Here is a 144,179-nt window from a genome sequence, read left to right as displayed (position 1 = left end):
AAGCAGTATAATAAAATGGCGGGATTTTCCTTTCGGTGACTATAGTTTTGGCTCTAAATTCACGAACAGCTACGACCAACTTATCAGAAAGAATAGTGGCCCAATCCATAATTATACTATTGATAGCCGCTTCCATTAGGGGAACCATGTCAATATCGATATTAACGGAGTCATGTAATCCCCACAATCTACACATCATAATCCCCGCATAGCAATAGGGAGAAGCCAAAGAAACGTTGGAGTACTTACCCGAACTTTCATGCTTGTGTTTGGCTGGGTTCTGCCTCCAATCTCGGAGGGGTTCGGATGGTGATTCATTTTCTTTTGTGAATTTCTCCACGAAGGCTCTGTTATAGACTAGCTCTGGTTCAGGCAAATGATACATTCGCCTCAGGTCATCAGGCTTGAACGACCCGAAAATCCTTCCATCCCTTGTATGAAAAGTTCTATCAGTGATGGGGATTTCTTCAATTGCCCAGCGCACTACGTCAGTGTAAGGTAGGACCTGCTCTCTGGCTGCTATTCTGTGTAAAAAGGAGTCGGCCAAGTCTTTGAGCGTTGCATCAACTTCCTTAGTACATCTACACTAGTCGTTCTCACTGTCACTTGTGGTTGCTCGGCCTCCAACAGATTATATGTGCCCTGCCATGTGGTCCTAGCAAGACCAGTGCACGTAGTGTCCGAGATAAGGCCTTTCTTCGAAATTGTAGTAGCTTGACCTGCAACAGGTGTTGTAGTGGAACCGGTAGCCCTCTTGTGTTTCTTCCCCATCATGTTCAAGCTTTTCTCAACAAACGAACTCTACACAAATGCAAGAGAAATCGTAACACGAGAAATAATGAAGACAAAGCATAATGGGAAAGATATATATCACTTGAAGCGTGGCGATATTAATTTTCAAAAGGTGGTTGCGGATCCAATCACTGGTAAGAGATCGCATATGCATTAATGGTGTTTTTAAGGCCTGCTACCCATTAAATGACCTTTACACTGTTATTCAGCTGAATGACCCCCTAACGCGTGCAACAGATATGATAATGCTTTAGATGCAAGTATTCGTTATCGAAGGGGCAAAGTTATAAAACACGCATGCATTACCTTATCCCTGTTTTAACGGCATTTTGAAATCTGCGCTTTATCAACCGGATTTAAATATAACTTTAAGGCTTAAAGCAATCACTTTTTGAGAATGCTGATTACCGATCAACAATATCGCATCGCATCGGGGGAAAGAGTTACACTATCGTTTGAAAGAAGTCCTGGCGAATGCCGATTGCGACATCGCATCGGACTAGCGCGTGAACACATTACCAGATGCATATTAAGTGATTTGCCGACTTCCGATAGCGATATCGCATCGCATCGGGGAAAACCTGAGCGCCTTATGAGAGTGCATGGGATTCCGCCGACGGCCGATAGCGATATCGCATCGGGTCGGGGTTTATAACTTAAAGTGTTTTCCCACAAGAGGCAGTGCCGATAGCCGATCGCCGATATAGCGTCGCATCGGGGTATAAGATATGTGCTCTTTTTGTGTATGCATTGAATACCGCCGATCGCCGATAGCGATATCGCATCGGCAAAGACCAAAGTGCCATTTAAATGCGTCTCTCTTGTTATTGCGATATGCGATCTTGCGATCGCTTTATCGCAATAACAAAAGATTGTTTTATTTTGGGAACATTGTTATTCGAATAAGGCTTCAATTCACAAACACATTTGATTATCATATCCTTTTCGAACAAAATCATTAATGCCAATTAATTTTTTTTAAAAGGGACCCATTTCATATGTTGATTGTTATGAATACAGATGATATGAAATGGGGGGTTGTTGTAGGGCACAACAATTGGCGATTCGTTGGTAGAACCAGTTATCTCTGAAATTAATACAAACACTCAAGCTTTTCAAAAATAGAAACTCAATCAGAAGGAGAACTTCTAATATAACTAGATATTCATGTGTTCTGACTAAAGTGAACTTCATTTTGTTAACTTCTTCCCATTTAGTTTCAAGAAACCAAATACATAATAAGTTTCAAAAATAAGTCTTTATTGGTTCATAGTGATAAAATAGAAAACTTTCCCACATCAGCTTTTATAATTAACCCCTTTGTCATAGGTAGAGCCTCTGTTGCCAGCAAACATTTATAGTCTCGACAGGGATACCTTTTAACCATAGTATTGTCCACTTTTCCATTCACATAAGAGTGTGATTAACAGAATGAATCCATAAAATGTTTTCATATTTTATTTTTCATCTGTTTTTCTTTGTAATTAATAAGATAAAAAGCCACTGTCCTGGTTTGGTGGCCAGCTTAGACAATGCCATTCACTGGTAATAATTTAACTGATCAAGCTGGCTCGTGATGAGACCCCTTGTCTTGAAATTTCAAGCCATTACCCTGTTTTGGTAGGCAGTATTGGTAATGTCAGTCAACCTATTTCCCTATGAACATGGTAAGCAGGCTTATGATAAGACCTCTTATCTTTAATCTTTTATATTTTAGAATTACACTCTGAGTAATCATAACCTTTAGTGAATGGGGTGAACAATCTTCTCCTTAAGAGCAAATGGATGACAGGTGAAGAGTTGAAGATACTGAAAATGGGTTATCTTCTATCTTTTAACAGATAACCTTTGGAGACTAGTTTTGAAAACAGAAAATGATTCAGAACTTTTACCTCTTGAGAGGAGTCTTCAAAATTTAGATTATAGTTTCAGAACACAAGGATATCTAGTTTCCTAGAAACTATTTCTTTTGATTGAGGGTTCTATTATCTAAAAACAAATATTTATATTATTTTTGTGAGACAGCTTCCTCAAACACAACAAAAGGTCAATGGAGATACTCTACAGTTTTATTTCCTACCAATCCTACAAACTACGCAAATCTACAAAAGGAGAAGGGGTTACCTTCTCAATTAAAGAATTTCTTCAGGATCAGGCCATTAACGGGGAGAGAATCTCTCAACCCTGATAAGTTTTGCAATATAAAAGTTGAATGGCCTATCTTTTCACAGATCTGAAATGGTCCAAGCCACATTTTCTGAAATTTGGTATGCTTACCTTTATCCTCATGGGCCTTGTCCCATTTGAGAACTAAGTCACCAACTTGAAGTTGTTTGGAATCGGATGATGCTGAGTCAAAAGATGCTTTAATGATTTGTTGATGTTTGGCATGAGTGATTCTGGCTTTTTCCCTCTCTTCTTCTAATTTGAGAATTTGGTCATGTCTAAGTTGGATAGAAGAAGAAGGAGTCTCTTCAATGTACTGTACTAGGGCTAAAGATGGAAGAACAAGATTTGTAGGCAACACGGCTTCTTTTCCATATACCAGATTGAAAGGAGAGGTCCCTATAGAAGCCTTTTGTGTTATTCTATCAGCCCATAATGCAAAGACCAAAGATTTATGCCAGTTTCTATGATTCTGTTCAACAGTTCGCTTAATGATTTTGATGAGATTCTTATTAGTAGATTCGGCTAAACCGTTTCCCTGGGGATAATAATTGGAAGAATATTTCAGTTTAAACCCCCTTTTAATAGCAAAATCATATATAGCGTTTCCTGAGAAATAAGAAGCATTATAAAAAACAAGAGCGTTTGGAACACCAAACCTGGTAATGATGAATTGGTCAATGAACTCGATAATTGCCTCCGCATTTGCCGCCTTCAAAGGAATAGCCTCTACCCATTTAGTAAAATAATCAGTAGCAGTAAGGATATACCTATGTTGTTTGGAAGATGGTGGAGTAATTTCCCCGATGATATCTAATCCCCATTGTTCGAATGGCTGTTCAATGTTGACAGGTTGCAGAGGGAAAGCTGATTTTCGTTGTCTTCCGCCAGATGTCTGGCAATTAAGGCATTTTCTTACATACTCATGGCAATCTCTAAATAGAGTAGGCCAATAATATCCAGCATGAATAATCTTGTGAGCTGTTGTGTCAGCTCCAAAATGTCCCCCAGCTGGTCCATCATGTAGCTCCTGCAAAACCTTTTGAGCTTCAGGTTTCTCAAGACATCTTAACAGGATAGAATCATAATTTTGTTTAAACAACACATCATCAATGAGAGTGAAATTCTTAGCTTTTAACCTAATGGCCCTTTTATTTTTGTAAGATAAATTTGGAGGAGCATGACCGTTCTTCAAATAAAATATCAAATCAGCATATTGAGATTCAGAATCAGTGACACTTATCTGATTGATGGATTCAATCTAATCCTCATCGCTTGATTCGTGAATGTTTGATGCTCCTGCCAATATCCTGCAAAAACCTTGGCCCCTAACAATCTTTGCTGGCTTTATTTCTAAGTCATACTCTTGAAGCGCTGTAACCCAATTGGCTCTTTTTTCACCCAATTCTTTCTGAATTAATAGTTGTCTTACCGCTGGGAAAGGAACTATAACTTTTGTGTGGGTTTTCAAAAGGAAGGGTCTATAATGTTTGACTGCTTTGAACACAGCAAAGGCTTGTTTCTCCACATCAGAATAATTCAATTCGGCACCTTGAAGATTTGAACTGAAAAATGATATGGGTGCTTCTAAGTTGTTATCATTCAGTTGTGTGAGTACTGCGGCATATGAAGTGTTGGATGCAATAGTATATAGTGTAAAATGATTAGAAAAATTTGGAGTATTCAAAGCTGGGGCATTGATTATTGATTGTTTGATAACATCAAAAGCTTGCTTTTCTTCTGATCCCCATTTGAAGACTGAATTTTTCTTGATCATTGTCTGAAGTGGTAATACAATCTGCGAAAAATCTGGAACAAATCGTTTGACAAAATTAATCTGACCCAAAAATGACTGCATTGATTTTTTGTTATGTGGGAAAGGGATTTCAGAAATTTCATTAATCCGATCAGGATCAATATAAATACCATCTTTGGATACTATAAAGCCTAAGAGTTTTCCTTGGTCAAGGGCAAAGAAGGACTTCTTTGGGTTTAGAGAAATACCATATCTTTTGCATCGCTGAAAGATCTGATTTAAGTCGTGCAAATGATTATCTCTCTTCTTAGAATACACAGTAATATCGTCTAGATAGACGACTACTGATCGATTAATTAACCCTCTGAAGGCCATATCCATAGCTCTCTGAAATGTCGCTCCGGCATTTATAAGACCAAAAGGCATTTTCTGATATGCATAGGTTCCCCATTTTGTTCTAAATGTAGTTTTAAGCTGGTCATCAGGATGTACCAGAACTTGATTGTACCCTGAAAAACCGTCTAGAAAAGACATCAATTCAGAACCTGCCACCGATTGGAGAATTTGCTCCATAGTAGGCAATGGGAAGTTGTCTTTTAAGCTCGCTTTGTTCAAATTCCTGAAATCAATACAGATTCGAATGTCGCCATTTTTCTTTTTGACTGGCACCATATTAGAGACCCAGTTTGAATGTCGGACTGGAAAGATAATCTTGGCTTTCAAGAGCTTGTTAAGTTCCGACTTTATCTGGCTCTCCAAACTTGGATGTATTTTTCTTAACTTTTGCTGAATCGGTTTCTGATCAGGAAGCATAGGAATGGTATGCTGGATAATAGATGTATCATATGTCTTTAAGTCATCATATTTCCATGCAAAAACCTGTTTGTTTTTTCTTAACAATTTAATAAATGCTTCCTTTTCCTTCTGAGATAGTCCTGTTCCTAAATTGATGTTTTGAGGAGACTCATTGGTTCCTAGATTTATCAATTCAAACCTAAGGGTAGAACTCTGAAGCTTTGTATTAATTACAGGTTTAAACCTGTCTTTGATATCATAAAGATCTTCTAATTTTACCACTGGTTTAGGGATCAAATTTTCTTTGGGCACTTCTTTCATCTGGGAATCATGATCATCTTCCTCAATAACTTGCTTATCATAAGATTTCTCAGAAGTTAAAAATTGCAAAATATCATCATCATGATTAAATACTCTCCAATTAGTGACATTGTCAGGAATTGAAGGTCTGAAAAGTGATTCTACAGAAAATCTATCAAGGCTGTAGTCTTCAGAAGGTAGAAGCTTTGAAGCTACATTGGCTAGTAAATCTGCGGCGGAATTTTGAGATCGAGGTATAGAAGAAATGTTGAATGCCAAAAAGTGTGAGGTAAGCTCTTGAACGAGCGATTGGTAATGTTTAAGGTGAGTCGAAAGGCAATGAATTGCATTTCTAACCTGTTTAACTATGATTTCCGAATCGCCGAATACCTTTAGATATCGCACCTCCAGGCCGATTGCTTTGTATAATCCTTGGATTAAAGCTTCATATTCGGCTGTATTATTAGTGCACTCAAACTCTAACCTACAAGACAACATTGTCTTTTCTCCTTGGGGACTAACCAATATACATCCAGCTCCTGAACCTTCAGTGGACTTAGAGCCATCAAAATACAGAGACCAAAATAAAGAAGTATTAACTAAAATATTTACATTTTCCTCAGCATCATTAAAACATCTGGATTTATCTGTTTGTGAAAAATTTTCTATTTGAGATGTAAAATGATTAACTGAAAAAGGAGATGGTTGGGCAACAAAGTTGCCAAAGAATGATTCTGCCGAATAGTTCCCCAAAATATTATTGTTGAATGCCACAGGTTGGTTTTCTTGCTCAAATTCAGTAACTGTGTGGGTCATATGCTTCTCACGATCGATCCTTATTTGATTTGGCTTTCCCTTGTAGGGAAGCCACATATGTGACCAATCTGTGGAAATATACCCATGTAGTTTTTCGGACCAATCTCTGCTTAAAATCAAACCATAAAATTCAGGTATGTCAGCGATTAGGATGTCAATCCTTTGAACAATTCTGGGGTCGGCTGACAACCTGATGGTTACAGAATTAATTTCTCCCACAACCTGCACTTTAGTTCTATCCAACTGTACAATATGAATGGCAGACTTCTGGGGTTCAATGTTCAGCTTAGAACAAACTGAAGCTGGCATTATATTAGATGAGGCCCCTGAATCTATTAAACAGTTGTGTAGGTTTCTATTATAAATCTCATAAGTGAGCAGGAAGGGTGGAGTGTGAGAATTTGATTTATCTCCGATTAAGACTGAATCGGTAATTTCAACCATACCTGCGGGAGGCTGGCCTTGATCGTTGGCAGCTCTTGTACTGGGAAGGGGAGTAGAGGGAACAGCATTTAATTCTTTGAGAAGTAGCTTTTGCTGATGTTTCAGTTTACTAAGTTCAAACATGGTTATATTTGCCTTGGTTTTCTTCATGTCATCAACAATGTTATATTCCATTGAATCGGATATCACTAGAGTCTTGGATGTTGAAGGAGAACTAGAAGTTGAAGGCTGGTTTTGAGGAACTACCACAGGTGACTTCTTTGGGGGAACTCTTTCCTTTGCTGTAGTAGCGCCTGCGCTCCTCTTCTTTGAAGTTGCCTGGGCGGGTTCTGGAGTGCTTTTACTTCTTGTAGTAACCGGAAAGGCTTCTTCTTCATTCTCCATATCAGAGTTTGGGAGTATAAAATCCCACATTCCGTGGCATTCAGCTACTTCTTCTTCATCATCGGTCTGTGAAGGTGTTTCCTCTTCCTCTTCTTCTTGGTCCGAATCAGCGTTAGATATAACATTGGGTGGCTTTGATTCGGTTCTCTTAAAAGTCCTAAATGGTCTTTTGCTTGAAGTTTCGGCCACCTGCTTTTTAATCTCAACCATTTCATTAGACAATGTTTTAAGGACCTTTTGTAAACCTTCCATGTCATATGGGTCCTTCGGGGTTTTCTTCTTGGAATCTTCTTTGAACGAGACTTTTTTAGCTTTTCTATCTTCTAGAGCAGCTTTCTTTTCAAGAGCATTGATGCGCTTTTCAACGGCAAGTGCCTCTCTCATATTTTCAGCTAAGGTAGGTTTGCCAGCCCTGTCTACAAAAATGGCTATGTTGGCAGGTATGGCAGTGATGTACCATTCGCTTCGGATTTGCTCACTTGGTTTAGAAGCGGTAGGGATTTTATTCAGTAGTTTATTAAATCTGGCATTAAACTCCTTTATTGGTTCCCTGTGCTCTATTCTCAAATTGGAGAGGTCATTTATTAAAGTTGCTAGGGACCTATCATCTCCATATTTGGTGAGAAACTGCTCTTGGCATGTATTCCAACTGGTAATCGAACCAGAGGGTAAGGAAAAATACCAGGATCCTGCTGATCCTTGTAAAGTGTAAGGGAAAAGTCTTACAACAACATCTTGCTCTGTCACTCCTTTTAGGTTAACTGCTAACATGAAGTTGTTGATGTGTTCTTCAGCCTGGATCCCATCATCTGGATTGAATTTAGGCAGCCATTTTTCGGGATCATTGGGTAGATCATGCAATGGTCCAGGCATGTTGACTGCTCCTAGCCTAGTCCATGGATCTGCCATTATAATGGCGACAGTGGTTGGGACTACTGCTGGGATTCCGGATGTGTTGGAAAGGGTTGAAGATGAGGAGTGAATAGATTGGGATATTGAGGCTTCTGTTCCCTGGTGAACGACAATTTGTAATGGGGGAGTGGATGGTTGACTTTGCAGATGAGGAGATGAAATGGAGGATGTGGAAGAAAAATCCCCAGTATCAGATCCTTCAGTATCTTTCTTTGGCTTTTTCCTTTTGGGTAAAGGAAACTCAGTGGGTTGAATACCAAGTTTTTCGCTCTGAAGTCTGGTAAGAGGATGAGTGAGGTTGAACTGCGAAGTCGCACTGCTTTCTGATATCTCAGATTTCTGTGGTGAGATCGAGAAGCTCTGAAGTTTATGGATTAGAGACTGGACTTCAGGAGATTCAAGACTTAGCTGTTCTGGGATATGATGGGATTGAGCAGTGGTGGTAGATTCCTCTTCTTCTCGGTTATGGGCTGGCGAACCAGCATGTAATTGAGAAGAACGAGGAGATTTGGAGGGAGAATTACTCTTAGAATGACTTGCCGATTTGGGTCTGCTTGCCATTCACAGTCAAGGCCCTCCTTCTAGCGCCAATTTTGTTGAGGCCTCGAAAATCGCTGCCACAACAAAGGGGAAACCACCCGGTCCGGAACCTTGAAAGCAGCTCCTTTTCCGTTTGGAATAGTGGCTCCGACTGGGGATAATGGGACCAGTTTCCCAATAATAGATAAAAGTGGGATGGATGAGTAGCTTATGCGGTAAGATAGTGATAAGCGAATAACTAAAACTATCAGCAAAATATATAATCTAATAATCTAATCCCGGGACTTATCAATCTTTCAAAGCGTAGCGTTTGATAATCTGTGCTTTAAGGCAGGCATATAGATGACTCTAACACTTAAGCATAGATGTTTAAACCATTTAAGATTGCTCTGCATAATTAGTTATGCAGAGCGATTATAGCGAATTACTACACTTAATCGTTCATATCATTGATACATGCATGGGTGAAAGAGATAACAAATCACCAAAACATTCAATAGTGAAACGAAATGAAGATTTGTTGTTATATCGCATACATGCATTCAACAATAGCAAAGATAATAACACAGCAATTCATATAATAAGAAAGAACACAGATACAAATAATAGTACCATGTAAGCTGCTCGATCAATCCAGTATATTAATCACTATGTCGCAGTCCTTCCTTCAAATCAGAAAGCATTCCAAACAACAGACAGTCGTGCGCAATTGTGTAAAATAGCCTTCTAATCGAAATTAAGAACCGTTGGTCGAGTTTCACAAAAGAATATAGACTGAAGCACAATAGTGCAAACTTCAGCCTTTAAGTCTATTACAAAATTTTACGACCCTTTCCAAAACAATGAAAGGGTCTATAAATACTATACTAATCTAAATATCTAAACAACTGAAAAGCTATTAAATTGGCATCAATAAATGTTTTTCCCATCTTTCTTGGCGATCTGGTAGTTGGCGGCAATGCTTCATTCGGTGGGTTCTTTGCCTTTACTCCTTAGCTGACATATCGCCAGCATTGGCTCTACTTCCGGTGGAGTGTTGAGACGCGAAGTTAGCTGGGCATCATATGTAGCATCCTGAATGTCAGGGATCAGGCATCCGAGGGCATCTGTTAGACACTTGAGAGCAGACCTTTGAGTATGTGGCTTGATTAGAAAGAGCCAATATGCATCAGAGGTTAAAGTATTTACTCCGGTAATTAACTTCCTCTGTTCTTCCAATTCATGATAACTTGTTTGTTCAAGCATATCTGTTGTTGTTATGCTTCCAGGTGTGCACTTGGAGATCATGTTTGCCAAATAAAGTGTATCATTGACTAGGTCGATCATATTGCTGGCAATTATTTTACACCTGGAAGCCGCCCTTTCTGCTTTCATTACCTGAGTGTTCCATTCCGTGAAGAGTATGTCCTTGTATGCTTCATGGATTCGGGACAAATTCGCCGCTTTCCCTTCTTCAGTGTCTTGCCACTCAAGATAATCAGATATGGCTTCTTCGGCCTGATCTAGCTCATTTCTGGCCTTCTCTATTTGCTCACACACTGTTGTAGATATTTCGCATAATGGCTCAGCCTTAGCAAGTTGTTGACATAGAAGTCTGATCTGAGACAGTAATGCGCTATTTATTTGAGTTGCCTCTGCTCTGAAAACTTTCACATTCTGTGTGCTCTTGATACCTTCGAGCTGTGCTGATAGTTGAGCTATTCGCTCATCTTTCGATTTCATCATCAGCTCATTTGATGCTTTCAACTGTGACAATGCCTCCGACAATTCTTTTGCCTTCTGAGTTTCACTTTGGTCTATCCTTTGTCTTTCAATTTGCAGTTGCTGGGTTAACAAATTGTTTTCCTGCTGTTGAGCCAGCAACTGCTCTTCCACCTGTGCTGCTTTGTTTTTCGCTTCGATTACCTCTGCCTGTAATGCATATATTTCATGGTCCTTAGTCTTCAACAGAAGACTTACCTCCGATGCTTTGTCGATAGTTGCTGCAGAATAAGCTCCCGCGAATTGAGACAGTTTTGTTAGATCATCGGAGGGATCCACATCCTCCTTCCAGACCATATTGCCCGTGACTGTTTGCTCAGGAAAGATAGAAGGTTGATCAAGCCTTCTTCTTTTCTTAGAGCGCTTAATAACGGCTCTATGCTTTGGGCTGTAGAAAATATCCAGAGGAGGAATTTCTTCCACCTGGAGAACAATTTGATCGGAAGGGTCCTTATTGATTACCTCGACATCCTGTGAAATGGGTGGGCCGCTGGTTCCTCCTAGAACCTGAGAAGAAGTGGTATCGGGCGCATCGCTTGTTTTAGAGGTGTCTGTGTCTTTGGAGCCTTCCTTACCACTGATAATGGAATCGAATTGGTTCCATTGTTTAATCAATTCAGGATCGATGGAGGTTTTCTTATGTTGCTCTGTAGGGGCTTTGCTCCGTTCTTTTTCTTGTTCTAACTTCTATTGTTCTTCAAGTGCTTTTCGCTACTGCTCCTCCAATTCCTTTTCCTGCCTATCTACTAGTTCTTTCTTTAGTTTCTCTTCTTCCTTCTTCTTCCTCTGCTCTTGATCCTTCTGTGCCTTTTGCTGTCTTTCTATCTGCTCCTTTTTCTGCCTCTCTGCTTGCTCTTTTCTTTGCTTCTCAGCCTGCAGCTTCTTCTGTCTTTCCTCCTGTTGTTTATCCTGTTCTTCAGTTGTAACAGGAGGTGGATGTATCTGTTGCCGACCAGGCTCGCTTGAGGAAGACGCTGGGGTTGTGGATAATAAATCTAGAGGCAAAGTTTGCAACCTCTGCTCCCTAAGTTTGTTAAACTCAGTCAACGCCTCATCATTGTATTTCATTTTGGCAAGCTGTTTGGTTTGACCTATTGTATCGGCACCTGCGAACAGGTCATCAAACATATCCTCTTGATGATCAACTTTTGTCAATTTTGCTTGTTCTAGGGCAGTGTAGGCAGTTTGCTTTGGATCATAGAGTCTGTTTGGGATAGTGACCAAGGATAAAGCTTGGAGTTTTGTCGCTTCTTTTTCTGCATGCTTGTAATTAAGCAGAGTAAAAACCCCAATTCTTAAAGGAAAAGAGGGCCAACCTCTCTTCTTCTCCTCTTTGAGAGTTTGTGTAACACTCTCGGCCATAATCTGGTAGCAGATTTCCCGGGCTAACAGTTTGTCTGGGATATATAAAGGGAGGACATGCGGCCTAGCCTTACTCCCAAAAACTCTGATATAGGTGAAATGCTCTTCCCCGAACCAACTTGCTACGGCTGGTAAGTCAAAAGAAGCTTCATAGGAAATTCTAGGAATGGGCTTGTCATAAATAGAATAGTAAATGGGCACCATGAAACCATTACAAATTTGGTACAAATGGTCCTTGTAAGAGGACTTCCACAATTTCTGATGGTATAAATGAATGGGTGTTGGATCTTGGGTGGTCCATCTCCAACCGAGGACAGGAAACTCAGAATTATAACACAGGGTATCCATAATGTAAGCAGTATAATGAAATGGCGGGATTTTCCTTTCGGTGACTATAGTTTTGGCTCTAAATTCACGAACAACTACGACCAACTTATCAGAAAGAATAGTGGCCCAATCCATAATTATACTATTGATAGCCGCTTCCATTAGGGGAACCATGTCAATATCGATATTAACGGAGTCATGTAATCCCCACAATCTACACATCATAACCCCCGCATAGCAATAGGGAGAAGCCAAAGAAACGTTGGAGTACTTACCCGAACTTTCATGCTTGTGTTTGGCTGGGTTCTGCCTCCAATCTCGGAGGGGTTCGGATGGTGATTCATTTTCTTTTGCGAATTTCTCCACGAAGGCTCTGTTATAGACTAGCTCTGGTTCAGGCAAATGATACATTCGCCTCAGGTCATCAGGCTTGAACGACCCGAAAATCCTTCCATCCCTTGTATGAAAAGTTCTATCAGTGATGGGGATTTCTTCAATTGCCCAGCGCACTACGTCAGTGTAAGGTAGGACCTGCTCTCTGGCTGCTATTCTGTGTAAAAAGGAGTCGGCCAAGTCTTTGAGCGTTGCATCAGACTTCCTTAGTACATCTACACTAGCCGTTCTCACTGTCACTTGTGGTTGCTCGGCCTCCAACAGATTATATGTGCCCTGCCATGTGGTCCTAGCAAGACCAGTGCACGTAGTGTCCGAGATAAGGCCTTTCTTCGAAATTGTAGCAGCTTGACCTGCAACAGGTGTTGTAGTGGAACCGGTAGCCCTCTTGTGTTTCTTCCCCATCATGTTCAAGCTTTTCTCAACAAACGAACTCTACACAAATGCAAGAGAAATCGTAACACGAGAAATAATGAAGACAAAGCATAATGGGAAAGATATATATCACTTGAAGCGTGGCGATATTAATTTTCAAAAGGTGGCTGCGGATCCAATCACTGGTAAGAGATCGCATATGCATTAATGGTGTTTTTAAGGCCTGCTACCCATTAAATGACCTTTACACTGTTATTCAGCTGAATGACCCCCTAACGCGTGCAACAGATATGATAATGCTTTAGATGCAAGTATTCGTTATCGAAGGGGCAAAGTTATAAAACACGCATGCATTACCTTATCCCTGTTTTAACGGCATTTTGAAATCTGCGCTTTATCAACCGGATTTAAATATAACTTTAAGGCTTAAAGAAATCACTTTTTGAGAATGCTGATTACCGATCAACAATATCGCATCGCATCGGGAGAAAGAGTTACACTATCGTTTGAAAGAAGTCCTGGCGAATGCCGATTGCGACATCGCATCGGACTAGCGCGTGAACACATTACCAGATGCATATTAAGTGATTTGCTGACTTCCGATAGCGATATCGCATCGCATCGGGGAAAACCTGAGCGCCTTATGAGAGTGCATGGGATTCCGCCGACGGCCGATATCGATATCGCATCGGGTTGGGGTTTATAACTTAAAGTGTTTTCCCACAAGAGGCAGTGCCGATAGCCGATCGCCGATATAGCGTCGCATCGGGGTATAAGATATGTGCTCTTTTTGTGTATGCATTGAATACCGCCGATCGCCGATAGCGATATCGCATCGGCAAAAACCAAAGTGCCATTTAAATGCGTCTCTCTTGTTATTGCGATATGCGATCTTGCGATCGCTTTATCGCAATAACAAAAGATTGTTTTATTTTGGGAACATTGTTATTCGAATAAGGCTTCAATTCACAAACACATTTGATTATCATATCCTTTTCGAACAAAATCATTAATGCCAATTAATTTTTTTTTAAAGGGACCCATTTCATATGTTGATTGTTATGAATACAGATGATATGAAATGGGGGGTTGTTGTAGGGCACAACACCACCTTACATGTCGGAGGCACCAATGGAGGCATTGATCGACATAGCAGATTGGTATGCCTCACCTCTTGGCACCTTGATATGGATGTACAACGTGGAGAAACCTCCACAAGTTTTGCCGAAGTTTTCCATGGACAAGCTCATCATGCAAGAAGTATCGTACCACATCTCGGCAGGACTGTCAGCTAGGTTGCACCAGAAGAAGTAGGCACCTTGGCCCACTCTTCCGATTTGGATCGATTTGTACGAGATAAAGAATCTCAAGCATGTGGATGCCGAAACACAAGAGTTCAAGAAATATCCTTTCTGCACCAGGAGCTTTAATCTATATGACCCACATTGTTTTGTGAAGGACCACTACACGAGAGTACAGTTTCCGTGGATCATCGGGGCATGCCATTGGGTTGAGGAAGACCCATGGAGATATGGTCACTGCTTCTCCAGGCCCAATGAACCAGTCGGCATCTCTGTGGAATGGTTTGCGAAGCAGCATGAATCAGCATCCAGGAGAGCACCACCAACAGCAGCAACATCAGAGGTAAACATACCAGCGTGTGACAAAGGCGAGAGGAAGATTATCAATAGCACGGAGTGATAAAAAAGCTGCAAGTTCATAGTAGACCCACTTGTGCAGAAAGTAGCTTTAGCAATAGAGGCGAAGAGGCAACAACGCAACAGGGGGACTGCACAAAGGCAAAGAGAAAAATAGAGGATGGAGGAAATAGTGAAGGAGTTGCATCAGTTGAAGGAGAAACTCTAGAAGGAATAGGAGTTGCACAAATAGGAGAAGGAAGTGCATCAAGGATAGATACAGCAGGGGGCACAATATGTATAGATAGATGAAACTACACCTGTATAGGTAGTAGACTCATCTAAGCAGCTGGCACAATGCAGATAGGGTGAGCAGTCACAGGAGCAGGACTTCACTCAAGAGATTGAACGAGCACTTGAGCAGATGGATATGGAGATGGATAAACCAGAGTTAGAGCAAGAAATCGACATCATGCCTTACCACCAAGAGGTCGACCCACTAGCTTCACTGGATCCGGAAGCAAAGCAAGTCTCGAGCGACCAAGGGGACACTGAGATTCTTGGAGACAATCTAGAAGAAGAGATGCACAACATATCATTCAACGAGTTCCAGCATAGAGTTGTGAAATTGCACAAAGTGTCTACTGCGAATGTCCACACATCTCCTCCACAGTTTGAGGAACAACTGATCATCTCTGACATGCACAAGAATCTAGTAGCGTTGGCCGATGCTACCAGAGCATATGCTGAAGCCACTAGCTCGAATGTTCACTTCTTGATAGCAGAGAATGAGCAAATGGCTAAGGAGTTACAGATGACCAAGAAGGGAGGAGAACTGGTTACAACATCCACCCGAGTAGAGTTGAAGAAGGCGATTCTAGATGAAGTATCATCCCTTGAGACACTCACGTGAGCGTTGTATTCCAAATTTGGTTCCATGCATAAGGCAGTTGTCCATCTCAACGGTTGGCAGCAACTATGTGCTAGGAGATCACATATCTTATCAAACTTGAATACTATTTTGACGACATGCAAACATGGACAATGATATACAAGGGAGACTTGTTACACTTTCCCAAGGTGATGACACCCAGAGTAGTTGAGTTGAAGGCATGTATCTAGAGTCAGATCCAGAACTATGAAGAACTCCCGTAGATCATCACTAGTTTGTGGGCTTCCCCATGCATGGGTATTCAAAAGCATGGATGTTGTTTTGCGTGCACATGCGATCCCATCTATTGGGACACTCACCGAGGCAAAGACAAAGACATAAGTCCAATTGGAGGTTGACTCGTACCTTGATGAGTTGATGTGCATAACCACCAACGCATACTTGGCAATCAATGTAGACAACATGCATGAATATGTCGTTGGTCCGGCCGCACTAAAGACAATGATGCACATGTTATTAGATGAGTTGGATCGAGGACCCAAAGCAGTGTACCCAAATGAAATAGAGGCAAGATTTCATTTCCAGAAAGATGTCACCATAGAGTACACAGACACCATTGTGGACTACCAAGCTTGGCATCAGTTCGCTACTGTCGACCATCGTGAGGATGTCAAAGAGCTAGTCTTCCCATAGTTTCCTGAGTCATGGTGATGTCTTACATGGCTTGATCAAGCCTATTTTGTCTCATATGGGTACATGTGCATATTGTATATAATGTCATGTGAAGTGGAAGTTCAAATGTCTATAGTTGAATGTAACAGTCATAGAGTAGCTGAAGGGTCTTGAGGGTAGATGAATAGTCACAAAGGGGAATGTCAAGGGTCACCCCACCCTTTGCTATATAAAGTACCTCATAATTCATTGTAGGTGCTTTTGTTCATCCAATCTTTTGATATTAGTATCTTAGAGAAAGCTTGGAGAGTATTATAACAAGCCTTGGCTTCTCCACAGAACAGACCTAGTACATCTCTTTGGAGGAGAAGATGGCAGTGACTGTAAGGTTCCACTATCAGGACTAGTGGTTAGTCATGGTTTTACTGTATGATTGGAACTTTCACTTCTTAATATAACAGAGCCAGCACATTTCATGCATATGTTATTATTGTATTTCATCTATCTTGTTTACTCTAATGATATATGTGTATGTTTTCTTACACATGTGTGTATAGACTGTTTCTGTATATTTATGTATGAATCTTACTAAAAATGTGTCATTGGTTTAACCATCACTTTGGGTTGCTAGCTTACTTGCTTTCAAGTTTGTGATGCATCTTTTCTCGTGTGTTCCCTTCTTAGATGTGTGCTTTAACAGGTTTCCAAGGGGTGCACTCACCTCACTTTCCACGTGTTAGAATCATTCATGAACCTTCCTTGACTTGCTACATATGTCACACCCTTTCTACCAACAAGGATATCTTACTTTCCTCTACGTCCAACTATGGTCAAGGCGATACCGTACGACCCACTGCTGGGACTCCTACACCAAACAGTCTGAGGTCTAGTTGGGACTTCTTACCAGGGAGATCCCGTAACATGTTGGCAGGTCCAGCATCATCAACAGGACCATAGAGAGATATTGATCTACGCGAAGGTAGCTTTGAGCTAAAAAAGGCTTAATATCACTTATTACACGGCCTCTGGATGCAAAAACCTAGTTCTAGCATTCCCCAATACTACTTTGGGTGAGACTGTAGCCTATGCTATGTAGGATTTTGCCGAAAGGGCCAGCAGTTAGGGTTTTGTTGGTTGGCGCGAACAACTCCGAAGCTGGGTCAAGCCCCCTTAAGCCAACAAATTTGCAACTAATTAGGAGTCAAAGGCGATTTAGCCCCTTGGTTGGGTAAGTGATAGGTCGATTTTTTAGACTCACCCATGGTCCGTGGACCATGGTATTGTATGGAAAAATCTATATATAGTTGAGTCATAACGAGTCTAAGTAGTAACTAAGTGAAGATAGAAGATTATTTTGTCAAGTGATAAGGCAGAAAAGCTCAGTTTCCTATACTTAGGCGAAAGGAGAAGGCTCCTGCAGCTGAGTGCACAGGATACCTTGGTAAGTCCGTAGTTGAGTGCGCGGACCCTGCAGCTCATTGCGCCGGGTGGAAGAAGTCTGTAGACTCAACGTTGAACTTAATAAAGACTGATTTCGGGACAATTACCTTGCTTTTGAGTATTATTCTCATTTCTGTTCATGTTCTGCTTTATCGTTCAATGTTATGTTTTATGTGGAATAATGTGTAAATGTTGCGCGAACCTACTGAATCTTTAATATGTATGCATGAACTAAGTAATTAGCTGTTTTCGCAAAGATAAGGGTTAATTTTATTATGTTTTCTTATGAATTGGATAGATGTGCAAAAAGACATATTAGGGTTACTAATTAGTGCGCAAAAAATGGATATACTACTTCTTGTAAGTCCCTAAAGTCTGATCGCAGACCTTCGCGAAGGTCCAGAAACCATTTTCTTGGAGTTACTATTAGGATTCCAAGAAAATCTCCTAGGTTGTAGCTCGGAGATTCCTAGTAACATATAAATTCAACTTATTCTTGCAATGGATGAATGGAAGGAATGATGCTTGTCCAAGCCAGATAACCACTTCTACTTTGTTTCACTCTAGACATGCGTGAACACCCCCAGACTACAAGGCTTTAGACCACCAACTACTCACAGTTTAGAGATTGGGTGAATATGGAGAATACTGACCACACCAGCAGATGCACAAGACCATGTGATGGCCAGCTGCAACCAGTAAAGAAGCCTGTAAATCTAATCTACTAATGCACAGACAGGATGATAGCTCTCTGGCACTAGATAAAAAGAAACCTGAATAACTTATTCAATGATACATTCAACAATCTAACACATAGATAGGATGACAACTTTCTAGTGCTAAACCTTAAAGATCAAGAACTCAGCATATCAGGCACAGCTTAGAACAGAAGAAAATGGAAAGTGAGCAGTTAACAGCAAAAGAAGCTTGTATTAGCTGAAAATGAAGACGAGACGCTGCAAGTGACAAAATATCTACAATCTCCAGAAGTTGAACCTTACATCAAAACATCAACCATCAACCCTTATTACATCTTGTTTCTAGGTATTTATAGATTTCATTACAAAAGCACTTGGCCATTCTAGGTATGGAGGGGTCATAATTGACCACCAACTGCATTTAACTACCTAATGGAGTCTCTGACTATGTTTGCTTGCTGCAGTGGAAGAATCCGATCTGCTCAGGTGTTGTGTTGTCCTCTTAGGTAGTTGGAGTGCTCATACTAGTGGAGTTCCATAACTGATAAATGCGGTTACAGGGTCGTGCTTGTCATTTTTCTCCTTAGCCATACTATCTATTTAAACATGGTTGTTGAGGATTTACTGTGACTGGTACTGGCAAGCTGGTCGCCTTCCTCCTTCGGACAAACGGAGTGGTCAAAGGACATGGAGTGCATGGGTGAATGGACGGTCGAGATGATAGGGGAGGATGACCGTCGGATCGGGAGAATAGACGGCAGAGATGGCTCAGCGGAGGATATCAGATGAGGTGGGAGTGGGATGAATGTGGGCCATTAGATCTTAGGTGGATAGATCAGACGATGATTGGGCGGTGGAGTTGTGTGGGAGTTTAACGGGTGGGCGGATAGGTTAGGCGGTAAACGGTATTGATCGCACTACCTTCGGGCATAAAGCGGTAAAAGGACAAGATCGAGCGATTCCACTCAGCGCTTGACATGTAGCGGCGGATGAGAGAGAAAAACAACTCTCATCATGCGCTAACATTTGATTACATCGTGGGCGCGATAAGTGCAAAGGCCATCAGATCTCTTCGGAGGTGATCGGACGGTTGGGAAATGAGCGCGCGGGTTGCTTTATCGAGCGCAACGGGAGCCATTAGATTCGGCGAGGAAATCAACGGTGGGGAAACGATGAAGGGCTTTAGCAAGAATGCAAGGGCGTATGGGAAGATTTTATGAGGGTTTAGACTTTGTGCTCGGGGCTTAAAGGCAAAGGGGCTATTTCGGGTTTAGAAGGAAAAATAAAGGAATGGAGGTGGCAGAGAGAAAATGGAGTAGAAGGAAAAAAGGGAAGATGACCATTATGAGCTTCCTTTTGAGTAGAACCAAGTAGATCAAGCTCATCTCTGACCCTTGAAAATCCTCGTTATATAGCAGAGCTAACACTGGCTCCTTCTGGGGATGAGATCCTCCCTGTGAGGTCTCAAGAACTGTAGACCATTGCCTTTCCTACAGAAACCAGATCAGCAAAATTTCCTAGTGTTCCATTGGGCATGGAGTCTAATTAAGTCTACACTAAAACCTGATAAAACAACATATTTACAACATTAAGGCCTGAAGACCTTAAACAACATAAATTTTCAAAAATCGCCCATTAACTGGGCCATCAAAAACTGTCTCTCCTTCCATACTTTGTAGCATGAAAGTATTGTTCCCCTAGATCTGAGTGACAATAAAAGGTCTGGTCCACAAAGCATCGAACTTCCCATGGTTGCCTTTCTTTTATTTCAGTGCATCCCACTTAAGAACCAAGTCTCTAATCTGAAAATTGACCATCTTTGCCTTTCTGTCAAAGGCTTCCTTGATTCTCTTTTGATGTGCTGCAGAACTTTCAACCAATTGATCTCTAATTTGATGCACTTCTGCCAAGTCACTGATTCTCTTTGCTATGTCATCTTCCTCATTCTGCTCTTCCTGTAAGAACTTTTCCATAGGGAGGGTTAACTGGATGGGAATATAGCCTCAATGACATATACCATCTTGAAGGGAGAGTTCCCTATGGATTTCTTGGTAGTCACTCTATCAGCCCACAATGCATACTTCAACTTGGATTCCCAGTTCCTCTTATTGTCCTCCAACAGCTTTTTGATTATCCTTATCAGGCTCTTGTTGGAAGACTCTACTAGTCCATTACCTTGAGGGTAATATGAGGTGGAATGTATCAGCTTAATGCCCATTGAGTCACACATGTCCACCAATTCTTTTTCCCTGAAGGTCGTTGCATTGTCTGTAACCAACTTGTGTGGACAGCCAAACCTGGTGAAAATATTCTCTGTCAAAAACTTCATGACCACATGGTGATCAACTTTCCTAGTAGGGATGGCCTCAATCCATTTAGTGAAGTAGTCAGTGGCTACTAAGGTCCATCTGTGTTGGCCACTGGAATGTGGATTAATTTCCCCAATGAAATCTAAACTCCACTGCTAAAAAGGGCCAGTAGCTTGAATTGGCTTCAAGGGAAAAGACTTCAGCTGTTGTTTTCCTTCAAACCTCTGGCATCTATCACAAGATTTTACAAATGAGAATACATCAGAAAACAACGTGGGCCAATAATACCCAACTATGAGGATTTTGTGGGTTGTGGTTTTCCAATATTGATGCCCTCCATAAATGCTGGAATGGAACTGGTGTATGACCTCCATGGATTGTTCCTTGTCCAAACACCTTAGAAGGATTCCAAATGGGTCCCTCCAATACAACAAGTTTTCATGAATGCAATACTTGGCTGCCTTGAGCTTGATAGTCCTAGCTTAGCTTGAACTAAGATCTGGAGGAACTTCTAGCTTCAGCAAGAATTGAGCTATGTGTCAAACGGAATCTGTCAAGGGTGCGGACACGACTGACCTTCCTAGAAGTCTAAGACATTCTAATGACAAACAAGACAAAATGGAATGATCTTTCTCTAAATACACCTTTTACAACATGAAAACTACAAGTGTTTAGGCTTACCTTATTCCAAAACGCTGTTGTTGAAGTCCGTTCTTGACGATCCGGATGAGCTCCTCCTTCAAGTCAATTCCTGCAACCACAAACAATCAAACAATTACCAAGCACTTGCATTTCATATAATAAAACATATATTCAACATGCAGACCAAGGAACACATGAAATAACTCATTAACACAAGCTATTGAGAAAAATAAACCAGTTTGTATTAATAACGAAACAAAGAAACTCTTACAACCTGGCCTTGGTGTTGTGCAAATTCCTCCCAGGGTCCATCAAGGGTTTTCCTCTACTTTGACAAAGCTCACCCTCTCCCAAGTAGAATCAAGTGAAGACAATCTCTCCTCACAAAGGCTCTAATGGAAGACCTAAATCCTGCAGCATTTACCCAAAGAAAATGTATAGCTCCAACCTCTTCTCCTTCTGGCTCAATGCCTTCATTTATAGTGCTGTAAAGAGGTTATTCAGGTCCACTATCAATGGGATCATCCCCCTCTATGGGTGGGATAGCTCCCTTATTGATGGGATAAGTTCCCCCTTAATAGAGATACATGAACCAACTGGAGGCGCATCCATTTCATCAAACCGACCTCTAGAATGTTCTAGAAGTAACCACAAGTAACTTTTTCAAGATAAAACTCGCGCATTTTGCCTTTTACAGAGGGACGCACCTGTCCTTTAACATACAGAGCGTCTATGGACGCGGATTTTGTGAACATGGTCAGCGTCCCCGCAGGTAAGGCTAGAGAGAACCTGCGACCCCAGAGATAAACATGATTTTTACAAGACTTTCTCTCTTCTTTGAGTTTGAGATGGATAACAGAGGCATGAGACTTGCCTAAGAGGGTAGCATGACTTGTTGATTGGAGCCATACTAACTGTAAGTAGTCAAGGTGACATTTTTTAGTGTAACAGATTGCCCCCTAAAGTGCGAAGCCTGGAATAGAATAGGGTTTTGTAATTCTAGGAAGGGTGAAGCGCTTTATCATTTCAAGGATTGCCTTGTGGATGGCCTGGTTGGAACCTGCATTTTCAACACAAAATACATGGATAAGATTATATCATCACTGAGGTAGGCATTCCCATACTCAGATTCAAAACTTTAACTAATGGACTAACTATTCTGATACAGGAATGATCTTGCAGTACATCATTTTTATAGACTTTTGTAGACACAGTATGGACGCAGCCATCTGTTTATGATTAGTCTACATAGATAATGAATACAAAACTCCTCGCAGCCTGGATGGTAGAAACTAGATCCAGGGTCTTCACTTCTACTTCCCGAATTGGTACGATTCTAGCCATGTGATTAAATGATTCGATGTCGAACATGGTAGAAACCACTTGATTACCAGTCAATGATGTAAACTGTTAACAAGCGTGAGAGAAACCACCAGTAATGTCAATGGTTCTCAAAGTACCAAGCACAACCCGTGAAATGTGAATAGATGTTTTGATGTCGAACACTTCACGGAATCCTCTGATCGAAAGTCAATGATGTAAACTGACGTCAAAGGCGAGAAACCTGCCATTGATGCATGCAGACTTCAAGGTACTGTCGATTCCTAAGTCATCTTTCTAGATAATGTGTCGATGTCGATAGAAAGCGACCCGTTGCAGGCAAGCCTGCAACACGAAATCATTGTTCAAGTTGAAGAAATGTTGCTGTAAGGACTGACTCAGGGATGGTCAATGGATGACAAGTATTTTGCAGATGAAAGTTTTGCTTGCAGACCTCTTGAACACATAACGACACAACAGATGGTTTGGTGACGAATAACTCAAAGTTGATCCCTGAACCCGGTTAAAGATTTTCAAAGTGATTTAGTCAACTGTGAGGTAAAAGATTTCCCAACCCAGGTGAATGAAAAGTGTCGTGTTCAAGAGCGGTAATAAAGTTTCTTCTGAGGCAAAAGGTGACAAATAGGTTCATTCTTCTCTTTTTTCCCCCACCATTTCTGGCAAGTACCTCTTTATTTTTAACAAGCTTGAGGAGGATAACATATGCTTGATTATAAGCTCATCCTTCGGACGAGTCCAACCTAGTTTAAATGCGAACCCTAGGAAGGAGTGGTTCGTTCCTGTTTGTAATTGAACAGGTCCTTTACTGTAAAAGTTTAACGAGCCCAGTATAGGAGAAACTCGGCGTTTTTCAATTTTAGAGAGTCTGAAAAACTTAAGGAAACTCCACGTTGAACTTTTTCGTATATTTGTGTCCCTCAAGCCCGAAAAAGTATAAAATAATACCTGGGGGAACCGCTTGATCTTGCGACCAAGGAGTACTTTCATAATAGTATCGTTGACCTGAAAAGTAAAAAGCGATCAAAGACACGTCGTTTTATTTCCTTATCGAGTTTGAAACGACAAAAACCCGGCAATCTTTTCCTGATTTTACGGTCAGAAAAGAGCTAAAAGGGGACCGTCTTTTAATTCCGTTTTAACGAGTGAAAAAGAAACACTCGGCGATCTTTTCATGTTTTAGGAGTCAGAAAAGGGCTTAAAAGATGACTCTGAAATTTTGTTTGTGAAAAATTACAATTTCCCTTGAAATCCCTTCGTCCTGCACAAAAGCGACACATTACTCATACCTGTTTAAAATAGGCAAAAATACATTTGAAAACATCTTTTCATGGTAAAAAATGAACTAATTCATCCAAAAAACCTATAAAAAGACCTTTTACCATGTCATTTTTACCGTTTCACTGTTGAGGTTGAAAAAGGAGCTTTTGACAAGAAACTTCCCGTGGTTGCTGCGGAAAATCTGACCGTCGGAATCGAACGCCGCTTCACCGAGGTATTTTACACATCCCACTCTTCATTTTTATCCGTTTAGTTTTTTGTTTTTGGTCTCTGTTTCATTTTTTGGGGGGGTTTTGGGTTCAAAATGCGCCCCTCGGCGGACGCAGGTGCCCTTCGGGTGAGCCGCGTCCCCCGACTTTTTCTCACACGGGAAAAAGGTCTGGGGACGCAGGCCGCCTTCAGGCGAGCTGCGTCCGGACGCCCTGTGCTAAAAAGCCGGGGTGCGTCTTCCGCAAAGGGCGCATTTCAAAACCCTAACTCTCTCAAAAAACCACCAAATTTTCTCAAATTAATTTCTAATTGACTCTTTTGATGTGCAGGGCCAAAACATGTTAGACTGGAGAGAGAGAGAGCACGTAGAAGACGATGAAGCTGCGATTAACCACCAACCCTCTCTGGATGCCTTAAGAACATGTGGATTGTACAAATATTGGACCATACCGGGCATGAGGGGCCAGGTAAGATTTTTGGAATGGCTAGTTGAGCGATGGAACGTTCAAGATCAATGCTTTTACATTGGAGGGCACCAGCTCGAGATAGAGCCCTCGGATGTATACTTTCTCACTGGCTTGCCAAACAGAGGTGAGCAACTCAACCTTGCGGGGACCAGGCCGGGTGGCCAATCCCTTGATGATCTCCGCGAGGAGTGGTGCAGACCAGGGACTCGCCATAAAAAGGGCGTGGAGATAAAGCACATCGCTCTGGCGGAACTTAGAGTTATTGCATTTACGGTCACTAGGATTTGTGGCGCGGCCGCCTTGCACATTGCTTCCGGATCCCAAATGCGGATGGCAGTTGACTGTTACCAAGGCACCATCTTCAACTGGTGCGAAGCTGTGTCGGCTCATATGAAGAGCCAACTAACCAAGGCAAAGAACGGACGACTAAAGACTTTTGGATATGGGCCTCTAGTCGTGAGCTTTGCCTTGGAGAGAGTTCCTATGCTGATCCCTCAGCAACTCACTGTTGATGACTTGGGTCCTCGGGAGCCAAAGCTTGTTCGATGGGTTGCGGTGATGGCCCGGCATCCTGACGAGGGTGCTGCAGTGGTTCGATTCTCTGACAGTTACTTCGACTGGCTAGAGGGCCAGCTTTTTGTGATACAAGACTTTCCATATGCCGGAATGGATTTCAGAGGTGATCCGGACATGGTTCTTCCACAGGGAGAACAATGGGATGACAGAGGTACTTTCATTTTCACAAGTTTTCTAATTATGTATTTTTTATTTTTCATATATATCGTCTCAAAGTAACAGTAAAATTTTAAAAATGCAGATGTTGGACCACAGCGTCCAGCCAATCTCCGGCCTTACGACAGACGACATCCAGCTGCACCGGCACCGGCCTTACAGGATGCGACAGCAGAAGTACTAGCCGATTTGGAGCATGATCTAGAGCGTCTCACGGCAGATATACCTGAGACTACTATGGATGACATTCCAATGAGGCTTCAGCGCTTCGTGGTTGCAGTCCCTGGACCGTTTAGGAGATTTCTGCGCAAGATAGCCCGCGCAGTGGTGTCGTACAGAGAGCACCACCAGTGATTGACTAGTCACTTTTGTAGTCACATGTGACATTTTTGACTTTTTGCACTATCATTTTGCCGATCATAAGGTGTGTTAAACCTATGATCGAAGACGATGTATATATTTTTGGACACACTTCTATCTATATCTATATATCACTATTATCGGCTTATCTTGTTTAACATGTATGATGAAATGTCTTTAAATTTACTTGCATGATTATTATAAATGTCTGTCCAACACTTGAGAAGCAATTGCATCTGCTAATGTATTCAAAGACCTTGGAATATGTTGATATTCAATGTAATCAAATTCACGTTCCAAGAGACGCACTCTCAAAAACAACCTTAATAACACAGGATTTCTAATGGCATAAACTCTATTAAGCTGTAATACAACAAGTTCAGAATCTAACCTCACTATCAAACGTCGAATTCCAAATGAAATAGATTCGGATAATAATTCAACCACTGCACTGTATTCTGCAATGTTATTCGTTGTTTGACCGAGGCTTACCCCATGCATAGAAACTAACTCGTCAGAGGGCGAATAGATAACCCAAGCTGCGGAAGAGATATTCCGTGTACTACGACAAGCACCATCAGCAAATCCAATGTATGTTTGGAGAGGCGTCGACATCTACAATATCAAGAGTAAAACCAAGATGAGCCAAAATAATGACGAAAAACCACACTTGCTAAGCTAAGCACACTGACTAAACTAACACACTTGCTAGCTAGAAAGGAAATCTAACCTATCTAAAAATTTCTCCATCCACCATTTTAAGCATAATACCTCTTTAGGTAAAGTCCATTTCTGGGTTTGCCCAAAGAGTCCCCATCAAAATCAACTAACTCATAAGCCCCTTTTGCTAGCTTTCGCTTTACAATGTAGGGCCCATGCCACATGGGAACGAATTTTCCAGCACCTAGCTTATCGTTTGCTTGATCATATAATAGTACTAGGTCTCCTTCCGAAAAACTTCGAGGGGTTACATTTTTATCGTACTGAGCTTTCATTCGTTTCGCGTGAGTCTCGATAGCTAAAGTAGCGTCACGTCGAGTCTCATCTAATTTAGCTAAGTATAACAACCGTTTCTCCTCTTCGGAAGTAGCTGGAAGTAATTCGACAGCCATTTGAAGTGATGGGATTTCGCACTCAATAGGTAACACAGCTTCTAAGCCATAAACTAGCTGAAAAGGGGTGAAACCTGTTGAATTTTTCACTGAAGTTCGATATGCCCATAGTGCCGAAAATAACATGTTATGCCAATTCGTTCGATGGATACCAATGATCCGTCGAATCATGACGACTAGAACTTTGTTGATTGACTCAACCAAACCGTTGGCTTGCGGATAATAAGGTGTAGAGCTATCGTGGCGCAAACCAAGCTGGCTTGTAAGTTCAGTCATCATGACATTTCGAAAATGGCTTCCATGGTCCGTAATGATTGCTTGTGGGACACCAAACCTAGTTATGATATGATTGAATACGAAAAGTGCAGCTGTCTTGCCGCTTGCGTCGAATGTAGGCATCGCCTCGGCCCACTTAGTAAAATAATCAACCGCAAGGATGATATACGCATGCCCCCCGGCCGAGTGAGGGTTACAAGTAATAAAGTCAATGCCCCATTTGGCGAATGGACCAGCGGCAATTATAGGGTGGAGAGGAGCAGGTGGAGCGCGCATCTTGCGATCAAACACTTGACAGTTGTGGCATTTTCTGACGGCAAGGATACAATCTTTAAACATAGACGGCCAGAAATAGCCAGCGCGCAACACCTTCTGAGCTGTGGCATACCCAGACATATGACCGCCACATGCTCCAGAGTGACAATCATTCAAAACTCTCTCAGCCTCATCGTGAGTTAAACAACGTCGAAAAACTAAGTCTGCCCCCAGGCGATAAAGTGTATCTCCAATAATTCTGTATTGCTGGGATTGAAACCGAATTTTTCGACGGTTTTCCTTGGAAGCTTCAGGCCGAAAGGTTTGGGTTTGGAGATAGATGATTATATCCCCATACCACGGATCTACAGTGCTAATAAGAAACAAAGATTCGTCCGCAATGGACTCCTCTGCCACAGTCTCTGTGTCAGCACTCGGGAAATCACACATCAATTCCGCGAAGACTAAAGATTTCTTAGACTTGGACTTCTCAAACTCCAAGTCGAACTCTTGCAGGATGACGATCCATTTAGAGTACTTGCCCCCTAGCAGTTGTTTTGTCAAGATATAAATCATAGGGTTGCAATCCGAAATAACAGTAGTTTTGCGGAGAAGAATGTAGTGACGAAAACGCTGGACAGCTTGAACGGCTGCCAGGGCCAATTTCTCCACATGCGAATATTTTAACTCAGTTGGATTTAAGGTTCTGCTAAGGTAATATATCACATGCTCTGCCTTGAATTCATCTTCTTGAACTAACACCATTCCAATGGTGGAATGCGAAGCTGCGAGGTATAAGAAGTAGTCCTGGTTGTAGTTGGGAGGATGCAATAACGGTGCATGGGTCAACGCGTGTTTCAGTGCATCAAAAGATTGTTGAGCAATCTCGTCCCAAAAGAATTGTACATTCTGTTTCAACAACCGTGTAAAACCTTTAGTGACCTCGGCGTAGTTAGGGATGAATCGGCGTAAAAAGTTTGCTTTCCCTTGCAAGCTTTGGAGTTGGCGCAAACTCGAAGGAGGAGGCAATTGGATGATAGCCTCGACTTTCGAGGGATCGACGCGAATGCCGGTTTTGGAAACAACAAATCCCAGCAATCGACCTGTTTCTATACAGAAAACACACTTGTGGGGATTCAACCGAATTCGATAATGCCTACACCTCATAAAGATTGCTCGTAAATGGACAAGGTGATCAGCTCGGTGTAAAGAATGAGCAGGCAAATCATCGAGATAGGGTTGCACAATGTGCTTGATGTCATGAAATGCATAAGACATGGCCCGTTGAAAAGTAGCACCGGCATTCTTAAGGCCAAAAGGTAATTTGCAATAAGCAAATGTCCCCCATGGACAAATGAATGCCGTTTTTGGTTGATCGGCAGGTAGAATATTGATTTGATTATACCCGAGAAACCATCCATGAAGGAAAACATCTCACTTCCGGCACAATCATCAATAATTTGATCGATATAAGGCGTAGGATAGTTGTCTTTTGGACAAGCTCGATTGATATCCCTATAATCGATACAGATTCTTATTGTTCCTTGTTTTTTATTGACGGGAACAATATTCGATACCCAATCCGTTAACGGGATCGGATAAATGAAACCTGCTTTCAACAGCTTTTCGACTTCGGCTTTGATTGCAGCTGCTTTTCGAGGGTGAATCTGACGCAACCGTTGCCGAATGGGTTTAGCATCCGGGTAGGTTTTGATTTCATGAACAACAATGGCAGGATCGATTCCTGGCATTTCTTCGTAGGACCAGGCAAACACGTCGCGGAATTCTTGGAATAGGGCCTTGTAAGTTTCAATTTCTTCGTCAGTACATGCGGCACCTATATGAATGTTCTCCTTGATTCCGGGCTTCACTGAAATATCAATGGGAATAGTACGAGAAATATTCCCTAAATTCAGCTCTGAATCAGAATGTTTCGTTGGATCCTGAGCGTCTTTGACATATTCAGCGGTAAAGATAGATGAAAAATCATTTTCAAAGACATCATCCTTAGGTAAAAACGAAGATCTGTGATGGAGATCGTCCCATGGTAGATCATCTACACTTAGGATTTCGCGAAGTTGTTCGTCAGATGACACTTCTTCGGGAAACGTTATCCGTTCTAAGGGTGAGGTGAAAAGTGACTCTTCACTGACCACATTCATTTGGTCGGTTGAATGAAAGTCGGTAAAAGACATAAGAGCTTCATAAGCAATCTCATACGGACTCAACGGCATAACATCACCGAGTGAGTCTAGCTCAGAGTCAGAGGGAACATACCAAGGATCATCATAAATAATGTTTTCTGACGTGATCATATGAATTGTTGCGAACGAAGGGTCTGCATTGAGTGGAGGGAGAGGAAAAGTTCCCAGTAAACCGGAATCCTTAACTAAACCTACACCAATGTCCCTATAAGGGATTGTCGTTTTACCAACATGCTGGATAGTTTCTAAAGAGGTTGGGTCGGATGAAAAGTATGTCAGCTGATCAATAGTCACGATCTTACCGTTATGTGGAAACTTAATGACTCTGAAGACCGATGAAACGACCGCTGTCATAGCATATGACCAACTTCGACCCAAAAGAAGGTTGTAGTCTAGAGGGGCATCAACCACTTCCACATCCAGACTAACGGTTTTACCTTCGACCCCTATAGGCAATTCTTGTAGAATACCAAACGGACGGAACCCACGGCCATCAAAGGCCTTAAGGATGGTGGGGGATTGGTTCAACGAAGGAGAACCAAGCGATCTCCAACATTGAATCGACATAATACACGTAGAAGCTCCCTCATCAATCACAGTCCGATGAATAGGCCTGTTTTTGACTATCACTGGAATTTGGAAAGCCATTTGATGGGGGAGACGCGGTGTACTACTTTCTAGATCAAAGATCATTAGGTTCGGGTCCTGAACATCGACAGCTCCAATAGCCGACAAAAGCAATTTTCGTTGCGCTGGACATGATTGCAGCACTTCGAGTGCCGACATTGCTGAAGGTGAAACAGCTAATCTTCAACAATGTTGTAATTCTGGGCTGCTCTCGCATGTGGATTGAAAGCAGACCTTCGAAGTACACCCTTGGCGGGCGGCTTAATCACTAAGTCTGGGTTAGGTTTTTCGATCTGTAGTGGATCGGAACCAGGAGCTGAGGTTGATGGGTTAGAGTTAGAAGATTCTGCTTCTTTACCATCAACAGGAGCCTTACTACCATAATCTTGCGATCGAGTCGCAATCCTGACATGAGACATCATCAAAATGGGTTCTTCACTGGCATTCGAAGAAGAACCTATCATCTTATTTTCCTGCTCGGGAATGGATTCTTTAACACAGCAGGAGTCGGAGAACCTTTAACTATTTTCACTACCTCGGCCCGATGAGGGCAGTCTCTCGTAAAATGATCTTCTTCACAAATGAGACAAGGATAACGAGGTTTGCGCTTTTCGTCATTAGTTTCCGACTTTTCCGTTTTCTCCTTTGGAGCCTTGTCTGCTTTAGCCTTCTTCTTTCCTTTCTTCTTTCCACCGTTTTTGGATTTGGCCGTAGATGACTCTACAGCGTGAATGTCGGCGGTAAGTTCAGGAGGAGAAGACTCTCCTGTCGGAGAATCAGGCAAAGTGATAATTGGAGTATTGGAGGTCTTGGAAGACTTCTTCTTACTCTTCGTAGTCACGATACCGATCATACCATCAGCGGCATGAGATCCCGAAGGAGCAGCAGCGATTTGGTTTGACTTGGGAAGATCCGGAATTTTCTCGTGTAACGTACCCGACTGAGTGTAAACTAAGTCAAGGTATTGTGCCTGAGCAATGACTTGCTCCTCAGTAACTACGCCGGCCTTAGCTACATCTTCAGTAATTCTTGGTAATAATGATTTTACAAACCATTCAGCTAGAATTTGGTCCGGGATAAAAACTTTCACTAATCTCCTTCGACGTCGCCACTCATGGATGTGATCAGAAATGTACGTGGATGTCGATTGTTTTAGCGAAGTTAATAATTCCGTACCATTATAGTATCTGACTGGTAACTGAAAATGAGTTAAGAATGAAGTAGCTAACTGGCTAAAGTTGTAAAAAGAAGCCCGTGGCAACTCAATGTACCACTTGGCTGCGAGACCAATGAGTGTACGCTGGAAAAGACGTAAGCGGATAGAATCATCTGAGATGGAATTTGATGCACACCAGAGGTGGTAAGTCATCACGTGATTAGACGGATCCTCTCCAGACTTACCTTCGAACTTGGGTATATCGCTGGGCAACTTATTTGGCATTGGCGGCCAGAACGGAAGATATTGAATTGGATCGTTCGTTAGGCGCGTCAAGTCGGGTAAATCTAAAGTCGCAATAAATGGTAACTGCCGGTTAGGATCTCTGAAACTCTGAGTCACAATACCAGCCCCAGGAGGAGGATATCCAGGATAACTAGGAACAGGATTCGCATTGGGGATATTATATCCTCCTGGAAAACCAGGATTAACCGGACCGTACTGGGGTTGTTGAGGTGGTTGATAATTGTACCCAGGATACGGTTGATACTGGTAAACCGGTTGTTGGGCAGCTTGACCAGGTTGATACTGTCCCTGGTACGGAGGTTGAACAAATTGAGGTTGAGTAGTAACAACCGTACTTGTACCAGGTTGACCTGCAGGCATCTGGACTGTGGTTTGAACCGTGGGTCCAGACAACGGTACAGATGTCTGAGGAACGGTTACAGGGACAGTAGAAACCGGAGCTGCCGATACTCCAGATGTAAGCATGGTAGATGAAGCGGTAGCTGCTGCAGCCGTGTGAGGTGGAGTACTCGGTGCAATTGGCGGCTGAGTAACTACAGAAGTTACAGGGGTCTGAACACTTGACTGGACAAGTTGCGGTTGCTGGGGTGGACCAGGAACTGCAGGTTGTCCTGCTTGAGGTACCGACTGTATACTTGGTTGCGACATCTGTTGACCCTGTGACGGATCCCATGTTAACATTCCAGGGTATTGACTCGTAACAGGTTGAGGATACTGAGATCCATAGCCGTATTGAGGATAGGGTTGATAACTGTAAGGTGTAGTCCCATATGATTGCCCTTGAGGTGGTTGATAACCTTGACCAGGGTATTGACCCGTAGGTTGATAACCTTGAGGTAAATACGAATACTGGGGTTGACCTTGACCTTGAGGTTGGTATCCTTGAGGTTGATACCCTTGGGGTTGATACCCTTGGGGTTGCCATCCTTGAGGTTGCCATCCTTGAGGTTGATACTGATACTGAGGTTGACTTTGGGGTACGTATTGAGGCTGGGGTTGATACCCTTGGGGTTGATACCCTTGAGGTTGCCCCCCAGTCACAAATGAAGTACCTTGAGGTTGCCCCCCAGGCATTAACGAAGGTTGCCCCCCAGGCGGTAATTGGCCACCTTGAGGTTGGTTAATGGGAGTTGAACCTGACATCATATAAACTTCACCTATACTCAATGGTACATTACCACTGTTTCCAACTAATAACCCATGATCAACAGGTTGAGGAGATGCTCCCGCAAAGGTACCAGAAAGTGACTGATACCCAGTAGGAACAGAAGGACCGCCATGTAAAAATGATTCAGGACTTTGCGAAAACACAGACGACTGACCAGACATATTTACAGGAGAATGAATTCCTCTGGGTGGAACCGGAGTACGAGGTGTAGAAAAACCTACTGAGTTGTCTAAAAAATTGGTTAATGCAAGGTACCAAGACTCACTTCTAGGAGGACTGTAAAAGATGGATTCACGCTCCCTTAGATCAAGGGTAATTAGATCTTCAGAATCAGAAACGCCTATTTCTTCCTCTGGAACAAGTTCTTCTATAGCAATTAATCCAACAGGAAGATTTTCGGTGATAATTCTTTCTATTCTTGGTGAATCAGGAACACTAGGAGTTGGAGTAACAGGTTCTGAAATTTCAGGTTCTTCGCCTGTTTCACTGGCAGATGAAAAACTACCAGCAAGCTCGGAAACTGTAACAGCTTCGGGATTGTAACCTGTTTCTAATCTTTGGTAATCTGGATGGACTACCAAAGAAGATTCTCCTTCTTCAGGTGAACCTACTCTACTGCCACTAGGAGGAGTTACAAGGACCTTTAACCCTTCTAAATGACCCGGAATGTTTTCAGGAGATTCACCCCGCGATTTACGGAGTTTTCTTAACAAATCTATCCCGGTAACAATCTCAGGAGACTTGCCCCGAAGTCTACGGGACTGTCTCGGTAATTCCGCCACAATTAAAGATTTTAACTACAACACACGAAATCAAAGTAAAAAATTTCAAATCAAACCACCTAAAGTCTTCTAAAGAACCAATCAAATTTGAAGCACACGCCTAAATAATCTAGAGCGTCAAACCACACACAAACAGTAGTCTTCCGGACCAAAAGCGCTAGTTGGTGATTAGGCCCAACCTCGCAGGATTCAGTACAGAAATAGTGGGTGGAACAGTTACCCCGGCAACCTGCTTAATGAATAGACTGGACCAAGTTCCTCCACTTTAACCGTCTCGAAGTGAAGCGAACCCCCCAGAAAATCCAAGTGAGTATAACCGACGTCTGCTCCAGGTACAGTGGGACCTTCCCTCCACCGTCACCTTGGGTAGAATCCTAGATATTATGGCCACTAAGGTTACCAATCACAACAATTACACCTGGGGGAACAGTCTAAACTCCGACAGCACGCAAGGGCAGAGTAGCAAGCTCCAATCCCCTTACCGGCTCCTTGACAACAATCCAAGGTTTACCGATAAGTGACCCCTGGCTCCTCGACAATGGTTAATCCGAGGTTTACCGTTTGTAATACGTACTGCCTGGCGTCGTTCCCAACGAGGGAGGAATGATCCCCTCACTGGTTCGGACACGAGCTCGTGTTTCTCCTTTAAGAGGAGCTTTCCCAGAATGTAACTGAAACAATTGGATTTGTTCTACTCAAGATAGACTATCTGTTTGGTTTTGTAGTCTTGGAGAGTTAAGTACTCACCTACTCCAAGACCCTAGCCTAAGCTATGTTGGTGCTTCAGAGCCCTAGAAAAATAAAGATTACTAGATTGATTTTAATTTAAGCGTTACTTTTAAGGTTGTTTCTTAAGTCAAAAGGTGATGGAAGTGAAACTAGTGGTATGTTGACTCGACTCGAAACCACTACAAAATGCACCTAAAATGATTTATCCACTACTTTACTTTTTCGATGAATTGCTTAACTAAAAAGTTGAGAGAATGCAATCCTTATAAAAGCAACCTTTTAATTGAAGACAATCAAAGAAACAATTCGTTTTTCTTTTCCAAGCATAAAAACATAACTTCTCTTTACATGCACGAAAAAACTCTTTTCTTCTTTTGAAAACAAAAAGCTACTTGAAACAAGACTTTTAAGAAGATGTTTTTGTATTTTTCTTTTAATAAAGCAAATAAATCTAATATAACCAAAAATCAATCTTAAAAACTCTTAAAATCTATGAAAATGCACTCATAAGCAAACTAAAGGCAAATTTACTCTAAGCAATCTTAACGAGGCCAAAACTAACAATGATTATTTCTAAGGTGTTTTACTTGATCACAATCAAATCAAGGACTAGCTTATTGCAGAACCAAAAACTAGTCAAAACAAAATTCTAATCTTTTTGTCCTTTTTGAAAATGGAAATCAATACTTTAAAAACAAGCAATTCGAAATTTGACCCAAAACAACTCAAATGACAAGTTGCTCAAACAAGGAGACTTTACGGCAGGCTCAACTTCTAAGAAGGTTGACTAACCAGAGATATCTAAGGCTGGACAACTTTCTAAGCTCAAAGTCACTACAAAGCCTTACCAAAAATCAAACCCTAGGTCTAAACTTCGTTGAAAACCACTAAAACACTCAAAGCTCACAAAACGAGTTCAGGTGAGAATTCTTGACAGGGTACTAAAGGATCTGGGCGGAAAACACTAAGAAAAAACAAAATCTAAAAGTAATTTAAGGCAAAAATGGAATTTTCTTAACTTTTACAGGAAGACGCAGGCCAGCAGTTGTCACAGGTGCGACCCCGCACTGTGCAGTAAACAACAGCGCGTCCAAGGACGCACTGTGCAGCACACAGAGACTGCGTCTTTCTGGAAAAAAGAAGAAAAACTAAAGCCAACTAAAGCTACAGCTAAGCCACCCAAATACTAATTCTCACAGTCAAAAACCAGAAAATAAAAATGATTTTCTCAAAGCAAAGTTCATATAAAGGAAAAGACTCTCTCATTAATGGATTCCCCAGTGGAGTCGCCAATTTGTCAAACGGAATCTGTCAAGGGTGCGGACACGACTGACCTTCCTAGAAGTCTAAGACATTCTAATGACAAACAAGACAAAATGGAATGATCTTTCTCTAAATACACCTTTTACAACATGAAAACTACAAGTGTTTAGGCTTACCTTATTCCAAAACGCTGTTGTTGAAGTCCGTTCTTGACGATCCGGATGAGCTCCTCCTTCAAGTCAATTCCTGCAACCACAAACAATCAAACAATTACCAAGCACTTGCATTTCATATAATAAAACATATATTCAACATGCAGACCAAGGAACACATGAAATAACTCATTAACACAAGCTATTGAGAAAAATAAACCAGTTTGTATTAATAACGAAACAAAGAAACTCTTACAACCTGGCCTTGGTGTTGTGCAAATTCCTCCCAGGGTCCATCAAGGGTTTTCCTCTACTTTGACAAAGCTCACCCTCTCCCAAGTAGAATCAAGTGAAGACAATCTCTCCTCACAAAGGCTCTAATGGAAGACCTAAATCCTGCAGCATTTACCCAAAGAAAATGTATAGCTCCAACCTCTTCTCCTTCTGGCTCAATGCCTTCATTTATAGTGCTGTAAAGAGGTTATTCAGGTCCACTATCAATGGGATCATCCCCCTCTATGGGTGGGATAGCTCCCTTATTGATGGGATAAGTTCCCCCTTAATAGAGATACATGAACCAACTGGAGGCGCATCCATTTCATCAAACCGACCTCTAGAATGTTCTAGAAGTAACCACAAGTAACTTTTTCAAGATAAAACTCGCGCATTTTGCCTTTTACAGAGGGACGCACCTGTCCTTTAACATACAGAGCGTCTATGGACGCGGATTTTGTGAACATGGTCAGCGTCCCCGCAGGTAAGGCTAGAGAGAACCTGCGACCCCAGAGATAAACATGATTTTTACAAGACTTTCTCTCTTCTTTGAGTTTGAGATGGATAACAGAGGCATGAGACTTGCCTAAGAGGGTAGCATGACTTGTTGATTGGAGCCATACTAACTGTAAGTAGTCAAGGTGACATTTTTTAGTGTAACACTATGGTAGAATACCATTCACAAGAAGCTAGATTTTCTGCCAATGACTGGTTCTGCCCTGGTTCCACTGTTTCTTCCCTTGTCTGTCTATCATTAGAGCTTGTACCTATCTAATTCACGTCCAACACCCTGCAATTTTCTTCAGCCATTAGCTTGGCAAGGCCCTGACCTCTGACAAGCTTGGTGGGCTTCATCTCTATGTTGAATTCAATCAGCTTTGCAATCCATTTTGCCCTTCTTCCATCAACATTTGGATGTGTTAGGACCTCTTTAACTGAAGTAGAGGGCACATATGCAACTACCTTGGAGTGCAGAATGTATATTCTGAAAGCTTTTAAGGATTTGATAGGAGCATAAGCTTGTTTTTCTATAATATCATACCTCAATTCAGCATCCCTTAATGTCTTGTTGAAGAATGCCACTGGATGTTTTGAACCTTCATCATCTTTCTGCAATAGAACTGCTGCAAGGGTGTCACCTGAGGCAAAGGAGAAGATATGGAACTCCTTGCTATAATCTGGGCTAATCAAAGTGGGAGCTTCCATAATAGCCCTTTTGATAGCATCAAAATATCTTCTCACTGCATCAGTCCATTTGATTTCTCACCCCTTTTCAGCATGGAGGTGATGTGTTTTACAAGTTCTGCAAAATTAGGAATAAACCTCCTTACAAAATTTATTTTTCCCAGAAAGGATTGGATGTCCTTCTTTGATCTTGGGACAGACAAGGTCTGTATTGCTTTCACTCTTTCTGGGTCAATTTTGACACCTGCAGTAGAGACAATGTGTCCTACAGCTTGCCCTCCTCTAGAGAAAACTGTGAATTCTTAGGGTTTACTGATATCCCAAACTTTCTGCACTTCAGAAACACTTTCTTCAGGTGCTGCAAATGATCTTGATGGTTGTTGTAATATACTGTTATATCATCTAGGTAGACAAGGACAAACTTATCCTTCTCTCCTACAAACGCTATATCGATAGCTCTCTGAAAGGTTGCTCCAGCGTTCATCAGCGCAAAAGGCATCTTAGAGTACATGAAAGTGCCCCAAGGAGTAGTGAAAGTAGTCTTTTCTTGGTCATATGGATGCACAGCAACTTGGTTATACCCTGAAAATCCATCTAGGAAAGAAATGACTTTGGCTCCTGAGACTTTCTGCAACAAATGCTCCATCTTGGGTAGAGGATAATTGTCTTTCTTAGAGAATTTGTTTAGGTTCCTGAAATCAACGTAGAGCCTGATTTCTCCACTTTTCTTCCTCACCACTACCAAGTTGGCTACCCATTTTGAATATCTCAGAGGAACTATGATTTTGGCAGCCAACAACTTCTTGATTTCTTTTTCAATCAGGGGAAGGAGCAAAGGATTTATGGGTCTCAGCTTCTGCTTGAAAGGAATGGTGTCTTTCTCCAATGGGATCTTGTGCTGGATGATCTTTTTGTCATAAGTTTTAAGGTCACTGTATTCCTAGGCAAAGACATCAGAAAATTGCTTCATCAAGGTGCAATATTCAAAACTTTGGGTAGCAGACAAATGGGTGGACAGATTTATATATTTTGGATGATCTGGGCTCCCTATGTTATGCCTATGGACTGCAGATTGATCTTCTTTTTGGGCAGCCTTATGAGGCACATCATTCTGGTCAAACAGCTTCTCCAGGGGAACTAGGCCTTTAGGTATATAATTGCTAGGCAACTGAACAATGCTGTCTTGGCCAATTCTATTCTTTAGCTAGGGCTGGGGGCATTCCTCCAAGGCTTCATTCTCTTGGTCAATTTGCATTTCATAGAATTCATCAATGACTTGCAGAAACATATTTACTTCATCATCATCCTCAAAGACTTTCCAATGCTAGACTTTATCAGGCAAGGATGGTCTATATTTTATCTGGACATCATAAACCAATCTTGGGGGCATCGGAGGTGTTGTGGAGGTAAATCCCCTCTGCGAACAGAGGCGATCCCTACTAGTCCAAACAGGGTCTAGCAACAATCAAACAACGCTAACACGCAGGTTCCTAATTGCAAATAAAAGACCGATGATGAAGGCCTACCTGGATTCCAACGCTAGTACTTGTAGAAGAGTCGACGCTCCCGTTCCTTTACTCCGGATGGTCACAATCCTCACGATCCTCATGCACAGACACCTGCACATGCAAAGAATGATACAAACACAAGCATTAATCCAATAAATGCAACTATATATCAGTCAGAAAGGATATAACTCAAACACCATCATAAAGACATTAAGAGTGGAACCATAATGACAATCGTCTATTATTGATAAACAAGGAAGAATACAACCATAGTTCTGACGTCAAATCCTTCTCAAGAGGGTCCAGCCAGCAAGTTCCTCAAGCATTCACCCTTGGAGGTAGATCTTCCAAGACAAAACTCTCTCTCACACAAGTTTACACAAGATCAAAACACTTCACAACCTTCCTTAACCTCTCTAACAATCCCACACTTGTCACACCAGCTACCTATCAAGCTCACACACTATCAGCAACACTCCAAACACTACGAATTCCAAACTAGTAGCTCATAGCAATGGTGGAGGCTTAAATAGGAGAAGGAGTCTCCATGAATGGTGGGAGGATGAGCTTATCTCCAAGGAAGGTGGCTCAAATGATGAAACAGACATGCCAGAGAAGGGAAGGTGACATATACAAGGCCAACAACCAGGTCTGGAGGTATCTAGAAGGCCGGCTGTTAGAACAAACTCGCCCAGACTGGATCATTGCGGGTGAATAACTGCATTGGAGCGCTGACATTGTTGCAGAATAACGAAGAAAGTCATGTCAGCTCGATCAAATATGAGCAACAGACGCGCTGTCTCATGAAATTCGACCATCGCGGGAATCACGTGTACTTCCGCTCTGGCAACTCGTTCTGTCTGTTTTGGAGTGCTCATCAGCGCGTTTATTTTTACAACAGTCGCGATGATAGCAAAACTTTGGCAAAGTGGGTCAATTGGCAACATTAGAGAGCATGAGCATGATTTATTTGGACTCATGACACAGTAGGAAGACTGATAGGAATACAGGGACAAATTACTGTGTAACAGATGCCCCGAGAGAGTGGGAGGGGTGAAATGCTTTATGAAACCAACTGAACTGGAACACCACCAGGAAGAACCTGCACACAAGTACAACTGATATCTCTGATAATCAAGTACATGAAGTGTAGGCATGGGCGCAGCCATCCAAAAGACATATGAAAGAGGCCTGTGGTATGGATGTAGCCACCCAGCTAATGAGACCGTGATGATAATAAAGGTATGGTCGCAGCCATCCATGAAGACTCAGGTATGGGCATAGCCATCCATCAATGAGTCATGTAATGATCATAATAATCCACAAAATCGTAACCTGGATCTCAATACGCAAAATCCAGGGTCTTGCGCTCCATCTCGACCCGAACAAAGTACAAGTTCAAGCATGTGAATATAGGAGTTGAAGTCGGACATGCAAGAACATCGTCTGATTACCAGTCAGTGATGAAAACGGTTAACAGACGTGAGAGGTACCACCAATAATGACAATGGTCCTCAAGGTACTATAGGTACAATCTACGGCATGTGAATCAATGAGCTGGCATCGAACACCCGCAGAATCATTCGATCGGAGGCCAATGATTAAAACCTCGCATCGAACACGAAGAACCTACCATTGAGGCATGCAGGCTCCATGGCACCTGAAGGGAGTCCCTAGGTCAACTTCCTGGATAATGAGCTGAAGTCGACAGGAAGTGACCTTGATCGAAGGTGGGCCATAATGTTTCCCACATCATCGACACGAGGCAGAGAAGGATAAGATATTTTGCGTGAGGTATCAAAGGGAGGTTGAGTATTCTTGCAGAGGTCAACTTCTCTTGAACACATCGGCGGCACAACAGTGGACTTGGCAGTATTTGACACTAAATGATCAGGGGTCATGGCGACGAGGCAATGAGCAGATGAGAGGTCAAACAGGATAACCCAAAACCACGGAGGCAAGCATAACAATAAGATGAGATGTTCCCACCCAGACACGAATGCAGACAAGTGCCATGTTCAAGAGCGACATACTGCCGACACGACAATGATTGTGGTTCCATTTTCCCCACCATTGCTGGCGAGTACCCCAGTTATTTTTTGATGACAAGCTTGACGGGGATAGCATATGCTTGTAAGGCGTCATTTTGATAGAATCCGATGTCATTAAGTTTTAACGAGTCTGACAAAGGAAGAACTCGGTGTCTTTTCCTGTTTAGAGAGTCTGAAAAGACAACAGAAAAGTGAACTCCAGGGAGGTCCTTTTTCGTAAAGTTGTGTCTCTCGAGCACGAAAAAGTATATAACAATGCCCGAAAGAACCACCCGACCAGTATGATCGAGGAGTAATTTTCGTAAGTAGTGACTTCGACCTGAAAAAGTAGAAAAGCGGTTAGAAGCACGTCGTTTTGTAACCAATAACGAGTTCGAAACGACAAAAACCCGGTGATCTTTTTAAGTTAAAACGGTCGAAAAAAGAGCTTAAAGGCGACCACCTCTTGCTTCTTTTAATGAGTTGAGAGGGAGACTCGGCTATCTTTTCTTGTTTCACGTCGAAAAAGAGCTTAAAGATGACGTTTCGGGACCAAGTGCGCATAGAACTGTCGTAATTCCTACCAGCTGAAATCCTCAACAAGGAACACCGCACGCGTAAACCCATTTGAGATAATATAGACAATGTGCATAAAAACATAGTAAAACTATATCGAAACCAAGCATATGGTAAAAACCATCATAAAAACCCATATTTATGAAAAATAATATTTATTTTTTTAAAATTTACCATAAATAGGGGGGGTAAACAAATTTTTTACCATTGTTAGCATTGGAGCTTTGAGGAGCGACTTGGAGCTTTGGGGTTGACGAGCAAAATTCCGCCTCGTACATGCATCATCCATCCTGAAGTCAGTTCCAGGTAGATTCATCTTGCCTTACGCTCCATTTTTAAGTCTTTTTTCTGCATTTTAATAGTGGGAAATGGTTGTTTGAGCAGATTTTTTGAAACGCATTCCGCTCTCGGTCAGCGCGGATTTCCCTATCGGGTCCGCGCTGACCGAAAAAAACTTCCACAGGCCACTCCCGGATAAGCGCGGAAGAGTGATGTACTTCCGCGCTGACCTGGAAAAAAGATCAAAGGTGCCCATTATCAGCGCGACGGTTTTAAAAACAGTCGCGCTAATGTCGCGCAACAAGTTTTTCGATAAAATTAACATGTGAAACTTTGTAAGCAGGGCCCTAATGAATTTTTTCATTATGCAGGGTATAATGGCTTTCGTTTGGCAGGAATGCGCTCACGATAACGAGGACATAGCGGCTTTTGCCGATGCTGGGTGCTGAAATGCATTGCGGGGGTGCGGGTTGCTTAACTTTTTCTTAACTCCACGCCTGCGAGCACAGCTTGACCTTCCGGAACTCTTGATCAGGGCCTGGAATCCCACTGATGGGAAGTTCATGATCCAAGGCCGAGAAATTGAGTTTGATTACACAGACATCTATTTTTTGACCGGGTTGTCACGTCGAGGTGAGAGGCCTATTCTGGAGGGGCAGCGACCCGGTGGTGATACTCTAGACATGCTGATGGCTCAGGTGTGCCCACGGGCACGCAAGTTGCGGAGCGGAAAGATAGCAATTCCTACGGTGGAGGACATCATCCTTCGAACTGTGCTCTTCATGGTGACACGGGCAGCGGGCTCCCAGACCCAACACGAGGCCTTGAAGACCCATCTCCGACTGGCTCTCGAATGCTTGAATCCTACCATATTTAATTGGGCAGAGGCAGTAGCGGCGAACATGAAGAGACAACTGACCAACTGACTTCGCAGTGAGTCGAAGCAGTTTGGCTATGGCTCAATCTTACTCCCGCTCATGCTGGAGCGGGTGCCGGCATTGCAACTGTAGGATATGTCTTGGACCCACCTAGGCCTCGCGAGACGAGGGCCACATGATGGGGCCATGTCATGCCACGAGGAGGTGGCGGTCGACCAGTGGCATGGGGGGTATACTTCCGAGAGTGGTTGGAGCAGTAGACTATCTTTGTGGAGGACTGGCCGTATGCCGGCCTAGACTTCCGTGGAGACCCAGACATGCCGCTGCCTACTGGAGAGCAGTGGGATGACGGTGGTAAGACACTTGATCTCATTTTTTGATTTTTTAATTTTATGATGTTTTTTATTTTTTCATGTACATGTCCTAATAACGAACGCTATGGCATGCAGATGTAGGACCGGCGAGACCCCTCAGACTGGCCCCAGAGGCACGGAGGGATGCACAGGGCATTGGAGCTCTAGCCCTAGCTCCTCCGGGAGATGATGCGATGGAGACCGTGATACGGAACCTCGAGGGCTTGCTGACAGGGATTCCAGATTACTAGGGGATAGAGGAGGTCCCCATAGCGTCTCAGATCCATACAGTGGGAGTAGAACCTAGGATGCACCACCTTTTGAGGCGGGTGGCACGAGCGGCTGTGCAGTATAGGGAGCACAACCCACCACAGAAGATATCTAGGTCTTTATTTCCTACTGGTGATTTTTTGAGAGACATGTGTCTCAGATGTACAGAGAACACAGGCCCTATCTAGACATGTACACTTATTTTTGAGCGCCTTGGTGTGCCACACGATATATATATACATATTCCTACGGTTTATTATTGTGCTTTTATGTGCTTGCTTGTATGATGTTTTGATTATATGTTACGCAAATGTCTATCTAATACATGATTAGCCAATGCATCAGATAATGTGTTTAATCGTCGTGGAATATGCTGATATGTAATGAAATCAAAATTCCTCTCTAACAATTTAACACGTAAATACAACCTTAAAATGTGACGGTCTCTGATGGAATATCACCCATTGAGCTGATGGACGACAAGTTGAGAGTCCAGGTTAACAACCAATGTACGAATATTAAGATTAATTGCCTCGGCCAATAATTCGATCACAGCACTATATTCAGAAACATTGTTCGTGGTACAGCCTAAACACACACCTTGAAGATCTATCAACTCACCGTGAGGATCGTAGATCACCCACGCCGCAGAAGACAAATTGCGAGTGCTGCAATAGGCACCGTCAGCGAAACCAACATAAGGTGCACCAGACATCTGCACAAGAAGCAAAAGACACAATAAGCGGTAATCACGCCTTCACACCAAGCCAGAAACATGAAAACACACACACACAACACACTTGCTAAAACACACGCATGTACAAACCGAAGTGCATGGAATCATGCATAGTACTTTTTCAAGTGCAGCCCGTTGCGGGGCTTATCGAGAGGATTACCTTCGTAGTCAACTAGCTCATATGCCCCTTTCTGTAAAACTCTCTTTACAATATAAGGGCCTAGCCACATGGGCTCGAGTTTGCCTGCCCCCTGTTAGAGTCGGTCTAGTAGCCCTCCACCAGAGATCAAAGCTCTTTGCATTTCATGATTAGGTGTCCCATCAGTGTGATCAGGTTGCATTCCGTTAGGCATGCCATAATCCTGGTGGAGGGAGTTTGTGTCTTTTATTCCCCTCTGGTTTGGCACTGCTAGTTCAGGTTTGTTTAAGTAAATAAAATCCTCAAAGGGTCATTCATCTTGCTTTAAGTTTTGAGGTCTTAGGTCTAAGGTTGAGTCCATTTTTGTCTTGAGAGGTCATAAAGGACCAGCAGGCCAGAGGGATGTCCTTCATTAAGCATCATTTCAATAATTCTCACTATTGTACAGCTAAACTTTCACCTTGTTTTCAAAAACTCTGTTTTTGAAAAACAAGGGTCATTATCTCATTTTTGTAAAAATTCTCAAAATTTCAAATTTTTCAAATGTCGAAGTGCAGCCTTGGTCTCCTTTGCCAAAGCATCTTAGAAGCTATCCCTGCAAAAATTTTCAGAAGAAATCATCATTTCAACCAATTTTTCAAAGAAAAGAAACCAAAAGTCAGAGCTAATTAATTCAAAAAGTGTCAACACTCAAAACATTATAAAGTGGGTTTTGGGCAAATGAAAATCTAAAGGAAGCCTATAAAAGCACATCACTCTTCATTAGCAACTCATTTGCCTCTCACAAGCTAAGTGAATCCTTGCAAAGGCGATTTTAGGAGTTCTTGAGCAAATTGGGCAGTTTCAGAGGCACGCTACACGTCAGGGAGGGCGCGCTACGCGTCAGGGGCGCGCTACGCATCAGGCTGCCTTTCTCAGTGTTATTTTGCACCTACGCTACATGTCAGAGGGGCGCTACGCGTTGGGCAGGGCGCGCTACGCGTTGGGTTTTCAGCTCAACAAACTGCCAGCAAGCTATCAAATCGACTTTTCTCTCAAGCACATTGCAGATAGGCCTCTCCTTCATGGTCAGATTTGGTTTTGCAAGATGAAAGAGAAAATTAATATGCTCAAATGTTATGAAAATGATAAATCAAAACCCTATATTGTTGTGGAAGATTTAAAGTCTCAATGGTGCTAGGGTTTCAAGTTTTTTTTTTGCTGTCCAAGGCTGCTCATTTGTAATCCCTCTTTTCCCTCATTTTCCTCACCATTCTCCTTCAAATTTACCCATGAAATTTCATAATTCTCTTCTCTAAAATTCCTAAAACCTACTTAATTCCCAAACCTTTCTTCACTTTAAAATCCCACAATTTTGTGATTTCCCATGTTGCCTTCCCTAAATTCCTTCTTTATGTTTATTGTCCCTAATTCCCTCATGTTCCCCTATCCCTAACAATTCCCTTGTATTTATGTCCCCTTGGTGACAGCATTTGAAAAAGTCAAACAGCAGTTAATTGGGTGCAAAGTCAGCAATACATTTCAGCCATCTTGCCTTCAAAACCATGTCAGAAACCGAATCAGATTATCAGCAGAGTTATGACAGTGAATCAACACCGGAGGTAGAAGTGCCAAGGAGGCATCACAAGGTGGTAAGGGTGGTCGGCATGTCAGGGAGGAGCCCACTTCTCTGGCTCATTTGCAAGCTTGTCCACTTGCAATGTCATGTTTTCAGTATCAATCATGCTTTGGATATTGTGAGAGGATCTCACAAATTCAACACCATAGAGAACTAGCTCGCTTGTTTGTCCTACATTTGCAGAATGGTCATGTGAACCTTGCAGGAGTGGACTTCACCCTATCACCCGAGATTGTTGCTCAAGCCACCGGGATACCAAATGTAGGGGAGGAATGGAATAAGCGCCAGTAGTTAGACAGATTTCACTATGAGCCATATATCAAACCCAGGTGTATGAGACACTTAACTGCTGTTTTTCCTTTCAGATTCCTAAGGGATGAGTATGCACCGTTGATGAGACTCATTATTCGCTATTTCACTTGTGAGGGCAGATTTTCACGTCTCTATTCGTACCATATTCGTTTGTTGATGCATTTCACAAGGGTACGAATGATGAACATTCCTTTTTTCATGTGTCGCAATATAGAAAGGATGGTGCTTATGGTACAAAGGAAGAGCCCAGCACAACAGCACAAGAGTATTTATCATTATGCACTGATTAAAATAATAGTGATGCATCAGTTGGCACAACAGGGTATTGCTTGGGAGGATTTCATTTCTCGCGACTTTTTCACGGTACCAAGGCCACCTCCTGAGATTTTCCATGATGAGGGAGGGCTTTCACATCATTTTTGACATTCCAGAGCCCAAGCATGTTAGCGCTCCTTCATATGTTACATATCAGAGAGGCCACAGGGCCTTATTTGCATCTGCACGACGAGTATTATCTCCACATCAGGTGGAAGGGGTCTCGTTGACTTCATCAGCGCAGCGAGTATTATCTCCACATCAGGTGGAAAAGGTTTCGCCTTCTGCAGCACAGGTACAGGACAGAGGCAAGCAACCCATGTTTGATGAGGGACCTTCAGGAGATCCGGACACGGATATTATTGACCTTGATATCAGCTCTCCTAGCTCGGAGCTAAAGGAGATCATTCAGCAACAAAAGGCTGAAAATCACTTGTTGCAGCAGAAGTTGGAAATGGAAAATTTGACAATCAACTACTTGGAGCAGCGTAACAAGTAGCTAGAAGATGAACACACTCTTGATGAGTTGCGGCGAATCCGAGAAGACCGAAACTTGGCCCGCAAGAGACCCGGTGATTTGACACCTATTGAGCAAGGGTCTATGCTCATCCGGGTGAACACTCATTTAGAGAAATTGTTAGCCAAGGAAAACAGAGACAAAGATATGCTCCGCCATATGAAGAATCATTACTGGGCCCACATGCATGTTTGCAAAGCAAAAATGAAGATCCTTAAGAGGCGATTGAGCAAGGCATTAAAACGGCGAAAAATGCCCGATCCACTCCAAATTTTGGCCGAAGCCTCTTTGAAGGAGCATGGTACTTGATGAAACATCCCCAGCTCAAATCTCAAAAAATTTGGAGAAGTTTTTGTCAATTTTGAAATTTTTGTATTAAAAACAGGTTTTTGCCCTCAACGCGTAGCGCGCCGTGCGCTACCCTGAAGATGGGGAGGTCCAATTCAAGAAAGGTTTGCATTTTTGGATTTTTCATGATGAAATACACCTGCTCAGCCACTGCCAAGACATTTCATCAAGTTTTGGGCCCCCAAAAGGTCAAAAAACATGCAAAAAATGACCTTCTGCCCCTTTTTGGACACACAGGAAGCAGTCTTGGGAGAATTCATTTTTGGAGGGGTAAATAGGAACCACATTGAGAAATTACACTTGGGTTGGTAATTAGACATCCAAACCTTTCCAACAAGCCCACCTGAGCCTAATTTGGATGCCGGGAAGTGCCCCAAAAGTGAGCTGAAAGGCGCGCTACGCGTAGGGTTTTGGCGCGCTACGCATCAGGGTATTTTCTAAGTTTTTCATCTTCAGTACAGGACAACGCAGCTATTTGACCAGTTTTGACTTTTCATGGTATTTTTCACCCTCTTTGATGTAATTAATGTATTTTCATGTTGAAATGACACTTATTTACCTATTCTAGAAGATTCATTCATAAAATAGCAAAAAATTAATGAATGAATTGGTTTCCTAGCTTATAGAGGCAAGTTGTTTTGATTGCCTAGATTGTAGTGCTCAGTTTAGAATTGGTTGAAATAGCTCCTAGGATGATGAGCTCGACCCCTAAAGGCAAGGAAATGTGTTAGCTTGCCTATATTATGTATCTTCTTAGTCATTTTCATGGTTGGACTCTTGAGGGATAAGCTTAGACTGTTTTACTCTTTGTATCTTTGCAATTTTCAAAAAGGAAAGACTAGGGTTTTGCAGCACTATTTGGGATTCCTGTGGTGTTTTGTGTTGATGGTGTGCTTCTCTCATGTACTTGTGAGTTTTTTATGTGTATCATTTTCCTACTCCTCTCTTCTGCAAATTAAGTAAATGAAGTCTTAAGGTAGGATTGATGGTTTCTATGCTCTGCCTTTAAGTTTGCTTAATATCTATGTTTTCATCTGTTTAAGGAGAACTCTTGATGGTTTCTTGCTCTCCTTAGCTCCTCACCGGTCATTTCTATCCATTCACTTATTTCAAAGGCATCAAGACAATCTCCTACCTTGCCCCAAAAAGACCTCTGCAAAAACTGTGTCTCATCCCTGCACCCAAAATTGTTGTGCTCAGTTTTCCAACAAAACTCTAAAAAATTTAAAATCAAACTTTCCCTATCAGTTTACTAGCCTAAAATCAGTGTTCTTTATTGGTCATCTCAGCCCTTTGAAAACCTTTTGCCGAGATAGACCCAGAGAGAGCCCTCTCGTGTCCCCGTAGGGCTAGCTACGAGGCTAAGTGGTTTGATGTTGCCTTGGATTTTGTCTTTTTCAGCCTGAGGCCAAAATTCAAGCGCTAACATATTGGCGACCATACTAGGGAGAACAAACTTGTTTGTGGATTGATGTGTTTATTTCATAAGTCTTAGACGGAGCCTAAAGTTATGCCAGGTAGCCTTCGAAATGATTTTGATTTGCATAAGCGGAAGTAGATAAACATTGCTTCAGTCAATCTCCGTGAGCTTGTGAATACGACACTTCGCTTGCATTTTACCCCAGTACATTTATAAACTCTGAATTTTTGATGATAAGTTGAGAGTTTGCACAGGCTGATTGGCTATTTGTTCCTTGATATCCAAACTGGCTTCAGATTCTAGTCATATATTCAAATCTCATTCATGTCCAGCTGTTTTTGAGTATCTTGAAGACATTGATTTTGACGACAGTTTTGAGTTGTCCCTGTTCAAAACCAAATCCGAAAGTGCACTTGATTCTTTGGTTCCCAACCCTGATTTTGCTGCTGCCCTTGAAATCGAGAGACACAATAAATTGGTTGAAAATTTTATCCTAAGACACCTTCAGACAGATATCCAAGTCACCAATCTTGCTGATTTCCTCGAAACTATATCTGGCAATATTGGATCTACTATCACGGCTTCAGTTCCGCACGAACAGACCAATCCTCCTTTTATATCTATATCCCCTACAGTTACACATCCTGAATCTACAGTCAATTCTCCCTCTTCATCTCATATCGCTTCTCCTCTGCCTACACCTCCCTACATCCCTCATACTACAGCTACACCTACTCCACCTGCTACTCCTAGACCCAATTTACCTAAAGCAATGGCTGCCCGGTTTGCCCCACTTGCTCTTCCTCAAAATCTGCATGATATGCCAGCTGATTATCAAAGTAAAATTCCCATGTTTGGTGGCACTCCTCAGGGTGTTTCCGCTCAGCAGCATATAGACAAAATGACAACTTTCTTTGATCTATATGAGATAGATGAAGAAGATGTAACTATGCGTTTGTTAGTACAAACATTCAGAGGAGAAGTAAGAAAATGGTTCAGAGGTTTGACAACTAGAAGCATACCCACATTGGATGAACTTCAGAAGCAGTTTCTAGATTGATGGGAAATCAGAAAGGATCCACTTCAAATCAATGCCGAGTACAACAATCTCAAACGAAATCATGGTGAGTCTGTCCAAGATTACATTATCAGATTTAATCCAGTTTACAATGCTATTCCAGATGATTTAAGACCATCTAGAAAATCAACTCTTCTCAAATTCCTGGATGGCTTTGATCCGGAGATGGCTTATTCACTGCGAGATAGAGATCCGCCTACCTTGGAGGATATGCAGAAAATCGCTGTTAGTGTTGAAGTGAATTTGAATGATAAAAGAGCAAGGATGAAAGCCGAAAAAAGAGTGACAATCAAAGAAGAAGCTTCTACATCAGATCAGCTCCTTCACAAGGTAGAAAGGCTGCTTGAAAACGCTCATCTCGACAAGCCAGAACCGCAGATTCGCAATCCTAATTTCCGAGGTCCGCAGCAGCCACAATACAGAATTAAGCAGCGTGAAACAAGGGCACAAGAATCAGCAGTTCAGCAGCAAATAAAACCTCCACTTCAGCAGAATTTTGTTAGCCATGAATCCGAGGATGAAGGTGATACTATAGGAGAGGAAAATCACTTTTCACTCCTGATGATCTACCTACCTATATTACAGAAGAAGAAGAATTTGTGAGAAATTCCATCCTCCATCAGGATGAGAATTATATCTTATCAAATGATGCAGCACTTGAGGAAGAATCGGAGGAGTACGAAAGAGGATATCTCAATGCTTTGTCCGCTCAGCAGAGACAATTAAGAAATCGAGATGTTCCTATAAATCCCATTCAGAAGAAGAAAGATACTTCAGCAAAAAATGATTCGGCTTCCCCACAGAAAAAAGGAAAAGAGATAATTGATCCCCCAGCAAGTCAATCATCTTCAGCAGATAAGGTAAATCAGCCACCAAGCACAATGAAGGATAAAGTTGAAAGAAGAGAAGTTCCGGCCAAAGAAGGTGAAAAGGTTTCAGCATTTAGTTTGGAGAATGAAATTTCAAAGCTGAAAGTATCTATTCCATTGACCGAAATCATGAAAAACACCACCTACCGAGGTCAAATTTCCAAAATTCTGAATATTGATCCAATGCTTGACATGGTAAATGTAGAAGATGATCAGCCGGAATTAATTTTTGGGCCTGATTTAAATGGTGAGTCTCCTGAAAATGATGTTCCTCCCTTCTATATCAGTTTGAGGTTGCACGAGTATGTTTTGCATAATGCTATGTTTGACTCGGGTGCTTCGCATAATTTGATGCCGAAAGCAATCATGGAAAGGCTGGGATTGGACATCACAAGAAGATATCATGATTTGTATTCATTTGATTCCAGTCAGGTAAAGTGTATCGGATTGATCAAGGACTTGGTGGTAAGCCTAGATCAAATTCCAACTAAGAATGTCTTGATGGATGTGGTTGTGATGGATATTCCTCCACGTTTTGGTATGTTGCTTTCAAGATCTTGGGGAGCTAAGTTGAAAGGTACACTTCAGCTAGATTTTTCTTATGCTACAATTCCAATCTTCGGTCAAATGAGAAAGTTATATCGGGAGCAAAAGATGAAATACATGATAACTAGCAAAGAAAAGCCAATAAATCATCCTGTAAATTATGTACATACAGATTTGGAGTCGTTTGTTTTGTTTGCTGATAATTTTAATGAGATAGATAGTTAGTTAGTTCAGGCAGAGGATATACCAGAGATTACTGAAAATTTTAGAGAAGTTCTGCAAAAGGAAAGAAAAGAAAAGCCAACTGCCATGAAGCAAATAGCTGAAGCTAAGGGGCAGCAAACAGAAAAAACAGAGGCAACACAGTTTCAGCAATTGGAAGAAGATGAAGATGGTCTTTGGACCATGGATTTTGATGGCGCTGTGGGCAGCGATGGTGCTGGTATTGGTGTGTGGATTCGAAGTCCCTTTTCTGCCCGAGACAAAGTCCCAAGCAAGGTGAGAGTGTGTTCTTATAAACTAGCATTCGATTGTTCTAATAATGAGGCAAAATATGAGGCTCTCATTGCTGGCCTTAAAATTCTTCGCAAGTTGAAAGCAAAGAAGATTGCAGTTTATGGTGATTCTGAGTTGGTGATAAAGCAAGTTAAGGGTGAGTTTCAGGCCAAACATCCTCGTATGAGGGCATATCGAAATGCTGTCCTAGATATTCTGAAATTATTTTCTGAACATACTTTGACATGTGTGCCCCGCATACAAAATGGTGTTGCTGATGCATTGGCCAAGGCGGCAAGTAACTTAAAAATTCCAATGAATTCAAGCAACAAATTTGAAATTTATGTGAAACACCACCCCACAGTTCCGGATAATCAACGATGTTGGCAAGTCTTCCAGGATGATGAAGAAATCAAAGATTTTCTGCAAATTGAAGGTGAGTTCAAGGATATCTCCATAGATACTGAACCAGATGAGGTAAATCAAATGGATGTGCTGCAACTTAAGGACAATTTTATTCCTAAAGGATTGATTCCTTTGGAAGAGCTGTTTGATCAAGATGATGTGGCCCGCAAACCGACATTGAGACCAACTGAAGAAGGTGTTGAAGAGGTAAACATTGGAGCAGCTGAGAATCCCAAGATGGTAAAGCTATCAAAATCATTGTCACCAAAGGTAAAGAAGGAGTATGTTAGATTGTTATCTTCGTTTTCTAATGTATTTGCATGGGATTATTCAGATCTGAAAACATACGACACTAATATCATTCAGCATACTATTCCTATAAAGCTAAATCAGAAACCTTTCCGTCAAAAGTTGAGGAGAATCAATCCTAAATTGCTGCCATTGATAGAAAAAGAAGTGAATAGGTTGTACAAGTCTGGGATCATAGTGCCTATCATATTTTCCGATTGGATATCAAATTTGGTGCCCGTAAGAAAGAAGACCGGTGAGATCCGTTTATGCATTGACTTCAGAAATTTGAATAAGGTGTCTTTAAAAGACAATTATCCGTTGCCCAAGATGGATCATATATTGCAGCGAGTAGTTGGAGCATCAAGGATGTCGCTACTCGATGGCTATTCCAGGTACAATCAGATTTTGGTGCATGAGGATGATCGCGACAAAACTGCATTCACTACTCCATGGGGAACATTTCATTATGCAAAGATGCCGTTTGGTTTGAAAAACGCAGGTGCCACTTTTCAGCGTGCGATGGACATGGCCTTTGCTAACGAGAAAGATGTCTTTTTAGTTGTTTACCTTGATGATTTGACTGTATTTTCAAAATCTGATGAAGAACATTTATATCACTTGAAAATTGTTTTTCAAAAGTGCAGAAAATATGGTATTTCGCTGAATCCAAAGAAGAGTCTTTTCGCCATGAGTGAAGGCAAGCTCCTGGGCCACATCACTTCCAAAGACGGCATACGTATAGATCCTGCATGTGTTGAAGCTATTCAGCAACTTGAGCAGCCTCGGAACAAAAAAGAAATACAGTCCTTTAATGGTAAGCTGAATTTTCTGCGTCACTTCATTCCGAATCTTGCTGAGCATCTTAGAGAAATCACAAACATGCTGAAAAAGGACAGCCAGCTAAAATGGACCGAAGAGGCAGTAAAATATTTCAATTTGGTAAAGTTGGTTCTATCTTTAGCCCCTACTCTAATCAGTCTGGATTACACACAAGATTTTATTTTATTTTCATTTGCTTCTGAGCACACATTGGCAGTTGTACTAATGCAAAAAAGAGATGGAGTTGAAAAGCCTATTGCTTTTTTCAGCCGTATTATAAGGGACGGAACATTAAAATATAACATCATTGAAAAACAAGCACTTGCGCTTGTGAAGGCCTTGAAAGATTTCCGTGTGTATATATTGCATTCTCACATTATAGCATATGTTCCTAACGCGGCAGTAAAGGATGTGTTGGTACAGGCAGAACCGGAAGGAAGGCGGGGTAAGTGGATTGTTGCATTATTGGAGTATGATGTGGAAATTAAACCCACTAAGTTGATCAAAGGGCAAGGTCTTGCCAAATTGATGGCTGAAACAAATCTACATGTCCTAGACATCAATTTGATAGCTGCCATGTCCGATGAAGATGAGGAGAATTCAGCACAACAGGTATCTGACATCTTTATTTCTTCTCCTTGGTATGCTGATATTGTATATGTACTTCAAAATTTGTCTTCACCTCCCGGGATTCCTCGAAATAAAAGTAGGACATTGAAGTTGAAAGCAGCCAAGTTTTGCATCCTTAAATCTGCACTATATTGGAAAGACCCCGGCGGAATATTGTTGAATTGTTTGGTCGAGGAGGAAGCCAAAACAGTTGTGGAAGACTTTCATAAAGGTGACTGCGGGGAACATTTGTTTTGGAAAACTACAGCGAATAAGATCCTAAGGGCAGGTTTTTATTGGCCTTCATTGTTTTCAGATGTATATAAAGCTATCAAGAATTGTCATGAGTGCCAAATTTTTCAAGGGAAACAGAAATTACAGCCATTGCCTCTCAAACCAATTGAAATTAGCACACCATTTCAGCAGTGGGGCTTGGATTTTATCGGAGAGATTCATCCGGCATCATCAGGATAGCATAGATGGATATTGACAGCTACCGATTACTTCACAAAATGGATTGAAGCCATTCCCACCCGGCAGGCCACGGATGCGGTAATTATTTCTTTCCTTGAAAATAATATATTGTCACGTTTTGGCTATCCAAGTAAGTTAATTACAGATAATGCAGCAGCATTTAAATCAAAGAGAGTGGTTGACTTTTGCTACAAATACAATATCAGCTTGGGGCATTCTACCGCCTACCATCCGCAAGGAAATCGGTTGGCAGAATCTTCAAATAAGTCCTTGGTAAATATCATTAAAAAGTTGCTGGAAATCAATAAGAAGAGGTGGCATAAAAAGTTAGTGAATGCACTGTGGGCTGATAGGGTAAGTCATAAAAAGTCAATTGGCATGTCTTCTTTTGAGTTGGTGTATGGGACAGATGCAGTGTTTCCTACTTCGCTTGCTATTCCGGTGGTCAAATTGCTTCAAGAAGCTGATAGTGAGGAAGATCCCATGCAGAGGCGGATTAATCAAATGATTCATTTACAGCAGACACGGGAGGAGTTTCTTCACAATACTCTCAAGTTGCAAGAGCGCATAAAGAAGATTTATCACAGGAATGCAAAACCAGATGACTTCCAAATAGATGATGTGGTTTTGAAATGGGATGCTCACAATGAAGACAAAGGGAAGCACGGCAAATTTGATAATTTATGGAAGGGTCCCTATAAGATCGCAGCATATCGTGGCCAAAATGCTTTTCTTCTCAAGGAAATGAACGGAGATGATTATCCCGGAGGATCGATCAATGGTCGGCTGCTAAAGAGGTACCATGTTTGAGCATTTTCTGTTCTTGTCACCATCATTGTACATACCGTTTTACTCTTATTTTATCGCATGTGTGTACTGATCTTTCATCCTCAGTCTGGGGCCCGCAGTGAAGGCTATAATTCTGAAGATGAAGATTGGTTGGTTTGAGGTTTGTCAAGGTGTTTTTATCTGTCCATTTACTGTCCACAAATGAGTTGGTTTGGGTCAAAGTTGTGTCCAATTTTCAGTCAAATCTACAATCACTAAAGCTGTCAGAGTTTGTGTCAAATGAGTAAATAATGACTCCATCGCCCAATGGTTGAAAGCACTGGCCTGCTCTCCCAGAGGTCTGAGGTTCTTGGCATCTCCAAGGAGCTACCATCCCCATTGGAGCCAATGTTAGAGTCGGTCTAGTAGCCCTCCACCAGAGATCAAAGCTCTTTGCATTTCATGATTAGGTGTCCCATCAGTGCGATCATGTTGCATTCCGTTAGGCATGCCATAATCCTGGTGGAGGGAGTTTGTGTCTTCTATTCCCCTCTTGTTTGGCACTGCTAGTTCAGGTTTGTTTAAGTAAATAAAATCCTCAAAGGGTCATTCATCTTGCTTTAAGTTTTAAGGTCTTAGGTCTAGGGTTGAGTCCATTTTTGTCTTGAGAGGTCATAAAGGACCAGCAGGCCAGAGGGATGTCCTTCATTAAACATCATTTCAATACTTCTCATTATTGTACAGCTAAACTTTCACCTTGTTTTCAAAAACTTTGTTTTTGAAAAACAAGGGTCATTATCTCATTTTTGTAAAAATTCTCAAAATTTCAAATTTTTCAAATGTCGAAGTGCAGCCTTGGTCTCCTTTGCCAAAGCATCTTAGAAGCTATCCCTGCAAAAATTTTCAGAAGAAATCATCATTTCAACCAATTTTTCAAAGAAAAGAAACCAAAAGTCAGAGCTAATTAATTCAAAAAGTGTCAACACTCAAAACATTATAAAGTGGGTTTTGGGCAAATGAAAATCTAAAGGAAGCCTATAAAAGCACATCACTCTTCATTAGCAACTCATTTGCCTCTCACAAGCTAAGTGAATCCTTGCAAAGGCGATTTTAGGAGTTCTTGAGCAAATTGGGCAGTTTCAGAGGCGCGCTACGCGTCAGGGAGGGCGCGCTACAGGTCAGGGGCGCGCTACGCATCAGGCTGCCTTTCTCAGTGTTATTTTGCACGTGCGCTACACGTCAGAGGGGCGCTACGCGTTGGGCAGGGCGCGCTACGCGTTGGGTTTTCAGCTCAACAAACTGCCAGCAAGCTATCAAATCGACTTTTCTCTCAAGCACATTGCAGGTAGGCCTCTCCTGCATGGTCATATTTGGTTTTGCAAGATGAAAGAGAAAATTAATATGCTCAAATGTTATGAAAATGATAAATCAAAACCCTATATTGTTGTGGAAGATTTAAAGTCTCAATGGTGCTAAGGTTTCAAGTTTTTTTTTTGCTGTCCAAGGCTGCCCATTTGTAATCCCTCTTTTCCCTCATTTTCATCACCATTCTCCTTCAAATTTACCCATGAAATTTCATAATTCTCTTCTCTAAAATTCCTAAAACCTACTTAATTCCCAAACCTTTCTTCACTTTAAAATCCCACAATTTTTTGATTTCCCATGTTGCCTTCCCTAAATTCCTTTTTTATGTTTATTGTCCCTAATTCCCTCATGTTCCCCTATCCCTAACAATTCCCTTGTATTTATGTCCCCTTGGTGACAACATTTGAAAAAGTCAAACAGTAGTTAATTGGGTGCAAAGTCAGCAATACATTTCAGCCATCTTGCCTTCAAAACCATGTCAGAAACCGAATCAGATTATCAGCAGAGTTATGACAGTGAATCAACACCGGAGGTAGAAGTGCCAAGGAGGCATCACAAGGGTGGTAAGGGTGGTCGGCATGTCATGGAGGAGCCCACTTCTCTGGCTCATTTGCAAGCTTGTCCACTTGCAATGTCATGTTTTCAATATCAATCATGCTTTGGATATTGTGAGAGGATCTCACAAATTCAACACCATAGAGAACTAGCTCGCTTGTTTGTCCTACATTTGCAGAACGGTCATGTGAACCTTGCAGGAGTGGACTTCACCCTATCACCCGAGATTGTTGCTCAAGCCACCGGGATACCAAATGTAGGGGAGGAATGGAATAAGCACCAGCAGTTAGACATATTTCACTATGAGCCATATATCAAACCCGGGTGTATGAGACACTTAACTACTGTTTTTCCTTTCAGAATCCTAAGGGATGAGTATGCACCATTGATGAGACTCATTATTCTCTATTTCACTTGTGAGGGTAGATTTTCACGTCTCTATTCGTACCATATTCGTTTGTTGATGCATTTCACAAGGGTACGAATGATGAACATTCCTTTTTTCATCTGTCGCAATATAGAAAGGATGGTGCCCTTGGTACAAAGGAAGAGCCCAGCACAGCAGCACAAGAGTATTTATCATTATGCACTGATTAAAATCATAGTGATGCATCAGTTGGCACAACAGGGTATTGCTTGGGAGGATTTCAGTTCTCGCGACTTTTTCACGCTACCAAGGCCACCTCCTGAGATTGTCCATGATGAGGGAGGGCTTTCACATCAGTTTGACATTCCAGAGCCTGAGCATGTTAGCGCTCCTTCATATGTTACATATCAGAGAGGCCACATGGCCTTATTTGCATCTGCACGACGAGTATTATCTCCACATCAGGTGGAAGGGGTCTCGTTGACTTCATCAGCGCAGCGAGTATTATCTCCACATCAGGTGGAAAAGGTTTCGCCTTCTGCAGCACAGGTACAGGCACAGGTACAGGACAGAGGCAAGCAACCGATGTTTGATGAGGGACCTTCAGGAGATCCGGACACGGATATTATTGACCTTGATATCAGCTCTCCTAGCTCGGAGCTAAAGGAGATCATTCAGCAACAAAAGGCTGAAAATCACTTGTTGCAGCAGAAGTTGGAAATGGAAAATTGGACAATCAACTACTTGGAGCAGCGTAACAAGCAGCTAGAAGATGAACACACTCTTGATGAGTTGCGGCGAATCCGAGAAGACTGAAACTTGGCCCGCAAGAGACCCGGTGATTTGACACCTATTGAGCAAGGGTCTATGCTCATCCGGGTGAACACTCATTTAGATAAATTGTTATCCAAGGCAAACAGAGACAAAGATATGCTCCGCCATATGAAGAATCATTACTGGGCCCGCATGCATGTTTGCAAAGCGAAAATGAAGATCCTTAAGAGGCGATTGAGAAAGGCATTAAAACGGCGAAAAAGGCCCGATCCACTCCAAATTTTGGTCGAAGCCTCTTTGAAGGAGCATGGTACTTGATGAAACATCCCCATCTCAAATCTCAAAAAATTTGGAGAATTTTTTGTCAATTTTGAAATTTTTGTAATAAAAACAGGTTTTTGCCCTCAACGCGTAGCGCGCCGCGCGTTACCATGAAGATGGGGAGGTCCAATTCAAGAAAGGTTTGCATTTTTGGATTTTTCATGATGAAATACACCTGCTCAGCCACTGCCAAGACATTTCATCAAGTTTTGGGCCCCCAAAAGGTCAAAAAACATGCAAAAAATGACCTTCCGCCCCTTTTTGGACACACAGGAAGCAGTCTTGGGAGAATTCATTTTTAAAGGGGCAAATAGGCACCAAATTGAGAAATTCCACTTGGGTTGGAATGTAGACATCCAGACCTTTCCAACAAGCCCCCCTGAGACTAATTTGGATGCCGGGAAGTTCCCCAAACGTGAGCTGAAAGGTGTGAGGGAAGTTCCCCAAACGTAGGGTTTTGGCGCGCTACGCATCAGGGTATTTTCTAAGTTTTTCATCTTCAGTACAGGACAACGCAGCTATTTGACCAGTTTTGACTTTTCATGGGATTTTTCACCCTCTTTGATGTAATTAATGTATTTTCATGTTGATATGACACTTATTTACCTATTCTAGAAGATTCATTCATAAAATAGCAAAAAATTAATGAATGAATTGGTTTCCTAGCTTATAGAGGCAAGTTGTTTTGATTGCCTAGATTGTAGTGCTCAGTTTAGAATTGGTTGAAACAGCTCCTAGGATGATGAGCTCGACCCCTAAAGGCAAGGAAATGTGTTATCTTGCCTATATTATGTATCTTCTTAGTCATTTTCATGGTTGGACTCTTGAGGGATAAGCTTAGACTGGTTTACTCTTTGTATCTCTGCAATTTTGGCAAAGGAAAGACCAGGGTTTTGCAGCACTATTTGGGATTCCTGTGGTGTTTTGTGTTGATGGTGTGCTTCTCTCATGTACTTGTAAGTTTGTTATGTGTATCATTTTCCTACTCCTCTCTTCTGCAAATTAAGTAAATGAAGTGTTAAGGTAGAATTCATGGTTTCTATGCTCTGCCTTTAAGTTTGCTTAATATCTATGTTTTCATCTGTTTAAGGAGAACCCTCGATGGTTTCTTGCTCTCCTTAGCCCCTCACCGGTCATTTCTATCCATTCACTTATTTCAAAGGCATCAAGACAATCTCCTACCTTGCCCCAAAAATACCTCTGCAAAAACTGTGTCTCATCCCCGCACCCAAAATTGTTGTGCTCAGTTTTCCAACAAAACTCTAAAAAATTTAAAATCAAACTTTCCCTATCAGTTTACTAGCCTAAAATCAGTGTTCTTTATTGGTCATCTCAGCCCTTTGAAAACCTTTTGCCGATATAGACCTGGAGAGAGCCCTCTCCTGTCCCCGTAGGGCTAGCTATGAGGCTAAGTGGTTTGATGTTGCCTTGGATTTTGTCTTTTTCAGCCTGAGGCCAAAATTCAAGCGCTAATACCCCCAGCTTGTCATTTGCCTGATCATATAGCAGGACTAAATCTCCCTCAACAAAGGAATGAGAATGGATGGTATGGTCGAAGTGAGTTTTAACTCTCTTCTTTTGTGCTTCGATAGCTAGAGAGGCTAGGCGACGGGTCTCGTCTAGCCGTTCTAGGTAAAGAAGACGTTCCTCTACTAAAGTAGTGTTGGGAAGCAATTCGACGGCTAATTTTAACGAAGGGATTTTGCATTCGATAGGAAGATTAGCCTCCAGTCCGTAAACTAATTGAAATGGAGTGAAACCGGTGGCATCCTTCACAAAGGTTCAGTAGGCCCACAAGGAAAGAAACAACATCAGATGCCAATTAGACTTATGCATGCCAATGGTACGTTGAATCATCGTAACCAAAATCTTGTTAACGGCTTCAACCTGGCCATTGGACTATGGATAGTATGGGGTCGAACTATCATGTCATAAGCCTAGTTGGGTTGTGAGTTCGGTCATCATGTGATTACGGAAATGCTTCCCATGATCCGTGACGATGGCCTGAGGAACTCCGAACCGTGAAATAACATGGTTGAACAAAAACAACGCCGCTGTGTGACCGTCTTTAGTTAATGTGGGCATCGCCTCGGCCCATTTTGTAAAGTAATCGACGACAACAATAATATACCCATGCCCCCCAGACGAGCGAGGGTTACAGGTCGTATAATCAATGCCCCATTTTGCAAAAGGGCCAACGGTGACAACAGGGTGCAGCGGAGCTGGTGGCGCACGCATCTTCCACTGGTATATCTGGCACGCGTGACACGAGCAGACGGCAAGAATGCAATCCTTAAAAATGGAGGGCCAGAAATGACCGGCATGGAGGATTTTTTGAGCTGTGGCATATCCGGACATGTGACCACCACAGGCGCCAGAATGGCAGTCATTCAGGACTCGCTCAGCTTCCTCGAGAGTTAGACATCGGCGGAGGACGGAGTCAACGCCGAGACGGTACACGGTGTCTCCGATAATACGGTAGGGTTGAGACTGATGACGGATCCGTCGCTGAGCATCCTTGGATACAACGGGACGGAAAGAGGACATCTGCAGATATACAATAATATCCCCGTACCAGGGATCGAGGGTGCTGATCAGGAATAGAGTTTCATCTGGGATATGGTCCTCTAAGTGAGAGGGTGCAGAAGGAGATGGCAAAGAGCAAAGTAACTCAACAAAGACTAGGGACTTCCTAGACTTGGCAGTAGTGAATTCCAAGTCAAACTCTTGGAGGATGACGATCCACTTTGAGTATTTGACCCCCAGCAACTGACGTGACAAAATGTACGTCATCGGGTTGCAATTAGAAGTCACGGTCATGGTACGCAACAAGATATAATGCCGGAAACGTTGGACGGCACAAACGGCAGCCAATGCCAACTTCTCGACGTAAGCGTATCGAGTTTCCGTGTCTAAAAGGTTACGGCTGAGGTAATATATGACATGCTCAGCGTCATCATCGTCGTCTTGCACGAGAACCATGCAGATAGTGGTATCGGTGGCGGCCAAATACAGAGTATAATCGTGATGGTAATTCGGAGGTCGCAATAATGGAGCAGAAACAAGGAGACCCTTGAGATGCTCGAAAGACTCCTGAGCGATAGCATCCCAATGAAAAGGGGAATCTCGCTTCAATAACCGTGTAAAGCCTTTAGCCACTTCGGCATAGTTCAGAATAAATCGTCTTAAGAAATTTGCTTTTCCCTGCAAGCTTTGCAGCTACTGCAAAGAAGCAGGGGGAGGAAGATTCAAAATAGCTTCGACTTTGAGGGGATCCAGACGGATGCCCTCTCGGGAGACGATGAACCCGAGCAGTCTGCCTGATTCAACGCAGAAGACACATTTATGAGGATTAAGCCTAATGCGGTAGTGTCGACAACGGAGAAAGATTTCACGAAGATGGGAAGGGTGGTCCTGGCGTTTGACTGAATGAGCTGGTAGATCATCCAAGTACAATTGTACAATGTGACAGATGTCATGAAAAGCATAGGACATTGCACGTTGGAAGGTAGCACCGACATTCTTCAAACCGAAAGGGAGCTTTTTGTAAGCAAAAGTGCCCCAAGGACAGATAAAGGCAGTCTTATGCTGATCAGCGGGCGCAATATTGATCTGGTTATACCCAGAAAAACCATCCATAAATGAATAGATTTCGCTCCCCGCACACTCATCAATGAGCTGATCGATGAAGGGTGTGGGGAAATTATCCTTAGGACAGGCCCGATTGATGTCACGGTAATCAACACAGACTCGAATGGTACCCTGCTTTTTGTTCACAGGGACAATATTAGAAACCCAATCCGTAAGTGGAATGGGGTAAATGAAACCAGCCTTGAGAAGCTTTTCAACTTCTGCTTTAATGGCTGCAGCCTTTCGGGGGTGCACGGGGCGTAGACGTTGGCGAACAAGCTTAGCACCCGGATACGTGGGTATCTCATGCACCACTATGCTAGGGTCAATGCCGAGCATTTCTTCATAGGACCAAGCGAAGACATCACGAAATTCACGAAAAAGATCGGTGTAGAGCTGAATTTCCTCCAGAGTACAAGTGACTCCAATGTGAATGTGCTCGACAATTCCTGGTTTCGCAGAGATGTCGATAGGTTGGGTCTGCGTAATGTTTCCCATATTGCCTTCAGAGGACACTTGATAAACTTGGATAGGTGTTTGAAGGGGCTGAGATGGGAGACAAGGAGAAAATCGTTCGAGACAGGTGATCATTTGCTGATGGGCAGGGAGAAATGAGGAACGGTGGTGATGATCAGACCAAGGCGGTTCCTCGAGAGACATGGTCTCGATAATGGCTTCATCGGAAGGAAATATTTCCTTTAACGGATCCGAAGTAGCGTCATCTCCAAGCCAAGGGGAATGAAAATACGAATCGTAAACCTCGCTCGGAGGAGCAGGTTCGAGAAGGGGAGCCGATGCAGCAACGATTTCAACGTAGTTGAGCTCGGCAGGACTCAACGGCATCATATCGCCCCAAGATTCTATCTGATTAGCGGGAGGAAGGACCCACGGATCAGAGCGCACGGAAATCATATTAATAGGAGTGAGATTAGGAGGTGGGAGGGAAAAGACACCCATTAGGGCGGGATCTTTGAAGGGTCCGGCTCCCACACTCTCACATGATTTGGAGGTATGCTCCACGAAAGGCATGTTGCCTTTGGAAGAGGAGGCGAAGAAGGAGAGCTGGTCCACGGTGACAATCTTCCCCTGATGAGGGAAACGAATGACATGGAAAAGGGACGAAGCCACGGCTTGCATGGCGTATGTCCAGCTACATCCGAGGAGGAGGTTGTAAGTAAGATTAGCATCGACAACTTCAACCTCCACTTCAACCATCTTCCCTTCCAAAGAGATGGGCGACCGTTGGAGTATACCATAAGGACGAGACTCTCTTCCGTCAAAGGCTTCCAATGTTGTAGGAGACTGGCTCAGCGTCAGAGAACCAATAGCTTTCCAACAGGCAACAGACATGATGCAAGTCGAAGCACCTTCATCAATGACTATACGATGAATTGTTTTAGTGTTGATAATGACCTGTATGAGGAAGGCGATTTGGTGAGGCAATCTCGGCGTATGGCCTTTGAGGTCAAAAGAAATCAGATCCGAGTCAGCCGGGTCTATGCCACCGATGGCCGATAGCAAGGACTTCCTCTGGGAGGGGCAGCTCTGGAGCACTTCTAAGGCAGACATAGCAGACGGAGCCTGAGCTAAGTCCTCAACGATGCTGTAGTGCTGGGCAGCACGAGAATTAGGGTTGTAAGAAGACTTCTGGAGTACACCTTTTGGAGGGGGTCGAATGGGCGTCTCAGTGCTAGGTCTCTCGATATGGAGTGGACCAAAACTAGACGGAGGAGCGCTAGAGGGGACCTCAGGCTCTTTCCTGGCATGCGACGGATATTCTTTTGCCCGAGTAGTGAAGTGGACAGGAATCGTCCCGCCCATAAATACTTGGGAGCCAAATGAAGAAGAGGGTTGTGATGGGTCTGCCACCATTTGAGTTTGCTGTGATGGGAAAGGTTCTTTGAGCACAACAGGAGTCCCGAGAGCACCTTTCAACAATCGACTAACTTCGGACCACCTGGGGTAGTCTTTAGTATAGTGATCCCCGTCACAGATAAGACAAGGATACTTAGGTTTACGTTTGGCTCCTTCCTCGGGTGGAGGTTTAGGGGAGTCCTGTCTGGGCTGCTTAGATTTATTCTTAGCTTTCCCCTTCTTCTTTCCTTTCAAGGATTTATCTACCGTGGTGGACTGGACGACGTTGACCTCGAAAGTATTTCCAGAATTAGATTGACCCTGAGAAGTGTTTTCGTTTGAAGCATTCGGTTTTTGCTTCCCAAGGTTCACGGATGATTTCTTTGAAGATGCATTTATAGAGCCAATAACACCATCAACAGATGGCTTTGGCGGAGCTTTGGATGTTCCGGGTCTCGGGGCATCAGGAAAATAATCATATAAGGTACCTGACTGAGAATAAACTAAGTCGAGGTACTGAGCACGCGCGATAGCTTGCTCTTCAGTCACACAAGCTCCCATAGCAATGTCTCGCGCGATTGTGGGGACAAAGGAGGTTGTAAACCAATCGGTTAGGAGCTTATCAGGAATCTAGAACTTGATCAAATGACGATGTCATCTCCATTCATGTATATGATCAGATATATGCGTGGTCGTTGTTGTGTGTGGAGCATCATTGTTCAGAGGTCTTTGTTTCAACCGGATGTATACCCCAGGAAGTTTGTACACCCCTCCACGGGGGGGGGTGCGGGGGGGACTTGTCCCCCCCGGCTGGGGGGTCCGGGGGCTAGCGGTCCCCCAGCGGGGGCTCGGGGGCAGCGACCCCGAAGCTAAAAACAAATGTAAAATTGCCTTGTAAAAGTATAGTAATTTCTAGTCAATCTGGGTCGTTCATTAGGCGGATGATCTGACGGTAGAACTTATGTTTAGTTTAGGGTTTTTTGCCCTAGAAGGCAACCCCTCTCTTTGTATGAGGGTATTGTATTTGAGGCTGAGATATAGATGTGTATTCTGTGAGCGAGAAACAGAGAGGTGAGACTGTGAGAGAAAACAGAGGATATTACAGCAGATTTGCTGTAGGTTGTGTCTCTTCATTTTGCTGGATAATAGAACGGAAGGACTGGCTGTTCGGGATGGACGTAGCCCAAACTGGGTGAACCACGTATATCTGTGTCTCTATTGTTTTGTGCGTTTTCTGTGTTTATATTTCTGCAATATTTTATGTGTTCCATTGCTCTGTAATATATAATTTTCTAACAACTGGTATCAGAGCCGAAGGTCTATTTGGCTGATAAACTCGCAGGAAAGAAGGGTTCCTGGTTCGAGTGGGAGCAATGGCGGAAGATGGTAAGTTTAGGGTCGAGAAATTTAACGGCCAAAACTTCTCGCTGTGGAAGATGCAGATGGAATATTATCTGTATCAGAAAGATCTATACCTACCATTGGGTGGAAAAACAAAGATGCCGACGGGTATGAAAGACGAAGAATGGAACCTTCTCGATAGAAAGGCACTCGGAACAATACGTTTGTGCCTTGCTGCGTCAGTCGCCTTCAACATTTCGAGGGAAACCACGACAGTGGGTTTGATGCAGACGTTGTCGAAACTATATGAAAAACCCTCGACCTCAAACAAGGTATTTCTTATGAAAAGGTTATTTAATATGAATATGTCGGAAGGTGGATCTGTTGCAAACCATTTAAATGATTTTAATACAGTTACAAGTCAGTTAAGTTCTGTAGGGGTAAACTTTGATGATGAAGTTAGAGCTCTGTTATTCTTGTGCTCATTACCAGAAAGTTGGAATGGTTTGGTAATGGCCATTAGTAACTCCGTTTCTGGATCTAGTACTTTAAATTTTGATGATGTTGTTGGTGCTATCCTTAGCGAGGAAATGCGACGGAAAAGCTCCAGTGAGACATCGGGAAATGCTTTGAGTGCAGAGTCTAGAGGAAGAAAAATGGAAAGAGGAAAGAGCTCAGGATATCGCAGTAAATCAAGGAAAGGCAGATCCAAGTCCAGATCGGGGATAGTGTGCTGGAAATGTGGAAAGAAAGGACACCTAAAGAAAGACTGTAGATCTCGGAAGGGAAAAGAAGGAGATGCACAGCAAGAAAACAATCATGAAGCAAATGTGACAGATGAGGTGTTACAAGATGCTTTGATTCTTTCTTTCGAAAATATTACTGATTCCTGGGTGGTAGATTCAGGGGCTTCATTCCATGCCACACCTGATAAGAAATACTTTCATGACTATGTTCAAGGAGATTTTGGACAAGTTCGTCTGGGTGATGATAAACCCTGTAAAATCGTTGGAATGGGTAAGGTTCTTGTAAAACAGTAGAATGGAAACCAATGGCTATTAAAGGAGGTAAGGCATGTTCCAGATCCAAAGAAAAATCTGATTTCAACAGGGCAGTTAGGCAGTGAAGGTTGTGTGACAACTTTCACAGATAAAGCTTGGAAGGTCATCAAAGGAGCCCTGGTAATAGCAAAAGGCGAAAAGGTTGGTACATTGTATTTATGCAATGGTATTTCTAACTCTGTTAATGCTTTAACTTCCAAAGGAGCAGATGCAGCATCATGGCATCATAGGCTCGGACACATGAGTGAAAAGGGGATGAAGATTCTTCACTCAAAGAATTTGTTGCCGGGTTTGAAGAATGTTGATTTGGACTTCTGTGAGAATTGCATTTACAAAAAACAAAAGAGAGTAAGATTTCTCAGAGTTGGGAAAGAAAAGAAGAATGAAAAAATAGAGCTTGTGCATACAGATGTATGGGGACCTGCTCAGGTATCATCTCTTGGTGGCTCTCGTTATTATGTTACTTTTATTGATGATGCAACTAGAAAAACTTGGATTTATTGTATTAAGAATAAATCTAATGTATTTGATACTTTCAAGAAATGGAAAGCTTTGGTTGAGATTGAGACAGGAAAGAAATTGAAGTGTCTTAGATCAGACAATGGAGGTGAATATTGCAGCAAAGAGTTTGATAGGTACTGTTCAGAGCATGGAATTCGCAGAGAGAAGACAGTTCCAAGAACACCACAAGAAAATGGTGTGTCAGAAAGGATGAACAGAACAATCATGGAGCGTGCAAGGTGCATGAGATTGCATGCAGGATTGCCTTTACAATTTTGGGCAGATGCTGTAGATACTGTTGTTTATCTAATAAACAGAGGGCCTTCAAGTTCCTTGGATGGTGGTGTTCCAGAGGAAGCATGTACAAGTAAAAAGGTAAACTACTCTATTTTAAAGCCTTTTGGTTGTGAGGCCTTTGTCCATATTGATAAAAAAAATAGAACAAAGCTTGAGGCAAAGTCAAAGAAATGTACCTTTATTGGATATGGTGTTAATGATTTTGGTTATCGCTTATATGATTACGAAAATCACAAAATCATTAGGAGCAAAGATGTAATATTCAATGAAAAGGTCTTGTATAAGAATCAGTTGCAGGAAAAGAAACAGGAAAAGGAAAACAAGGAATACGCAGTTCTTGATGAAATCACTGAAAAAGGAAAGGTGCCTGAAAATAATAATAATCAACAACCACAACAACAGCAACCACCACAACAACAACAGGCACCCCAAACACCTGAAAGTGGTGTTAGAAGATCTACCAGGATAAGTAGACCCCTTGAACGATACTCTCCTTCATTATATTATTTATTGTTGACTGATTCTGGTGAACCCGAATGTTATGAAGAAGCAATGCAGGTTGAAAGCAGGAAGAAGTGGGAGGTAGCCATGGAAGAAGAGATGGACTCCTTAATGCATAACCAGACTTGGGATTTAGTCAGGTTGCCTACAGGAAAAACTACATTGAAGAATAAATGGGTTTACATGCTGAAGGAAGAAGATGGAGGAAAACAGAGGTACAAAGCTAGACTTGTGGTGAAGGGGTTTGCACAGAAGAAAGGTATTGATTTTGATGAAATATTTTCTCCTGTTGTTAAAATGACTTCAATAAGAACTATTTTAAGTCTTGTAGCAACTGAAGATTTGCATCTTGAGCAGTTAGATGTAAAGACAGCCTTTCTCCATGGGGATTTGGAGGAAGAGATATATATGCAGCAGCCACAAGGATATGAGGTGAAAGGGAAGGAGAAACTAGTGTGCAGGTTGAAGAAGAGCTTGTATGGCTTAAAACAGGCTCCAAGGCAGTGGTATCTAAAATTTGACATGTTTATGTCTGAACAAGGTTATACAAGATGTCACTCTGATCATTGTGTTTATCTGAAAAAGCAAAATGATGGCAGCTATATTATATTGTTATTGTATGTGGATGACATGCTTGTTGCAGGATCTAACTGTTAGAAAATTATATATTACGGAGCAATGGAACACATAAAATATTGCAGAAATATAAACACAGAAAACGCACAAAACAAGAGAGACACAGATATACGTGGTTCACCCAGTTTGGGCTACGTCCACTCCAAACAGCCAGTCCTTCCTTTCTATTATCCAGCAAAATGAAGAGACACAACCTACAGCAAATCCGCTGTAATATCCTCTGTTTTCTCTCACAGTCTCACCTCTCTGTTTCTCGCTCACACTGAATACACATCTATCACACAGCCTCAAAAACAATACCCTCATACGAAGAGAGGGGTTGCCTTCTAGGGCAAAAAAACCCTAAACAAACATAAGTTCTACCGTCAGATCATCCGCCTAATGAACGGCCCAGATTGACTAGAAATTACTATACTTTTACAAGGCAATTTTACATTTATTTTTGGCTTCGGGGGCGCTGCCCCCGAGCCCCCGGACCCCCGCAGGGGGGACAAGTCCCCCCCGCACCCCCCCGCGTGGAGGGGTGTAGAAAACATCCGGCTGAAACAAAGACCTCTGAACAATCATGCTCCACACACAACAATCTCCCACTTGGAGAATGATTGTAGCAACTCCACCGCTGCTTCATTTGCTAGACAATGGCTCCTCTTTGGACCTGGCTGTTTCTCATCTTCATCGTCATCCTTGAAGACCAATTGAAACTGAGCATGTTCTCAGTTTCTCCCTGGTTACAACTTTTGTTAGCATATCTGCAGGATTCTGGCTAGTGTGTATCCTTTCCAGCTTCAACTCTCCATCTTCCAACACTGATCGTATGAAATGATACTTGAGTTGTATGTGTTTAGTCCTGGAATGAAATGTTGAGTTCTTTGCAAGATGAATGGCACTTTGGCTATCACTGTATAACGTGCCCATATCATGCTTCTTACCCAACTCACCCATAAACCTTTGTAACCAAATCATTTCTTTACTAGCCTCTGTAGCAGCAACATACTCTACTTCTGTTGTTGAAAGTGCAACAACACTTTGGATTTTTGAAACCCAACTGACAGTTGTTCCTCCAACAGTAAATACATATCCTGTAGTGCTCCTCCTGTTATCTCTGTCACCTGCCATATCTTCATCAACATATCCTTGTAGGGAGATGTTTGAACCACCAAAGCATAATGCTTGATTTGTGGTACCTTTCAAATTTCTGAGAATCCATTTCACTGCCATCCAATGTTCCTTTCCTAGATTGTTCATGTACCTGCTTACAACTCCCACTACATGTGCAATATCAGGCCTTGTGCAGACCATTGCATACATTAAGCTTCCAACTGCTGATGCATATGGAACTTTAGACATATAATCCATGTCTTCTTGGGTCTTTGGGCACATTTCCTTGCTAAGTTTGAAATGGCTAGCAAAAGGTGTACTAACTGGTTTTTCATTGTGCATGTTAAATCTTTTCAACACCTTTTGTATGTACTCATTCTGAGACAATGTTAATTTACGATTTTTCCTGTCTCTAGTTATTCTCATACCAAGGATTTGTTTTGCAGCTCCCAAATCCTTCATTGCAAATGAATTTGCCAATTTTCTTTTGAGCACATTTATTTCTTGCATGTTAGATCCTGCAACAAGCATGTCATCTACATACAATAACAATATAATATAGCTGCCATCATTTTGCTTTTTCAAATAAACACAATGATCAGAGTGACATCTAGTATAACCTTGTTCAGACATAAACTTGTCAAATTTTAGATACCACTGCCTTGGAGCCTGTTTTAAGCCATACAAGCTCTTCTTCAACCTGCACACTAGTTTCTCCTTCCCTTTCACCACATATCCTTGTGGCTGCTGCATATATATCTCTTCCTCCAAATCCCCATGGAGAAAGGCTGTCTTTACATCTAACTACTCAAGATGCAAATCCTCAGCTGCTACAAGACTTAAAATAGTTCTGATTGAAGTCATTTTAACAACAGGAGAAAATATTTTATCAAAATCAATACCTTTCTTCTGTGCAAACCCCTTCACCACAAGTCTAGCTTTATACCTCTGTTTTCCTCCATCTTCTTCCTTCAGCTTGTAAACCCATTTATTCTGCAATGTTGTTTTACCTGCAGGAAACCTGACTAAGTCCCAAGTCTGGTTATGTGCTAAGGAGTCCATCTCTTCTTTCATGGCTTGCTCCCACTTCTTCCTGGTTTCTACCTGCACTGCTTCTTCATAACATTCGGGTTCACCAGAATCAGTCAACAATAAATAATATAATGAAGGAGAGTATCGTTCAGGGGGTCTACTTATCCTGGTAGACCTTCTAACACCACTTTCAGGTGTTTGGGGTGCCTGTTGCTGTTGTGGTGGTTGTTGTTGTTGATTATTATTATTTTCAGGCACCTTTACCTTTTCAGTGATGTCATCAAGAACTGCGTATTCCTTGTTTTCGTTTTCTTTCTTCTTTTCCTGCAATTGATTCTTATACAAGACCTTTTCATTGAATATTACATCTCTGCTCCTAATGATTTTGTGATTTTCATAATCATATAAGCGATAACCAAAATCATTAACACCATATCCAATAAAGGTACATTTCTTTGACTTTGCCTCAAGCTTTGTTCTATTTTCTTTATCAATATGGAAAAGGCCTCACAACAAAAAGGCTTTAAAAAAGAGTAGTTTACCTTTTTACCCGTCCATGCTTCCTCCGGAACACCACCATCCAAGGAACTTGAAGGCCCCCTGTTTATTAGATAAACAGCAGTATCTACAGCATCTGCCCAAAACTGTAAAGGCAATCCTGCATGCAATCTCATGCACCTTGCACGCTCCATGATTGTTCTGTTCATCCTTTCTGACACACCATTTTCTTGTGGTGTTCTTGGAACTGTCTTCTCTCTGCGAATTCCATGCTCTGAACAGTACCTATCAAACTCTTTGCTGCAATATTCACCTCCATTGTCTGATCTAAGACACTTCAATTTCTTTCCTGTCTCAATCTCAACCAAAGCTTTCCATTTCTTGAAAGTATCAAATACATCAGATTTATTCTTAATACAATAAATCCAAGTTTTTCTAGTTGCATCATCAATAAAGGTAACATAATAACGAGAGCCACCAAGAGATGATACCTGAGCAGGTCCCCATACGTCTGTATGCACAAGCTCTAATTTTTTGTTCTTCTTTTCTTTCCCAACTCTGAGAAATCTGAATCTCTTCTGTTTTCCATAAATGCAGTTCTCACAGAAGTCCAAATCAACATCCTTCAAACCCGGCAACAAATTCCTTGAGTGAAGAATCTTCATCCCCTTTTCACTCATGTGTCCGAGCCTATGATGCCATAATGCTGCATCTGCTCCTTTGGAAGTTAAAGCATTAACAGAGTTAGAAATACCATTGCATAAATACAATGTACCAACCTTTTCACCTTTTGCTATTACCAAGGGCTCCTTTGGTGACCTTCCAAGCTTTATCTGTGAAAGTTGTCACACAACCTTCACCGCCTAACTGCCCTGTTGAAATCAGATTTTTCTTTAGATCTGGAACATGCCTTACCTCCTTTAATAGCCATTGGTTTCCATTCTGTTGTTTTACAAGAACCTTACCCATTCCAACGATTTTACAGGGTTTATCATCACCCAGACGAACTTGTCCAAAATCTCCTTGAACATAGTCATGAAAGTATTTCTTATCAGGTGTGGTATGGAATGAAGCCCCTGAATCTACCACCCAGGAATCAGTAATATTTTCGAAAGAAAGAATCAAAGCATCTTGTAACACCTCACCTGTCATATTTGCTTCATGATTGTTTTCTTGTTGTGCATCTCCTTCTTTTCCCTTCCGAGATCTACAGTCTTTCTTTAGGTGTCCTTTCTTTCCACATTTCCAGCACACTATTCCCGATCTGGACTTGGATCTGCCTTTCCTTGATTTACTACGATATCCTGAGTTCTTTCCTCTTTCCATTTTTCTTCCTCTAGACTTTGCACTCAAAGCATTTCCCGATGTCTCACCGGAGCTTTTCCGTCGCATTTCCTCGCTAAGGATAGCACCGACAACATCATCAAACTTTAAAGTACTAGATCCAGAAACGGAGTTACTAATGGCCATTACCAAACCATTCCAACTTTCTGGTAATGAGCACAAGAATAACAGAGCTCTAACTTCATCATCAAAGTTTACCCCTACAGAACTTAATTGACTTGTAACTGTATTAAAATCATTTAAATGGTTTGCAACAGATCCACCTTCCGACATATTCATATTAAATAACCGTTTCATAAGAAATACCTTGTTTGAGGCCGAGGGTTTTTCATATAGTTTCGACAACGCCTGCATCAAACCCTCTGTCGTGGTTTCCTTTGAAATGTTGAAGGCGACTGACGCAGCAAGGCACAACCGTATTGTTCTGAGTGCCTTTCTATCGAGAAGGTTCCATTCTTCGTCTTTCATACCCGTCGGCATATTTGTTTTTCCGCCCAATGGTAGGTATAGATCTTTCTGATACAGATAATCTTCCATCTGCATCTTCCACAGCGAGAAGTTTTGGCCGTTAAATTTCTCGACCCTAAACTTACCATCTTCCGCCATTGCTCCCACTCGAACCAGGATCCTTCTTTCCTGCGAGTTTATCAGCCAAATAGACCTTCGGCTCTGATACCAGTTGTTAGAAAATTATATATTACGGAGCAATGGAACACATAAAATATTGCAGAAATATAAACACAGAAAATGCACAAAACAAGAGAGACACAGATATACGTGGTTCACCCAGTTTGGGCTACGTCCACCTCGAACAGCTAGTCCTTCCTTTCTATTATCCAGCAAAATGAAGAGACACAACCTACAACAAATCCGCTGTAATATCCTCTGTTTTCTCTCACAGTCTCACCTCTCTGTTTCTCGCTCACACTGAATACACATCTATCACACAGCCTCAAATACAATACCCTCATACGAAGAGAGGGGTTGCCTTCTAGGGCAAAAAAACCCTAAACAAACATAAGTTCTACCATCAGATCATCCGCCTAATGAACGGCCCAGATTGACTAGAAATTACTATACTTTTACAAGGCAATTTTACATTTATTTTTGGCTTCGGGGGCGCTGCCCCCGAGCCCCTGGACCCCCGCGGGGGGCACAAGTCCCCCCCGCACCCCCCCGCGTGGAGGGGTGTAGAAAACATCCTGGGGTATACATCCGGCTGAAACAAAGACCTCTGAACAATCATGCTCCACACACAACACTAACATGCAGGAAATAAATGTACTCAAAAGAAAATTGGCAAATTCATTTGCAATGAAGGATTTGGGAGCTGCAAAACAAATCCTTGGTATGAGAATCACTAGAGACAGGAAAAATCGCAAATTAACATTGTCTCAGAATGAGTACATACAAAAGGTGTTGAAAAGATTTAATATGCACAATGCAAAACCAGTTAGTACACCTTTTGCTAGCCATTTCAAACTTAGTAAGGAAATGTGCCCAAAGACCCAAGAAGACATGGATTATATGTCTAAAGTTCCATATGCATCAGCAGTTGGAAGCTTAATGTATGCAATGGTCTGCACAAGGCCTGATATTGCACAGGCAGTGGGAGTTGTAAGCAAGTACATGAACAATCTAGGAAAGGAACATTGGATGGCAGTGAAATGGATTCTCAGATATTTGAAAGGTACCACAAATCAAGCATTATGCTTTGGTGGTGCAAACAATTCTCTACAGGGATATGTTGATGCAGATATGGCAGGTGACAGGGATAACAGGAGGAGCACTACAGGATATGTATTTACTGTTGGTGGAACAGCTGTCAGTTGGATTTCAAAAATCCACAGTGTTGTTGCACTTTCAACAACAGAAGCAGAGTATGTTGCTGCTACAGAGGCTAGTAAAGAAATGATTTGGTTACAAAGGTTTATGGGTGAATTGGGTAAGGAGCATGACATGGGCACGTTATACAGTGATAGCCAAAGTGCCATTCATCTTGCAAAGAACTGAGCATTTCATTCTAGGACTAAACACATACAGCTCAAGTACCATTTCATACGATCAGTGTTGGAAGATGGAGAGTTGAAGCTGGAAAAGATACACACTAGCCAGAATCCTGCAGATATGCTAACAAAAGTTGTAACCAGGGAGAAACTGAGAATATGCTCAATTTCAATTGGTCTTCAAGGATGACGATGAAGATGAGAAATAGCCAGGTCCAAAGAGGAGTCATTGTCCAGCAAATGAAGCAGCGGTGGAGTTTCTACAATCATTCTCCAAGTGGGAGATTGTTGTGTGTGAAGCATGATTGTTCACAGGTCTTTGTTTCAGCGTGATTGTTCAAAGGTATTTGTTTCAGCCGGATGTATACCCCAAGAGCGGGGGCTCGGGGGCAGCGCCCCCGAAGCTAAAAACAAATGTAAAATTGCCTTGTAAAAGTATAGTAATTTCTAGTCAATCTGGGTCGTTCAGTAGGCAGATGATCTGACGGTAGAACTTATGTTTAGTTTAGGGTTTTTTGCCCTAGAAGGCAACCCCTCTCTTTGTATGAGGGTATTGTATTTGAGGCTGAGATATAGATTTGTATTCTGTGAGCGAGAAATAGAGAGGTGAGACTGTGAGAGAAAACAGAGGATATTACAGCGGATTTGCTGTAGGTTGTGTCTCTTCATTTTGCTGGATAATAGAAAGGAAGGACTGGCTGTTCGGGGTGGACGTAGCCCAAACTGGGTTGAACCACGTATATCTATGTCTCTCTTGTTTTGTGTGTTTTCTGTGTTTATATTTCTGCAATATTTTATGTGTTCCATTGCTCTGTAATATATAATTTTCTAACAGCCGTGTCTTGTTTAAGAGACGTGAGGAGATGCGTTCTTGTCTCATACCGAATGGGCAACTGAAAGTGAGTTAGAAATGCCTTTGCCAACGAGTTGAAATCTTGAAAGGATCCGCGATTCAACTCAATGTACCACTTAGCAGCTGAGCCGGTGAGAGTCCTTTAGAAAGGCGAAGTCTGATGGAATCGTCAAGCCATGAATTTGACGAACACCAAAGGTGATAGGTCATGACATGGGCTTGAGGGTCCTCTCCAGCTTTGCCATCGAATTTGGGACAATCGTCGGGTATCTTGGTTGGAACTGGTGGCCAATATGGATTATGAAGAATGGGATCATTAGTCAATTTGGACACATCTGGCAGTTCCAATGTTGCTAAGAAAGGTAACTAAGGATTGAAGGACATCTGTGGCCGTGGATAAGAGGTAATACATGAGTTCCAGCCAGGTGGCGGTTGCCCCCATGGACTTTGTCCGAACGGGCCCGGCCCATAAGGGTTCTGCCCATAGGGATTCTGTCCATAGGGGTTCTGTCCATAAACGAATGGTTGACTCTGGATCTGCCCCCCAGCACCCCATGGATTACCTACTTGACCTACAGGAGCAACATACTATTGCTGATAATTCTGATAAGGAGTGACCTGCATTTGTTGATAATTTTGATACGGGGCCAACTGAGTTTGCCCCTGGGGTTGCTGGTAACCATACAGTTGCTGAGCTCCATACTGATCCTGGTGACCAGGCTGCGCTTGGTAAGAAGGTTGGGATTGCAACCCACCTTGCATCTAAAGACCAGTTTGAGTCTGGGGCCCAGAAGGATGTCCTTGAACAGGTTGTGCTTGGACCATCTGGCCAGAAGGTTGTCCTAGTTGAGTTTGGGACGGACCCGTTTGCCTAGAAGGATGAGCTTGCTGGGTATTAGGTCGTCCTTGTACAACCGAGGGTTGTCCTTGCGGAACAGATGGCTGAGTGGGCTGGACGGCCGGTTGACCTTGAGGTTGACCAACTTGTCCAGAAGGATGACTAGGCTGGGCAGTGGGTTGGCCTTGCTGTACGTAAGGCTAACCGCCTTGCCCAGAAGGGGGTACGTAAGGCTGACCACCCTGCCCAGAAGGGTACCCCTGCTAGATTCTAGGTTGTCCTTGTTGCATATAAGGTTGTCTTGCTTGTCCAGATGGATAACCTTGCTGGACACCAGGTTGACCTTGTTGGATGTAAGGTTGTCCCGGTTGCCCAGACGGGTAACCTTGCTGGATACCAGGTTGCCCCGAATTACCAGAAGGTTGAGTAAGATAAGTGAAAGACGGACCACCAGCGACCGAAGGTTGTCCCTAATAGGGTTGTCCTTGTGGGCCCCTAGTTTGCCCTGGGTAAGACTGGCCGTAATATTGCTGCCCTTGGGGGGTTTGCACATAAGACGGCTGGCCTTGGTTAGGTGGTCCCTGAAGCTATGCAGGCATTACTTGGCCACCATGGTAAGTGGTGGCACCCCAAGCAACGAATAATGGTATCGAAACCTCAACAACAGGCTGAGTAGGCAAGGGCCTGGAAAGATAAAGGAATTGACCAGTGGAATCGTAGTAATAAAACAACCCTTGCGAGCTTGATTCCTGGATAGCTTGCATATATTGATCATATGGCCCCCCTCCTGGAGTGGGGCCAGAAGAGGGCAGTGCACTTTGTGTAAGATGAACAACTCTGGGTGTATGTGCCGGCTGGCCACTACTCACTTGGCTGTGAGACGAACCAGCACCAGTAGTCACAGCTGAAGATGTCGTAACGGCACTAACAACCGGTGTTGAATGTGCTACACAAACAGTCGGAACAGTTGGAACTGAAGTGACGGGTGTACTATGAACTTGTGAAACAAAAGATCCCGTAGTGGGAGTAATGCGGAGATCCCACATCGTACTTGAAGAGGGGATCCTAGTACCCACATTATCCCTCAAAGACTTATAGCGTGAGGGTACCGGGGATGTGGCCGGGATAGGAGTTTTGACACTTGACAAAACAGGTGTCTCACTCACTCTAGGAGATGTATTTTCCATGTCAGAGGAAGACATTGGGGTCGAAACACCAGGAGGGGTAAAAGGAATATTGTCTTTGTCAGGATCCCAAATGGGGTTCCAGTGAATTTCATAATCCTCATCGTCTGGAGCACGAGATTTAATCGGTTGGATACTCGGGATAACAGGGAGAGTATCACTCACAACCGGTACCTCAAGAGCAACAGAAAACGGAGACTCTTGATCACTTGGAACGGGAGACGGGATCGATGATTCAGCCAGGATGACAAACTTCAAAACAAAACCTAGGGAAACTAACGAGAAAGGACCCTACTCAAACTAACGCAAACAAGATCTAACCGAGTAAATGTTAATCGCGGCCGAATAAATTTTAAGACGCAAGGACATAACTTGACCTTTTCATTTTTTAAGAGTCGAGAAAAGGACAAAAAGATGACTCTAGTCGCCTTCGAATGTTTAATGAGCCCGAAGTGACAAATGCTCAGATGAGCCTTTTCTTTTAGGGAGTCTGAAAAGGATCAAAAGTGACTACTCTGGAGAGCTAGGCAAAAAGGTTTACCAAACAAATCCGTAAAACTGCATATACACCTTGGCAGTCATATGAAAACCAAGGACTTCCCGTATGGCAGTCAATCTTCCCGAATGTTGTGTTCGGTGCGTTACGGCTTGTAAGGCGGCAGACAGGGCTTCCTATGGATAAAGGATGATAACCTAATGGGGTCTCCCCATATACTCAATGGTACGTGGGAGCTCAAATCCATGCTAGACCATTGTTGCGTCACGGAAGGAGGAATGACCCAACCTTAAGTGAAATAAAAGTGACTAGGTTTAACGACGCTGGAGCACGTCTCTAGCCTAGACCTCTAAACAATGAGCGTTATGTTCCAATGCGTTTTTAGGTTCATTCAATTCATTTTAAGGTTGATCTTGTATTAGGTTTCGGTTTTCAGGCCTTACCATATGAAATCTCTCAAAATTGCCTAAATGCAAACTACATGCCAAAATATGTCATTCCATTCGATGAATGCTAGTTACGAGAGTGTTAGAGGGCTTTCACACAAATGAAATGATCACAAAACAACAAATAGCTTCCTTAATGCAACTAATGGAAATTCACAAACTTTTCTTCAAGATCACTAATCACTAATCAAAATGAAAAGCTTCTAGTTCTCATTAACTAATACAAAGCAAAAGAGATTTTTCTTCTTGTTGATGGCAAAGTGCATTTAAACAAACTTTGAGAAATAATAACAAACAAATGTGAAAAGAACCCGTTGAGCCCAAACAACTATGATCCGTGTCCGGGTAGTGAAAAGAAATCGAAACAATGTCAAGACTGGTTCAACAACAATCACTTAAACAACCAAGAAAAAGCAAGCAAAGAGGAAGGCTTGACCAAACCAATAGCAAGCAGTAAACGAATCTTTTCAAACGAGTAACCGAGCAAAGCTAATCCAACAAACTTGGAATAATAAAACTAGGTCACAAGACAACAAAAAAAAAAGCAAGACTCGCTCAACAAAACTCACAAGAGAGTGCTTCAATCTCCAGACAGTGAAAACCAGTTAAAAACCAAGTGAGAACAGCAGGGGATAGCAAGACCAACAGGCTCAGGAGGCAGAATTGAAGAAATTCAATTCTACAGGAATCAGCGTGGGTGATACACAGCAACAATGCGCTGATAAAAAACTACGCGTAGCAATAATGCGATGTCAGCGCGGAAGTACATGCCTTACCCGCGATGGTCGGATTTTCAGAACCGTCGCGGCTGTTTGGTGTATTAACACAATGATCAGGAGGTCACAGAAAGGGCTGCGCAATGACAGCGCGACTATTTAATTATAAACCGCAATGATGCTCAAAAACGACCACAATTAAGCCAAAAACTCCCAAACCAAGACAATCAGTCTTTAAACAAACAAGGCACCTCCTAGACCGAACCAGGAAACCAAAAAACAGAGAACTAATCCCAAACTTTGAAAAGAGAGCAAAAATAAACTCAAGGAAGAATGAACAAAAAGGACAAAAGCCAGCTCCAAGCTGTTCAGTTCGTAAACCGAACCGGAGATTGACTGAAGTGGCGTTGATCTACTTCGCTAATGCAGAGCAATAGCGTTTCGAAGGCTATCTGGTCGTGCTTCAGGCTCCGTCTAAAGTTTACAAATCAAACAACAAGGTAAACTCCCCAGCGGAGTCGCCAAATTGTTGTGGAGGTAAATCCCCTCTGCGGACAGAGGCGATCCCTACTAGTCCAAATAGGGTCTAGCAACAATCAAACAACGCTAACACACAGGTTCCTAATTGCAAATAAATGACCGATGATGAAGGCCTACCTGGATTCCAACGCTAGTACTTGTAGAAGAGTTGACGCTCCCGTTCCTTTGCTCCGGTTGGTCACAATCCTCATGATCCTCATGCATGGACACCTGCACATGCAAAGAACGATACAAACACAAGCATAAAATCCAATAGATGCAACTATATATCAGTCAGAAAGGATATAACTCAAACACCATCATAAAGACATTAAGAGTGGAACCATAATGATAGTCGTCGATTATTGATAAACAAGGAAGAATACAACCATAGTTCTGACGTCAAATCCTTCTCAAGGGGGTCCAGCCAGCAAGTTCCTCAAGCATTCACCCTTGGAGGTAGATCTCCCAAGACAAAACTCTCTCTCACACAAGTTTACACAAGATCAAAACACTTCACAACCTTCCTTAACCTCTCTAACAATCCCACACTTGTCACACCAGCTACCTATCAAGCTCACACACTATCAGCAACACTCCAAACACTATGAATTCCAAACTAGCAGCTCATAGCAATAGTGGAGGCTTAAATAGGAGAAGGAGTCTCCATGAATGGTGGGAGGATGAGCTTATCTCCAAGGAAGGTGGCTCAAATGACGAAACAGACATGTCAGAGAAGGGAGGGCGACATATACAAGGCCAACAACCAGGTCTGGAGGTATCTGGAACGCCGGCTATTAGAACAAACTCACCCAGACTGGATCATCGCGGGTGAATAATTGCAGTGGAGCGCTGACATCGCTGCTGAATAATGAAGAAAGTCATGTCAGCGCGATCAAATATGAGCAACAGACGTGCTGTCTCATGAAATTCGACCATCGCGGGAATCACGTGTACTTCCGTGCTGGCATCGCATTCTGTCTATTTTGGAGCGCTCATCAGCGCGTTTATTTTTACAACAGTCGCGATGATAGAAAAACTTTGGAAAAGTGGGTCATTTGGCAACATTAGAGAGTATGAGCATGATTGATTTGGACTCATGACACAGTAGGAAGACTGATAGGAAGACAGTGACAAATTACTGTGTAACAGGAGGGATGAACATGCTCTCAAACACAGCAAGGGAATCAACAAGCTGATTTTTTACTCTAGGGATATATGAGATACAAAAACTATTAAAAGAGTCTTTGAGTCTCCATACCTCATCTCTGTATGCTTTCAGCCTTGGGTGTCTTGCTTGGAATGTTTTGTTCACTTGCTGAATGATGAGATCAACATCTCCAAACACCTTTATGTCTCTGATTCCTCTATCTTTGGCAGCGTTTAAGCCCAATATCAGAGCCTCATACTCTACTATATTGTTGGTGACCTGAAAAGTCAGCTTGAAAGACAGATGTGTGCTTTCTTGTTTTGGAGACACCAGCACCACTCCTACTCCTGCAGTTTCTTTTGAGCAGGCTCCATCAAAGAACATCTCCCAAGCTTGTGTCCCTTCCTCTTCAATGGCCTGGTGTATTGTTTTCTTAATCTGCATCGAGGCCTTCTAGGATTCTTCAATTTGGAGAATACATGCCCCAAAGTCAGTGTCCATAGTGTAGATGGGATGATTAGTGGGATTCTTCTCATCACTGATGATATAGGCCAGCTGGGCTTCCCTATATAGCCTTCTACTTTCTCCTCCAAAAAGTAGGACAGTGGCATAAGATAAATCGTTTTGTAATGTCCCACCTAGCCTCTTAATACACCCTCTAGATAGCAGTATGCCAAACTTAGGGGGAACATCTACTACCACAATATCCATCATCATGCTTTTCATGGGTAGCTGAGTTAGGGTGATAGCCAAGTCTTTAATTAATCCCAGACATTTCACCTTCCTTGAATCAAAGGAGAATAAATCATGATAAGATCTGGTGATATCAATGCGTAACTCTTCCATGACAGCTTTTGGCATCAAGTTATGGCTAGCACCTGTGTCTAGTAGACAATTATGGAGGGTTTTGTCATGAATGGTCAGGGATACATAAAATGACGAGAAGCTATTATCAGAGGGTTCAGTCTTGGGCTAAGAACAATTGTAGGTTTATCATCTTGCATATTCACATAGTCATTGGAGGCTTGTGAGGCCTTTAGCTCAAGGGCATCAAGGATAGGCTTTCTAAATACCTCACTCTTTGCAAGTTCCATCAGAGGTACAGATATTTTTAACTTCTGGACCTCTGATTCGAAACTGACAGGGGAAGGGGACTTGTCAGGGCCTCTTACCTCTTGAGCTGGTGCTTTTAGGATGACTGGATCAACTACTGGCTTTTTCTGTTTGTTGGTCTACTGCTGTATGGGGACAACAACTCTTTGGGCAGGATTCTCCTTGACATTACTCATTCTTGACCTCAAATTATATATTTTTTGATCTTCAGTCTGTAGAACAGCTTCTCTGTCCCACTCTTGGCTTGTCTGATCTTTGAGTAATGATTCTTCATAGGCAGCCAATGTCAAAAAGGCAGCACTGCCCTTGTCTTCCATGCAGTGAATCTCATCCTCTTCATCAAGCTACTCCTCCTCCATGACTACGTTTTGGAAAGGAGCCTTAACCCTTTGTTCTTCACTGGCCTCTTTTCCCCTCTGAATGTTTTGCAATTGTTCATTTTCTCTTTTGAATGGATTCGGATTTCTATGAGTAAATGTGCCAGGCAGCCTTGCCTTCCTAGAACTCTGCTCAACCTTCAACTTGGATATCTCAGCAGCCAATGACTCTATCATCTTAGTCATTGTATCTAATTTAGACTCTGAATATGAAGAAGAGGAGGAAGCTTCACCTCTCTGCATCCTTTTGTTAGGATGACCTTTGAGTTTTTCTGCAGCCATGATATTAGATTCTACCTCTAAGGTTGCATCTTGCATTTTAGCTAGAGTGACACATCTTCTTTCTCTCAATAGAAGGCAGAAATCAGAGTCAAAATAATTGGCATAGGCGAGTTTGGTAGAAGTGGGGGTAGGCTTTACTTCAGTTGGTATCTTACTATACATACGATTAAACCTTTTATTAAAATCAAACAATAATTCACCATTTTCCCTCTTGAGGTTACCAAACTCAGTATGGTAGTATATCAAGTCTTTCTTATCTCGCCATTGCTTTAAAAACACATCATCTAGTGCCTCAATGTCTGCTATAGACCTAGGGGTTAGTTCTCTGAACCATTTTCTAGCCTCTCCATCAAGGCTTTGGACAAACACTCTCATCCACACATCATCTTCACTGATATCAAGGTTATCATCATAGCTATAAAAAGACTCAAGGTGCTCTTTAGTTGTCACTCCCTCTGTACCAGTGAACTTAGGCATGTATTTCTGATATTCTCCTGCGGGCATGGCATTCAAAGGAACAAGCAGGACTAGGGGTCCATACCTAGTAGCTATGATTCTTTCCATTTTAATGGGTGCTTGTGGGCCTGCCATGACTGGGGTAGGTGGAAGGGTACTGGCAGTTTGGAAGGTAGGGAGCTAAGAAACGAATGACAGTGCTAAAGGAATATGATGGACTGGAAGGGAGGTTTTCTTTGGACTAAGATCCAAAGGGGAACTTATTGAACAAGGAGCTCCATGAATCTCTGAGAGTATTTCTTCACTGGTAATGCTAGGCTCTATATTTTGAAAATGAGCATGCTCAGTTACAAGCCTCTCTTGCAGAGATACATAAGATTGTTTAGGATTACCTAATCCTGATGCACTAGATAAAAAGAAACCTAAATAACTTATTCAATGATACATTTAACAATCTAACACATAGATAGAATGACAGCTTTCTAGTGCTAAACCTTAAAGATCAAGAACTCAGCATGTCAGGCACATCTTAGAACAGAAGAAAATGGAAAGTGAGCAGTTAACAGCGAAAGAAACTTGTATTAGCTGAAAATGAAGATGAGACGCTGCAAGTGACAAAATATCTACAATCTCTAGAAGTTGAACCTTACATCAAAACATCAACCATTAACCCTGATTACATATTGTTTCTAGGTATTTATAGATTTCATTACAAAGGCACTTGGCCATTCTAGGTATGGAGGGGTCATAATTGACCACCAACTGCATTTAACTGCCTGATGGAGTCTCTGACTGTGTTTGCTTGCTGCAGTGGAAGAATCTAATCTGCTCAGGTGCTGTGTTGTCCTCTTAGGTAGTTGGAGTGCTCGTACCAATGGAGTTCCATAACTAATAAATGCAGTTACAAGGTCATGCTTGTCCTTTTTCTCCTTGGCCATACTGTCTGTTTAAACATGGTTGTTGAGGATTTACTATGACTGGTACTAGCAAGCTGGTCGCCTTCCTCCTTCAGACAAACGGAGTGGTCAAAGGACATGGAGTGCATGGGTGAATGGACGGTCGAGATGATAGGGGAGGATGACCGTCGGATCGAGAGAATAGACGACAGAGATGGCTCGGCGGAGGATATCGGACGAGGTGGGAGCGGGATGAAAGTGGGTCATCAGATCTTAGTTGGATAGATCAAACGGTGATCATCTAGTGGAGTTGTGTGGGAGTTTAATGGTCAGGGGGATAGGTTAGGCGGTAAATGGTATTGATCGCACTGACTTCGGGCATAAAGCGGTAAAAGGCCAAGACCGAGCGATTCCACTCAGCACTTGACACGTAGTGGCGGATGAGAGAGAAAAAACACTCTCATCATTCGCTAACGTTCACTTACATCGTGGGCGCGATAAGTGCGAAGGCTGTCAGATATCTTCTGAGGTGATCAGATGGTTGGGAAATGAGCACATGGATTGCTTTATCGGGTGCCATGGGAGTCGTTAGATTTGGCGGGGAAATCAACGGTGGGGAGCCATTTAGACTTTGCGCTCAGGGCTTAAAGGCAAAGGGGCTATTTCAGGTTTAGAAGGAAAAATAAAGGAATGGAGGTGGCAGAGAGAAAATGGAGTAGAAGGGAGAAAGGGAAGATGACCATTATGAACTTCCTTTTGAGCAGAACCAAGCAGATCAAGCTCATCTTTGACCCTTGAAAATCCTCATTATATAGCAGAGCTAAGAGTTACAGTAGCTAACCATAGAGAGATATTGATCTACACAAAGGAAGATCTGAGCTACAAAGGCTTAAGATCACTTATCACATTGTATATCGATGCAGAAACCTAGTTCTAGCATTCCCCATTACTGCTTTGGGTGAGACTGCAATCTACGCTATGCAGGTTGTTGCTGAAAGGGATAACAGTTATGGTTTTTTTAGTTGGCATGACCAACTATGTACCTGGGTCAAGCCCCCTGTTATAGCACCATTTACCACCCTTGGTATTTGTGATGCTTGATTTATGGCGGGCAACCCCTCCTTCCAGACTTGGTCCAAATATTTTTAAAACAGTGTTTTATTCCCTGTATGCTACTTTGCCTTGAGATAAAAGCGTGTACACACGGGTTATTCAATACCCAACCCACATATATGTGTTAAAACACTTAAAAAAAAATAAATTTCCTTAATCTTGGGCAGAGTTAACGGGTTTAGCTTTTGATTACCTCCTAGTGCCCATGGCCCAACTGTTTCCCAACTAAAAAACTAATTGGGAGAAGTATAAATAGACTTCTATGGGAAGGCCTTAAGGAGGGGAAGAGATAGAGTTATTATACTAAGATTATCCCTGACTGAGTTTGAAGTATCCCTATGCTTCATGCACTTCCCCATGTTTCAGGAAACGCTTATTTCCTTGATTGTTGATATTCTCCCTCTTTCTTGAGATATCATGGTACTAGTTATGGAAGGAGGTTGTTGAAGACTAGGATTGGATGGATCTAGAGGACGGTTTCGCTTGGAGCTAGAAGAAGAAGACTCAGGTGAATTCTCTTCGTGTTAGTTATAGCTTTCGACAATAAAAAGAAGCGTTGTCTTGTTTCCGACATTAACTATGTTTATGCATTAACTAATGCATAAACACAGTTAATCTCGGAAACAAGACAACGCTTCTTTTTATGTATAAAGCTATAACTAACACGGAGAGAATTCACATGGGTCTTCCTCTTCTGGCTCCAAGCAGAACCGTCCTCCAGATCCGTCTAGTCCCAGTCTTCAACAGCCTCCTTCCATAACCAATACGATGATATCTCAAGCAAGAGGGAGAATATCAACAATCAAGGAAACAAGGGTTTCTTGAAACTTGGGGAAGTGCATGAAGCATAGGGATACTTCAGACTCAATCAGGGATAATCTCAGTATAATAACTCTATCTCTTCCCCTCCTTAAGGCCTTCCCATAGAAGTCTATTTATATTTCTCCCAATTAGTTTTTTAGTTGGGAAACAGTTGGGCCACGGGCACTAGGAGGTAATCAACAGGTAAAACCCATGAAATCCGCCCAAAATTAAGGAAATTTAATTTTTTTAAGTGTTTTAACACATATACGTAGGTTGGGTATTAATTAACGTGTACATGCTTTTATCTCAGGGCAAAGTAGCGTACAGGGAATAAAACATTGTTTTTAAAATATTTGGACCAAGTCTGGAAGGAGGGGTTTCCCTAGGCCATAAACCAAGAATCATAAATACCAGTGGTGGTAAATGGTGCTATAACAGATGCCCCCTAATATATGAGGTCAGAAGGGGTACATGATGGCCGAAATGTATTAAGTATATGCAAAGAATCCTGCCAAGACTGAGAAGGACTTCACCAGAATTTAGCCTGCCAAGCCATCAAAAGAGATCAGAAAGAAACTGTTGTATGAGGCAGGCATACCCATGTTTAGAGAAAGTAAAGCATGTCCACATATCAAGTACAAATGGATCCAATATGTATACAAGTATAAAGAACTGAAAGTACATAATCAATCATCTGATCGTGATTAAAAAAGTACATGTTTGAATATCACATATAAGAAGATAATCAATAAAGCTGAAAGATGAAGCTGATCATTGATGTCCAAAGCTAATCCCAATAGTACCAAATGAACATGATGGAATAAAATGATACTACATTGAAACTCAGATGCTAGCATATAAGATGTCGTTATGAAGAACTGCAAAATATACGGTGGATGTGTCAACTAGCAGTAACAGGAGAAACTGACAAGTGAACCAAAACATGCTGATGCAAACTGAGGTCTTCATCGACTGCCGTGGTACATTTCTACTCAATGGGAATAAATGATCTAAGGTTGACCACGTGAGAAATCGTTTGATTATCGGTCATTAATGTATACCGTTAACAAACGCGAGACTACTCACTGATAATGATAATGAGAATCAAGGTACCCAGTACAATCTAACAAGTGCGAATGAATGAGCTGAAGTCGAACACCTGGAAGAATCTATCAATCAGGGGACAATAATGGTTTCCCACTGTTGATAGTGAAGGAATCTACCACTGATGACTGCAAACCCCAAGGTACTGTCAAATGGACTCTAGATATTTTTCCCAGAGCAATGATCCGTAGTCGATAGGAAAAGATCCGCTAGAAGGAAGGCATTAAGGCATCCTTCATCAATCTAGCACAAGTGTAACCCGTAGGCCAATAATGTGGAAGGAATCTAATGAAAAAGATGTAGTAACCCAACTAAAGCACGTTTCTGGAGTATACAAAATGTAGCTAGCGCACGATAGAAACCCTCTAAACCAACCAATAATGAAAGCTGACACGGAGGCGAGGAATCCACCAATAGGGTCAAATGGAAACCAAGGCACTGCATGAATCCCAATGTGTAATAATGAAAGTTGATGTCGAACATAAGGGAAACCACTCAGTCAAAGACCCATGATACTGACCGATGCTGAGCACAAGGTGACCTATCAATAATGAAAATAGGGCCAGGGTGCGGCTCTAGGCTTGCCCTCAGAGCAATATGTCGTCATTGATAAGGACAAGACCTACCAACAAGAAGTCAATGGGGACCTTCTCAAACCAGCACGAGCAAAGGACAAATATAACTGATGTGATGACAAACATGACACTGACAACCAGGGATGGCCAACTGAAAAAATAGGTCAAGAGACACCGTAGAGAGGTTGACTCAGGCTTAATTCCCTTAAAAAAAAGCACGACTCAATGATGACTATATGGCATCATATGATAACTCTGTATGAGTTCATCATGCAGGAGGTATGAGCAAACTCTCCATATGATTGGAAGAGATAACCAATCGAAGGAGAACTGACTCAATAAAAATGTTAAGGTGTACCTAAGTCAAACTAAATCCTTCCCTAAATGGAGGAGAGACTTTCTTTTGAGTGCTTTATTCAAGGGAAACACGACTGACTCTAGCTGCCAACAATATATGGAAATGTTGTCCCATTCCCACTCTTTTTGGAATATATAATTTTTTTGTCTTTTTCTTTAAGCTAGAAAAAGAATAAAAGAATGTTATAGTACAGTGAAAAGAATGAGTGTCAGAGAAATAGATGATCTAGTTCTTGGGATGGGAATAATCCTATGCTCAATGTAGGGAGGTGAAACTAGTCAAGGACACTCAAAGGGATGTTCCTTCCACGGGTCAAAGGATACGTCAAGTTGCAGAAGCTAAGTGATTGCATGGTTGATTTTGCAGAAGACATGGTCAAATAAGTGGCTTAAACACGAGTCCAAGTGAAGCCGGCTCAAGGCCAAAAGCTGAAAATATTCAAAATGCAATGCAACAGTACAACTCAATGCAAAGGAGCCTCTAGGGTATAAGGCCAGAAATAAGCGTAGAAGCAAAGAGAATTTGTCTTCAACACACAAGTCATGGCGGGACTAAAGAGGACTCCCGAGCCTACTCAGTATAAAAGCATGGGCAACCAATGTCAGTGAGGTTCTAACTACGATGCCCATGTAAAGGATGGCTCTACCATCGCATCATGATTTAAAAATCGAATAGTGAACATGGTTTTCTAACCAAGACACGATGGGGTCGACCCTATGGCTAATGTATCGCTAAACAGAGGCTACTATGCAAGATGCAATGGAAAAATGGTTTTCCCTAACCTATATGCCAATGAGTGAACGATACCTACCATGACGGGTCAGCGGTCATGGGACCAAAATACGATCTCAAAGAAGTCTCCAAAATATCCTAAAAAAATAACTCATTTCGAAAATCCAATCCCACAAGTCAAAAATTCATGAGACGAAAAATCAAGTTTTGAAGAAACATTTTGCAATTTCAAAGCTATATAATGACTTTTGGACTCACAATTTTTTTATTTCTGTTTGTAGCAAAGAGATGTGGATCAAAAAGGAGCAAACTTGCCTCTAAACAATTGGACCCTTCAAATTGCATCAAAGTTATCAGGTAACCCTTAAATAATGCTTGCAATGTTTTGTGATAGTTTTTAGAAGTTTTCATTAAGACTTGACCATGGGAATTCATGCCAAAAAATCAAACTCTTCGTACACATGGGTTGGATGTGATCAACCCGCGTATTACGAAGGCCCTACACGTGATTGTGTAAAGGGAACCCGCGTGTACGCAAGTTGAAGTTTAAACACAAAATATAATGGTTGAAACTCAAATTTTTTCAGGATGACCATCACATGGAGAGAGAGAGAGCATACCACAATTGAAAATGAGGTAATGAATGACCAAAATGCACTAAATGCATTGAGAGGGTGCGGCTTATTGAAATTCTTCAAAATGTCGAACATGAAAGCCAACACACGCCTGCTCGAATTGTTGATCCACTGTTGGAGTGTAGAGGATGATGCCTTCATGATAGATCAGATGCCTCTACGGATTGAGGTTGAATACATCTACTTTATTACAGGTCTCTCCCAAAGAGGGGAGGTCGTGCATTCGACTGGTAGCACAAGGGGTAGTCTTTCAGTAGAAGACTATGTACACATATACTGTCCTGGACACCCAGAAAAGATTGGAAGTCAAATTCCAATCAAACACGTGGAAAGTTTAACTCTCAGAATTCTACTATTTACCATTGCGAGGATAAACGAATCAGCTTCACTGCATTAGGCTTCACGAGTGTCCATGAGCCTAGCAGTGGAGTGCCTTACCACAGTTTTCGGCTGGTGCACGCCTCTTCTGACCAACATGAAGAACCAACTGACCTCTATTCAGAAGGGTCAGACAAAGAACTTTGGATATGTGACCATCTTATGCTCCTTCTTCTTCGAGAAGGCACCTGGGATATGTACCAAAGTATCTATCTCTATCAGCAACCCTCGAGATCCTCGGATGGGTAGATGGGCTAACTTGATGAAACGCCTTGGAGGCGGGGATGTGCCTAGGACAACTTTCGATGATGAGTTTTTCGCCTGGTGGGACCAACATATCATCACAGTCGATGACTACTGTTATAGCTCCAAATCTCATTTTTGAGGTTTGTGATGCTGCACTCATGGCCCAGGGCAACCCCTCCTTCCAGACCTGGCCCAAAATTTAAAAAACAGTGTTTTGTTCCCTATATGCGACATTGCCCTGAGCTAAACACGTGTATACGCGGGTCTGTGTATACCCAACCCACGTATATGTCTTAAAACACTTAAAAATAAATAAATCTCCTTAATTTCGGGTGGAGATCGCGGGTTTTACCTGTTGATCACCTGTTAGTGCCCGTGGCCCAACTGTTCCCAACGAATTCCCAACTAAAAAACTACCTTGGAAGAAGTATAAAAAGGATTCAATGGGAAGGCCTAAGGGAAGACAGAAGAGAGATAAAGGTTATTATGCTGAGATTTCCCTGACCAGGTCTGAAGATCCTAGTGCCTCCTGCACTTCCCCCATTTACAGGAAACCCTTGTTTCCTTGTGTGATGATGTCTATCTACTACTTGAGATATCATGGAGTAAGTCATGGAAGGAGTTTGTTAAAGGCTTGAGACTGGATAAATCCGGAGGACGGTTCCGCTTGGAACATGCGAAAGGATGAATCAGGTGAAATTATTCCTTTCTGTACTTTATTTGTCTATAATAAAAGAAACACTTGTCTTTGTTCCTAATATAAATCTTCTTCATGTTTATGATGTCCATGTTATGATTCATATGTGAATGGTTGTTTAATTGCATGACTAACTACCTTTCAATATACTATGAAGATGATTTCTTTATGACATTTAGTCCATATACTATTGTACTTTCTGGAATTGATTGTTTTGCAGGTTGAAGGAGCAAAAGGAACTCCAAGAAGGGTTTGGACCCTGGAAGGATCTTCCCAAACGTAGGACCCCCAGGTATTCCCCTTATTGTATAGTTTTCTTATATTAGCATTATGGCTGTATGGAATGTGTGTTTCTCTGTATAGACAACCTCTGATCTGCTAGGGTTTCAACCCAAAGACCCTAGGGGAATTTGTCCCTTAATAGAATTGGCGACTCCGCTGGGGACAACAGTATTGTTGTTCCTAGTTTGGGTTTAATCAAGCCAATTAGGGCTCAGCTGTCTGTTTGCTTGTTGTTGCTGTGTAGTCTGTTCCTGTAGGAACTTGAATTGTAAGTTTGGTCAATTTCTTCAGACTGTTTTTTGTTTTTTCTTGAAATCTTTTATATACACTATTTTTCTTGTTTACAGAAGCGTATATATGCATGTTTCCTTAAGTAAACTCGTGTATACGCAGGTTTCCTTAGGCTCAGTCGCATATACACGCAGCTGTACATCAATACAGTCGCGTATATTTTGCAATTTTCAAGATTTTTCAAATCTTTTTGTTTCTGAAGGTCTGTCTGCTAGTTTGATTTAGTCCTGAACAATTACTTTTCTGTGTCAGTTTTTAGTTTTACAGCAAGCATCTAATTTCAAATTCTCTCTGATTTTGGAAAGTGTTGGTCTTATTGGTTTTATTGCAAGCGTCATCGTTTTGTTAAGCACACAAGATTTCTTGTTAGGAGTCTTGGCTGCTCTGTTTTGCCAAAGTAGAAAGGTTGATCTCAGTCTTTGTGTTAAATCTTGTTTTGGTGACCTTTTGTGTTTGCTTGTTAAAACTACATTTTTGTGACCATCTACTTTTCTTGTTTTTGAAAGTTGTTGATTGACACTTTCTTGAAAATTGTCTTTTTGACCTTTTGGTCTTTGTTTCCAAACCTCTCATTGCTGCTTTGGATTGTTAAAAGCATCTCTAAACACATCTTTGTTGTTGAGTTTTCATCCCTTTTGTGTTGTCAGCTTGCAAAGTGTTTGGTGCCGATTTTTCAATCATAAAGTTTCAGTCTTGTTGAGAGCACTTTTGAAAAGACATTTTTGTTTTGTTTTTGAAGAAAACTTTTTGAAAAACTTGGTTTTGCTTTCTTGAACTTTGTTTTGATTTAGTTTCCTTTTAGTGAATGAAAGTGCATTTTTGTTTGTCTTGGAACTTGTTTTTAGTGTTTAGACGAAATGAACGATTAGCAACTCATATTCCATCTAAAAATTTTAAGTGGAAAATTAGAAATTGATAAACACGTAACTTTCATTTCTTGATTTAGAGTAGTCTTAAGTCTTGCATCAGCATGTACTCATTGCATTAGGATAGAGTTGCAAATCTTTTTAGGCATCCATAGTTTTGTTAACTTTTGTGACTGTGAAGCGTGAGTAAAAGAAAAAAAAGAAAAATTTGTTGTTTTTTATGAAGTTCCTCTTAACCCAGTAGAAATTTCTTTCATCAAAAAGCGAAAACAAGTGCATTTGCATGTAATTTGGTTTTTATTAATTTCTTTTGCGTCAAAACATCACTAGTTTCACTTCCGCTTATCCCTTGACTTAAAGAACAGCCCATTTAAAAACAAGCGCTAATTAAAATATACTAGAACTTTTTATAATTGTCAAATTAGACACACCAACAAGTTTTAGGATATTTTAGGGCCTTGGATTAGGCGAGTGGAGAGATAACTCTCCAAGGCCATTTAAACTGTCAAACATAGGACTCTGAATAGTGAGTGAAAATCCAATAGCGTTAGGGAGACCAGGAAAGCTCCGGATCTGGGAGTTAAGCACAATGGTTTTTGAAGACAGGGAAGAGAGATACCCCCTCTCCTACTTGTCGGATCTAACCTCAAGACTGTTCTGCCTAGCTTCTGATACGAGTTGGTAACCTTAGTTGCTACTCCTAGGGATCTACACAGGTGGCTGTGGAGGGGAATCCCGTGGCAACTGAGGTCGACGTTGTATCACTCTCAGCGGTACTATTGGAGGGTACTCTCAGCGAAGCTTGGGGACTTGCACCGGTGCAGACTGTTGTTAGGAGGTCAACATAACTTCCTCTATTACCTTCGCTGATAGGACTGGGCCGTCATTATCCCAGACTATCTTCAGAAGGCCCCTTACTTCACTTTCTTGTATTTCGGTGTCTGGTCCTCATCACCCGAAGCGGAAATACTCGAAAGTTGTTTGACTGGCTGATATCTTTTAGGGACTTTTTAGTGTGTACTCTGTGCTCCTAGTCGGCCTAGCTTTCAATTTTTTGAGTCTTTAGCTAGATCTTAATAAAAAATTCAAAGTGGCTGACCAATCACCTAGACGGTCTCGAAGACTTCATGGTCTTTCACCACCAAGTTTAGTGCCTTCTCCTAGAAGGCATAGAGGTAATACTGCCGGTGGGTTTCAACCCGTGGCAGCTAACGCATCGGGGATTGATCCTCCTCTCGGGGGCATTAGTGTTCAGAATAGGCCTGGTACTTCTACAGAACAAGAGAGGAACACTCCAGTTCTTTCTCGAGTTCTCTTTCAGACGGAAAATAACATAGAAGTAGAAGAACTCACAGAGTCATTAGTGGCTCTGAATCCTCCTCTACCTTCTAGTTATCTAGAAGTATTACGATACATTAGGACTCCAACACATAGACCGTCAAGTCCAGGTCACACTACACACTTACCATTGATGACCACTACTGGAAGCATGGCTTCCACTACAAGTGCTACAACTATGCAAACTCCAACATCAGTACAAGGGGGAGGAACTATTTCCATCCCCTCTGCATCTTTATTTGGGTCTTTTGCTAGCACATCTTTTGTTGGGTCTACCTCCATTCCTTCCATGAGTGGAAATTCCCAAGCCAATGCTACTGGATTCTTCCCATTTGGCACCCATTCACAGGGTATTCCATCAGTTCCGTTTAGTGCCTCCACATCCATGATGGGTGGATCGGCTTCATTCCAGGGTTTTCCTTTCGGAAGTGGTCATATACCACATTCCAACTCGATAGTAGGATCTATGCCTTTTTCTTCTACAGGACAAAGCAGTAATCCTTTCCAAGGTTGGACTAACCCTGCGATTAGTGGCATGGGAACTGGGAATCCATTTTTCGGACAACAAGGGAGTGGGCCGTACTCCACAGTTAGTTCATTTTGAAGTATTCCTCCCTTAGCTACTACTTGGAATCCTTATCAGGGGTTATCCACTCCTTATAATCCTTTAGGAGGAAGCTTCGCCGGTTATAGAGGTTTTGCGGCTGGAGTTGGTCAAACTCCGAGTTTTGCTGGATCACAAGGCTTGCCTTTTGGTTCAACTGGTTCTACTAGATACTTCGGGTAGCCTAGTGCCTTTCAAAATCCAGGCCAATCTTTTCAGAACTTTGGCAGCTCCGCCTAGTCAGGGTGGAACCCCCAAGGTCCTCCTAGGTTTCCTTTTCTGGCAACTTTGAACTTTCCAGATCTCATGAAATTAACAAACGATCCAATCAAATACAACCCGGGCTGGCCTCCGATCCCAACCAAACTCCCTTCGGACATTCCAAAATTCGAAGGGAAGGGAGGTGATGACCCAGGCAACCATGTAACCACATTCCATTTGTGGTGCTCATCAAACTCCCTTATTGATGACTCGATTAGGTTGAGACTTTTTCAATGCACCTTGACTAGTAATGTAGCCAAGTGGTACATAGAGTTGCCAGGGGGAAACTTTACATCTTTCGCTGACTTAGCTAATATTTTCTTAAATCATTTCCAGTTGCCCGTCCGTTATGATGCCGGAATTGAACTTCTAGCCAATTTCCGCCAGGACACGACAACTCACATTTCTGACCATATTCAGGAATGGAGTCGGAGAAAGAGGTTCATTAAAGTCGAATCCGTCTGGAATACCATCTTGTATGGTTTTTGAAATCTTTACAACCTAAAATCTCTAAGGATGTCTCCATGTCCGGAGTCTATTCTGAGGAGCAAGCTATTTTTAGGGCCCAGCAATTAGAATTGATTTACTCTCAGTCTGAGATCCTACACAAAATCTTGCCAGATGCTCCTGGGTCCAAGGTTGATATATCCAAGTCGAATCCAGGTCCTCATGCGGATCGTATCGTTGGATCGGCAGACGCAAATGCGGTGAACTTGTTGAGCCAATTGCAACAGTTTTCTTTGCAAACTGCTTCTAACAACCAAGTCACATCGTCTAACCCTTTGTCTTCCCAACCCTCTTCAGTCAATGTTGTCCAATATACCAACCCCAAAGGAAATAAAAATTCCAATGGGAAGAAGAAAGGACGAGGTAAGAAAAAGAGTCAAGATGGGAAAACTGATGCAAATAATCCTAGCAATAATGTTGGTGGTGGTAGAAATGATTCTAAAAAGAAAGTCAAGTTTCCATGCAAGTTATGCGGTGGAGACCATTTAACTCATCTATGCCCCAAGATTGAAGATGTTCAGTGCTTGTTAGGGTAGCAAGGGAATTCTAGTTCTCAAGCTGTGTTAACCAACCCTTTTCCCCAAGGGCAACAACTTCTTGCTAGTGCGAGTTCAAATCGTGGAACCTCCGCAGGGGGCAAAAAGGAAGGGGAAAAGTCATCAAATGTTTTCATGATGGGTTCCAATGTCCATGTGGCCACTCGGTCAAGTGATTACGGTGAAGCTGAAACTTCCAAGGATGAAACTACTCCCAAAAATACCGACCTTCATATTGAGCGACCCCCTGTCGAGACTATACCATAGATACCGAAAGGTTCCGCTAAACGCGCGACTATTAATCCTAATGCTAGGGCCGCCCAAAACTACTCCATTGTTGAGGATCTGCCTCAAAGTCCATGTGCCATGTCTGCTTTAGAGGTTCTCCAATCGTGTCCAGCTCAACGAAGTGCTTTACTTTCAGCGATAGGGGTAGTTGATCCAACTAACTCTTTAGTGCTCACTTTCAACATGTTAAATGTCAAAAAGCGACTCCCTCATCATATGGCTTTCCAAATAAAGTCTACATACCAGAAAATTAACATTTTTCGCACCATTATTGATGAAGGAGCTTCCACGTGCGTCATGTCGATGTCATGCTGGAAGGCTATTGGATCGCCTTCGGCTGTTCCTTCGCCTACTGTCCTGACTGCATTTGATGGGCATTCTCATAAGCTGCATGGGATTATCCCAACCTTTTCCATATGTGTTGGGGGGAAGGTTATCAATATTGAAGTAGAAGTCATTGATGCTAACATGGACTACAATATCCTCTTAGGAAAGAACTGGGTATACGAAATGGACGTCGTTTCTTCAACTCTGTTTCATGTTAATTGCTTTCCTCATGAAGGGAAAATTGTTAAGGTTGATCAATTGGATTATTGTCCAGTTGATCCTCAAGCAATCTCTGACTCTATTGTTCCTTTAGTGGATAACCCTCATCCGTCTACTGAGAATCTAGGAGTTGGGATGTATTCCTCATTGATGGGTACCTTTGATTTTCCTTCTCCTATCACTAGAATCAATGTCATTTCATCATCTAAGGAGTCTCCTCGACAAGAGTTCTTCCGAACTCATTATTTTTCGGACCCTTGGACCTTACCTTCACCTACGACCACATTAGCTGAAGGACAAGTCAATGGAATGGCATTCCCTATGTCTGCAGCTGAGCTTAGATATCAGTCTATCGTTAACTCTACAGATGGCCACTCTACTCCTTTTTCTGAGGAGGAGTTAGATGGTGATGTGGCCCCAGCCTGGACCCTTGATTCTACCTTTGCTCTGGACTACTTAGATACGGTTTTACCCTCTGAAGAAGCAATCCTAGAAGCAATGATGGGTATAGATCGACCTTGGGAAGACTTACACCATCGTTCATATTTTCTTCCTCCATTGCAGGAAGTAGAATCTAGGTTCTCCAAGCTCTTTACTAGTGATGTTTGTACGATATCAAACCATTTGGCTCCAACACACTTCTGTGCTGAAGGTAATATGTCGGTGATTTCAAAAAAGATATCCATAAACATCTCTAGGGACCCTAATGTGATCGAGAATCTCTTCATCGAAATCGAATGTTCCCCTGAAGAAATTCAAGTTTACACCGACCTTTTCAAGGAATTTCGAGATGTATTCGCTTGGTCTTATGAAGAAATGCCTGGCATTGATCCATCTATAGTTCAACATGAGATCAAGACGTATGAAAACACCAAACTGGTTTGTCAAAGGCTTCGACCGGTTAATCCTAGGAAAGTAGCAATCATTTGAAGTAGAGAAGCTACTCAAGGTGGGTTTCATATACCCTGTTCTTCTTACCAATTGGGTGTCTAATCCAGTCCCTATGGATAAAAAGCAAGGAACAACCTGAGTATGCATCGACTTTAGAGACCTAAATAAGGCTTGTCCAAAAGATAATTACCCCACACCATTCATCGATCAGATTATTGACGAGTGTGCGGGTAATGAGATTTTTTCCTTCATGGATGGTTTTTCCGGTTATAATCAGATCTCTATCCATCCTGAAGATCAACATAAGACAGCCTTTATATGTCCCTAGGGTACCTTTGCATACAGAAAGATGCCTTTTGGTCTTAAAAATGTTGGAGCTACTTTCCAGCGGGCCATGTCATATGCTTTCCACGACATTAAACATATCATCGAAGCATACTTGGACGATCTCGCTGCTCGTTCTTGAAAGAGAACTGATCACCCTAGTCATCTTCGATTGGTTTTTGAGCGATGTCATTTTTATAAAATCTGGTTGAATCCCAACAAGTGCATTTTCGCGGTTACGTCCGGTCAGTTATTAGGGTTCATCGTGTCAAATGAATGGATTTGGGTTGATCCCTTCAAGGTTGAGGCAATAGTTCAGTTGCCTCCCCCGTCCTCAATTCGACAACTTCAAAGTCTTCAAGGGAAGGCTAATTTCCTAAGACGATTTATAGCGAATTATGCCGAGATCACTAAAGGGTTTATGCATTTGCTACGCAAAGGAGTTCCATTCGTATGGGACGACTTTGCGCAACACTCATTCGATGCTTTGAAAAAGGCATTAGTCTCTACCCCACTTTTGAGTCCACTAGATTATGGTAGGGACTTCCTTTTATATCTCATCGTAGCAGAATCAACCATTGGTATGGTTCTCGTTCAGGAAGACGATGCTCTCACGGAGCATGTGATTTATTATTTGAGCCTAGGCTTAATAGGTCCTGAACTTCGCTATTCTCCGGTTGAGAAGTTGGATTTGGGAGCTGTCCATGCTGTCCAGCGGCTCCGTCATTATATCTTGCTATGCTAAACTTTTTTCTTAGAAGCGGTCAAGCCATTTCAATTTTTCCTCAGTAGGCGAGTGATTGGGGGCAAATATAACCGATGGATAGTCATTATGAAAGAATTTGATCTCGAGTTCTTGTCCGCCAAGTGTAAGAAATCCATGGTTTTCGCCGAGCTAATTTCCGAGCTGCCTTGTGGAGAGGATACTATTTATGAGGAAAGTTTTCCCGATGAACATTTATTCCTCATCTCTTCACTCGACCCTTGGTATGGAGATATCATTATCTATCTCCAGACTTCGAAGTTTCCCTCTACTTTCTCTAAGGATGAACGTCGGAAATTACGTCACCTAGCTAAGAACTATGTTATCATAGGTGATACATTATATCGTCGAGGGGTTGAATCAGTCCTTCAGCACTGTTTAACCTTAGAGGAAGCAAAGTCCATGCTCAATGACTGCCACAGTGGAGCTTGTGGTGGTCATCTATCAGGGCTTGCTACAGCCCAACATATCTTGCATGCCGGCTATTTTTGGCCTTCGCTCTTCAAAGACTGTGTTGAAGCGGTTAAATGCTGTCACCCCTGTCAAATCTATACTCGAGAGATGCGCACGCATCCAGCTCCTCTTTTTCCTGTTGTCATTGTCAGTCCTTTTACTAAGTGGGGTATCGATTTTACAACTTGTAATCTGCCTTCAGCGGCGAATCACAAGTACATTATCGTGGTTGTAGACTACTTTACGAAGTGGGCCGAGGCCATGCCCACTTATAAAAATGATAGTGAAACGGTAGCATTGTTCCTTTTTAATTAGATTATCTCAAGATTCGGTATCCCGAGAGAGATTGTCACTGACCATGGCAGTCATTTCCATAATCAACTTATGTCTAAATTGGCTCTTAAATTGGGTTTCCGAAAGGAACATTCGTCTCCTTATTATCCTCGGGCCAATGGATAGGTCGAGGCAGTCAACAAAACTCTTAAGACGATCCTGCAACGGATAATCGACAAAAATCGGTCCAATTGGCATCTTATGTACTGGTTTTACACCTTTTCAGTTAGTTTATCGGATGGAATCTATCTTTCCTATCGAATGTGAAATTCCATCTCTTAAGTTAGCTGTTGAGCACCTTCCAGAGACTTCGAGTCTCAAAGAGCACCTCCTTCACTTGGAACATCTCGATGAGCAGCGTCGAGATGCCGCCACGATGAATGAGGCTCATAAGAAAAGGGTTAAAATGCAGTATGATAAAGTTGTCCGCCCTAGAGCCTTTTCTGAAGGTGACTTTGTCTTGGTCTATGACCAAGATAAGTATACCTTGGGGACAAGCAAGTTTAAGCCTATGTGGTACGGTCCCTTCATTATTAAATGATTTTTAGAAAAAGGGTCGTATGAGTTAATCGATTTTGAGGGAAACAAGTTGGCGGAGAAACGGGCTCTACCTCAAGAAGTACTTTGCTTAAGTAGTAACTAGGCAATGGCTTCTTTGTACATTATGTATATTTGTACATATCTCATCGAGAGTTTTTTGATATCAGCACTTTTTGGTCTGCTGTGGTAGGTGTTGATGGATGACTTGGTTTATTTTGGATTCGTCGATGGTGCTAGTCGGCACACTCGGAACCTTGCTTCCGCAGCTTGGGTACTCTACTATCCAACTGGTCAGTTGATGGTATCAAGGGGAGTATGCATTGGTCCCACTTCAAATAATATGGCTGAGTATACTGTCGTCATTAATTTACTATCTGAGGCAATTTCTCATGGAATCGACTCGTTGGTAGTTTATCTTGATTCACAACTGATAGTGCCGCAATTGAATAACATTTATCGGGTAATGGATTCATGTTTATATCGCCAGTACTTAAGGGTGAGGTTGTTGCAAAGATCATTTACTTATAATAATTATTTGCAAATTCCAAGATCTCATAATTGGTTAGCTGATTCTATCGCTAATCAAGCATTAGACTTGCACATTAATCATTCATCACAATAAAATCAAGCATCAAAAATTCCAACCGTATATATATATATATATATATATATATATATATATATATATATATATAGATATATATCTCATAAAACATCTCGAGTGTACATAAGTCCGTCCAAAAAATAAACAAAATTGGGACTCAAATGCCCATAATCATGTCTAGTGCATCTAATGCCCCGGCTCAGGATGAGCTACTAAGTAGGAAGCTATTGCATTGGCCACACGCTGAAACATGCGAACCCAGTCACGTGGCATGCCACCCACATGACATTGCATATCCTCAGTAAGATCCTCTACCGCCACCATCAGTATCCAGTGAGTGAGTCTCACCAAGTGCCGCTAGACTGTGTGAAGTAGTCGCTCTATATCTGCAGCTGCCTCTTCGGCCCCTCGGCCGCAACGTCTGTGCCGTGGGAAATCATCTGGTCGTACGGCCCAATATCTGGAACATGATCATCATATTAGTCATTTGAATCCTATCAAAACATTTTTCAAAATTTATTATTATATTTGAAAAATCACAAAAAAAATCATAAAATCAAAAAACACTTACCAATGTCGCCCCATGCTGCGGTCGGTGGCAATACTAGATTGGGATCTCCTCGGAAATCCAACCCAGCATAAGGGTAGTCATCTATGGCAATGATCTGTTGATCCCACCAAGAAAATAAGTCATCGTCAAATGCAGTCCATGAGACGTCCCCACCTCTTAGATGTTTCATCAGGTCAGCCCACTTGCCCATGCGTGGATCTCGTGGGGTGCTGATGGAAACCGCTACCCTAGGGCGGAGTGTAGGGACCCTCTCAAAAAAGAAAGAACACAAAATACTCCCATATCTAAAGTTTTTGGTCTGCCCTCTCTTGATGGAAGTAAGCTGGCTTTTCAAGCTAGCCAGAAGAGGAGTACACTAGTCAAACACGGTGGTGAGACAGTCCACTGCCAAGCTCATGGTTAGCCGTGATGCCTAGTGCAAAGAAGCTGATCTGTTCACTCTAGCTATGGTGAATAGGATTATCCTCAGCGATAGACTCTCCACATGTGTGATGGAAATCTGACTCCCAACCTTTTCTGGATGTCTCGGGCAATAGATATGTACATAGTCCTTGATCGAGAGACTGCCTCGTGTCCTACCCCTGGAATGTACTACCTCTCCCCTTCGGGAAAGGCTTGTGATGAAGTAAATGTCATCCACTTCCATCCTGAGTGGCATCTGGTCAATCATAAATGCATCATCATCAATACTCCAGTAATCAATGAGCATCTCAAGCAGACGTGTGTTTGCTTTCATATTTGGCAATTTGAAGAATTTTAGCAAACCACATCCCCGTAAAGCATCCGAAGCATTGGGATCGTTCATGACCTCATCATCCACTGCAGTATGCTCTCTCTCTCGCCAAGTGACCGGCATCCTGAAGAAAAAATGAATTTCAACCGTTAGTTTTTTTGTTTAAAATGTTCGCGGCGTATATGCGGGTCCCTTTGCACACAGTCGCCTGTAGGGCCTGCGTGTACGCGGGTTTCATATTTCCAACCCGCATATACGCTGCAGTGAAATTTTTGACAAAGAATTCAACGGTAAAACATAAATTAAAGATTCTAAAACTAGTCACAATTGATTGCAAGTCAAGTATAAGAGTTACTTGGGGATTTTGGAAGAATCTGAACGGTTGAATTTGGCGTATGAAAAGTTTGCTCCTTTTGCTCCACCTCTCTACTCTCAAACTCAAATGGTGAAAATGGTGAGTCCAAAAACTCTTTTATAGGTTTTGAAAATGCAAAAAATTTTCAAAATTTTATTTTGTTTGGCCTCATGTAACTTTTAACTTGGGAGCTTGGAACGTCGAGAATGGTTTGATTTTCAGGACATTTTGGACGTTTTTTTGATGGTTTCGAGTCGGTTCCATGACTACCGACCCGTCATGGCAGGTATCATTTTCTCACTGGCATATAGGTTAGGGAAGCCATTTTTCCGTTGCATTATGCATACTAGCCTCCATCTGCTGATACATTTTCCATAGGGTCGATCCCATCGTGTTATGGTTCGTAAACCATCTTCACTCACCGATTCTTTAAATCATGACATGATGGTAGAAACCATCCTTTACATGGGCATCGTAGTTAGCACCTCATTGACATGTGTTGCCCATGCTGCTCTGATTTGAGTAGGCTTAGGAGTCCTCTGTAGTCCCGCCATGACTTATGCGATGAAGACTCATTCCTCTTTGCTTCTTCACTTTCATTCTGGCCTTGTTCCCTAGAGGCTCCTTTGTGTTGAGTTGTACTACTGCATTGCATTTTGACCATTTGCACCTTTTTTCCTTTAGCCGGCTTCAATTGGACTCGTGGTTAAGCCAAATTTTGACCATGACGACTGCAAAATCAAACTTGCATACCTTTGACTTCTGCAACTTGACACACCTTGACTCGTGGAAGGAACACACCTTTGAGTGTCATTGACCAGTTTTCACCTCCCTGCATTGAGCATAGGAATGTTCCCATCCCAAGAAATAGATCATCTATTTCACCGACACTTGTTATTTCCACTATACTATAGCATTATTTTATTCTTTTTCCAGCTTAAAAGAAAAAGATAAAAAAATTATATATTATATATTCCAAAAAAGAGCGAGAACGGGACAATATTTCCACTTATTGTTGGCAGCTAGAGTCAGTCGTGTCGCCCTTGAACAAAGCACTCAAAACAAAGTCTCCTCCATTTGGGCGGGATTTAGTTTGACTTAGGTACGCCTTAACCTTGTTATTGAGTCAGTTCTCCCCCGATTGGTTATCTCTTCCAATCATATGGAGGGTTCGTTCGTGCCTCCTGCACAATGAACTTATACAGAGTCATCATATGCTGCCACACAGTCACATTAAGTTGTGCTTTTGTTCAAGGAAAGTTAGCCTAAGTCGGCCTCTCTATGGTGTCTCTTGACTCATTTTTTAGTCGGCCATCCATGGTTGTCAGTATTATGTCTATCATCACATCAGCTATATTGGTCCTTTAGTCATGCCAATTTGAGAGGGTCTCCATTGACTTCTTGCTGGCGGGTCTTGTCCTTATCGACGACGACATCTTGCTCTGAGGATAGGCCTAGAGCTGCACCCTGGCCTTATTTTCATTATTGATAGGTCACCTTGTGCTTAGCATCGATCAGTATCATGGGTCTTTGACTGAGTGGTTTCCCTTGTGTTCAACATAAGCTTACAATATCACACATTGGGATTCGTGCAGTACCTTAGTTTCCATTTGACCCTATTGGTGGATACATCGCCTCTGTGTCAACTTTCATTATTGGTTGGTTCAGAGGGTTTCTGTCGTGCGCTAGCCACATCTTGTGTACATCGGAAACGTACTTCGGTCGGGTTACTACATCTTTTTCATCCGATTCCTTCCACATTATTGGTCTACAGGTTACACTCGCACTAGATTGATGAAGGATGCCTTAATTCCTTCCTTCTAGCAGATCTTTCCCCATCGACTATGACTCATTGCTCTGGGGCAGAGATCTAGAGTCCATTTTGCAGTACCTTGGGGTTTGCAGTCATTAGTGGCAGATCCTTCGCTATCGACAGTGGGAAATAATCATTATCTCCTGATTGATAGATTCTTACATGTGTTCGACTCCAGCTCATCTATTCACACTTGTTAGATTGTACTGGGTACCTTGACACTCATTATCATTATCGGTGAGTAGTCTCGTGTTTGTTAATGGTATACATCAATGACGGTAATCAAATGATTTCTCACATGGTTGACTTCATATCATTTATTCCCATAGTGCAGAAATGTACCACGGCGGTCGGTGAAGACCTCAGGTTGCATCAGCATTCATTGGTTCACTTGACAGTTGCTCTTGTTGCTGCTAGTTGATACCATTCCACCTTATATGTTGCAGTCATTCATGGCGACATTCTATATGCTGGCACCTGAGTTTGCAGTGTAGTACCATCCTATTCCATCATGTTCATTTGGTACCTTTTGTGATTAGTCTTTGATATCAGTGATCCGATTCATTCTTCAGCATCATTGACATTCTTATATGTGATATTCAGACATGTACTTGTTCGATCATGATCAGATGATCCATTATGTATTTTCCAGTTCTTTATACTTGTATACTTAGTGGATCCACTTGTATTTGATATGCAGACATGCTTTACTTTTTCTGAGCATGGGTATACCTGCCTCAGACAGTGTTTCTTTCTGATCTCCTTTTGTGGCTTGGCAGGCTAAACTCTGGTGAAGTCCTTCTCAGTTTTTGACAGATTTCCTTTCCATGTACTTTCTTAATACATTTCGGCCATCATGTACCCCTTCTGACCTCATATATTAGAGGGCATCTATTATAGATCCAAATCTCACTTTTGAGGTTTGTGATGCTGCACTCATGGCCCAAGGCAACCCCTCCTTCCAGACCTAGCCCAAAATTTAAAAAACAGTGTTTTATTCCCTATACGCGACATTGCCCCGAGCTAAATGCGTGTATACGCGGGTCTGTGTATACCCAACCCGCGTATATGTCTTAAAACACTTGAAAAAAAATTAAATCTCCTTAATTTTGGGCGGAGATCGCCGGATTTACCTGCTGATCACCTGTTAGTGCCCGTGACCCAACTGTTCCCAACGAATTCCCAACTAAAAAACTGCCTTGGGAGAAGTATAAAAAGGCTTCAATGGGAAGGCCTAAGGGAAGAGAGAAGAGAGAGAAAGGTTATTATGCTGAGATTTCCCTGACCAGGTTTGAAGATCCTAGTGCCTCCTGCACTTCCCCCATTTACAGGAAACCCTTGTTTCCTTGTGTGATGATGTCTATTTACTACTTGAGATATCATGGAGTAAGTCATGGAAGGAGTTTTTTAAAGGCTTGAGACTAGACGAATCTAGAGGACGGTTCTGCTTGGAGCCTGCGAAAGGACGAATCAAGTGAAATTATTCCTTTTTGTACTTTATTTGTCTATAATAAAAGAAACACTTGTCTTTGTTCCTGATATAAATCTTCTTCATGTTTATGATGTCCATGTTATGATTCATATGTGAATGGTTGTTTAATTACATAACTAACTACCTTTCAATATACTATGAAGATGATTTCTTTATGACGTTTAGTCCATATATTGTTGTACTTTCTGGAATTGATTATTTTTTAGGTTGAAGGAGCAAAAGGAACTCCAAGAAGGGTTTGGACCTTGGAAGGATCTTCCCAAATGTAGGACCCCCAGGTACGCCCCTTATCGTATAGTTTGCTTATATTAGCATTATGGCTGTATGGAATGTGTGTTTCTCTATATAGACAACCTTTGATCTGCTAGGGTTTCAACCCAAAGACCCTAGGGGAATTTGTCCCTTAACAACTACCTGTATGCTGGTATGGATTTCCGAGGAGATCCAAACTTGGTGTTACCACCAAATGTAGCATGGGGAGACATACGTAACAATTTTTAAGTTTTTGTAAATTTTTAAGATTTTTTTTCTTTTTTAAATATGAAATGAACTTAGAAATTTTTTTTGATGACAAAAAATACTGAAAAAAAATGACCATGTTCCAGATGTGGGTCAAGTGAGACCATATGGATTTCTGAGGCACAGACGTCAGGGAAGAGGTGCCGAAGAGGCAGTAGCTGAAACAGATAGAGTCTTATATGCAGTTCAGAGAAACTTGGTGAGGATTACTCACCAGGTACCTATGATAGCCATAGAGGACCTACCTGAGGAGATGTAGTGCCACGTGGTAGGGGTACCAAGGGATTGGGTCAGCATACTTCGGCATGTAGCCAATGCAGTGGTTAACATTTTAGCCTCTCATCCTGAGCTGGGTCAATAGACAGACCGAACATGATTATGGGAATGGACCCAAATTTTGAGGGCATTTTGTCCCAATTTTGTATACTATTTTTTGAACACTTGAAAAGGCGTAAAACTAGTGGCAGTCTTCACCGAGGTTCGGTGTGCCCAGAGAACTAGGTACAACATGATGTGCCAATTGGAACGATTTTTGTTGATTTTCCTTTGCAAGATATCATTGAGGGACTTATTCACGACTTCGACTTGCCCATTGGCTTGAGGATAATATGGAGACGAATGCTCCTGCCGGAAGCCCAACTTTAGAGCCAATTCGGTCATCAATTGATTCTAGAAGTGACTGCCATGGTTAGTGACAAACTCTCTCGGGATACCAAAACGTAAAATAACATGATTGGAGAGAAACAAGGTTGTTGTTTCACTATCATTTTCGTAGGTAGGCATGGCCTCAGCCCACTTCGTAAAGTAATCTACAGCCACAATGATGTACTTGTGACTCATCGTCAAAGGCGGATTACAAGTAGTAAATTCAATGCCCCACTTCGTAAATGGACCGACAGTGATAATGGGGAAAAAGTGGAGCTGGATGCACGCGCATTTTTCGAGTATAGATTTGATAAGGGTGGCAATGTTTGATCGCTTTAATACAAGCTTTGAAAATTGAAGGCCAAAAATAGTCGGCATGCAAAATTTTATGGGCTGTCGTAAGCCTTGATAGATGACCGCCACAAGCTCCACTGTGGAAATCATTAAGTACAGACTATGCTTCTTCCAAAGTTAAGAAACGCCTAAGGATTGAATCAACCCCTCTGTGATATAATGTATCACCAATGATAACATAGTTTTTGGCATGGTGATGTAACTTTCAACGCTCATCCTTGGAGGAAGAAGGTGGTAACTCCGAAGTCTGGAGATATATGATGATATCTCCATACCAGGGATCTTGTGAATAAATGAGGAATAAATGTTCGTCGGGGAAATTTTCCTCATAAACAATGTATTCCTCACAAGGCAACTCGGAAATTAATTCTGCAAAAACCAATGACTTCTTAGAGTTGGCTGACAATAACTTGAGATCAAATTCTTGCAAAATAACAATCCAACGAGTGTATTTTCCCCCAATCACTCACCTACTGAGGACAAACTGAAAAGGATTGATAGCCACTAAGACGAACGTTTTGCATTGCAGAATGTAATGACAAAGCTGCTGGATAGCATGAACAGCTGCCAAGGCCAATTTCTTGATAGGAGAATAGCACAGCTCAAGACCTACTAAACCTTGACTCAAGTAGTAGATTACATGCTCAGTGAGAGCTTCATCCTCCTGAACTAGAACCATACCTATGGTTGATTTTTCTGCAGCGAGATACAAAAGGAAATCTCTACCATAATCGGGTGGACTCAACAATGGAGCAAAGATTAATGCTTGCTTCAAGACATCAAAAGATCGTTGTGCAAAGTCATCCCATAAAAATGGAACTCCTTTGTTAAGCAAATGCATAAATCCTTTGGTAATCTCGACGTAATTTTCTTTAAATCTTGTCAAGAAATTTGCCTTTCCTTGGAGACTTTGAAGTTGTCGAATGGAAGACAGGGGAGGCAACTAAATTATTGCCTCAACCTTGAAAGGATATACTCAAATCCCTTCAGTCGATATGATGAACCCTAACAACTGACTGGATGTGACCACAAAAACACACTTATTCGAATTCAACTGGATTTTATAAAAATGACATCTCTCAAAAACTAAATGAAGGTGGCTGGGATGATCGATTCTCTTTCAAGAACGAGCAGCTAAGTCATCCAAGTATGCTTCGATAACATGTTTGATGTCGTGGAAAGCATAAGACATGGCCCACTGAAACATAGCTCCTGCATTTTTAAGACCAAAAGGCATCTTCTTGTATGCAAATGTGCCCCAGGGACAAATAACAGTTATCTTATGTTGGTCCTCTGGACGGATAGTAATTTGATTGTAACCAAAGAATCCATCCATGAACGAAAAAAATTAATTACCCGCACATTCATCAACAATTTGATCAATAAAAGGTGTGGGGTAATTGTCTTTTGGACAAGCTTTATTCAAATCCCTAAATTCGATGCACACTCGGATCATTCCTTGCTTTTTATCTATTGGGACTAGATTGGAAACCCACTCCGTTAAAGGAATGGGGCATATGAAACCCACCTTAAGAATCTTTTCAACTTCAGCTTTAATAGCTGCTGATTTCTAAGGATTGACCGGTCAGAGCTTCTAACAAATAGGTTTTGCATTTTCATACGTCTTGATCTCATGCTGGACTATAGATGGATCAATTCCAGGCATTTCCTCATAATACCAAGCAAACACATCTCGAAACTATTTAAAGAGGTTGGTGTAAATTTGAATCTCTTCAGGGGAACAATTGGCTCCGATGAAGACATTTTCTATAACGTTAGGATTCCTAGAGATGTTTATAGGTACAGTTTTTGAAATAACCTACATATTACCTTCGATAAATAATTGTGCTAAAGCCAAAGGGTTTGAAACTATACAAACATCACTAATAAGTAGATTGTAGAACCTAGACTCGACCTCTTGTAATGGAGGAAGAAAATATGAATGAGGATGTAAATCTTCCCACGGTCGATCTACACCCATCATTGCTTCTAAAATTGCTTCTTCAGATGGTAAAACTGTATCTAAGCAATCCAGAGCAGAAGTAGAGTCAAGGGTCCAAGCTGGAGCCACATCACCATCTAACTCCTCTTCTAAAAAAGGAGTGGGATGGTTTTCTGCAAAGTTAATGATAGATTGATAGCTAGGTTCTGCTACAGACATGGGAAATGTCATTCCACCAACCTACCCTCCATATAATGTGGTCATAGATGAAGGTAAGGTCCAAGGGTCTAAAAAATAATGAGTTCCAAAAAACTCTTTCCGTGAAGGCCCCTTGGAGGATGAAATTGCATTGATTCTAGCTGTAGGAGGGGGAAGGTAAAATATACCCATCAAGGAAGAATACATCCCAACTCCTAAAGTCTCAATAGGCTGACGTGGATTATCCACCAATGGAACGGTAGAATCCAAAGTTGCACGGGAATCGCCTAGAGAATAATCTAACTGATCAATTTTAACAATTCTCCCCTCATGAAGAAAACAGAGGATGTGGAATAAAGATGAAACAATGGCATCCATCTCGTAAATCCAATTCTTTCCTAAGAGGAGGTTGTAATCCAGGATGGCATCAATGATTTCTACCTCAATATTAACAACCTTTCCTCCAACACATATAGGAAAGGCCAGGATAATTCCATATGGCCTATGAGAATGTCCATCAAATGTTGTCAAGAGAGTCGGTGAAGGAACAGCTGAAGCTGATCCATTGGCCTTCCAACATGACATAGACATTACACATGTGGAAGCTCCCTCATCTATAACTATTCGAAAAATATTGGTTCTTCGGTAAGTGGACTTTATCTGGAAAGCCATATGGTGAGGAAGTCTCTTTTTGACATTCAGCATATCAAAACTAAGCACTAAAGAATTCTTTGGATCCACCGCTCCGATTGCCAAAAGCAAAGCACTTCTTTGAGCAAGACATGACTAGAGTACCTCCAATGCAAACATAGCACAAGGACTTTGAGCCAGATCTTCTACAATCGAGTAGTTATGGGCTTCCCTAGCATTAGGGTTAATAGTCGAGCTCTTTGCGGAACCTTTTGGTATCCGAGGTATAGACTCAGCAGAGGGTCACTCAATATGAAGGGGGTATGTGGTTTCAAGAACAGATTTAGCCTTATATGTTTTCATTTCACCATAATCACGTGCTCGTGTAGCAATGTCGACATGAGAGTTCATCATATAAACATTTGAGGAATTTTCCCCTTCCTGGTTGCCCCCTGCAGAAGTACCAGGGTTCAAGTTCGCGCCAACAAGTAATTGCTGCCCTTGGGGAAAAGGGTTAGTCAGGACAGCTTGGGAGCTAGAGGACCCTTGCTGCACTAACAAGCACTGAGCATCTTCAATCTTAGAGCAGAGGTGAGTCAAATGATCTCCACTGCATAACTTGCATGGAAATTTAACCTTTTTCTTGGACTCTTTTCTACCGTTGCCAGGCTTGTTTTCATTGCCCTTCCCTTCCTAGTTCTTCTTCTTACCTCATCCCTTCTTCTTCCCTCCGGATTTTTGATTTTGTTTAGGGTTAGAGGCCTAGATGACGTTTATAGAGGTAGGTTGGGAAGGTGAAGGTGTAGACAGTGTTACCTAGTTAGAAGAAGCAGTTTGTAGAGACAGTTGTTGCAATTTGCTCAAAAGGTTTACCATATTTGCATCAATTGATCCAACTATACCATCAATGTGAGGGATTGGATTCGGTTTGGCTAAATCAACCTTGTATCTAGGGGCGTTAGGTAGTATTTTCTGAAGAGTCTTAGACTGAGAATATATCAATTCTAATTGCTGAGCTCGAAAAATAGCCTACTTTTCTGAATAAACACCTGAAAGAGAAACATCCTTTGAGATCTTAGGTTGTAATGATTTGAGAAACCATTCAAGATGGAACTCTAGTGTAATTTTGGCTTTGATAAGCCTTTTTCTTCGTCTCCATTACTGGATATGATCCGAAATGTGAGTTTTCATGTCTTGATTAAAGTTGGCAAGAAGCTCAGTTCCGGCTTCATAGCGGACAGGCAACTGAAAATGGTTCAAGCAAATATTAGCCAAATCAGCGAAAGAAGTATAGGTTCCCCCTGGCAACTCTCTATACCATTTTCCCACATTCTCGGTTAGGGTGTGCTGAAATAACCTCAACCTGATCGAATTATCTATCAGGGATTTGGATGAGCACCATAAGTGAAATGTGGTCACATGGTCTCCCGGGTCTTCACCACTCTTCCCTTCGAACTTTGCAATATCCGATGGAAGTTTCGTTAGGACCAGAGGCCAAGCCGGATTGTACCTAATTGGATCATTCGTCAATTTAGTTAAGTTTGGCAAATTAAGCGTGGCCAGAAAAGGAAGTCATGTAGGACCTTGGGAATTCCATCCAGAATGGGCGGGGTTCCCGAAGGTCTGAAAAGAATGACGAAGATTTTGGAAAGCACCAGGTTGCCTGATGTAACCTGTAGAGCCTACTGAACCAAAAGGTGATCCTTGTGGTCTAACAAAATTTAGTTTGACCAACTCCTCCCAAAAATCCTCTGTAACCAGTGAAGTTACCCCCTAATGAAGCATTGAAAGGAGCTGACAGCCCCTAATAAGGGTTCCATGCATTAGCAAGGGGTGAAAAACTTTGAAATGAATTAACCAAAGAATATGGAATATTCCCTTGTTGGTCGAAAAACTGATTCCCAGCTCCTATCCCACTAACCGCAGGGTTTGTCCAACTCTGGAAGGGATTACTACCTTGACTTGTAAAAGGAAAAGGCATTGACCCTACTGTTGGATTGGAATGTGGTATATGACCACTTCCAAATGAGAAACCCTGAAAAGAATCCAATCCACTCATCATGTATGTAGAGGCGGTTGATGGTATATTTAAAGGAACTAAAGGAATACCTTGAGATTGCATTCCAAAAGGGAAGAATCCAAAACTAGATGTAGCAGCTTGAGAACTTCCACTCATTGATGGCATGGAGGTAGACTAAAATATACTAGTGCTGGTAGTGTTAGAAGGGATGGAAATAGTTCCTCCTCCTTGTACAGATATGGGAGTCTGCATGCTTGCAACACTCATCGCGGATGCCATGCTTCTAGCAGTGGTCATCGAAGGGATAGATGTATGTGGACCTAGGATCGAAGGCCTGTGAGTCGGAGTTCCAACATATAACAAAACTTATGGATGATTAGGAGGGAGAGGAGAATTCAGAGCCGCAACCAACTCTGAAAGCTCTTCTACTTCAATACTATCTTCTGACTGAAAGAGTACTCGAGAAATAACTAGTGTGTTCCTCTCTAACTCTATACGGGTACTAGGTCTATCCTGTGAACTAATGCCCCCAAGCGGAGGATCAATATTCGATGTGATTGCTACCACTGGTTGGAAACCACTGGCAGAATTGCTCCTATGCCTTCTAGGTGAAGGCTCCAGACTCATAGGTGAAAGCCCACGAAGTCTTCGAGACCTTCGAGATGGTCACTCAGCCACTTTGAATTATTTAAAAAAAAAATCTACTTAAAGAATAAAAAATTAGAAATCTAGGCCGACTAGGAGCACAAAGCACTCACTAAAATGTCCCTAAAGATATCAGCAATCAAACAAATCCCAAGTATTTCTGCTCCAGGTGATTAGGACCGGACACCAAAATACAAGAAAGTTAATAATAAGGGCATTCCGAAAATAGACTAGGGTAATTACGCCCCAAGCCTACTAGCAAAGGTATAAGAGGTAGTTACGCTGACGTTTAGATAATAGCCTTTGTCGGTGCAAGCCCCCAAGATTCGCAAGGGTCCCCTCCAGAAGTACTGCTAAACGTGATACAATGTTAACCTCAGGTGCCACAGGATTCCCCTCCGCAGCCACCTGTGTGATTCCTAGGATAGGCAACTATGGTCACCAACTCGTATCAGAAGCCGGGCGGAACAATCGTGAGGTAGGATCCGACAAGTAAGAGAGGGGGTATCTCTCGTCCTTATCTTCACGAACCCTCGTGCTTTACTCCCAGTCACAGAGCTTTCCCGGTCTCCCTAACGCTATTGGATTTCGCTCTTTAATCAAACTTCTACTATTTACAATTTAGAGCGGCCTTGGAGAGTTAACTCTTCTCTCGCCTAATCTAAGGCCCTAATAAACCTAAACTTGTTGGTGTATTCTGATGACAATACAAAAGTTCTAGTTTATTTTACTAAGCGCTTGATTTTTAATGGTTGTTCTTTTAAGTCAAGGGTATAAATGGAAATGAAACCAATGGTGTTTGTATGATGCAAAAGAAATCAATGAAAAACTAACTTATATGAATGAAATTGTTTGTTCTTCGATGAAAAGAGATCTCTATGTGGGTTCTACGAAACTTCTATAAAGCAAAAAACTTTTTCTTTTCTTTTCTTATGACACACTCCACACATACAAAAACTAAAAAGACTATTGATGCTTTAAAAATGCAAAACTACCCTAATCCAAGGTGTAATGAAGATGCAAGATCCTAAATTACTCTAAAAGGAACGAAAGCAATTGTTTATAACTATTAATAAGCGAACTTAAGTGTTGAAAAGAATACAAAATTCTCTCCAAACAAGAAGGGAAAATCTGAAAAGATCACAATTCACTTTCACAAATCAAAAGAAATCAAAATCAAACTTGGCAAAAGAAAACAAAAACAATGTTTTTATGATCTTTTCTTTTTCAAGAAATAATTAAAACAACCTTTTGAAAGCACTCTAAATGCTACTAAGACTCAAAGACCGAAAGAAGAGCACAAGGAGTCTTTGCAAGTTACAAATTTGACAACGAATGTAAACTTGAACAAAAAGTCTTCTACTTGTACTAAACAACCCAGACAGTAGCAAAGGGGTTGACAAACTAATCAAGAAGTCAGGAAAGAAATACTTTCAAATTCGTCAAAACAAAAAACTTCCAAAAAGCAAGAAAAGCTATAAGGCCACAAAATGATGAAAAGCAAAGCAAGTAGACCAACAAGCGAGCTTGACACTAAGATTGAAAACAATCTACTATTCTGGAGGACCAGAACAATCAAGAACCTCTGTACGAAGTCTTGTGTGCCAAAACACCAATCACAAACTCACTCTAAAGCAAACCTAGGCCAAATCTTTTCAAAGCAGAAGAGACTTCAAAATAGTAAGCTCGCAGAATAATGAAATTCTTCAGACAGAAATTGACCACTCAGAGACTAAACAGACCAAGAAACAAATCTTTCTAGGCATAGAGATTTGAAAAAACAATGCAAAAAATGGTATATGTGACTGTGTTCAAGCACAAAGGCATGTACATGCGCTTCTGATAAAGGAAACTCATGTATACGCGAGTTCACTTCATAGAAACTAGCATGTGTACGCTACTGTAAACAGACTAAAGTGCATATACAAAGATTTGCAAGAAAAATAAAAAACAAAGCTAGATCAAAAAGATCATACTTAAGGTTTGAGATTCTACTGGACCAAATAATACTATCATAGCAAGCAAACCAATAAATGAGCCCTAATTGACACTGAACAACCCAAACTAGGAATAACAAGATTGTTATCCCAAGTGGAGTCGCCAATTCTGTTACGAGAATAAGTACCCTAGGGCTTTGGGTTGGAACCCCAACAGAGCAAGAGAAAACTACAGTAAGAAACGCTCATACAACTCAAGCAAAATGCTTAAATAAACAAACTATGCGAGAGCAACCATACCTGGATGTCCTTCGTTTGGGTAGATCCAGCAAGGTTCATACCCTCTGCAACTCCCGATGATCTTTGAACCTGAAAATCATCCAATTCAAACATACATAGCAACATATAGATAAAGCATTTTAATGAAACTAACTTTGTATCATATAAGCAAATGATTAGTTATACATCAAAATAACATTCATATATGAATTACAACACTATCTGATGCATAAACACAGTTAATCTTGGAAACAAGACAATGCTTCTTTTTATTGTAGAAAGCTATAACTAACATGGAGAGAATTCACCTGAGTCTTCTTCTTCCAGCTCCAAGCGGAACTGTCCTCCAAATCCGTCCAGTCCCAATCTTCAACAACCTCCTTCCATAACCAATACCATGATATCTCAAGCAAGAGGGAGAATATCAACAATCAAGGAAACAAGGGTTTCCTAAAACTTGCGGAAGTGCATGAAGCACAAGGATACTTCAGACTCAGTCAGGGATAATCTCAGTATAATAACTCTATCTCTTCCCCTCCTTAAGGCCTTCCCATAGAAGTCTATTTATACTTATCCCAATTAGTTTTTTAGTTGGGAAACAGTTGGGCCACAGGCACTAGGAGGTAATCAATAGGTAAAACCCATGAACTCTGCCCAAAATTAAGGAAATTTAATTTTTTTGAGTGTTTTAACACATATACACAGGTTGGGTATTGACTAACCCGCATGTACACGCTTTTATCTAAGGGAAAAGTAGCGTACAGGGAATAAAACATTGTTTTTAAAATATTTGGACCAAGTCTGGAAGGAGGGGTTGCCCTAGGCCATAAACCAAGCATCACAAATACCAAGGGTGATAAATGGTGCTATAACACCCCCTTAAGCCAACATGAAGCGGCTGGATTCATCACACTGTACTTGATATACCATGACATCGCTCCGTCCTGCAGCGCTGTGACAAGCTGCACTTTCTTCATATCATCGTCATTAATTTGTTGTTCTTTCCACCCAACTTCTATGAAAAACCAAAATTGATCAGGATCTTTTGATCCCTGACCCTTAAAAATAGGCATCTTCATTACATTAGCCACGTTGAATAGTGGTGATGGAGGTGTAGGTGGGTGAGGTTGAGTGGATGGATGTGGAATCCTAGAAGTGCCTTGAGTTTCTGACTGCGTCACACCTCTAGATGTACTAGGGTTTCTCTTTTCTTCTTCGCTTTCTAATTCACCTAATAATGGACTTTACTCACCCTCAATAAATTTGTCACGATCTAATCAAAATCTTTTCTACTTCGCGTAGATCCAATTTGGCTTCTTTTAAACATCAATCTATAGCCATAACACCCTTTTCACATAAAAACATATTAATCCAAAGCTTCAAAGAATTCAGATACTTGCCTCATGGACCTTTGAAAAATCGATGCTCAACTTCACTATAGGATACTGTTGTGTCATTTGTGAATTCAGTAATAAAGCCTTTGAGGATACTGTCGATCTAGTAGTCAACAACCCTTGCAACCTTATATTTAGTCTCCTTAAGTCACTTAATCATCTTTAGGATCCACACAATAGGATCGTCGTGTTTTCAACAAGGCTCATTTGTAGCTAGCTTTGAAAGCCACTCATGCAACTTGTTAGCGAATGATGCGAAAAAGACCTCTTGTTTTTATGTATAGATATACCTCATAACCACCTTTTTATCGATTAATGTGGATTTATTCTTTCCTGTGTTGCAAATTCATGCAACTTCCGATCTACCCAATCTTGGATCACTTTTCTAGTTTGTTGCCACATCACACATCCCTTAGATAGATCACGGTCCCGGCAACAAAACCATTGATTGGCTTCAGGGGCTTAGACCCAGGTTCAGAGTTAGTATGCGCTAACCAATAAAACCCTATACTACCGGCCCTTTCGGCAATGATATGCGTAGTGCAGATCACAGTCTCACCCGAGGCAATATTGGGGGATGTTAGAACCAAGTTTTTGCATTTAGAGGGGCTATTCAATGTGGTTGTAAGTTTTACTTTAGTTTAGGACTTAATCCGACCTTCGTGAACCGTTAACCTTATTGTTATAGTCGTAGAGAATTTTCCTACTTAACAGTCTTGCGAGCTGTGCATAATTAGTCTACCATGCATTATTCATCATATAAAACAGTATTTGAACCTTCGCGATGCAATTACAGAATAAATATACAAAATATATCTCTAATCATGTAGAAATACAGAAGCTAATCGAACATAAGAAAATACACAACTCTGTCTCAAATTCTTCTTTATTAGCTCAATTCTTCACATATACAATCTTTCTGACCATGCACACACAGTTGCAGGGGCCTACGCACACAGCTACAAGATTCTTCCCCTTCACCCGAATATAGAAAGATATCAAAACAGATTCACAATATTACCTTCTTCCCAGCCTTAGAATTGCTAAGACATCCCTTTATAGATCCTTTACCTTTACAATACCATGGTCCGCAAACCATGGGCAGAGCTCAAAATATTCTAAATAATCCCATCGCTTTACAAAATAAGGGGCTTTGACCCTCCCTAAAGCCCCTTTGACTCTTAGAACTCTACGCTAATCTCGCTCTTTTCCTCAAAGTGTGGAGACTTTACATGACTTAGACAAAACTTGGACCTAGGGGACCCCTACCCAACAAGGAGTGGTTGGTTCTAATATGCCACGTTGCATATGACGTCAGCAATGACGTGGGGGTACGTTGGACATGTGGCATGAAATTTTGACATTTTGAGAACCCTAAGGGGGAAAACAGGGTGACATGTGTCACCACTTATAAGGTGACATGTGGCAAAGGATGATGTCAGATCGCAATCGGCGATCAGAAGATGAGGAATGTCATTGCTTGAAATTAAAACCTCCGGTCAAAATTCTTCGATTCAAGAGCTCCAATGTGGGGGCTAGCACCATGGTCATGAAATGTCAAAGGAACTAAGAGATATTGGCACAAGGGAGGGCGACATGATAAATATATGTTTTACATGTTAAAATTATAAGGTTTGGTGGAAAAGGTTTAACAAAGGTTTTATATGTTAAAATTGGGCATGGACCCAGCCCCTATTCCCTCTCCACATGAAGCAAGACATGTTATATATCAGAGATCACAAGTCTTGCGGGGTGCCACCAAATGCAACATTATAAAATTGTTGATTAAAAATTTCTAATATTATAAAAGGCCCAAGCGCATATGTATTGTGGTCCCATGTCTTATGCAATAGCACTAGTTATAATGCGATGTTTCAAAGAATCAGGCCCCATCCCAGCTAAAAGGTTTTAAGCCCCTGAAGGCTTGGGACTTGAGTTCCCTGATCTCTGTCACGCGGTTTTCATCCAAACCCTGGGGCTAAACTCAAAGGGCTATCGACGATCAGAGATACAAGCATGTCGCAAATCCCAAAGTAAAACCCCGATTGGAAATCGCCAATAATGGGGCTCTAATATTCAGCTGACATATGATCGCTAGAGGAAATTAAAGGAAAGGGGTGCTACGTAGTTTACAAAGGAAAGAGGCCCATGGGAAGGAACACAAGGGCCGTAAGTGCCCTAAGGTTAATCCTGTGGTCACTGCCCTCGGTCCTATGATGGGAAATGCAGAAAGGGGCTAAACAAAAGGGGGCCAAGGAGCATCTGATTGTTGGAAATAATACTGAGAGGGGGGGGGGTGAATCAGTATTATCACATCAATAAAACTTTTTCATTTCCATATTCAGATTCAGATCATTACAAGCGTCAGTATAAAGATCTAGAATAAGCATAATGAAATATATAGAGATAGTTCATTTCAAACCATTTGATCCCGATCTATCCTTAGATCTTGTTTTCCATCAACTGGTGAGATCCCTCTTTAGCTCAGATCTAGATCTGCACCATAACCCAATCACAGTATTCCAGATCTAGTACTTTATGAGATATTCAATAATTTAGATGATGCTTTGCCAAATGATCTCCTTCCTCTTTTATAGGCTTAGTCCTTTCTCAATACCACGGTCCAAAACCATAGGATCAAAAAAACTGTTGGACTAATACCATGAACCAACCATGAAAGTGTGTGAGATCAACACTTTTGGATGCAATACCACGGACCAAAACCATAGGATCAAAAACTATCGGACTAATACCATGAACCAACCATGAAAGTGCGTGAGATCAACACTTTTGGATGCAATACCACGGACCAAAACCATAGGATCAAAAACTGTCGGACTAATACCATGAACCAACCATGAAAGTGCGTGAACTTTTCTCTACATGAAAGAAACTTTTCTCTGCATGAAAGTGCGTGAACTTTCCTCTACATGAAATAAACTTTTCTCTGCATAAAAGTACATGAACATTTCTCTACATGAAATAAACTCTTCTCTGCATAAAAGTGTGTGAACTTTTCTCTACATGAAATAAACTTTTCTCTGCATAAAAGTGCGTGAACTTTTCTCTACATGGAATAAACTTTTCTCTGCATAAAAGTGCGTGAACTTTTCTCTACATGGAATAAACTTTTCTCTGCATAAAAGTGTGTGACCTTTTCTCTACATGGAATAAACTTTTCTCTGCATAAAAGTGCGTGAACTTTTCTCTACATGGAATAAACTTTTCTCTGCATAAAAGTGCGTGAACTTTTCTCTACATGAAGGAAACTTTGTTGCACTATAATTTATCAAATAAATTTGCTGCACTATAATTTATCATTTGTGTGATTTTCCATCAAGGACAACACTTGTCTCATAATGCCAACAATCTCCCCCTTTGGACTTGTCATACTGAGAATTGTCATCTGATATCTCTTCCGTAGATTCATCTAGATATATATAAGTGAGTTGATCTTCTATGAGTTGTTTGCCATCAAGTACAACACATGCATCATAATGCCAACAATCTCCCCCTTTGGACTTGATGGCAACAATACCAAATTACTCTCCCCCTTTGACATCAAGGGCAAAGGGCGAACCAAGATATTGTCTTTCCTAGATAAACATTCCACTGTCCATACTCCCCCTGAGTACCTGCTAAAATCTCTGAATGAGCTCCCCCTTTGTATATGCCAAGGTGTACCAATCGGTCCATGCCACATGCTGAAAGCTCTGCTCTTGCTTAATTGTGCTGCTCATGCTCCCCCTGTCTGTAAGAAAAGTCTGCAAAAAGGTGTTCTACAAGAACATGACTCTATACATCATACGTGACCTTCTTAGCGCCAAATACTCATACATACATCCATCTCCCAACCAAGTGGGGATATACCAAAAAATGACAACCAAGTACATTACATCATTCATCCCAGGCATAGTGGGGAAACCAACATAGGCCGTTACATGACCTTGATATGACTGAAATATTTCATCAAATGACTACAATAGATAGAGACACACTATTACATCATGAGTCCTCATATGACCTTTACATCGAATGATATACATGACATTTATAACAGAGACCAAACACCTAAATAAGATCATGATAAACATCAGCAACAACACTGAATGATCTTCTCCATAGCATCTGTCACCAGCAACTTGTATTAGTGCATGAATCATCAAGGTATGTCTGTATCAACTCATCCTTTTGAACAGAATTCTGTATATACAGAATCATTCTATCATATGTGAGAAACACCATAGCCATCCAGATCTGCATGGACCAAGTATCATCAATTGGGAATATCAATCAACATATGTACGAAACAACCTATCATCATATAGGTAAGAACTCATCATCATCAAGTCTCCAACAATGCAACTTTGAATAATCATCCATGTATCCAGCCAACAATCCTCATCCATATATGTGCCAAGAACAATAGGAATCATAATTGTAATATATGATCTTTATGCATATGACGACAACAGCATATGAGTGACTCATCATCAAGTAAAGAAGATGTGAATTATGTACTGCTCCTTATCCTTATGAAGATCACCATGTAAGCACCATTAGAGAATCAACCACAAATCTGATCTAAATATCAACTATGTAACCCCAAGAATCATCTGAACAACTCATAACCATAGCAAGATGAATCATTTATCCATATAAGCATCATCACCAAGGACTATTAACCATAATACCAACAATGCATTAAGAGCATATGCTCCCCCTAAACCTGTGCCATCTATCAGATTTGATCATGCATATTAATAAGAAGTATCAAGACATCAGCAATATCAAGTTAGAACCAAAATACTTCTAACCATCATATCCACACATCATTAGCAAAATGCAACCATTATCAATTAGAGCAAAACTAATCCTTTTCTTGAATCTGTCCCTACTACCTTTCTTCAAACAATCATATACGCGACTGTGCAGTAACAAATTCGCATATATATGCAACTTCCCTTTATCAAGCTTGCATAGGAGATTGAAGTTTTATACTTCCGGCTCCCTCTGTTATGTCTGTATAATGTGTTGTGCCACCACTTTCTGACTGAACTTCCTTTTTCTTCCATATCTTCAAGTGTGATGATGTTTTCTCCTTTTGGTGTGATGTCCGTGCTTTGTTCCTACATTCCTTTGCTATATGTCCAAGCTTGTTACATGCATAACATCTTACATGTTTCATATTCATTTTGTAGCAATCAGCAGCTTTGTGACCAAACATATTGCAAGCAAAGCAATATCCATTAAAGTACCTTGACTGAGATGATCTGTTTGTTTGATGATCTTGAACCCTTCTTCTTCTACATCTGGCTGCAACATGTCCAAGGTTATGACATACATAACATTCAACATTATTCATAGGAGGAGTAAAAGATTCTTTGAAGAATTTCTTTCCTTGGTTGATGATGAGATTGACCTTTCATCTCTCTTATCTCCTTGTTGATCATTTTAGATTTCTCTTTAGAGTTCCTTGCCTCACCTTGTGAACTAGATTCACCTTCAACAGATTCATGAAAGCCAAGACCAGTTTTGATAGCAGGAGATCTTTGAGTATTAAGAATATCATCCAAGACTTTAGTACTATCTTGAAAATGTAAGAGCTTATCCTTTTCTTCTAATTTACTTTTCAAGATATTTACCTCAACCTGAAGTTGTTCTTCTTTTTCTAGATATTTCTTCTTCATGTCTTCTTCAGCTTTCCTTTCTTCTTCCATCTGATGCTTTAGCTTGAGAATCTCCTTTTCTTGTTCTTCATTTAGATCCTGTTGCATTTGATGAATTCTGAAGGCACATTCTAGCTGAGATTTTAAGCTGATAACTTCGTTTCCCTGTTTTTCAATATCTTGGACTAGATCTTTATTCTGCTTCTTTGATTCTTCAAGATCTTCCTTTAGAGAGCGGATCGTGGTTTCAAGACTTTCATAGTAACTGGATCTACCTCTGAGTTTCTTGATGGTTGTGTTCTTTTCATTGACTTCATTTCTTAGAGATGTTGCTTCAACCTGCAACTTTTGATATTTCTCCTTGAATAACTCTCGTTGAGCCTTTTGTCTAGTAACAGCTTCTTTGAGGGCACCACTCTTTATGTTCAGAAGTCTTTCTTGTTCACTAATTTTGTTTGTCAGCCTGTTAAATTCTGCTTCTATTTGATATCCTTCTTCCTCACCCATAAGAGCACATTCAGTTGTTTCATTATCACTTCCATCTTTTCCAAATGGATAGATAGCTGGAACATCAGAGGATAGCAAATTCATACCTGATAGTTCATCTTCATTCTGAAATGATTCTGAATCTGAATATGAATCTGAAGAGCTTCTTATACCTAATCCCCAATCAATTCTCCCACTGTCATAGTTCTTCTGAGATGTCTTCTTCTTCTTATGAGATTTCTTCTTAAGCTTCTTTCCCATTGTTCCACGGATCTCCTTCAAGTGATCAAGCTTCTACCAAAGGACCTGCTCTGATACCAATTGTTGGAAATAATACTGAGAGGGGGGGGGGGGTGAATCAGTGTTATCACATCAATAAAACTTTTTCATTTCCATATTCAGATTCAGATCATTATAAGCGTCAATATACAGATCTAGAATAAGCATAATCAAATATATAGAGATAGTTCATTTCAAACCATTTGATCCCGATCTATCCTTAGATCTTGTTTTCCATCAACTGGTGAGATCCCTCTTTAGCTCAGATCTAGATCTGCACCATAACCCAATCACAGTATTCCAGATCTAGCACTTTATGAGATATTCAATAATTCAGATGATGCTTTGCCAAATGATCTCCTTCCTCTTTTATAGGCTTAGTCCTTTCTCAATACCATGGTCCAAAACCATAGGATCAAAAAAACTGTTGGACTAATACCATGAACCAACCATGAAAGTGCGTGAGATCAACACTTTTAGATGCAATACCACGGACCAAAACCATAGGATCAAAAACTGTCGGACTAATACCATGAACCAACCATGAAAGTGCGTGAGATCAACACTTTTGGATGCAATACCACAGACCAAAACCATAGGATCAAAAACTGTTGGACTAATACCATGAACCAACCATGAAAGTGCATGAACTTTTCTCTACATGAAAGAAACTTTTCTCTGCATGAAAGTGCGTGAACTTTTCTCTACATGAAATAAACTTTTCTCTGCATAAAAGTGCGTGAACATTTCTCTACATGAAATAAACTCTTCTCTGCATAAAAGTGCATGAACTTTTCTCTACATGAAATAAACTTTTCTCTGCATAAAAGTGCGTGAACTTTTCTCTACATGGAATAAACGTTTCTCTGCATAAAAGTGCATGAACTTTTCTCTACATGGAATAAACTTTTCTCTGCATAAAAGTGCGTGACCTTTTCTCTACATGGAATAAACTTTTCTCTGCATAAAAGTGCATGAACTTTTCTCTACATGGAATAAACTTTTCTCTGCATAAAAGTGCGTGAACTTTTCTCTACATGAAGGAAACTTTGTTGCACTATAATTTATCAAATAAATTTGCTGCACTATAATTTATCATTTGTGTGATTTTCCATCAAGGACAACACTTGTCTCATAATGCCAACAATCTCCCCCTTTGGACTTGTCATACTGAGAATTGTCATCTGATATCTCTTCCGTAGATTCATCTAGATATATATAAGTGAGTTGATCTTCTATGAGTTGTTTGCCATCAAGTTCAACACATGCATCATAATGCCAACACTGATCTTGTTGTTTTGTAACATCTTTTAGAATATAAGTCTCAATGTGTAAGAGTTCTGATAATGTAATATAGATATTTAAAGGTGTATGGGTTGGAAGCTGAGGGACTAAATGAGGGAATGGAGCAGTTGGAAATTAAAAAGGGGCTCGTATTGTGAAATAATTTGCAACAAGAAACCAAGGACTACATGACCAATAAAAATGAATTAAATTACTTCTCTCGCACATCCTCAAGAAGACTTAATGGCTTAGCATGGAGCTCCACGTAGTCGGGAAATGTAGTATTTCCTTGTTGATCTATGTTTATGTACCATGGCAAGAAACTGATAGTTGATCTTCACCAGTGCCAGATAGTGGGAAAATTAATCATTTAAGGCGAAAACGAAGGGAACCAACTGAGCACCAGAGGAAGAAGACTATGACAAAGGCGTGGCTTGATCAAAAGGAGATCACATGAATAGGCATGGAAACATTTTTCTATGGTCTTCATTTAGTTTTCCCACATTTTTTATTTTGTATTGTATATAATTTGAATGGAGCAATCAATTTTGTTGTAATTATTTTTTGGCAGCAGAGCCATCACACACTGACACCAGCTAGTCGATCAGATAGCTGGAGCTCGGCTGAGATATTTTGTAGCTATTATTCAAAACTTCAGCTCTCCTTATAAAAGTGTTATAGACATATTTGGGCACTGCAACCCCAAACTCATATGTCAATAAACCAAGGGCCCTTTAACCTCTAAAAGTTTTGTTTCATACCCTAAAAGATCATGCTCAACTGATTACATCATTTCCTAGAAGTTCCACCTGAAAAGCCACTCAGAACTGGCCAAAACTGGACCATACTGACTGCTCCATGGTCAAGGTGCGATCCGTACTGGCTGCTACAGTAGCTAGGTGCGATGCATACTAAAAAGACCTTTTGTATGGTGCGATGAGTGAGAATGGACAAATGGCAGAGACAGTTTGCTAAGTGGAAGCTCATGGAATCTTCCAGAAACTTCTCCTAGGACACTTGCCTCTCTGAATTTGCCCAAGGATGAGTAAGAGATCAATGAAATCTCCAAGTGGAACCAAGAACTGTCAGTGGAATGACACTAATCAAAAACCCAGAGCTGACTCACACCCTTGCAAGACATCTATAAATGGATCCCTCATCTGAGAGATTTGGAGGCTGTAATTTTGTATTTTGTAAGGAAGTGTTGTTGGTTTATCTGTGAGAAGAGACATTCTATTGTTGGGTGATCTTGATTTTCATGAGGTGAAGAGGGCTTTGATGCTGGGAGGATGATGCTGGATCAGATAGCTGGGTTGTAATCCTCTCTTCTACTATTAATAAAGTTCTTTGAGTTTTCCTCCATATAATCGTGTATTTGTGAATATTGTTATTTGTGAATGCAATTGTATGGTCAATGTATTTCTGATTCTGCATTGTTTATGATATTATAGATCGATATGCTTTGATGGTGTTTTGTTACTTTGACTCTACAGGTATTCTCTAAAGTGGGACAAGTAGGAGAGGAGTTGCAAACTCTATCAAGGGAGAGAGAAATCAAGCAAGGAGCCAAGTGGAAGATCCAGGTTGGTCCCCTTTGCTTCTCTCTTATCTATCATACATAAAGGAAATCGCAAATTTATTTGATTGTTTGTTTCTAAGATAGCTACCTGTCTTAGTGGGACTAGCAGATCGAAAAGACACTAATTTTCCCAGAAACTAAATGGTGACTCGGCTGGGGAACGAATAGTTTGTTTGTTTGTTATTGTTGTTTGCTTTATAAACTATAGACGGAGCCTGAAGTTAGCCAGATAACCTTCGAACCGCTTTTGCTATGCAATTGTGAAGTAGATGAATGCTGCTTTAGTCAATCTCCATGATGGTTTATGAACTAAACATTTGACTTACAAGCATTCTAAGAACCCTTGTGGTAGCTCAATAACATCATAAGATCATACCCCTGTACTTTGTTCTTTACTCTTCATAATAGCTTAGCCCTAAACTCAGCTGCAAATTTGACCAAAAACCCAACTCAATTTCGCTCCCTGGCCCATCGCACTTTCTATGAGTGGAAACCAGTATACATCGCACCTCCCGTGTGTAGCAGGTGAGATGCATTCCTATTTCTTTGAAGGACAGGTGCGATGACTGAGTGATCTCATTTCTCTCTTTGAAATTTGGTTTTTTGTCCTTGTTTTCAACCCTGTTTTATTATGTTGCTGCTTATGATTAGTGTCTCATTGTTCAAGCCTCTTTCCTTTACATGTTTCAGCCTCCCTTGATTATGATTAGTAAATGTTTTTTATGTATTTGTTCATCATCTACAGCCCTTCTTTGTCAAAAGTAGCTTAATCGAACTGTCATTTTGATGCGAAAAGGTGTCGTAATTGTCATCCTATGTCAAAAATAAGAGTGTCGTAAAGTCTTCCTCCTCTAGATAGTCGATTGTACTTTTGTCATTGTATTTGATTTGAATTGTTAATATTTGAAGTGTCGAAAGCAATTTTCTATTCGAAATCGAAAAGTGTCGTTTTAGTCTTCCTTTCATTTTTTGAAAAGAAATTGTCGAAATGTCGCTTTGAAGAAAAATAGTTCAGATCTATACTTAGTTTTCCTTTTTGGCATTCTCACATTAAGGAAATGAAAAACAAATACATGCATTTTCATTTGCATTTAGACTGTGTGCGAAAATGATTTAGGAAAAGTGCATTTAGTGTGTGCTCTTTGCTCTCTGTTGAAAGAATCATAATATTCTCTCCTTAGTAGCTAGGATTTTCATTACTAAAAGAAAATAAACAAATGTTTATCATTTTAGATTACATATTTAGGAATTTTACATCTACATCACACGGTGAACCTTGAAAGACAAAATTCTAAGCAAGATCAACTCTAAAATAAATCTCAATGAACATAAAAACGCTTTGGAACCTAACGCAACACATCTAGAAGTCTAGGCTAGAGACATGTTCCGGCGTCGTAAAACCTGGTAACTATCGTTTTCATCGAAGGTTGGGTGATTCCTCCTCTTTGATACGACAAGTGCTAGTATGGACTTGTGCTCCTCGTACCGTCGAGTATATATTGGGAGACCACAGTAGGCTGATATCCTTTATCCATAGGAAGTCGTGTCTACCGCCCTATCAATTGTAATGCACTGAACACAGCATTCGGGAAGATTGATTGTTGTACATAAGTCCTTGGTAATTTCTCTTTAATTTATCACCATGGTGTATTTTGTAGTTTTGCGATTGGTTTGGTAATCCCTCTATCTAGATTTCCAGAGTAGTCACTTTCATTCCTTTTCAACTCCTTAAAAGAAAAGGTCCATCTGAGCATTTGTCACTTCAGGCTCATTAAAAATTGAAGGCGACTGGAGTCATCTTTAGCTTTTTCTCGACTCTTAAAATTTTAAAAAGCAAAGTTGTGTCAAAGCATCATTTAAAATTTATTTAAATCGGAATAACATCCCTGTTCCATCATTGATCTTAGGTTGAGATAATGGAGTCCACCAATCAAGGAACCCCTCTTTGGGGGAATCCTAGTCCTTTCTCTTCTTGGGGAGATATTGGTGCTCCGTATATGGCTACATTGTCTCTTTCGGGAATCGCAATTAGCTTGCCAGTATGGCTATTCTCAACCTCTGTCGTTCAAAATACCGTGATTCCTCAGCAATCAAATCACCAACCAGATGATATTGAAGTTGTCCCTTCACCTTCTACTTCGCTTTTTTCTCCCTCCCCTTCTTCCTCTTCGCTTGGTGAAAATAGTGATACTAAAAACCAAGTAGCTGAGAAGAAAAAGAAAGGGAAGGAAAAGAAGAAGAAGAAGTCAGTTAAACAAGGGGGCAACCATGCATCATCCGGTGAAAATCCGCACACCAAAATTTCCAAGCACAGATCTCCATGCATAATTTGCAAGGGAGACCACCTTCATCAAGATTTTCCTTGCATCCCACAAATCTTGAGAGAATGGTCTCCCGTTCGCACCATCCGGTGTCATCAACCTCTGGCAATCAGGTTGACAGAACACCATCAACTAGTGAAAATGAAGTCAATGGACAGAAAGGAAAGGTCAGATTTCCATGTAGGTTATGTGAAGGTAATCATGCTCTTCACTGTTGTCCTTTTATGGACGAAGCCAAAAGTGTCTTGGATAACCGTCCTGCTTCACCGCAGCGACTTCCACCTGGATACAAGAAACTCTCACCAAGTCCATCGCTAGTTGAAAACCCGACTGGCATAACTCAATTGTCAGTCAAAACGCCTATTGTTGAAAGTGAACCTTCTGAATCCATACCGGACCAAAGTCAATAGGTCAAGATGGCAGTCGACCCAGTCTTGCCTTTAGAAGGTCCACCTTCAGATGATACAATTTCCAAAGAGAATGAGAACAACACCATTCAAATTCTTTTTGTCAATACAGAGTCTGATGAACTTGGGGGAAATCCACCCGTTCCTTTATAATAGGAGGAAAGCCCCCTAGTTCATGAGGTTCATCCAGCCATTTATCGGTACCTCCTTCGAGCAATCTAGTTTTTTCCTTTGATTGGAATCAACTAGCAAGACCCCGCCTGCCATCTAATGTACCATTCCGGATCATAGTACAAGTTTACAAAATGATCGTGTCTGGCACTATCATAGATGAAGGGGCTTCGGTGAGTATCCTTTCCTCAACTGCTCGGAAAGCACTTGGTTTGCCATCGCTTCTGCCTGAGACATAAAAATTTTCAGGCTTTAACAAAGGAACCAGACGACCGTTAGGGATCCTTCCGAAGTTACCGATAACTTTGAAAAGGAAAACTGTTCACTTGAACGTGATGGTAGTCCAAGGGCCATTAGATTATAATCTACTCCTTGGGCATGACTATGTTTATAGCATGGAAGCTATTGTTTCCACACTCTTTCGAGTGATGTGTTTCCCGCATGAAGGCCAAATGGTGCAACTTATCGACCAGCTTTCATTTCCTGATTCAAACACAGCTACGAGTCAAACATCATCCCTAAATGGTCTCTTTGCATCAAGAATGTCTCTTCAACCTTCATTTCATCCACCTAATTACCGCGGGTAGTTCGGTAAATGTAACGAAGCTTAGGGGGCATGCACCCTGGTGTCTGCGTCAGCAGGCAAACCCAGCTGAAAAGATAGGTTCCCCGACAGGTTATGTGATTGGAAGCTCACACCATTCACCTTCGTCTATTTCGATGGACAAAGCCAAGGAAGTTTTTTTTGTCTACCACTGACAGAAACAATCTTGCCTAACCGCAGGGACTTCCATACGGTGACCTGGAAACTCTCCTTTTCTTAATACTTGGGGGCATGCAAACCTTTGTATGCAAGTAAAAAACAACCAATTTCATTTTTTAGCTTTTAGCGTTTTTAGCTTTTTAGCTTTTTAGTTCAACTTCTTAGGTTAGGTGATTGGTTTGATCCAGCATTCACCTTTTTCTGCACGTGCAAACGAAGCAAAGGAAGTGTTTTGCCTCGGTGGAGGACAAAACCAGCCTACCTAACCTCAGTAGTTCCTTAGCTTTAGTGTAGTTAGCTTCATAGTTTGGTCGTTTCTAGCTTACATAAAAAGGCAATGAGCACATGTTATCGTAGAGTTCAAGCTCACTAAAAAATAAACCTACCAATGAGAGACATATTTAAACGACTGGCATGAGCAATGTTTCCGTAAGGTTCAAGCTTGTTAAAAAATAAACATGCCTATGAGCAATGTTTCCGCAGGGTTCAAGCTTGTTAAAAAATAAGCCTGCCTATAGGAGGCTGGGATACCCAGCAAACCAGTGAAGAGCAGCAAGGACAGCGGGAGGAAAAGGTAAGGCAACGTGGCAGACAGAGGGGAGGCAGAGGCGCAGGTAGTAGGCTGGATTCGGGTAGCAGGAGAGGCAGAGGACCGCATAGAAACAGTGGAGAAAGGGGTGGAAGACAGGGGCAGAGAGGGAGACCTGTTAAAAGAACAAGACGATCGTTAGATAAGAAAATCCAACAAGCAGAAAGGGCTTACAGTCAGAATACTAACCCAAGAATCAGGAGGATTATCCAGAACATGGAAGAGGATTCGCTTCAGGCTCAGTCTGACTCAGAGATGGAAGACTGGGAGTTTTTACTCCATGACCCTAGAAATACTAGAGGCGGAATGTCCATATTTAAGCAGTCCCTGCATATATACTGGGTGATGAAGAGATTATTGGCTAAAGCCTTGGAACAAGCTGCAATAGAGATGGCAGAACTGGCGCAAGGAGTCCCCAACCTAAGGAGGGAGCTGAGGATTATTCAGATTACATTGGAGATGCAAGAAAAGAAGATGGAGGAAATTCAGCAAATGATAAGGGAAGGACAACAGGGTGCCAACAGGGAGACAAACTAGCGACCAGCGGCAGAAGCTATTTGAGTATAGATATGTATTAATTTTGATGAAGTTGCATAGTATAGATAATTATAGTTTGCTTAAAGTATTAGATGAGGAAAATCGCTATATGCATACAAGTAGAAATAGAAATATGCAAGACTGTTTAGTTTATTTGGCATGTATAATCAGAATCTGGAACTTTTATTTTTGGTCGGCTATTAAGAACTTTAGGTGGCTGAAAAACTCGGTTTCCCCAAGAGGGCGAGTTGAAGTCAACCAAATATGTATTGTTTTGTTTTTGATTTAAAGTAATAGAAAAAGAAGAGTACCACCGTAGCTTACAAAAAAAAAAAAAATAAGCCCGCCTATGAGCATAGTTTCTCCCGGCTCAAGCTCATTAAAAAATGAATCCACCCTCAGTAAATAACCTTTGCGATTGCCCTGATAATAGCCTTTTGAACCTTGGTTGTGTTCCTACCGTCACCTCCATTCTTTTGGCTGATCATACGCTTCCACTTGATTGTTTACCCTTTTGAGGAACAACTGTGATGAGTGGTCTTGTTAGCCACCCTCTTCACACCGCCATGTTTCGAGAAGTTCCAAACTTAGCTAGAACCAGTTTCTACCTGAAAACACCACTCGTTCCTCAAAAACGAGTCTCTTTTAAACTCTTTTTAGACTCGTCAAATATAAAAATATTGTCGAGCTATTGGCCTTTCCAGCTCGTTAAAGTAAGGGGAAGCGCCATCCCTCCTATATATATTTTAATCTTTTTGGACCTGAGAGATTATTAAACAAAAAGGTCGAGCACTTGTCTTTTTCGGCTCACTAAAGCGATCGAAAAGTCATCCCTTTCGTATTATTTTATACTTTTCAGACTTAAGGGGTTATGTTATGAAAAAGGACTACTGGAATTTCCTTTTCGTCCCTTTTCAAACTCTCTAAACATGAAAAGGACCGAGTTATCTTTGTCGTTAAACTCATTAAAATAATAGCAACAAACTTGTCCATCCAGACAAGAACGAGTTTCACTGTCGCTAGGCTCGCTAAAATATAGCGACAGGTTTGCCCGAAGGGAAAATTATAGAACAAGCATATGTTATCCTCCTCAAGCTTGACAAAAATAAAGAGGTACTAGTCAGCAATGACTGGGGAAAAAGGGGAAGAAAACTTGAAGAATTTTATTGGTAGTAGGTCGCTCTTGAACATGACACTTTCACTCCATCACCATGATTGAGTCGGGTTGGGTTATTCCATTCACCGGTCATATCACCATTGGTCCTCCGTACCATCCATCTTTTGGGGTTAATGCTACCAATCCATCTCAGTGTTGCCGACATGTTCAAGAGAAGTCATTCAAAGAATTTACCATCCAGAAAATGCCTCATCGGCTGCAATACCTTCACCCTTCATTTTTCATGACTGCCACTCCTGAACCTTGTATCATCAAATCGTTTTCACCTCCAGAAAAATCATTTGCTTCATCTCATGTCGTAGATGTGGGATACATCAAGGCCCTCCTACGACGGATCACTTCTTGTCGACATCAGCTCATTATCCAAGAATTTGACTTAGAAACAACCCTTTCAGTACTTTGAAGCTTGCATGCCTCAATGGTAGGTTTCACACTTCCGGCGACAAGTTTACATCAATGACCTTCGACCGAAAGATTTTGCGTGGTGTTCAACATCGGCTCATACATTCACACCACGCAAATTGTACTGTAGTACCTTGAGGGTCATTATCATTATCGATGACCCCTCTCGTGCCTGTTAACAGCTTACATTATTGGCTAGTAATCAGGAAATGTCTTTCCATGTTCGACTTCAGAACATCTTTTCACATGGATTGACTTGTACATTGGGCGAAGATTGAACGAGTTTGAAGACCCTGGATCTAGTTTCATCCATCCGGGCTGCGATATATTCGGGAAAATAAAGACATCAATTGTACACATAATCTACACAGATAGTCATCTAAGCCAAGGAAGATGACTCTTCATATGAAGAATCACCAGTCTACAATAGCAGACGATTGTCTGTCCTATGTACATGAAAATGAATTTATAAAGCTGATCATGGGAATGCCTGCCTCAGCTAGATCAGGAAAAGAATATGATTATGATGTATTGTATTGTATCTTATACAGGTCACCTTCCAGTTCAAATACCTCGAATCCTCATGATAAAGCATTTCACCCAACAACAAAATATTTACGACCTCATGCTTTAGGGGGCAACTGTTATAGACATATTTTGGCACTGCAACCCCAAACTCATATGTTCATAAACCAAGGGCTCTTTAACCCCTAAAAGTGTTGTTTCATACCCTAAAGGATCATGGTCAACTGATTACATCATTTCCTAGAAGTTCCACCTAAAAAACCACTCAAAACTGGACCATACTGACTGCTCCATGGTCAAGGTGTGATGCATACTGGCTACTACACTAGCCAGGTGCGATGCATACTAAAAAGGCCTTCTGTAGGGTGCGATGAGTGAGAATGGACAAATGGCAGAGACAGTTTGCTAAGTGGAAGCTCATGGAATCTTCTAGAAACTTCTCCCAGGACACTTGCCTCTCTGAATTCGCCCAGGGATGAGTAAGAGATCAATGAAATCTCCAAGTGGAACCAAGAACTGTCAATGGAATGACACTAATCAAAAACCCAGAGCTGACTCACACCCTTGCAAGACATCTATAAATGGATCCCTCATCTGAGAGATTTGGAGGCTGGAATTTTGTATTTTGTAAGGAAGTGTTGTTGGTTTATCTGTGAGAAGAGGCATTGTATTGTTGGGTGATCTTTCTTTTAATGAGGTGAAGAGGGCTTTGATGCTGGGAGGATGATGCTGGATCAGACAGCTAGGTTGTAATCCTCTCTTCTAATATTAATAAAGTTCTTTGAGTTTTCCTCCATATAATCGTGTATTTGTGAATCTTGTTACTTGTGAATGCAATTTTATGGTCAATGTATTTCTGATTCTGCATTGTTTATGATATTATAGATCAAGATGTGTTGGAGAGGTAAATCCCCTCTACGGATAGAGGCGATCCCTACTAGCCCAGAATGGGTCTAGCAACAATCAGTCAATGCTACTATGCAAGTTCCTAATTGCAAATGAAAGATAGGCAATGAACACCTACTTGGATTCCAACGCTATTGTTTGATAAAGAGATGTCGCTCTCGCTCCTTTGCTTTGGCCAGTCACGATCCTCCACAATCCTCGTGGATAGACACCTGCACACACAAAGAGAAACACAAACACAAGCGTGAAATCTAATAAATGCAATTATACATCAATCAGAAAGGACATAACTCACATTAACCATTACAAAGACAAATGAGAGTGGAACCATAATAGTAGTCATCTATTATTAATCAATAACAGAGAAGAGTACGACCAAAGTTCTGACGTTGAATCCTTCTCAAGAGGGTCCAGCCAGCAAGTCTCTTAAGCATTCACCCTTGGAGGTAGATCTCCCAAGACAAAAACTCTCTCTCACACAAGCAATACTTCACAACCTTCCTTAAGCTCTCTAGAAATCCCACACTTGTCACACCAACTACCTACTAGCAGCAGCACTCTAAGCACTATCAACTCCACACTATCCAAAACTAGCTGCTCATGGCAATGGTAGAGGCTTAAATAGGAGAGGGAGTCTCCATGAAAGGTGGGAGGATGAGCTTATCTCCAAGGAAGGTGGCTCGAATGACGAAACAGACATGCCAGAGAAGGGAGGGCGACATTTACAAGGCCAACAACCAGGTCTGGAGTCATCTGGAAGGCCGGCTGTTAGAAAAAACTCACCCAAACAGGATCAGCGTGGGTGTATAACTGCACTGGAGCGCTGACATCGCATCTGAATAACAGAGAAGGTTATGTCAGCGCGACTCAATATAAACAGAGGGTGCGCTGGTTCATGAAATTCGACCAGCGCGGAAAACACGTCTGCTTCCACGCTGGCAGCGCATTCGTTGTATTATGAGGCGCCAGTCAGTGCGGTTATTTTAATAACAGTCGCGATGATGGAAAAAACTTTGGCAAAGTGGGTCATTTGGCAGCATTAGAGAGCATGAGCATGATTAATTTGAATTCATGACACAGTAGGGAGACTGACAGGGAGACAGTGACAAATTACTGTGTAACAGCTGCCCCCTAAAGCATGAAGCCCGAGAGAGTGGGAGGGGTGAAATGCTTTACAAAACTCGCTGAACTGGAGTACCACCAGGAAGAATCTGCACGTGTGTACAACTGATATCTCTATTACATGTAGTCTAGGCATGGGCGCAGCCATCCAAAAGACATACGAAGAAGGTCTATGGTATGGACGCAGCCACCCAGCTGAAGAGACCATGATGATAATAAGGTATGGTCGCAGCCATCCCAAAAGACTCAGGTATGGGCGCAGCCATCCATCAATGAGTCATGTAATAATAATCCACAAAATCGCAGCCTGGATTGCAACAGACAAAAATCCAGGGTCTTGCGCTCCATCTCGATCCGAACGAAGTACAAGTCCAAGCATGTGAATATATGAGCTGAAGTCGAACATGCATGAACATCGTCTGATTACCAGCCAATGATGAAAATTGTTAACAGACGCGAGAGGTACCACCAATAATGACAATGGTCCTCAAGGTACTTATAGGTACAATCCGCGGCGTGTGAATCAATGAGCTGGTGTCGAACACCCGCAGAATAATTCGATCAAAGGTCAATGATGAAAACCTCACGTCAAACACGAAGAACCTACCATTGAGGCATGCAGGCTCTAAGGCACCTGAAGGGAGTCTCTAAGTCACCTTCCTGGATAATGAGCTGAAGTCGACAGGAGGTAACCTTGATCGAAGGTGGGCCATAATGTTCCCCACATCATCTACACGAGACAGAGAAGGATAAAATATTTTGTGTGAGGTATCAGAAGGAGGTTGTAAGTATGCAGAGGTCAACTTCTTTTGAACATATCGGCGGCACGACAGTGGATTTGGCAGTATCTGACGTCAAATGAGCAGAGGTCATGGTGAAAAGGCAATGAGCAGATGAGAGGTCAAATAGGATAACACAAACCCACGGAGGCTAGTGTAAAACAAGATGAGAAATCCCCACCCAGACACGAATGCAGACTAGTGCCATGTTCAAGAGCGACATACTGCCGACACGACAATTATTACAGTTCCATTTTCCCCACCATTTCTGGCAGGTACCCCGATTATTTTTGGATGACAAGCTTGACGAGGATAGCATATGCTTGGAGAGTGTCATTTCGACGGTGTCCGATGTCATTAAGTTTTAACGAGTTTGACAAAGGAAGAACTCGGCGTCTTTTCCTGTTTAGAGAGTCTGAAAAGACAGCGGAAAAGAAAACTCCAGGGGGGTCCTTTTTCGTAAAGTTGTGTCTCTCGAGCCCGAAAAAGTATAAAACAATGCTCAAAAGAACCGCTCGACCAGTATGATCGAGGAGTACTTTTCGTAAGTAGTGACTTCGACCCGAAAAAGTAGAAAAGCGGTCAGAAGTACGTCGTTTTGGAGCCAATTACGAGTTCGAAACGACAAAAACCCGGCAATCTTTTTTAGTTTAAACGGTCGAAAAAAGAGCTTTAAAGGCGACCGCCTCTCATTTCTTTAACGAGTCGAGAGGGGGACTCGGCAATCTTTTCATCTTTAAACGGTCAGAAAAGAGCTGAAAGCAGACCTCCATTTTTATTCTCTTTAACGAGTCAAAAAGGGAAAAATACTCGGCAATCTTTTCACATTTTACGAGTCAGAAAAGAGCTTAAAGGTGACTCGTCCTAGAGGAACGAGTGGTATAAAAGGTAGCAACTGGTTCCAGCAATGGTGGAACTGCTCAAACATATAATGGTCAAGAGGCTGGCTAATAAAACCACTCATCGCTGCAGTTCCTCAGGAAAGGATAAACAACCAAGTGAGAGCATATGATCGGCCAAAGAGATGGTAGCAATGGAATGAAACAACCAAGGCTCATCTAGCAGAATTCAGCGGATAAAAATGGCAATCACGAGATGTAAATTGGGTATGGGTTCATTTTTACACAAGCTTGAACCATGGAGAACTCTGCTTGGATTCGGTTTCATGTTTACACAAGCTTGAAACGAAAAACTATGCTTGTTATAAGTTCGCATGCCCCCAGCATAATAACGCAAATCAAGGTACATGCCCCCCAAGCTTCATTGCATTCAACAAAGTGGATGGAATGAAGGTTCACTCTCGAGATCGATGAAAGACTCGACTTGTATTTTACGAGATCTTAATCAAAAGACTCGATTTGGAAAGGGAGGTGTTTCATTTTTTAATGAGGTTGACACAGTAAAAGAACTATCCTCATAACCCTTGTTTCATTTTTTAATGAGCTTGACACAAGATCAGGAACTATGCTCGGGACACTTAGTTTCATTTTTTAAGGAGCTTGACACAGGATAAGAACTATGCTCCGACCAGACCCAATTTCATTTTTTAGGGAGCTTGACATAGGAAAGTGAACTATGCTCCACCCGAACTTCATCATAATGAATAGAAAGTCGGGGCTTCCAAGATTGCCACTCCCGGTGGAAGGGAAACATCTTGGAAGTCGGGGCCCAATGCCCCCAGGACACTATGCACGATGGCGGCATCACTGGATCCAGGCATGGGATAGGTGGCCACGTAGTTGATCTATGGTGGGGTAGATGCAACTGGTGGATGAAAACTAGGAGGGGACGACAACGACACAGGAGGCATCGGGGGACTAACGAATGACACTTGATCGATAATCACAATTCTTCCATCGTGCAGAAAGCAAACCACACGGAAAAGTGAAGAAATGAGGGCCCCCATGGCGTAAACATAGACGCGACCAAGGAGAAGACTAAAGTCTAAAACACCTTCGGTTACCAAGACGTCTATATAGACGGTTTTGCCTCCCAAAGAAATAGGGAACTTCGGGAGAACTCCTAGAGATGGACAGGCTCCTCCGTCGAAGGCCAACAGATTCTGAGTGACTGGCCCAAGCTGCAGGGAACGTAAGGCTTGCCAAGTAGTGTACGGCATAATACTGACAGACGCCCCTTCATCCAAAACAGTGCCAGGTACTGCCTTAGTACAGGCATGTACTGTGATCTGGAAAGGCATATGGGATGGAAGGCGACCGACGATCAGGCGATTCCAATCAAAGGAAGCGACCAGACTACTTGGTGGGGGAATCGTATGACTGCCCCCATGTGCCAAAGGAACCAAAGGAGAACCTTCGGGAGCAGCTGGGTTAGGAGAGTCATTTCGGGACTCAGGAGAATCTGAAGAGACGAGAAGAACATGGGCATGATTCTCTTCTGAAACAGAGTGAGCGAGTGGCGGACTCGAGTCGACACTCTTTCCGACCAATGGTTGGTCTAGAACAGGCTGGACACAGCCGGGTTCAGGAAGAGGGGCCTGGACAAGAGAAGAATGTGAACCAATCTCATTGTCGGGAGGCGGATGATCTGCAGCTGCAGAAAGATGTTGATATCCAACGGGGAGTTGGGGTGAGGGAGCTGGGAGACTTTCCAAGACACTGGAGGCTTTATCCATGAGTGGACAAAGGTGAAGGGGATGATTGCCTTCACAAGGTCTACAGGGGATTCGAATCTTTCCTTTTCCCTTACCATTCCCAACTGATAAGGTAACATCGCCGTGAGCTTCAGAGGACGATGAGGGGTGGGCCGGATCGCGAGACCATACTTCTAGTACCCTGGGAATGCCAGGACAATCGCGAAGAAGATGGTCCTCCTTGCATAATCGATAAGGAAACTTAACCTTCCGCGGAGGAGCAGAAGGTGGCCCGACTTCAGGGGGACTCGAAGGAGTAAGAGTTATACTTGTAGACTCTCCCTTAGGAGCCTTCTTCTTCTTGGTCTTCTTCTTCTTCTTCTTAGCCACCTAGTTATTTGAATCGAGACTTTCACCAGGTGAAGTACAAGAGGAAGACGTAGAAGTAGGTGTCGAAGGGGAGAGATCCACCTTAGGATCAACATGATGTTGTTCAGGTGGAGGGACTGATGGACTAGCAGCCGATACGGCAGGGACCAAAGAGGTTGAAAACAACCAAACAGGCAACCCGACAGTTAACCCCGGAAGGGATAACGTTGCCATATAAGGAGCACCAACATTCCTGAGAGGAGGGAAATGACCAGGATTCCCGTCAGGAGGGGAACTTGGGTTGGTGAACCCCGGAAAATTTGCCATGGCAAACAAAAAGAAACCTACTCAAGCTAATGCACACAAGATCTAACCAGGTAACGTTAATCGTGGCCAAATAAATTTTTAAGACACGGGAACTAAACTTGACCTTTTCATGTTTTAAGAGTCGAGAAAAGGATGAAAAGATGACTCTAGTCTCCTTCGAATGTTTAATGAGCATGAAGTGACAAGATGCTCACTGGCACCTTTTCTTTTAAGGAGTCCGAAAAGGATCAAAAGTGACTACTCTGGAGACTCTAGGCAAAGGGTTTACCAGGCAATCCGTAAAACTGCTTATACACCTTGGCAATCGTATGAGAACCAAGGACTTTCCGTACTGCAGTCAATCTTCCCGAATGCTGTGTTCGGTGCGTTACGGCTTGCAAGGCGGCAGACTCGGCTTCCTATGGATCAAGGATAAAAGCCTAGTGGGGTCTCCCCTATATACGCGACGGTACGTGGGAGCTCAAGTCCGTGCTAGACCACTATCGAGTCACAAAAGGAGGAATCACCCAACCGTAGTGTGAAACAACAGTGACTAGGTTTAACGACGCCGGAGCACGTCTCTAGCCTAGACCTCTAATCAATGAGCGTTATGTTCCAATGCGTTTTTAAGTTCATTCAATTCTTTTTATGGTTGATCTTTGATTAAGTTTCAATTTCCAGGTCCTACCGTATGTAATCTCTCGCAATTCCCTAAATGCAAGCTATAATGAATGAAGTATAATTTCTTTGATGAACACCTACTTATGGGAGGGTAGAAATATCATTCCCAAACCATGACAAGCGAATGAAAACACTAAGAAACACAATGCATCAATACACTAATCTCACGATGCATCGATACTACTAATGAAAGATTTAAATTTTGCTTTCAATTTCTCAAACATGAAAATTCGTAATGCAAATGCACTTTCACTTTCGTATGCTAAATGAATGTAAATTTTTTTTGTGAATTCAAGAAGACAAACAAGCAAGTGTGAACTGATCGATCCAAACAATTGTGATCTATGCTTGGTAGTGAAGAAACCGAATCAACATAAAAAAGTGGTTCAATAATCGACACTAAAAATCAACCAGCAACAAGCAGTGAAAAAGCCTCAAGCAAATCAATAAGAGGGTTGTGGATGAACCTTGAATAGACAAGTAACCCAAGCAAATGGTTTCTCGATGAAACTTCTAAAGGGCTAGGTCACATGGTCTAAAAAACACAAGACTCACTTGAATGAAATCAAAGAGAGAGTGCCCCTAACCAAAAGTAATCAAAACAAGCTAATGAGAGATAAGAAACAACAGGGGATAAGAAAGATTGATGAATTCAGGAGATAAAGTTATAAAAACAACTTTTCAGGAATCAGCGCAAGTTACACACTGAGAACCCGAGATGATCATAAATGTCAGCGCAATTTTTACACAGACAACCCGAGATGTCAGCGCAATTTTTACACAGACAACCCACGATGGTCGCGGAAAAACACCTATTTTCCGCGATGATGCGATTTCAGGAGTAGTCGCGGGAATTAAGCTAGAAACCCAAGATCATCGTGGGTAAAAAGCTACCAAGTTGCGCTGACATCGCGACTGTACACGTCTTTTCTGCGATGATCCTATTTCCAGGATCGTCGCGACTGTTAGGCGTAATTATGCGATGCACATGATGTTGCAAAAGGGTGAGTGCGATGACAGCGCGACTGTTAAAATTAAATCCGCGATGGAGCTCAAAAATAGTGACAGGCAAATCAAAACTCCCAAATCAAAACAACCAATCTTTCAATCAAACAGGGGCATTTCCCAGATCAACCCAGGAAACGCAAAAGACTGATAATTAATCCCCAAAACTTCAAAAGAGACCAAAACAAAAACTCAAGGCAAGAATGAACAAAAAGGGACAAAGGCCAGCTCCCCAGCGGAGTCGCCAAATTGTTGGAGAGGTAAATCCCCTCTACGGATAGAGGCGATCCCTACTAGCCCAGAATGGGTCTAGCAACAATCAATCAATGCTACTATGCAAGTTCCTAATTGCAAATGAAAGATAGGCAATGAACACCTACTTGGATTCCAACGCTATTGTTTGATGAAGAGATGCCGCTCTCGCTCCTTTGCTTTGGCCGGTCACGATCCTCCACAATCCTCGTGGATAGACACCTGCACACACAAAGAGAAACACAAACACAAGCGTGAAATCTAATAAATGCAATTATACATCAGTCAGAAAGGACATAACTCACATTAACCATTACAAAGACAAATGAGAGTGGAACCATAATAGTAGTCATCTATTATTAATCAATAACAGAGAAGAGTACAACCAAAGTTCTGACGTTGAATCCTTCTCAAGAGGGTCCAGCCAGCAAGTCTCTTAAGCATTCACCCTTGGAGGTAGATCTCCCAAGACAAAAACTCTCTCTCACACAAGCAATACTTCACAACCTTCCTTAAGCTCTCTAGCAATCCCACACTTGTCACACCAACTACCTACTAGCAGCAGCACTCTAAGCACTATCAACTCCACACTATCCAAAACTAGCTGCTCATGGCAATGGTAGAGGCTTAAATAGGAGAAGGAGTCTCCATGAAAGGTGGGAGGATGAGCTTATCTCCAAGGAAGGTGGCTCGAATGACGAAACGGACATGCCAGAGAAGGGAGGGCGACATTTACAAGGCCAACAACCAGGTCTAGAGTCATCTGGAAGGCCGGCTGTTAGAACAAACTCGCCCAAACAGGATCAGCGCGGGTGTATAACTGCACTGGAGCGCTAACATCGCATCCGAATAACAGAGAAGGTTATGTCAGCGCGACTCAATATAAACAGAGGGTGCACTGGTTCATGAAATTCGACCAGCGTGGAAAACACGTGTGCTTCCGCGCTGGCAGCGCATTCGTTGTATTATGAGGCGCCAGTCAGTGCGGTTATTTTAATAACAGTCACGATGATGGAAAAAACTTTGGCAAAGTGGGTCATTTGGTAGCATTAGAGAGCATGAGCATGATTAATTTGAATTCATGACACAGTAGGGAGACTGACAGGGAGACAGTGACAAATTACTGTGTAACAAGATTCTTTGATGGTGTTTTGTTACTTTGACTCTACAGGTATTCTCTAAAGCGGGACAAGTAGGAGAGGAGTTGCAAACTCTATCAAGGGAGAGAGAAATCAAGCAAGGAGCCAAGTGGAAGATCTAGGTTGGTCCCCTTTGCTTCTCTCTTATCTATCATACATAAAGGAAATCACAAATTGCTTTGATTGTTTGTTTCTAAGATAGCTACCCGTCTTAGTGGGATTAGAAAATCGAAAAGACACTAGTTTTCCCAGAAACAAAAAGGAAGGAAGAAACACTTAAGAAAGGTTCATAATTTTTGGGAAATACTTCTCTCTTACAGGACCTTTTCCTGTTTTCCTAAAGGCTTGTCTGAAGCTTGTTGTATGATGATTTTGATTCAAGAGATTAGTACAAACTTCCAGGTGATTCCAAATTATTAGATTTGCAGTATGTTCTTCTCTCTATGTTTCTCCATATATGTTTAAAATTATTCATAGATTGCATGTCAAATAGCAGCTAGGTGTATTTCCCTTCATATGCAGATTCATTTAAATCAAAACATTGGTGGATAATGCTTGTTTCATGGTGGAAATTGAGTTGTTAAAAAGCGCTTCATGAATATTAGCGTTTCACAACACTCTCTCTCACTTGTTTCTCTCCGAGTCTTGATATATAGAATTCTTAGACCTTAAGCTTTATATGATGGGCTCCTCTTCTATTGTCTTCTCCCATTACTTATGTTTCAACAATTAAATCACTGCAATTTTCCTAATCTGATTTTTCCACCTGTGAGTTGAAGATTATTTCCTGAGTACTTCTGTTTAGAAGCTACTTCATATATTGTACCTTTATGAATGGTTCTGAATCAAACCCATTTGCATTATTTGTGACAAACCGAAGTGCCACAATTCTTTAATATAAATTTTTCAAACACTCTTTAAGATGTCCTAGGCACTAGTCTCCCCCTTCAACCCGAGGTTGTCTCTAGGAAGCTTTCATATCTCCTTAATCACTTGTGCTACCAGTGCTAGAAAAAGTGACAATACATGGCTCCACGTGTGAGAAAGGTTCTGGAGAAGGAGTGTGGATTGTACCACTGGATTTTACAAGTCAATTACATTCATTTAAACTGCATTTTGACTGTACAAATAACGTAGCGGAGTATGAATCTCTGATCATTGGTTTAAAATTGTTAAGAGAGAAAAATGCGCAGAAAATTCACATTTTGGGGACTCAAGCCTGATTGTGAACAAAGTCAAAGGTACCTATCAAACCAAGCATCTAAGAATGAGATCCTATAGAAATGAAGTTTGGGATTTATTTTCTAACTTCTTTTATGAACATGATATCTCACTGGCATCAAGAGAGGAGAATGGAATTGCAAATTCCTTAGCAACAATCGCTAGTGCTTTTAGAATTCTGACTTATCCAAATGAAAAGTATGAGATAAATGTTAGACACGGGCCTTCAATTCCGGATAATACAAAGCACTAGCAAGTGTTTGAAGACGATTAGAAAATCAAAAGGTTTCTAGAAAGAACTGATGAATTTCTTAGCACCCCAATAGAAAAGCATGAATATGAAATCACAAATAAGAATTCTGAAACAACAGTCTTTTTGAATGTTGTAAATGGATAGGAAATTATTCAACTAAGTAACAATTTAATTCCTATAGGCTTGGTACCTTTAGAAAGATTGTTTGATTCTAATGATGTGGCAATGAAGCTAAGAATTCTGCCAAGGGATGGTGACATGGAGGATTATAATTTGAAGACCGACAGTGACCCAGAGATAGTCAAAGTTTCCAACACTTTGAAAAAGGAGTAGAATCTAGAATATGTAAAATTATTAAAAGAGTTTGCTAATATATTCGCTTGGAGGTACGAAGATTTGAATATTTATGATCAGTCCATCATCCAACATACTATACCACTTAAGGAGGATGAAAAACCATTTAAACAGAAGTTAAGAAGGATTAGTCTGAAGCTATTGCCACTACTTGAGAAACAAGTAAAAAGGTTGCTTGCTGCAAAAACCATCATTCCGCTCATATTTTTCAATTGGGTAGCAAACTTGGTGCCAGTGATAAAGAAAAGTGGGGAAATTCACCTGTGTGTGGATTTTAGTAATTTAAACAAAGTCTCACTAAAGGATAATTATCATTTACCGAAAATGGATCACGTTCTACAAAAGGTGGTTGGTGCAACACATTTACTCATTAGTCTAGATTTTTCAAAGGATTTCGTGATTTCTATTTTGCCTCCGAACACACTATCTCCGGTGTGTTGCTTCAGAAAAATGAGGCTGGTCAAGAACAACCCAACTCCTTTTTCAGTAGGGTATTGAGGGATGCTGAATTGAAATACAATATTCCAGACAAACATGCATATGCTCTAATCAAAGTACTAAAATATTTTATAGCTTTTATTTTGCATTCTCATGTGACTGCATATGTGTCAGATGTTGTAATAAAGAGTATTTTAGTACAACTAGACAGTGATGGTAGAAGAGGGACGTGGATTGCTAGAAATGTTGGAGTTTGACTTGGAAGTCAAACCTACCGAGTTAATTAAAGGATAGGGTCTCGCTAGACTAAAGACTGAAACAAATCTTGAGGTTGTTGGTATAAATTATATTTTTGAATTATCATATCTGTCAGGTGAAGAATCGATTGTTAAAGATGAGTATTGTTTTAAACAATGTATGTGGTATGTTGAAGTTGTTTACATTCTACAGAATTTACAAGTACCACCAGGAATATATAAGACACAGGCTAGATTTTTTAGGTTAAAATATGTTAAGTATTGTCTTTTAAATGGTTACTTGTATTGGAAAGATCCTAAGGGTATGTTATTGAACTGCCTACTAGAAGACAAAGCTAAGAAAATGATTAAAGAGTTTCATGAAGGAGCATGTGGGGGACATCATTACTGGAAGGCTACAACAGATAAAATCTTGAGAGATGGATTTTATTGGCCTACTCTATTACCTGATGTCAGAAAGGAAGTAGTAGCTTGTCACAAGTGTCAGTTGTATGAGGGTAAGTCAAAACTAATGTCTTTACCTTTGAAACTTATCTCTGTCGAGGCACCTTTCCAGTAGTGGGGCCCTGACTTTATAAGTGAAATTCATCCAACATCGCCAACATAACATAGATGGATTTTTGACAGGAACATATTACTTCACAAAGTGGATTGAAGCACTTCCGAGCAGGCAAGCTATTGATATTGTGGTTATTCAATTCTTAGAAAATATTCTTTCTAGATTTGGTTGCCCGAAGAGGATTATTACTGATAATGCACAGTGCTTTAAATCTAAGATATGAGCAAAAATCTACAAAGACTACAATATCAAGCTTAGCCATTCCACAACTTATCACCCTCAAGGTAATGGACTTGAAGAATCCTCCAATAAGAGTTTGGTCAAAATTATTAAAAAGTTATTAGAAGATAACAAAAAGGCTTGGCACACAAAACTCAAGTTTTCCTTATGGGAAGATAGAGTTAGTACTAAGAGGTCAATCAACACTTCTCCTTTCCAATTAGTATATGGTGTTAACGCATTGTTTCCTTCTTCAATTGGAATGTCTGTTATGAAATATTTGCAAGAATTGGGAGAAGAACCAAATAAGCTATAGAGAAGGATAAATCAACTAATTGAAGTGCAAGAAACCAAAGAGAGAGATAATATATGAAAAATCTTAGGAAGTACAAGATCAGATTAAGAAATTTTTTCACAGAAAAACTAAAGAGGATGACCTCAAATGCCAAGAATTGGTTTTAAAATGGGTTGCATGTATTGAGGATAAAGGTA

This window comes from Pinus tabuliformis, chromosome Q (assembly GCF_031772625.1).
Source record: "Pinus tabuliformis cultivar Carrire ecotype Pingquan chromosome Q, CPIR1, whole genome shotgun sequence".
NCBI lineage: Eukaryota > Viridiplantae > Streptophyta > Pinopsida > Pinales > Pinaceae > Pinus > Pinus tabuliformis.
Note: the sequence above shows the minus strand (reverse complement) of the source record.